This window comes from Patagioenas fasciata, chromosome W (genome assembly GCF_037038585.1).
Source record: "Patagioenas fasciata isolate bPatFas1 chromosome W, bPatFas1.hap1, whole genome shotgun sequence".
In the NCBI taxonomy this organism is placed as follows: domain Eukaryota; kingdom Metazoa; phylum Chordata; class Aves; order Columbiformes; family Columbidae; genus Patagioenas; species Patagioenas fasciata.
The window spans coordinates 53,997,875-54,103,974 of record NC_092559.1 but is presented as its reverse complement, the minus strand read 5'-3'; the positions used below and the strand labels follow the sequence as shown (position 1 = coordinate 54,103,974).

General features: G+C 43.8%; 1 protein-coding gene across 1 annotated transcript; it reads left to right on the top strand.

Annotated features, from left to right (window-relative positions):
• Positions 1–17,684: 17,684 nt before the first annotated feature.
• Positions 17,685–84,423, top strand: LOC136114574 (alpha-2,8-sialyltransferase 8E-like). Its single transcript, XM_065859943.2, has 5 exons — positions 17,685–18,132; positions 66,553–66,639; positions 77,333–77,445; positions 80,534–80,626; positions 83,236–84,423. Exons 3-5 carry the CDS (start codon positions 77,336–77,338, stop codon positions 83,702–83,704), a joined length of 672 nt encoding a protein of 223 aa, XP_065716015.1. The 5' UTR covers positions 17,685–18,132; positions 66,553–66,639; positions 77,333–77,335; the 3' UTR covers positions 83,705–84,423.
• Positions 84,424–106,100: the final 21,677 nt, after the last annotated feature.

Below are 106,100 nucleotides of genomic sequence, written 5' to 3'. Positions count from 1 at the left end.
TCCTCGGGTGTATTAGAAGGGGGGGTGGTCAGTAGGTCAGAGAGGTTCTCCTTCCCCTCTACTCCGCCCTGGTGAGACCCCATCTGGAATATTGTGTCCAGTTCTGGGCCCCTCAGTTCAAGAAGGACAGGGAACTGCTGGAGAGGGTCCAGCGTAGGGCAACAAAGATGATTAAGGGAGTGGAGCATCTCCCTTATGAAGAAAGGCTGAGGGAGCTGGGTCTCTTTAGTTTGGAGAAGAGGAGACTGAGGGGTGACCTTATTAATGTTTATAAATATATAAAGGGTGAGTGCCATGAGGATGGAGCCAGGCTCTTCTCAGTGGCAAACAATGATAGGACAAGGGGTAATGGGATCAAGCTGGAACACAAGAGGTTCCACTTAAATTTGAGAAAAAACTTCTCAGTGAGGGTGACAGAGCACTGGAACAGGCTGCCCAGGGAGGTTGTGGAGTCTCCTACTCTGGAGACATTCAAGGCCCGTCTGGACACCTTCCTGTGCAACCTCACCTAGGCGTTCCTGCTCCAGCAGGGGGATTGGACTAGATGATCTTTCGAGGTCCCTTCCAATCCCAAACATACTGTGATACTGTGATACTTATACCACAAAGAAACGATTCTAACAACAACCAGTGAAACAACCAACTCATATTCCTGACAAGCTGCTTGATTTTCAGAGAGGCAATACACAGAAGCATGTAATATGTATTGTAAAACCCACAGATAACACGTTGATAGCAAACATTAGCATTCTCTACTGCTAATTGCAACACCAGTGCTTCCTTAACTTCTAAGTTTTCAACCTGCTTATTGATGGCCTCTTGAAGATGGTCAATAAATTGCATGTAATTCTCATTGGGACCCTGATAGTAGTTATAAACGATTTGGCTGCTTTGTTGGTTTCAGACACCTCTATCATAGCTTGATATGCGAGGTCTGCTGACTGCCTCAGGATTTCAGAAACTAATAGCGCCTGTAACTGTGGTGTGCCAATTAGTGTCTGTTCCAAGAGCTGGGGGATACCTGCCCCTTTCAATGAGTCCCCATCGTTCCGTCCTAAATGATCTAGAGCTGTTACATTGCACAGGTCTAAATTTGCTTGAGTCTCTCATGGTTTTTATCTGATCTCGGGGCAACACATACACATACTCTTTTTCCTGGTAACTTTTGAAGAAAATGCTGCAAACCCCATTCTCATCCGAGTCATCAGATAACACGGACTTGAATGTTGCTGGAGAATCGTTGGTAACAGGGGGGTTCGAAACAGTGCACATTCTGGCCAAGACTTTCTAGCATCATAATTATTTGTATAACCTGAGTCCCCAGGAGCACCCCCTTTCCCATCACGATCATCATGACTGCATTGCCGACTGCTGGATTCACTCGCTATTAACCGATCTAATCTGTCACACAGTTCTGTTGCCCAGTTCTTATCCAGTGACTCCTTCTGCTCTCTCGTGGAAGTTGGAGGGTTAAAAGGCGGTAAAGGCAGATAGAAATTGGTAAAAGGACTGAGAGTACACTTGTTTACGACTTTAGCATTCTCGGCTTTCACAGGTTCTTTGGGCAAGTTGTCTGACTCCAATCCTCTGGACTTGCTGTTCTCACCAGTGTTGGGCAATGGTACAGGAGGCCACCCGCTTGGCATTTTTCCTCCCCCCGCCCCGGACTGCTGAACCATCGGGGGTGCCGAAAGCACAGCAGGGGATGGAATAGGGAGGGTATCAAAGACACAAACCGGGTAAACTCCACAGCGACTTTCAGGATTCTTATCAGGCTGCAACACTGCAAAAATTCCGGCAGCAGCAGACCGTTCAGCCTTAAGATCTTTTAAGGTGGTAATTATAAGCTTCCATGTAATTACTAACGATTTAGCTTCTTTATCTCCATTGCTGACTTTATCCCATAATTTCTGCCCTATATCGTCCCAAAGTTCAAGTTTAAGTTTTGAGTCACTAATGCTCATAACAGTCTTTTCAGGTTTTAATTGCTTTACTGTAGTAATTATCAGTTTCCAGGCGGTTACAAGGCCGAGAATATCTTTTTCACTGTGACTGATTGCCTTCCACAACACAGTTCCCACTTTTTCCCAAGTCTCTATTTGAAAAGCTCCTAACAGGTCAGCAGGAAACCCATTGCCTCTGCACCAAATTAATAGTCTTCTGAGGTTACTCTCCTCATACTTCACCCCTCTCTTAGAGAGAATATGCGAGAGGAGCTGCAGTATTTCTTCTTCTTCTTCTTCTTTAAAAATATTCTGCCCCATCTCCTCTTGCCCCCAGCTGCTCACCTCTTTGGGTGTCCGTTGCAACGATATCGGATCCTTTATCCCTCCTCTGTCGCTTCTGTAGTGATCAATCAGGAGTCACGCAGCCCGCAGACTGCGTCCCGGTCACGGTCCAGCCGAGCCGTTCCAGCTGGGGCTCGCTCCCCACAGCAGTCGTCACCCTTCCGTAAATTCTCCTTATGGATCATGTCGGGGTCACCACTTGCGAGGGCGAATTATCATGGACTCCACACAATTCAATATGAATTCGTATTTGCTAATTATAGACTTTCTTAACAGAACAAGTGAAATTTACTTCTGATAAATATTTAACTAGATATCACATCTTGAACTGAAACCTGTATTTTTTAATTGTTTCCAAGATCTTTATATACATAGGGTACACTGTAGTTTTCTTTTGGGGCAAGGAACAGAGATAACAACAACAGTTTATTTCTTCCTTATATTTTAAGCATATAGTCCTCCTATGCACGGTCATTTACGTTAGTTCTAAATGTAAACTTTATGGATGTGTCCCTCTGGCAGGATGGATGTTCTCCTACAGAAGCTACTCTTATAATCTGAGATAGGATAGTATCAGAGGTGTAAAATCTTGATTTGTGCCTAAAAATAACGGAGCCTTATTCTCCAGCTGGGATAATTATGTCCCACTGTTGCAAAAGTAGAATGAAAACAGATACACAGAGTGACCATTAAACAAGACATGGAAGTAGAATGTCGTGGTTGAGACGGACAAACGACATAGACCAAGTTCTTCCAGGATGAAAGCAGTAGATGCCATTTATTGCCACAAGTGCATTTTTATACAGTTTTACCAATTCATGTGTCTCTTCACTCTTGGTTACATAGTTGCAGTAGTAACATCTCATTGGCTATGTTTGCTATGATCAGTGTTACTCTTTTACTCCCTTCTCTCTCACAGGTACATCCTTAACACCTCCAGATACTCCTTTACTCCCATCTTTCTCATGGGTAGGCCTTCATATCTTCAAGGCTAATTTCTGTTCCCATGCCCTCCGTCAGGGAATCCAAGGACCCACCGTAGTCCCACAATAGAATGTTAGTTTTATGGATTGCTTGTTGTTTCAAGAAGTCATTAATATATTATTATCACTTTGTGGTGGAGCTGGAATAGCTTGGGTTGGAGATGGAAAAGAACCTTTAAGTCATGGTGTGACTGGAGGAAGTTAATAGTGAGAGCCAAGTTAAGGTAAATGGCACTCCTTTATTATTGCTTGGGTCATCCCTTGGCCAAAATGAGTATTTTTAACACCTTAAGACTGCTGGATCACTTTTAATTCACTTTGTTATATCATAGCAGCTGTTCTTGTTAATAAAACTGGGTAAACCATTCTTTTTGCTAAATGGCTTGTTAAAAAAAAATATTTGAAAAGATAAAGAGCTCAGTTCAAGCATTACTATTAAGGTCTTACCAGGCCTTCTGGCAGGGACTTCAAGATTATGTATTAATAAATGCTGCCCACTTCCGCACATTTCATTTACACAAATATCAAAACAGAGTTTGCCATATGTGCTGCTCTACGAGAGAGAGAGGCACTGGCATTACAATTTTTTTTTGGTCATAAATGCAACTGAAATCACAAAGCCTGATTAAAAATTAATAGTAATTTTAATTTTAGATGTTTTTCATTAAAGAGCTGTTACAGAGTTTCTGTTCTGCTGTGATAGCCAGCAACTGGATCAAAGTTATCTTGCTATGAACTGCTGCTTCAGAGGGGTTAAGGTCTTCTGTGTGCAACAAAATACAAAGGAGATGAAAGCTGTATTTGTCGAAGAGAGAAACATCACCACTTTATTACAAACAGAACATCACTTTTGCCAAACCCCTCAAGTTTCATGGCCACTACAGCCAGAAAGTGACCTTTTAACTGTCATTACACCATTTAGGAAGTCCATACTGCAGTGTTGCTCATCCCTAGCTATCTGCAACACCTCCAGAGTAGACTGTCTTCCTCTTCTGCAGGTGTGCTGGATTGACTGAAAATGAGTTAATTTTCTTCCTGCAGTTAGGAACCTTTCTTTTTCATAGCTAGCACTCTCATTATTTGGACTTAGTTTGAGAACAAAAGATAGCACCCCAGCACAGAGCTAATGTATTTAATTGCTCTGTTCTGAGAGCCAAGGATGTTCTGAGTGCTCTGCCCACAGGTGTGAGGCATTGAGGAAGGGGGGATGGATGGGACAGAGCTTGACTGCCATCCAGACTGATCAATAAGAGTATTCCATCCCCTTAGCATTATGCTTCATATTTAAGGAGAGTTGGGATATTCCACTCTCTCTCTCACACGTTTTTCTTTCCTCTTTTTATCAGAGTTGAGAGAGTTCAGTTTAGTTTGGCCTTTTGCCATTTTGTAGAGGCCTCTGGGCCTTTCTGCCTTTTTCCTCTTTTTGGGATCAGCTCTTTGGGACCAGGTACTGCTTCCTGGGACTGGCTGCTTGGTGTGGATGAAGTTCGTGAGGAATTGCAGTGAGTATCTTTTATTTTGTATTCTATTTTATAGAAATATTTACTAGTAGTACATTAGTATTTTGTTATTTTATTAAACTGTGTTTATCTCAATCCAAGTTTCTCCCTTCCCTTTTGATTCTCTCTCCTCTATTGGGGGTGGGGGGGGGAAGAGGCAGGCAAGCATATGAGTGAATGGCTATTGTGGTTGTTTTGCTAGCTTGGGTTAAACCACAACAGCAGGGTACCTCTTTCTCTTACAGATGTTCAAATTCTTACTGTAACAAACCATTACATGGCTTCAATTCAGAAATATATTTTCTAAAAACAAAAATGAACACACTTACTGAAGCTGACATAGGTAACTGGAATGTCCATTTCAGTAAAGAATAATATTTATACAGTGAAAGATCATAACAATTAAAAAGAAGAGGAAAAAGAAAAAAGGAGGAAAAAATGAAATTAGAGAAAAAAGAAAAAAGGGAAAAAGAAAAAAAGGGAAAAAGAAAAAAAGTGTTCCAATAACACTGCTCATCAAGAAATGCAAAGACATACAAGCTTCTGTTTATCACAGAAACAGGCTGGTAAATTCTGATTCACTAGAATAGAGAGATTCAAAACAGGTGAAACGCATTATCAGAGCTGCAGTGATTTAAAATAATGGGGTATGCTTGCTAAGGGGAAAAATAAATTAAAAATGAAACAAAACAACCCATTCTGTAATGTTTCTAACAGACTGATTTCCCTGAGAAAACGCTGATGTGATTCAGGGAAGAACATTCTTCCTCAAGATCAGTGCAACGCAACACTGTATAATACATATATTTGCACATCTGCACAGCCTTTTCCCAGCCTCATTGGAAGCAATGCTTTTATCTCCTATCCTTTATAAACACTGATGATCAGGATTGTACCCCTAATCTTACACTTGAATTTGCTACACATGCTGAGCAAAATGTATGGGAATGTTCAAATCTGTGACCTACACGGAGGTGCACTCACAAAATCATTTTGGTTGGAAGAGACCCTCAAAATCATTGAGTTCAACCATAACCCACCCCTGTCATTACCCCATGCCCCTGAGAACCTCCTCTCTGCGTCTGTTCAACCCCTCCAGGGATGGTGACTCCACCACTGCCCTGGGCAGCCTGTTCCACTGCTTCACAACTCTTTCCCGGAAGAAATGTTTCCTAATATCCAATCTGAACCTTCCTTGGCACAACTTGAGGCCATTTCCTCTTGTCCTAACTCCCCACACCTACAAAAGGAGGAAAAAGAGAGAAACAGCAGCCACCTCCCTACCCGTGCACCTGGTACCCTTATAATAAAAGAGCATGGGGGGGGGGGGGAGGAGAAGATAAAAATAAATTAATAAGCTCAGCGGTGCCCCAGTACTTCAGCCGGGCAGAAAGGGACACGCCCAGGGCCGCCCCCGCCCCCGGACTCCTGTCAGCAGCGGGAGGGCGAGAACTGCCGCCTCCTCGGCCAACCCCCAGAGCTAAGAGTGAATAAGCAGAACACTCCTGAAAAAGCACCGTGTTCCAGTGAGGGCCAGCTGGGTTGCTCCGACCCGCCGCCCCTGCCCAGCCCGCTGCGCCTGACAGATAGCGCTGTGACGGGAGCAGCGACACAGATGGCAGCCGCCCCCTCATGAGGCGCGGTCAAGGGCCCGGCTGCCTCAGAGCGCTCCTGTGACCGGTGTCCTGGCACCACGCCTGGCCTTCTCTCCGCGGCAGCACTCACCGTCGTGCCGAATCACTACGGATCCCACCTGCCGCGGCCTCAGCCGGGAGGCGGGGACGAGCCGAGATCACCTGTTGCTGGAGCTCCTGCGCCGAATGCTCTTCAGCTCGGCCGGTGCCAGCAGTCTCCCCTGTCCACCTTGGCTGCTGCCTGTTCCCGCTGCGACCCTTCCCTGGAGGTGAGCTGCCCTGCCGCTCTTCCCTGGGCTCCTAACGCCGCCATGATCCCCCAGCCACCGCCCGGACCCCAAGGGTCTCCCGCGTCCCTCACAGGGGCGGTAGCCATTGTCCGGGGAGGGGACAGGAGAGCGCGGGGAGGCGGCGGTGGCGGGCGGGCACCCCCCTCCTCACAGGGGCTGTCGGTGCCGTTAATTTCCCCGTGGCAGCGAACTCCAGGGTCCTGCGTGTTGTGTGGAGGTGGTAAAGAGTCCCGGCTCCGGCCATTGCGGTAATTATCTGTCATCATCCGGGCGAACGGTAGATGGAACCCCAGCCCTTCCCCTCGGAGAGACCGGCTGAGGCGGCCGTGGTGCTTCGGTTTTCCCTCTTAGGATGTTCGGTGGCAGGTTTGATCGCTTGCTTTGCATAGGTATTCAGTCTCGGTGCCACAGCCCCTTATTAGTTACCTTTAAAAATGAGTTAAATGACTGATCGGTTCCTTGATGAGATGCGAAGGTGACGTCTCATCCCTTTAAAAGCAACTTTCAGTCAGGAAAGACACTAAAGTAATAACAGCTGTGGGAGATTTGAGGGATTGTCTTGAGGTTGTTGTGTGGATGGGTTTCTATTAGATGGAGATTTATTTCTGAACTAGCCAAAGGAATTTCAAGGCCAGCTCAAAAGCTGAAAACAGGACCTGCTGTGGGAGTGAGGCAGTTCTACAATAACAGGGCCTCAGCATGACTACAATCAACAGACCTATTAGCAGTGAGACTCGGGCGCGTGGACAGCTCGTGAACATGGACAATATCCAATCAGCTAATGCATGCTTGGAGTGTGGACGTGTGAGCAGGAAATAACTGCATATATAAGGAGGCTTGTTTCTGTACTAAATGGCTTCGCTTGAATTCGTATTGGATTGTGTGGAGTCCATGAATTTTCATCTTCACAAACAGCGTTTCACGTTTTAAATACAGGCTTTCACCTATGATTGTTTTTTAGAAATATTAGGTAATTATATTGTCAAGCACTGAGTGAGCACCTCTCCCACCTTCGGAGAGCAAACTAAGGGAAAATTTACACAGTAGTACTCCTAAGAGTTGAAGATCAGAAAAGATGAATATCAAATCAAGCTGCTATGTAAGCATATTATTAAATATGAAGTGCTACAGATGGAACAAAGGGCTGTATCAGCCATACAGAAGGAATGGTCCTTTTCAGAAACCACTTGCAGTGTCAGGCATGGAAAAATACTGTCCTGTTATTATACTTTCAACAGAGCTGCTGCTTGAAAGAGAGAGAGAACTTGCAGGATTTTATTCAAATAGATAAAGCTTGATACAATTAAATACATTTAAGATATCAAAATAGCAGTAGCAAGCACTCGGGAACTGAAAAGTGGGAATGTGGGAAAAAATGCTGAGGGGTCTGGAGCATCTTTCTTATGAGGAGAGACTGAGAGAAGCTGAGAGGGGATCTCACCAATGCTGATAAATATCTCAGGGTGGGTGTCAGAGGATGGAGCAGACTCTGTTCAGTGGTGCCCAATGCCAGGGTGAGGGGCAATGGGCACAGATTGAAACACAGGAGGCTCCATCTGAACATGAGGAGAAACTTGTTTGCTGGGAGGTGCCAGAGCCTGGCCCAGGCTGCCCAGAGCAGGTGTGGAGTCTCCTCTGAGACATTCAAACCTGCCTGGACCCACCTGTGTGATCTGCTCTGGTGACCCTGCGTGGGCAGGGTGTCATGGAGGCACCCCAAAGTTAGTTTAGATGGAGAACAGGGTCCAAAATAAACTCTTATTCAGTAAAGAAGATGCAGCAGATTAACTGGTGGAAGATGGGGTTTTTAGCTCTCCAATAGTGACATAAATGCAGGTTCAAGTATCAGTTGAGGTAATTATTGAGGTGCAGCAAATAATAACAATGGAAATCCATAGTGTGCATATGTGTGGCTCACCAAAACAATGCCAGAGCCGTCCCTGACTCCGGGAAAAGTATACGCTTGCCTGAATCTGGCAAGGAATTATTAAAGAAAATACACGTGCTTATATTTAAGCACGGAATAAGCACCCGCGATCCTGCGAGGAATTATTAAAGAAGTTTTATCCCTCACCCACATGGCTCAGTGGGGGGGAATCCGGGTCCCAGGAGATTACCTTAGGCAGCCATCCTGCCTAAGGGGGAGGGCTCTCAGCCGCAGACTTTGGCCCACGCTCCAAGAGGTCCACACAACCCGCGGCAAAACCTCGGCGGGGGTCTTGTTTATGTAGCCTTGTCAGATCTGACTGTGGGCATTCCAGAAGCTTCTCTGCACCCCCACTCTGGCTGTGGGTGCCCAGTGGCTCCTTAGCACCTCTGCATCCCCTCCTCTTCTCTCTTAATGACCCTGGCCAATGGGCTCTGGGGTCAAACAAAGGAAGCTGTTAACCCCATTGCAGGAGAGGAGGGGGGAGATGTGTCTGCACCTTCCATATCAAAGGGAGGGGGGAAACAGGGGTGTGCATCTGCCACACAGGGGGGTTGGGCTGGGGGATCTCTAGAGGTCTCTTCCAACCCCAACCATTCTGTGATCTGTAATGTGATTAGGAAATTTTGACCTGCGTATTTTTTTTTTTTTTAATCCAACAGCAATTTCAGTGGTCATAACTGGCTAGTGGGAGTTCAGAATTACATGTTGCCTCAAAGGCGTTGCTCATTTTATCAAAAAGCAAGTATTAGTTGCACCATACTCCTCAAAGCAGTACTATAAGAGAGGAAAAGCTCAATCTGAGAGCTCCAGAGCTACTTCAACCAGATACTTAGCAAATTCACATTGAACAGGCTGTAAGCTCAATGCATTTGCTGCCTTAGCTGTACCTGTATTCAAAACAAAATAATATATGTGACTGAAGTCTTGGCCAAGAAAGAAAAAGGCTGAGACCTTCTTGCCATTCAGCCCCTGTGACTTTCCACATGCTGTTTTATTCATCTGTTTTCCCCAAGCATGAAGAAATGTTTACCAGATACTTTCCTGGCAAGCTTTTTCTAACCAAAGGCTTATTTTTCTTTTTGTGTACCTTCCAGGGGTCATGAATCAGACCCCAGACAGCTTCCTTTAATCAACCTGGTTGTATCATAAAAGAGGAAAAACACTGTTATTTTGTTCTGAAGAACTGGGCAGCACTTGTATGGTCTTCTTTACGCAAAGTGGATTTCAGCTCTGCACACAGTTCTCCATCAATACAAGAGAGTTCTTTCTGGAGACCTGATGGCTGATTGCAAAACCTTTTCCTTGTGCCTCCGTGCATGCATGTACACAATTTTAGGACTATTTGTCAGAGCTAGTGCTCAGCCATGATCCTATAAATAACATTGAAATTAACTTTTTCCTCTGTGTTTTTTTTTTTTTTTTTTTTTTTTCCAAGTTATGCCAATCTGTGGAGGAAAACAAACCTTACAGAACTGTTGAATAGTTTCCAAATTAACAGGTTCTCTGAAAAATCCCTTCAGTGTTTACTGACTTGCCATCTTCACGGGCTTTTTATTCTTTACACAACCTCTTTTCTATTTAAAAATGACAGCTCTTACACAAAGTATCTTTCAACCTGTACGTTACCTACAAAAAACTTATTACAGGCGCTAACCATTCCTCTTCCCATATTTTTATTTTCCTAAGAGCACAGCCTTCTTTTGGATTTCTGGAGAAATTACTATACTCATTCTCTCTTCCACAGCATCACCTTCAGCCATAGATATGGAGAGTGCTGTACTAAACACCCTCTAGTTGTAATTTCACTAAAACAAATCAATATAAATGTATGCACAAATGCAGGCACATCACAAGAAGAGCCAGAAGCCACGAATGCATTGCAAAGAGCAAGTTTTATTTTAGTTCCCTTTCTACTGAGGGAATCTCTGAAGTCACACCTGAGCTCCCAGGCAGAGGTGACACAGGCGAGGACACAGGCGCTGGTCAGTTCAGCCCTGCTGGAAGATCGCTGGGCCTGCTGAGCTCGCCTGCATTTCAAGGCTTCGGGCAGGTGCAGCCTCCTGCTCTTTCTCACAACAAAGCAGGAATCTCAGCCATAGTGATGAGGTGCCTGGAGTTTCTCACAGGCCTATGTTACCTAACACAGAGGTTCTACTCATCAAGCACACAAGGTCAGTAAAACAATTAGTGTGATGTATGTGCTTTTTCTACAGACAGGTGCAAGTCACTTGAGCATACTTGCATTTAACCAACCTCCTTGCCATTCTTCTGCTATATTCCCATACAATAATCAACTAAACTGTGCTTGAAGAATTAAAGCTGTGCCTACAGAAATAACTTAGCCCAAGGACTGTGTGCCACTCAGCATGCAGTTTAAGGGCATAAGTGAAACTGAAGTAATATATTATTTTTGTACCTTCCTTGTGCACTGACTTGAATTTTTTTCATATGCTGTGATATGGCCTTGGAGAATCTAAAATGATTTTGTATAAGTGATTAATGGTTCTGTGTTTACAGCAGTGTAAGAGGAGATGGTAGAAAATTTTGGAGGTTTGAAAAACTTTGAAAAAGAAGGTTTGTAGAAGTGTAGCTGAGGCTTCATAAAAACAAGTTGGTCCAAGCTGTACCAAATATTGTGTCACCCTTGTACTGAGGGTACAAAGAGCTGGAGTCCTGATTCAGTAAGTCTTATTGGAACAGGAAAATATTACTTTGCTGGTTAAAACCTGCATGTTAAGAGAAGCCATGATGGAACAGGAGGAGCTTTTTCTTGCTTCCAGTGTTTCTCAGAGTTTTTAATCCATTTGCACTCGCCCTGTTTTGCCCTGGATCCGCTCCTTTTAGTACACATGCACAGGTTTTTCCTGTATATTGCCTGATGTACTTTGTCCTAGATTCAATAGGTTTATCACCTATACAAATGAATTTTCACAACATCCAGTGGTTTGGAGAATGGGTGTTATCAAAAGTGATTTGTACATGGACTTGTGTAGACAGACTGGACCTTCTCTGGCTATCATCCAGGTTAACCGTGTAGAAGGCAGCTCTGACCTGAAAAAATATCCCTTTTGATCTGGTTTTGAGCTAATAATGTCTGTCTTTTCTCAGGGAATGTGTTATCTCAGGGGTGACACTCTTATCACTATATAGCTTTTACGTGGATGTTTCCTGAAGATTTCAAGTCTGCCTTTGCCTGTTTATATATAGGATTTTCCCTGGAACAGTTCAAATTTGAAACCTGCCCAGATAAGAATGGCAGCATCTTAGTGAACAACTTAGCTTGTTCTGTACATCTAGAGTCTTATTTGTGTCTTGTTCAAATATATTGTCTAAAATATTTTCTCCTGTGCAGTATTATCACAGAATCCCAGAACGTTAGGGAGTGGAAGGGACCTCGAGAGCTCATCCAGTCCAATCCCCCTGCCGGAGCAGGAACACCCAGATGAGGTTACACAGGAAGGTGTCCAGGTGGGTTTGAATGTCTGCAGAGAAGGAGACTCCACAAGCTCCCTGGGCAGCCTGGGCCAGGCTCTGGCACCCTCACTGAGAAGAAGCTTCTTCTCAAATTTAAGTGGAACATCTTGTGTTCAAATTGGACCCATTGCCCCTTGTCCTACCATTGGTTGTCACCGAGAAGAGCCTGGCTCAATCCTCCTGACACTCACCCTTTACATATCTGTAAACAATGAGGTCACCCCTCAGTCTCCTCTTCTCCAGCTCCAGAGCCTCAGCTACCTCAGCCTTTCCTCACATGGGAGATGCTCCACTCCTTTCAGCATCTTGGTGGCTGCGCTGGACTCTCTCCAGCAGTTCCCTGCCCTTTTGGAACTGAGGGGCCCAGAACTGGACACAGTATTCCAGGTGTGGTCTCACCAGGGCAGAGTAGAGGGGCAGGAGAACCTCTCTGACCTACTGACCACCCCCCTTCTAATACAGCCCAGGCACCATTGGCCTTCCTGGCCACAAGGGCCCAGTGTTGGCCCATGGTCATCCTGTTATCCACCAGGACCCCCAGGTCCCTTTCCCCTACACTGCTCTCTAATAGGTCATTCCCCAACTTACACTGGAACCTGGGGTTGTTCCTACCCAGATTCCAGACTCTACACTTGCCCTTGTTCTATTTCATTAAATTTTTCCCCGCCCAACTCTCCAGCCTGTCCAGGTCTCTGGATGGCAGCACAGCTTCCAGTGTCAGCCACTCCTCCCAGCTTGGTGTCATCAGCAAACTTGCTGACAGTCACTCTATTCCCTCATCCAAATCATTGATGAATATATTGAATAATACCGGCCCCAATACTGACCCCTGAGGCACTCCACTAGATACAGGCCTCCAACTGGACTCCACCCCATTGACCACGACTCTCTGGCTTCTTTCCTTCAGCCAGTTTGCAGTCCACCTCACTACCCAATCATCCAGACCACACTCCCTCAGTTTAGCTGTAAGGATGCTGTGGGAGACTGTGTCAAATGCCTTACTCAAGTCAAGGTAGACCACATCCACCACTTGGCCATCATCCATCCATCTTGTTATGTCCTCATAAAAGGCGATGAGGTTGGTCAAACACTACTTCCCTTTGGTGAAGCCGTGTTGACTGCCCCTAATGACTCTCTTATCCTTGATATCCTTGGTGCCATCTCAAGGCATAAGTCGTTCCATCAGTTTCCCAGGGATGGAGGTGAGGCTGACTGGTCTATAGTTACCTGGGTCCTCCTTCTTGCCCTTTTGGAAGACTGGAGTGACATTTGCTTTCCTCCAGTCCTCAGGCACCTCTCCCATTTCCCAAGATTTGGCAAAAATGATGGAGAACGGTCCAGCAATGACCTCAGCCAGCTCCCTCAACACCTGCAGGTGCATCCCATCTGGACCCATGGATTTATGGATGTCCAGATTGCCGAACTGCTCCCTAACCCAGCCCTCATCAACCGAGGCAAACTCCTCCATTGTCCTGCCTTCCTCTGGGGCCTCAGTAGTACGGGGCTCCTCAGGACAGCCTCCAGCAGAGTAGACAGAGACAAAGGCGGCATTCAGTAACTCTGCCTTCTCTGTATCTTCTGTCACCTGGGCACCCACCCCACTCATCAGTGGGCCTACATTGCCTCTGGTGTTAGTTTTATCTGCCATGTGTTTGAAAAAGCTCTTCCTGTTGTCCTTGACCCCTCTCCCCAGGTTTAATTCTAAGGAGGCCTTAGCTTTCCTAGTTGCCTCCCTACACCCTCTGACAACAGCCTCATATTCTTTCCAAGTGGCCAGCCCCTCCTTCCATGATCTATAAACTCTCCTCTTCCACTTGTGCTTACCCAGCAGTTCTCTGTTTAACCACACAGGTCTCCTGGCTCCCTTCCTTGACTTCCTATGTGTCGGATGCTCCTTCCCCTCTACTCTGCCCTGGTGAGACCACACCTGGAATATTGTGTCCAGTTCTGGGCCCCTCAGTTCAAGAAGGACAGGGAACTGCTGGAGAGGGTCCAGTGTAGGGCAACAAAGATGATTAAGGGAGTGGAGCACCTCCCTTATGAAGAAAGGCTGAGGGAGCTGGGGCTCTTTAGTTTGGAGAAGAGGAGACTGAGGGGTGACCTTATTAATGTTTATAAATATATAAAGGGTGAGTGCCATGAGGATGGAGCCAGGCTCTTCTCAGTGGCAAACAATGATAGGACAAGGAGTAATGGGATCAAGCTGGAACACAAGAGGTTCCACTTAAATTTGAGAAGAAACTTCTTCTCAGTGAGGGTGACAGAGCACTGGAACAGGCTGCCCAGGGGGGTTGTGGAGTCTCCTTCCCTGGAGACATTCAAAGCCTGCCTGGACATGTTCCTGTGCGACCTCACCTAGGCGTTCCTGCTCCAGCAGGGGGATTGGACTAGATGATCTTTCGAGGTCCCTTCCAATCCCGAACATACTGTGATCTTGTGCCTGGCAGAAACAGTCCCTGAACACTCACCAACTATCTTGGGCCCCTTGACCTTCAAGCAGCCTTGCCCATGGGATTTCCTCTAGCAATTGTTTGAAAAGGCCAAAGTTTGCCCTGCTGAAATTCAGGGTTGCAATTCTGCTTGCTATCCTGCTCCTGTCACAGGAGATCCTGAACTCCACCATCTCATGGTCACTGCAACCAAGGCAGCCCTCAACCTTTCCCACTTCAACCAGACCCTCCTTGTCAGTGAGGATGAGGTCCAGCAGTGCACCTCTCTTAGTCGGCTCCTCCACCCTTTGCATCAGAAAGTTATCGTCAAGGCACTGGAGGAACCTCCTGGACTGTGGCTGGCCAGCCAAGTAGTCCTTCCAGCAAACATCAGGGAAGTTAAAATCCCCCACCACAACCAGGGCCTGTGACTGTGAGGCTGCTCTCAGCTGCCTGTAGAGGCCTCATCAACTTCCTCACCCTGATCTGGTGGCCTTTAATAGACACCCACAACAGTATCACCCTTGCCAGCCTGCCCTTTAACTTTCACCCACTCTCTCTTCATCCCTGCCTGGACAATACTCAGTACATTGTAGTTGCTCTCTTACGTAAAGAGCAACTCCACCACCACGCCTGGCTGGCCTGTCTTTCCTGAAAAGGACACAGCCATCCATGACCACATTCCAGTCATGTGAGCTGTCCCACCATGTCTCTGTAATTGCCACCAGGTCATAATATCCTGCCCTAACACAGGTTTCTAACTCTTCCTGCTTATTCTCCATGCTGCACGCATTGATGTGCAGGCATTTCAGAGAGCGAGCTGAGCACACCAATTTCACCCTATGGGAGTTGGAGGCCTCCCAGTCTTCATCAACTCTAGAGTGCTGTCCCACTAATGCAAGCCCAGCTACAGCCCCATCCCTCTTCGAGTCTAGTTTAAAGCTCTCCAAATGAGCCCTGCTAATTCCTGTCCCAGCATCCTTTTGCCCCTGCAAGATAAACCTTTCCCACGTATCACCGTCTGGACTGGTGTCTTGTAAAACCAGCCATTATCAAAGAACCCAAAGCCCTGCCTGTAGCACCAGTCCTGTAGCCAATTGTGTACAGACTGAATTTTCCTATTCTATCCCATATCATCACCCAAAACTGGAAGAAGGGAAGAGATAATCACTTGAGCCCCAGACTCTTTTACCATCCGTCCCAAGGCCTTGAAATCTTTCTTCATTCCACTCACACTGCCGGATGCAGCTTCCTCCTCACCTGTCTGGGAGATCAGCAGTGGGTAGTAATCCATTGGGTGCACCAGGTTGGAGAGCATCCTGGTGATGTCCCTGATCTGAGCTCCAGGTAGACCGCACACTTCCCTACGATGAGGGTCAACTCTGCAGATTGGGCCCTCTTTCCCTCTCAGAAGGGAATTGCCTACTACAATTACCCTTCTTTCTTTCTTATCTGAGGTGGTCTTGAGGCGTGGGGTCAACTGCCTCTTTCTATGTGACCTCATAGATAGGCCTTGCACCACATCCTCACCTACCTCTTCTTCAAGATCCAGGGCCTCAAACCTATTACAGAGGGGCACCTGGGGAAACAAAGCAGGTAGGGAGGGGGGTTGCCCATGGCCCCAAACTGGAACTACTTTCCAACCCTCATCATCTTTTTGGTCCCCTACCTCTGTGCAACAGGGCAGGGACTGTCTCAGGTCTTCTCCCTCTGCCTGACAGGGCAAGGGGTTTATCACCTTTTGGGGGGGTATCCCCCTGGGACCTCTCTGAGTGGCACACCAGGGAATTACTCCACCAATTGATCTCCTTTTCACACTTCCTGATGGACCTCAGCGTCTCAACCTCCTCCTTAAGCTTTGCAACCATGCTGAGCAGATCTCACACCTGCTCACTGCTTCACACCTCACACAGGTGGGATGCTGGCCATTGTCATCCTGCAGCAGCAGGCTCTGGCACTCCCTGCAGTCAGAGACCTGAACAGCCACAGTGCAAGGCAGACAGTCTGTCTGAGTTGCTACAGTCTTCTTCAGACAAGCTCTCTATCTGTTTGAGAGCATGGTTGGCAACAGTATGAGACAGTGGCAATAGGTGAGAATCTAACTAGCAGAAGGTGACAACCTCTACACCCTAGTGCAGGAGTTACCACACCCGCTGCTGCAGCACAGCGTGGGTGCTACTCACCCGTGTCACAAGCCGATTGCCCCTTCCAGCACCTGGTAGCAGCAATATGTCGCTGTCCTCCCGGAGGCTTTTTCAAGACGAGGGGCGGGGGTGTGATCGCCCTCGCCGCGGTAACGTCCACTCCACGTCAGCTGCTCTCGCAAGGGCTGCCGGGAGCTGCCGGGTCTCTCGAGAACGAAAGTGCCCGATTGAGAGGAGAAAAAAAAAAACAAAAAAAACAAAAAAAGGCTTCTCTGTACCTCAAAGATTTTGCTTAATCGTGACCCGCCGAGCTGCCTCCGATCAGCTGATCTCAGGAACTGAGTTTCTGGTGAAGGAACAATCGAAATATTTGTCTCTTTAAATGAATGTTTCTTGGATCCTGCACGGAGAGGCAGTCTCCCTCTCTACAGCTTTGAGGCTACTCAGAGCCTCCAATAAATCAGTATGCAGGAGCTGCGAGCTCTGTCCTTGAAGAGATGCACAGTGACCTTGCTTACGCTCACTCTGGAGGAATAACCAGAGGAAACAAAGGAGCCCAAATAGTGAGAGCTCTATGACTAAGGGCACTGTATTCTGCATGCAAATGCTACTGTACCAAACACACTGCTACACAGAATGCAGCTTTCCTGCTAGCCTGACCAGATTGCTGCTGTTGTGGTTTTTTGTTTTGTTTGTTTGTGTTGTGGTTTTTTTTTTTTTTGCTTTTTTTTTTTTTGTTTGTTTTGTTTGTTTTCTTTTGTTTTTTGCAGGGAACTGAATGAAATCCTCATGATCGTTACATGCTTATTCAATAATAGCACACCCCAGTCAATTCTCTTCGCAGGCATATTTCGTTGGAATCACTGAGCAGAAGCAGAGATGAGCTGACAACTATGCGTTTCCAATGCGGGTTGCCGGAGCTTGCCATTGGCTGCAGTTTTCTAGTTTATTTGCAGCTTCCCCCATCTGGAATATGAAAATGGGATTGAAGTAGATAATTGCTAGAGGGTTTTTGAGAAAGGCTTAGAGGGAACAGAATGCCCCTTGCACAGCACAGGCTGGCTGTGCTGAAAGAGCTCACAGAGATGATTTTAGATGTTACCCACGTCTGAATCTCCTGGAAACTTTACCGTGGAAGCAAGCCATTGGGCACAGCCCTGGAGCTAACATCTAAAAGGGGCAAGGAAGCGGCAGCAGAGCCAAAAAATGGGGTACTTTGTCTTTGGATTGCTCAGAGAAAAACCAGCAAGCGTTTCCCTCCACTTCCCAGCGAAAAGGGCATGAGAGCAACAATGAAGTGAATTTTTCTCCCAGCAGAGCTTCAGGATGGGATACACCGACCCTTCATCAAGCAGGGATTTGCTGGGAAATAGAACTTTGTTCTTCATCTTCATCCGTCCGTGCCTTTGCTGTGGTCACCTTGCTGCAGCAGATCCTCTATGGGAGAAACTATCTCAAAAGGTAAGGGGGGATTTGAGGGAACGGGAAAAGTTGATTGAACTGAATGGAGACACAGATCCAGCCATACCATTATAACAGTTCAAACCACTTCTCGGTGTTGTGCTGGCAATATTAAATATCTTGTCAATCTGAGAAGGTGAATCCAGCATCTGTAATGTCTGTTAGATTATTCATAAAGGAGACTGTTAGGCAGAATATAATTATTTGTGTGTTTCTTAGATTGTGTTTTAGTGCCTAGCTGTTGTAAAAATCTAGGTTTTACTTAATTTAAGCTAGATTGATTTGTACCAGAGTATTTGCTTCTGATCAGACCCTGCCATATAGGCTTTTCACCCTATGTAAATTCAAGCTGAAATGGCTTGAGAGGTTAAATTAAGGCAGCATGCTCATTGCCTAAACTTTAATGTCTTCTGGATGAAATTCCTAAAATCAATGTGGCAATATTAGTGTTCCAAAGAACAGAGAGAGCACTTTATTTTTTCACTGCTGAATTCTCAGGGATTTATTGCCGAGACTGCTTTGCTGTAGAGTGCATCAGTCTTTGATCTGAAAATGGTACAGCTCTTTTTACAGCAAACACCAGTGACGATCTTCCAGTCTTTAGCCTTGACCCATGCAGAGTTTATTTTACTTAAAATCAGTTTGAGGTGTTGTGGCTTGTATGATTCTGTAAACAGAACATTTCTCTTACGTGCTTTGAGGTAAGTGGGTTTCAGTAGTGCAGGCAGCTGCTGTGGAATTTTTTATTGGAATTTAGCTGCATTTTGCAATGCTTTAGTTTCTTGCCTGGTTTGCAAATCATGTAGTTGTTTACCTTGTGCTAAGAGCAAGCAAAATGCTGACAGATCAGCAAAGGTTTCTTGCTAGAAGGGGGGGGAAGATCAAGCATAATATTAATATGTATAGACAGGAGTGTTGTAGTTTGTCCACAGAGCAATTTACATACCTTGCTTAGCAGTGAGGCCTTGGCTGAGGGACTTTGTCTGCTTTTGGGCACCCTGCTTTCCAAAAGATGTGACTCAGTTGGAAGGAGGCGAAGGAAAGCAGCAAGAATGGGCAGAGTTGTAGAAAATGTGTTTGTTCGTCTTGGAGAAAATTGAGGGGAGATATGATAACTGTCTTAAAAAAACCCAAACTATTTCTGCCAAGAGGAAGATAATAAGCACATCCGTGTGAAGACTCCTGAGATGACAAGAAGTCATGGGCTTAAGTTGCAGAAGGAAAAATTTGGCTTTACCCATGAAGGAAACTTTTAAACAATAAGGCTGCCTGAGGAGGTATAAAATCTCCATCTTTGGGGGCTTCAGGAACGTGTTAGGTAGAGAAGGGTCATATTGATCTGCCTTGGTGTTGAGAGGATGACTTTATGACCAGTTCAAGTCTCATCTTGCCTTATTTTCTCAGTTTTTCTCATTTGTCCTAGAGGCCTTGCAGCCCTACTGGTACTTGCTTTTCTTAGTTGATAGGACTTCAACAAAACTGCAGCAATGAAAAAGAAATCAAAAGTATAGATAGAAATGAAAAAAACAGCAAAGATAAAATAGTGAGAAGTTGCAACTAAAACTCTTCCACTGAGTTATCTCTGTGGCCAATCTCTGTCCTGTCTCATGCCCTGGGGGCCTCTCCTTTCATCAGCAGACTGCCCGGAATGCAAAAAAGAGTGATGTTCGATTCCCAGGCTTGTAAGGAGAAAGTTTGGTTCTGAGCACTCTGTCAAAAAAGGGTAAAGCAGGGAGATGTGCATACATTTTGTGACTTTGATTGGAAAGCACTGTTTATTTTTTTTTAAATTCCAGCTTGTAATTATTTATTTATTTATTTTAAATCACATGAAAGTCTCTAAAAGGGTCCCTCCCACTCAGTGCAGGGAAAAAGCACTTTGACTCCTTTCTGCTGGGAAGTGGTAGTTCCCACCTTTCATGGAATTAAAAATGCAGGATGTAGAAGTCTCAGGCTGTCAGTTATTAATGATTGAAAGGTGATTTACATAGCAACCTACATCATTACCATAATATCATCATGAAGGTACTTTTTCACCTTTTCTTTCCCTCTCTCTCTCTCATGCCCTGCAGTACATTATGGTTAACATTCCCAGAGCGATTTGCTCACCATTTCTCTTTGTGCAGCAGTAGTTGTAATTACTCTTCAATTACTCTTTTCCTTCTCAAACCTCCTGTGTTCATTTCCCTGTTAGAAGCTGATACCAGCTGTGAGGTTCCTTGAACATATTATATCTCATACCACCAGGGCCCACAGTGGAGCTGGTGGTTTTGGAGAGCATTTGTGCAGAGAGAAAGTGAGATATTTATAGCTTTGGTGCCACTTGCCAAGCTGGAGCTTGGAGTCTCTGCCTAAACCTAAAGCCATTTACTCGCTAGGATTCAACACGCTGCTTGTTTTATGATCACCTTTGCTCACATCCCAACATCTGCAACAGTAACCAGCCTCTAGGCCTCTTCCCAAGGTGGTGGGAAGAAATTCCCTAGTATATTTACATTTAGAGAAACCTAAAGATTGCCCTGAAGTACTATTCCAGTAAATATACAATGCTTTTAAGCCTAAACGTAGCACAGGGCTAGCGTGTTTCTTCACAAGAGGATGGTGGAAATGGGTCAAGTCCAGCAATCAGGGGGAATCTGATTGAAAGCAGGCAGCTTGGGCACAACACAGGGGACATCATAGACTAGGTACTGGTCCCAATAAGTGGTGTGGACAGAGGCACCCTTTTCTTGGAGAAAGATGGAAAAAATTAGCTGTATGGCTGTAAGCTGTGCCGTGCCCCTTGCCCCTACAAGCAGGGCATAAAAAGCCACCTCAAGCTCTCCATGGAGGCTCATGGTCCCGTGTTTACCCATGGCCACGCTCCCAAAGCTTAGTTGTGGGATGCTCCAGGAAAGAAACTCTTCTCAGTGAAATTTGATAAGTGACCCAGCCTCTGGTCAAGTCCTCTCTTTCCCCTTAATGAGATATTGATGAGCTCGTGGCGTTGCTGGAAGAAGAGGAGAACATAGAGATTGATTCACACATTTTTCAGCCACCCCATAATATTCTCTGCTCCTTCCTCTGCTGTTTTGTACCATGTTGTCAGAAAGCAGAATCCTGCCCACCATTTTTTTCCATTTTTTGGTTTTCCTACAAGTGGGATGGATGTGGGTGCTCTCAGCAAGGCAAACACCTCGATCCCCACAGTAGCAGCTAAAGTCCTAAGGAGAGAGTTAGGCCAAGAAGGCCAATGGTACCTGGGGCACATTAGGAAGAATGTGACCAGCAGGTCAAGGAAGGTTATCCTCCCCCTCTGCTCTGCCCTGGTGAGGCCACATCTGGAGTTCTGTGTCCAGTTCTGGGCTCCCCAGTTCAAGAAGGACAAGGAATTACTGGAGAGAGTCCAGTGGAGGGACCCAAAGATAAGGGGTCTGGAGCATCTTTCTTATGAGCAGAGACTGAGAGAACTGGGGCTGTTCAACCTGGAGTAGAGCAGCTGAGAGGGGATCTTATCAATGCTGATAAATATCTCCAGGGTGGGTGTCAAGAGGATGGACCAGACTGTTCAGTCGTGCCCAACGACAGGATGAGGGGCAATGGGGACAGACTAAAGCATAGGAGGTTCCATCAAAACATGAGTGTTGAGGAATGGCTTAAAAATAAGGGACATGGGTCTGCAGAGCAGTTGTACGAGCAGAGCCTGTTCTGAAGACTTTAGCATAAGTAGTAAGGTTAGGCCGCAGTGGGAACCGCTGACTGTTTCAGTAAAATCAGCAAGGTCACTGAGACCTTGGCAGAGTTTCACAAACAGCTTTCAACAGCACTACAATGTAGAATAAGCATAGCTAGCAGCTGCAAGTAGGAGGACCATGCAAATGTACTGTTAGAGCTTAAGCCAATTAGTAGGTGACAGGTATGCATAATTATTGTGAACTGTATAAGTATATGCTATTCGGGCTAATAAATCGAACTATGCTTTATCATTCATATTGAGTCGACCTGCGTGTTCCTCTGCCGCTCAAAAGTGGCACCCGAATGGGGAGCTGAAGTTTCCACTCGGAGCGGTGGATGGAGAAAAGCACCGGTTAGCAGCGAACCGGGGGGCAAAGATTGACTGAACGCTGTTCGACGTGGCGTGTCGTTCCGAAGCCCGGACCATCCAAAAGGGGTCTGCCATCTGCAGGGGCTACTGGAAAGGCTGCCACAAGGTTAACAAGGATAATAAGGATCATTAGGGTAATGAGGATAACCAGGATAAGGAGAATAACAAAGATAATAAGGATTACAAGGATTGCAAAGATAAGGAGGATCACAAGGATAACAAAGATAACAAGGATAACGGGAAAGGTTGAAGCGCCGGCTGGCGGCATGGATTTTGAGGTAGTCCTAAATTTATTACAGCGCTTTTTAGAAAAGCGGGGTGTAGATTGTATCAAACAATTGCCGGGGTTGGTTTCGTTAGGAAGAGTGAAAGGATGTTTTGAAAATCCTGATTCCCTTTTTGAGGTCAGCGAGTGGCAAAAATTCGGTGATGTTTTATGGGGTATGGTAACAGACGATGATAAAACCGTGAAAAAACTTATGAAACCGTGGCGCGAAGTAGTTAATATTATAAAAAGATATAAGTTAGAGAAAAATTTGGCAGCAGTAGCCACTGAACGCTTAGGGGAGGATGTGCCCACAGCAGGCCGTTTGTCTATTGGAGAGGATCATATTCCTGTGCCTGCTACTGGGTGTCCCATCCCAGTGAGTCATGGCCTAAAGGGGTTGAATACAGAACCTCCCCCATCAGTGCCCCTGCGATCTAGTGACTGCCCTGCAGAACCCTCTGCCCCCCCACCTCCTGAAGCGGAGGAGGAGGGAATTGAGCATTCCTCAAATAAAGTGAAAGAAAACATTAATAAAGATGTAGCTTCAGTTCACACGGGTCATCCTATAATGACTCCTGTGAATTGGAAAAATATTATGAGGCAAGCAGCGGAAGAAAGACAATTTGACGTTGCTAGCAGCATTTCTGAAAGTCTTGCATTCCCGGTAAGGTATGAGATAGGGAATGATGAACAGATGTATGGCATGCATAACACATTAGACTGGAAGTTGTTATCACAATTAAGGAGTACTGTGAATGAGTCCGGATTACATGGTGAGCCTACAAAGCAATTGCTGAATTATATATGGGGAGGAACTGTTTTGTGTCAGGAAGATATTAAAGGAATTGTTAGAATGATTATGACTCAGTCGCAGCTTTTTTGTGGCAGGCAAGTTGGCAGCGTTATTGTGAAGTATCTTGTCAACAGCCTCGACAGCAAGGTGATCCCCTTTCGGGGGTTACAGTTGAGCAATTAATGGGGATGGGCAGATATGCTACTGTAGATGCACAAATTCAGTTGGGACCAGATATTTGTTTGGAGGCAATGCGAACAGCGCGGCTAGCAATCGCAGCAGTCAAAACAAGCCCTTCCTCGCCATCATATATGGCAATAAAGCAAGGCAGAGATGAGACTTTTGCGCAGTTCATAGACAGAGTAACTGCAGCCATAGATCAGTCTGATGTACAAGACTGGATGAAGCCAGCCTCGTTGAGGCAGTGTGTTTTAGAAAATACTAATCCTTCCACAAAATCCATTATATTAACGCTACCAGGAGACGCTACCATAGAACAGATGTCAGAACGCATGAGCAGAGTGCCGGTAGGACCGCAGGCTATGTTAGTAGAAGCAGTGCAAGAGTTAGGAAAAGATCTTATACAAGTACAACAGCAAGCCTTCGCAGCCTTGGCACCCTTGCGTCAGCCCGGTAGGCAGCCCCGACCCCCGATGCAGAGAGGAATTAAGTGCTACCGCTGCGGACACGAGGGACACTACAGAAGACACTGCCACGCCCGAGTTTGGTGTGAAAATTGCAATGTGAGCAATCATAGTACTGCAGCCTGCCAGCGAACGGGAAACAGCTATCCGAGCGTGCAGGGCCGACGTGCGGGGAAAACAGTAGCGACTCAAGTACAACTGACTGGAATGCCAGCGCCAGCGCAACAACAGGACCATCTAGCGTCGAGCCCCAGCTCCAACCCGTTCCTGCCCACTCCTTGCGTCCAGCCACAAGAGGGAGCCTCAGCCTCGACTTGGCAACAGCAGTAGACTGCACATTGATAGATCAACGACCACAAAAAATCAACACGGCCACATTTGGACCTATAATGATCAATGGTAAACCGCAAGGTGCATTACTACTTGGACGTTCGTCAAGTGGAATAGAAGGACTCTTTGTTTTGCCTGGAGTTATTGATGCGGACTTTAAAGGGACAATATCTATAGTAGTACAGACATCGTTTCCCCCTATTCATATTCCATCCGGAAGTAAAATTGCACAGTTGGTCCCGATTCCACAACTGACAGAAAGCATGGAAGTGTTGTCTCCAAAGGAAAGAGGAACAGCTGGATTTGGATCAACAGGAGGCCTAGCCATGTTAACAATGACTATGAGTCGCCGACCAGTAACCTCGATTACACTGTGCAATGGAGGAGAGCAGATCATCTTGGAGGCACTCCTGGGTACAGGAGCTGACCTTACCATCGTAGCAGAAGAGCAGTGGCCTTGTCATTGGTCATTGTTACCTATGGCCAGAGGAGTAGAAGGAGTAGGGGGCTCCTCCTCCGTTTTACGCAGCAGGGATCGTATTTCTGTTGTCATAGACGGAAGGACAGTATCAACTCATATTACTGTCATGACCTTGCCTCATGGAGTTAATGGACTAATTTGTCGTGATGTCCTGGACCAATTAGGAGTTATTCTCACCACTAAAAGGCCTTTTTAGTAACGGTCACTGCAACATGGACTTTCCCGATCCCACTGCACTGGTTAGCTGATTCCCCAGTCTGAATCGAGCAGTGACCGTTAAAAAAGGAAAGTCTTGAAGCAGCACATCAACTAGTAGAAGAACAACTATTACAGGGCCATCTTAAGTTGTCTACAAGCCCATGGAATACTCCCATATTTGTAATTAAGAAGAAATCAGGAAAATCTCGACTTCTACATGATCTGCGAGCCGTGAATGCGCAAATGCAAGCAATGGGAGCTCTGTAACCAGATTTGCCCAATCCTGCGATGATACCTGAACACTGGCACTTATTAATAGTTGATTTAAAGGACTGTTTCTTTACTATACGCCTACACCCAGATGATACTCAGCGATTTGCATTCACTCTGCCGTCAATTAACAAGGAGTCGCCCGCTCAATGATTTGAATGGACAGTGCTCCCACAAGGAATGAAAAATAGTCTTACGTTATGTCAACTTTTTGTAGATAATGCATTGCGTCCAGTCCGGGCTGCATGGCCCAAAGCAGTGATGTACCATTATATGGACGATATACTAGTAGCTCAAGAAGGCCCCTTTACTGAACAACAACGGTACTTTTTATCGCAGGCTTTAGAACAGGAGGGACTGGTAATTGCTCCGGAAAAGATTCAAACAACAGCCCCATGGAAGTATCTAGGCTGGCAAATATCAGATTCACAAATTCAGCCTCAGAAACTGGAAATAAAGACTGACATCCGTACGCTACATGATGTCCAAAAACTGATGGGCGACCTGCAATGGCTAAGGCCAGTAGTAGGAATTTCTACTGACGACCTTGATGTTTTACGGCCTCTGTTGCAGGGGGTTGATCCAGCTAAACCTGTATGTCTGTCCTCGCAACAAAGAGAGACCCTTCAACACATTACAGAACAAATCACTCAACGCTGGGTTAGTTGATGTGACCCAGATATTCCTGTGGATCTGACCATTCTCAGTGGACCCTCTCAACTCATAGGTGCGCTGACACAGTGCAAAAAGAAAAAGGGGGAAAAGGTTCGAGTTTTAGAATGGTTGTATACAAAGCTGCAACCACAGAAAACGCTACAACAAAAGATTGAAAATTTAACTGAATTGGTCAGGAAAGGCAGAACACGCATTTTACAAATTACAGGATCTGAACCGGGAATTATTAGGTTGCCCATAAAAAGAGAAATGTTAGAATGGTGTATTTGACAATCAGAGGAACTTCAGATCAGCTTGCTATCAACAGCAAATGACATTGTAGTAGATTCTGTTAAGTCATCAACACTTCAGTGGATTAGCCAAAATAGTTGGATCATGCCATCCAAAAGAAGTGAAACGCCCCTACCTAATGCAATCACGGCATTCACGGATGCGGGAAGAAAGTCGTGATGTGCAGCTGTCACCTGGCTAAGCGGGGGGGTGTGGCACCACCACATCCTTTCAGCTGTGCCAGGAGACTCGCTGCAAACGTTGGAACTAGCTGCGGTGGTATGGGCTGTCCTTCGGTGGCATGATCAGGACCTCAACGTTGTAACTGATTCACTTTACGTCGCTGGAATTCTCCAAAGAATAGAAGATGCCAGACTCAAGGAAGTTAGGAATCCTCACCTTTACGAACTCTTTCGTCAACTACAATCTGCACTCCGACAGAGACGGCATCCATATGCAGTCATTCACATAAGGAGCCATATGTGGTCAGAGGGCTTAGGTGAAGGAAATCACAGAGCTGATCAACTAGTAGCGTTCACGGTGCCGCTAAATGACTTTGTTAAAGCGCGAGAGGCACATAGTATTTTTCATCAGAATGCTAAGGGACTAAGGAAGCAGTTCAATATTTCAACAGAAGAAGCCAGAGGAATAGTAAGAGCTTGTCCCAAATGCAGTCATCATGGACCGGGCCTAGGCGTAGGAGTTAACCCCAGAGGTTTAGGTCCATGTGAAATCTGGCAAATGGACGTTACTCACGTACCAGAGTTTGGTAGACTTAAATATTTACATGTCACAGTAGATACATACAGTCATTTTGTATGGGCAACACCCCAAGCAGGAGAGAAAACTGGGTATGTGATCTGCCATTTAACAAGTTGCTTTGCAATAATGGGAGTCCCTCAAAAGCTAAAAACAGACAATGGACCAGCTTATATTAGTGAAAAAATGAGAAAATTTTGCCAAATGTGGGGGGTCACACACACTACCAGTATCCCTCACTCTCCAACAGGACAAGCTATTGTAGAAAGGACTAACCAAACTTTAAAAGGATACTTGAAAAAATTCCAAGATCTTAGAGATGTTCAAGAAAGAGTGTCAAAAACCTTATTTGTGATGAACTATCTGTGTATATTTGGAGAATCTGAGATATCACCAGTGAAACGCCATTCTGGAGTTCCTGATGTTACGAAAAAGCCGGCCATGAAAGTGTATTACAGAGACTTATCCACAGGAAAATGGGAAGGGCCTGTAGAAGTACAATTCATTGGTAAGGGTTACATGTGTGTTCTTACCCCCTCAGGACCACAGTGGATTCCCGCTCGATGGACCAAAGCAGCTGTAGACAACTCTTCTTCAACCGCGTCTGGACATAAAAGGGCTTAAATGAGACATTTTTAGCAGCTGCTGAGAGATAAGTGGACAATGGGTTGCCGAGTTGTTATTATATTTGTGTAGCTAGAGGTTTTATATGAAGATCGCTTTTTGACCCTCAGGAAAATGTATGGGTAACTCTTGGGAGAGCTGCAAATACCACTACCTTCTGTGCAAGCTTGACGACGCCCAGCGCACCTTTTGTTACCTGCTTAGTCGGTGTACCACTAAATGACAGTTCATACGGTCAGTTTAAACAATCACTCTCTGAGCATCAGCAAAAATGGAACCATCCCAGCCTGGGAAAGTCTGAGTTCAGAGGGAACTGCTGGGAAAAGCTCCCTGAGGGTCCTGAACTGCAGGAAATGGAATTAGTAGATTCTTTAAACGCCTCTTACTGTATTTTCCTTAACAGCTCAAAAACCAAATGTACAGTAGGTAGAAATTGGCACTGCAATCTCATGTCAACTCCAGTCTTCCTGATAGGTAATGAGATACAATGGGAAAGCCAGTGGTGTCGGGAGATTCTGCACAATAGAACTCATCCAGCCGGTGTCTCCCATTTCCCTAAACGCTTACCTGCGAGGTGGTTTCTTATTTGTGGCAATCGTGCCTGGAATGGTATCCCGGCCAAAGCTATAGGGGGGCCCTGTATGATTGGCCAACTTAGCCTTGCTTTGCCACATCATCATCCAAACAAATCAAATCCAGTGAGATGGAAGAGAGGTTTAACTCAAACCCTTGCCAACACCTGTGATGACAATGTTCAACTTTGGAATAAATTGGAAGTAATTTTTTCATCCCTTTTTGTCCCAGGTGTTGCTGCAGCTCGAGCCCATCGAAATCTAGAAACACTTTCTTGTTGGGTTGTAAAATAGGCCTATCTCACCAGCAGGGTGTTATCAGATTTAGCAGACAGCACGACCACAGTGCAGCATGCTGTGCTGCAAAATCGAATGGCCATTGATTTTTTGCTCTTAGTCCATGGGCATGGGTGTGAGGAGTTTGATGGTCTCTGTTGTATGGACCTAGAAGATAAATCGAAATCAATCCATAAGGAAATTCAACAACTTATGGACCACACCCAGAAGATTAAAGAAGATATAGGGCTTTTTAGCTTGGAGGGGTTAACAAATTGGCTAGGGTTAAAAGGGTGGTTTAAGAGCTTTTTGCAAAGTGTGTTTGCTTATCTTAGTTATAGTAGCTATAGGGTTATTGTGTTTAAGCTGTGCTCTCTCTTGCTTTAAAAGAATGTTTGAACGAATAGCAAATCAGGCTCTACTTGTACAAAAAGAAAAAGGGGGAATTGTTGGAGAATGGCTTAGCAGTTGTACGAGCAGAAGCCTGTTCTGAAGGCCTTAGCATAAGTAGCAAGACTAGGCCGCGGTGGGAACCACTGACTGTTTCAGTAAAATCAGCAAGGTCACTGAGACCTTGGCAGAGTTTCACAAACAGCTTTCAACAGCACTACAATGTAGAATAAGCATAGCTAGCAGCTGCAAGTAGGAGGACCATGCAAATGTACTGTTAGAGCTTAAGCCAATTAGTAGGTGAGAGGTATGCATAATTATCGTGAACTGTATAAGTATATGCTATTCGGGCTAATAAATCGAACTATGCTTTATCACTCATATTGAGTCGACCTGCGTGTTCCTCCGCTGCTCAAACATGAGGAGAAACTTCTTTACTCTGAGGATACTAGAGCCCTGGAACAGACTTCCCAGAGAGGTTGTGGAGTCTCCAGAGGAGGAGACATTCAAGACCCACCCGGGTTGGACTAGATGATCTCCAGAGGTCCCTTCCAACCCCAACCAGTCTGGGATTCTGTGAGTTAAACTGTGAGCTAGAGAATGACATTGGGAAGCTCTGGTCTCTGCAGCTCCTAATCCTGAGTAAAAAGGATGATGAAATGAGATATAATTAAGGGACTTTAATACAGATCTCTGGGGTAATTATTTTTATTGTAGGATTAATGCGATGATTAAAAATCCACTGCATTGATCTGCTAAAGTAGGTTAAATGCTGTGGACTTCTGCTTAAATCCAGAGCTGCTGCTTGATTTTGTATTGACTCATCTTTCCAATGCTCAGCTTTCAGATGAATTTTTTTTTTGAATCAGATGCTCAGCTGAGGACTGGCCTTTCTTTGTGAGCTCTTGTGTGGCCGGCAGGGAATAATCCTGGATTACATCAAGAAACTGCCACTATAGTAAAAAAAATGTTGAAATGGATCCTGTCTTCATCTCCCAACCTGTAGCATGGGAGAGATCAATAGGACAGTCCTTGTCTGCTTAGGTAAGGGAAAAATATCAGAGCAATACTTTGCTATATTACTATATTCTATTGGCAGGGAATTCACTAAATACTATATTTTTTTAACAGCCTGTCTTCTGCACAGGGTGAGAGTCAGCTGAAGAAGTGAAAACTTTTTTTTTTTTCAGAACACATTTTCAAAGCTACTGAAGCCTTGAAACAAGGATTACCTAGGGGTCTGTCAAAACAGGCACGTACAATAACTCAAAGAATCACACAGCAAGAAACAGCAAAACTTCCCATGCAGGCAGCCTGCATTATTTGAAAGCTTAACATCTTTTAAATGAGAAAAAACCCCTATCACTCCTATGTGTTTGTACCCAATAATTAATATTAGATTTCCATAGCTTGAGGTTATACCACTATTTTGGGGATTCTGAAGTAGTTTTTATTCAACAGTTGCAAATCAGTCCCCAGACATCTTTACGCCTTTCTTTACCCTCATAAGAAAGACAGCTTATGATATTTTTTGTTTGCACAGCATGGGCAAATAAGGAATAAACCCACATATATTAAACCTGGACTATACCTCGAGGGATCATTTAGTCTATACTGTGCTACAAGACCAGATCAGGTCTTACTTATACCAGTGACAGCACTGGTTGTAATGTGGACATGGAAGCTGCATGTGGCCTGAGTTATATTTTGTCCTAAGCTGGGCTTATGAGGAGCTACAGAAAACTTGTGTCAGTTGAGAGCTCCTGCTCCATAACTGGCATCTGCTCCTCTGCCCTGTTCATAACACCCTGTGTGAGGATGTTAACAGTAACCTCAGACTACCTACTCCAGCATTTAAAGTCTCTTTCCATCACTCATCACTCTCTATAACTACGTGAAGGGAAGTTCTAGCCAGGTGGGGATTGGTCTCTTCTCCCAGGCAGTTAGCAATAGGACAAGGGGGCATGAGCTTAAACTCTGCCAGGGGAAATTTAGACTGGATATTAGAAAGCAATTCTTTGCAGAGAGAGTGGTCAGGCATTGGAATGGCTGCCCAGGGAGGTGGTGGACTCGCCATCCCTGGAGGTTTTTAAACTGAGATTGGACATGGCACTTAGTGCCATGATCTAGTAAATGGACTGGAGTTGGACCAAGGGTTGGACTCGATGATCTCTGAGGTCTTTTCCAACCCAGTCGATTCTGTGATTCTGTGTGATTTTTCCCAAGAGACGTAAGCTGAAGGTCGCTTAATGAGTCATCTCTAACACACAGCTCTGTGCCCCTTCCGTTTCTAACCCAGGTGAAATATTCATAGACTCATAGAATGTCTTGAGTTGGAAGGGACCCACAAAGATCATGGAGTCCAACTCCTGTCCCTACATGTGACAACTCCCCAGTTCACACCATGTTTCTGAGGATGTTGTCCAGTCTCTTCTTGAACACTGTCAGGCTTGGGGCCATGACACCTCCCTGGGGAGCCTGTTCCAGTGCTCCAGCACCCTCTGGGTGAAGAACCTTTTCCTAATGTCCAACCTGACCCTCCCCTGGCACGTCTTCCTGCCATTCCCTGGGGTTCTGTCGTTAGTCACCAGAGGGAAGAGTTCGGTGCCTGCCCCTCTTCCTCCCCTTATAAAGAAGCTGTAGCCCACAATGAGGTCTCCTCTCAGTCTCCTCCATGCTGAACAAACTTTAGCCACTCCTCATATGGCTTCCCCTACAAACTCTTCACCAACTTCATAGCCCTCTTCTGGACACTCTCCAGTAGCTTAGTATCCAGTAGCTTAATATTATCCCAGGAAAGTGACATGTGACCTGTAAAGTCACCTCACTGAATCCCTGGTGGGGTTGCAAAGTAGGATTTGGTTTTGGTCCATTTTCTTCAGAGGAGAAGAGCACTGGAAACTTCAGGAGCCAGCAAAATCTTCACCAATGTGGAGTTGTCATATGCAGGGACAGGAGTTGGACTCGATGATTTTTGTGGGTCCCTTCCAACTCAGGACATTCTATGATTCTAATATGTGTATGTATGGGATATGGCTATCATCTTAAAGTGACAGGATTTAGTCTAGCGTAGCAGGAGAAGCTGAGGCTCCAGCCATGCATGCTCTTTGTGCTGCAGGGTATTTCCAAAAGCATTTCAAGGGGATGTGGACCAGGGTGGTGACATCTTCAGTGTACTTAATAACCTTGCAAAGACAAAGAGCAGAACCAGAGGTCAGAGGAGCACTGGAGCTTGTGCGAGGGGAGAGATGGCAATGGGAAGGAGGGGCAGAACAAACAAGGAGCTGGTATAACTCAACTGCCTGTTAACTCATCCCCCACTGGTCACCCCATTCCCTTTCTCATTGTTGCTTTACATAATGCTCCTGTTTTCCCATATCAAATAAAAGGGGATAGCTCACAAGCATGTGGCACATGAATTAAAGCTCTGCAAACCTTCACAAACAATCACAGCTCTATCACAGACTGCAACAGAGGCTTTTATTGTGAAGTGTCCCAAAGCCAAAATCTTGCTACTTGGAGTTTTTCTTCTGGCTCATAACTTTCATTTGCTTTTAAAGGAAAGCATCAAGTGGCTGAAGATTTAATACCAGAGCATGAGGGTATGTTATTTCCTCTCTTGTGCTCCCTGGCAGTGCTCTCTATGTCTCTGATACAGAAAACAAGCAGGGTTTGAATCCCTGCTCCGTCTAGACTTGCTTTATTTCTAGCATCATTGTGTTGCATCTCTGTTGGTCTCTTTTCCCAAGTAGCAAGTGATAGGACAAGAGGAAATGGCCTCAAGTTACGCCAGGGAAGGTTTAGATTGGATAGTAGGAAAAAATTCTTCCCGGAAAGGGTTGTCAGGCATTGGAACAGGCTGCCCAGGGCAGTGGTGGAGTCACCATCCCTGGAGGGGTTTAAAAGGTGTTTAGACAAGGTTCTTAGGAACATGGGTTAGTGCTAGAGTTAGGTTAGGTTATGATTGAACTTGAATATCCTGACAGTCTTTTCCAGCCAAAATGATTCTATGATTCTATGCTGTTGAGATGGCAAAGACACTTGCAGATCTAGTCTGTGAATTACCAGGCCTTCTCCTTTCCCCAGGTGACAGCAAATTAAGATAATGAAAGTCAGTTATATCAGTATTTTACATGTGCAAATTGCATTATCCTCAGTGTGTCATTCCCTAGTGTGCTAAACCATGATCCTTCCTGAGCTCAAACCATGGGGGATATGAGTCACTACGAAGTGACCTACGGACACTTGCCTCTTTCCTGTGGCTGTGGCCACCTGGCAGTTCCTAAATCAGTTGCCCCGAGCCCACCCTGCACAGGAGTGGTTGGTTTGGAGGGTTTGATTCATGTTGGGCTGTAGGAGCTCTGCAGAAACTTCGTGCCCTAGAGTGGTGAATTGTAGGTGTCCCATTAACTGGCCAAAAAGTCGCTGTTATCCTCACTGATTAGTACAGAGACAATTAAATCTTAATTCACCTAATCCCCAGTAGCAGCTTACTTCAGTCTAACTTTGTTGTGTAGGGATTTAGGCCTACTTGTCTCCATACAAAGAGCTATTTTTGAACATTTGGCTGAATATCTAGGCTAACTCCGCTTTCTGCACTTTACCCAGATCTGTTGCCTCTATGTGCCAAAGTAATAGTTAAGTTTTGCCAACACTCAGCATTCACCATCTGTGGATCAAAGCCCTTCCATCCAAAAGTGCTTTAAAACTCATGACATTTCTTTCAAAAACATCACTGTTATAACCTGCCATCAACTTGGTTTATGTCATTTTGAAAAAAAATAGCTGCTGGCCCTCTATGCTTATGGGCAGGTACAAAGTTCAATCTTACCCAATTTGTAGAAAGTCAAACCAAGAACCAAATCTTGTTCTGAGTTGTGCCACACCAGTGTCCTACCACAGCCCCAGCTGTCAGTGATCACACCCATGACTGCTGACCTCTGTGGCCAGCGTTGCCGATCTCCTGGTAATTCAGTCTTTTATTTTTGACCCGATTGGAGTTTTTTGATCGTTCTCATACTTGCCAAATTTGGTTCAGACATAATTGCTGTGCAATGCTTTGGATTTTCTTACTTTTGCTGTGCTTCATTCTTCCCTTTCATTGCTTTTCCATTTCATTTCTCATTTTTAAATTCAAGTGTATTCATTGCTCAGCAGTCCATACCTCCCTCAGGTAAATTATGGACTTAAACTTTTATTTCTTTGAGGCATCCTTGCCCTCCATTGCTGCATCCCCTTTGCTTTTTCATCAGCCCTGCAGATAGTCACTGTCCTTCCACATCCTCTTTAGTTAGTTAGTTTTATGCTTTAGTTCTCATGATCAAAACCTTTAAAACAATCTCTGTCACTGGTAGTTTCATGGCAGTTTCCATAAGAATAAATACAGAGAGAGGGAATATTGCCTCCTCCTGTGACCGAAACTGGGTACAGATACATTGACCCTAAATGGCATTTTGCTTATTATCTTCAGCACGAGCCCTCAGTGCAGCTGGGGTTCTATGAGTAAGTTTAAAATGAAGAGTATAGTGTGGTGTAGGGACACTTGTCTTGGTGCTAAATATATTAACTTTGGAAACATGAGATGCAAAACAATTAGCTCAGTCGGATCTCTAATGTTATGGTGAGATTGCTCATGGTACCCATGCTGTGTCAGGTATCTTTGCACTGAACTACCATCTCAAATATCGGAATTTCCTGGTATCTTAAAATAATTGGGATTTCCTGTGAGTCTCTGTGATTGGGGCTTGATTGGCCTTTTGATCTTGAAAAGTTCACTGCCTGCCTTACTGTCAACTCATTCTGTTGTGGGTTTTGTGTTGCCCCTAAGTATTACAAATAATAATAATAATTTAATTATGAATAATTATTACAAATATAATTGATACAGATAATCTGTTACTCCTTGGATGTTCATCTTCCAGCCACAGATCAGAAAAGGAAAGATTGTATTGTTTTGAAAGGTATCCTTTGATGTCCTTTATGTCCTAGTCAACATTTTGTCCTGTTTAAGCAGACTAGTTGAATATTGATGTTGAGTCTATTTTATCTTTCTTAGGAAATGAGTTTAGATCAGGTTTTTCAGATGTTGCATGTGAATATCTCATGCAAGGTTCATCCCAATTGTGAAATGTGCTACGTGAAACAAAACCTTTTTTTTTTCTGTTAAATACTAGTTATAATCCAGATGCGTCCCACCTATGTTTCCAATGTTACTCTTTGTGCTAGTCAAAATATAGTCCTCTGCCACTTTATTGCTATCGTTTCCCTTTAACATGTAGAACCGAACTTGTCCCTGCTATAATACTGCATGGCCAAAAGTGTGGTGGAACCAGACTTGTCCATGTCCCACATCCTCCATATTTTACTTTTCATGGGACACATATTATTTAGAATCATAGAATTATTTCATTTGGAAGAGACCCTCAGGATCATCGAGTCCAACCATAACCTAACCTATCTCTAGCACTAACCCATGTCCCTAAGAACCTTGTCTAAACGCCTTTTAAACCCCTCCAGGGATGGTGACTCCACCACTGCCCTGGGCAACCTGTTCCAATGCCTGACAGCCCATTTAGTGAAGATTTTTTTTCCTAATATCCAATCTAAACCTCCCCTGAAGCAACTTGAGGCCATTTCCTGTTGTCCTATCACTTGCTACTTGAGACCAACACCCTCCATGCTGCAACCTCCTTTCAGGCAGTTGTAGACAGTGATAAGGTCTCCCCTCAGTCTCCTGTTCTCCAGGCTAAATAGCCCCAGTTCCCTCAACTGCTTCTCATCAGACTTGTGCTCCAGCCCCTCACCAGCTTTGTCACCCTCCTCTGCACTCTCTCTAGTACTTCGATGTCCTTCTTATGATGAGGGGCCCAAAACTGAACACAGGATTCAAGCTGTGGCCTCATCAGCACCAAGTACAGTGGCACAATCACTTCTCTAATCCTGCTGGCCACACTATTCCTGATACAAGCCAGGATGCTGTTGGTCTTTTTGGCCACCTGGGCACATGCTGGCTCATATGCAACCGACTGTCAGTCAACACCCCTTTTCCACCGGGCACTTTCCAGCCACTCTTCCCTGAGCCTATTACGCTCATGGGGTTGTCGTGACCCCAGTGCAAGGACCCAGCACTTGGCCTTGTTAAACCTCATACAATTGGCCTCAGCCCAATGATCCAGCCGGTCCAGATCCCTCTGTAGAACCTTCCTACCCTCCAGCAGGTCAACACTCCAACCCAACTTGGCGTCGACTGCAAACTTACTGAGGGTGAACTCAATGCCCTCATCCAGATAATTGATAAAGAGATTAAACAGAACTGGCCCCAATACTGAGCCTTGGGGAGCACCACTCGTGACTGACCGCCAACTGGATTTGGCTCTGTTCACCACAACTCTTTGGGCTCAGCCCTCCAGCCAGTTCTTTATCCATCACAGATACACCCATCCAGACCATGAGCTGCAGCTTCTCCAGGAGAATGCTGTGGGATACGGTGTCAAAGGCTTTACTGAAGTCTAAGTACACGACATCCACAGCCTTTCCCTCATCTACTAGATGGGTCACCTTTTGCTGTGAATATACCATTCCTGCTCTCCCACTTATTTTCATATATTTTCAAAACCTTTTCTAATGGTCTTCTCCCAGTGTGATAGCAAGAAATAATCTCAGTGGTTACCCCCTGTCAGTCAACTCGTGTCACTGTTTACTGCAGGGTGACAATAAACCGTGGCAGATGCTCTCTGTTAACCCCCCACCCTTCCTACTAAGGAAAGGTAATAGGAGGAAAAGGGAGAGAAACTTGCAAGTTGGGAAAGTTAAAAATGCTTTACTAATGCTACTAATAAATAGAGAAAATAAAACAAAACATACAAAACCAATCTTGAATTTCTCAGGGTAGCGCAGTGTTGCCCCTGGCGGAGCTGACGTTGCTCCAGCGGCTGCAGGGCAGGCACCCAGAAGTCCTGGGCTGGACTCCGCAGTAAACCAGAACTCTAAATAATCGATTACATTTGGTCTGCATCTACTTAAGCTAAATGATTAATATTGGACTTGAATTGGGCTCTGTCACGGAGGCACCCCGAGGCTAATTTAAGGGACAACAGGGTCCAAAACAACTTTTATTAAACCGGTGAGAAACAGGGTTTTAGCACTCCAAAAGTGACTTAAATATAGGTTCGGGTATCAGTTGAGGAAAATTATTAAGGGGCAGCAAATAGTACAACAGGCGGTCCACAGAGTGCATGCACGTGGCTTCACCCAAAACAATGCCGGAACCACCCCCGAGTCCCAGAGTACACACTTGCCTGAACACGGTGCAGGATTATTCTTAAAGAGATACAGGGAAAGCGTACGCTCGCGATTCCACGAGGGTAAATTTATAATACACTCGCAATTCTGCGAGGGTTAATTTACTTACACGTGCGAATGTGCACGGAATACTACACGTGCTTATGTGGAAGCACGGGAGGAAAATACACTCGCGATTGTGCGAGGATAAATTTATAATACACTCGCAATTCTGCGAGGAAATAATTTAAAGTACGCGTGCAAATGTGCACGGAATATAAATACACTTGCGATTGTGCGAGGAAATAATTTTATACGTGCTTGTATTAAGCACGGGAAGTTACACGTGCATATGTGCATGGAAAGGATAAATATACTCGCAGTCCTGCGAGGGGTTTTACTCACACCCGTGGCGGCAAGGCAAGCGGGGTCTCCGTCCCGGGGAGGGGGGCTCTCGGTGGCAGCATCTTCAGCTCACAGCTCTGAGAGACCGGCGACAATGGGCCCAGTCTCGACGAGAGAGTCTCGTTTTTATACTGGCTGATCAGACCTGACTGTAGGCATTCTAAAAGCTTCTCTGCACCCCCACACCGTGTGTGGGGTGCCCCTGAAGCCTCCAAACATCCCCCACACTGGTTACAGGTGCCCAGCGGCTTACTGGTGCCTTGGCAATCCCTTCTCCTAATGGCCCTGGCCAGGATGCTCTGGGCCAAACAAAAGAAACTGTTAGCCTCAAGTAGCAGAGAGAGGGAGATGTGCCTACTCCCTCCATACTGAAGGAGGTGGGGGGAGAGAGGGGGGTTTGCATTCTGCCACAGGCTCATCCACTGACCTGTGAGTAGTAAAACCATTGCCATACAGGTCACTTATTTAGCAGGGAGAGCTCACAGTGGGCTCATCCAAGCTGTCATATTTGTAGAATGAAGTGGTTGACTCGCAGTCACATTGCATACAGTAGGAAAAGTCTGCATGAGACTCCCTGTTCCCACAAGCCACTGGCGTTCAGTGGTCGTTCTGCTTCCCTGTAGGTCTCCTGGAAGGAGTTCTTGGCCTGGCTGCGGCTCAGGCCTTTACCTCCTCTGGAGCCTGTTCCAAACTGCTGCTGGTTTGGCTGAGGGGGGGTCGAGTGCAAAATTTATCAGTAACCTTGGCTGCCTTAGCAATAAGTCTAAACCTGGGCCTCTTTTGCATACCATTGCTAATGTTATCAGCTCCGGAGTGAAGTGTCTGAAAAATATGCAGCCAAATTCAGGAAAGTGCAGTTACTTAGAAGAACTTAGCTGAAAGGTTTTAAACAAAACCAGGACAACTTGCAAAGCCATAGGTCACCAAGACAAAGATTGGTCTCCATTAATACAGCAAGAAGTACGTATGTGTAGGTATCCATACTAAAACTCATTTTGTTAATTTTACTGTAGAAATAACTATTTTTTTTAAACTGGACTGGTCAGATTCAACTCTGATTCAACTGAATGCAAACATGAATTTTGTAATATTATGGACTTACATAAGAAGGGGAACATCCTGCTCAAGTACATGATTTGACCCCAGAAATGTTTTCTTTCTTTGTGCTGTACCTGGTAGGGTTGTCATCATGGATTCTTTACTAAAAGAGGCCAACATATGCATACTATTTTTCTGGCATTATAGCACAGGTGAATTGTACCTGGATGTCTACAGGCAGATCTTTCTTTCTTTCTTTCTTTCTTTCTTTCTTTCTTTCTTTCTTTCTTTCTTTCTTTCTTTCTTTCTTTCTTTCTTTCTTTCTTTCTTTCTTTCTTTCTTTCTTTCTTTCTTTCTTTCTTTCTTTCTTTCTTTCTTTCTTTCTTTCTTTCTTTCTTTCTTTCTTTCATCTGTGCTGTGTCTTTCTAGATTGCTGTGCCTTGAATATTCATTTCCAGATGGATTAGAGTGTTTGAAGTGATATTAAACTATTCAAGTAAGCATTTGCCTTCCTTTTGTCATCTAACTTCATTGTCTGACTCTTTTCTCAGTAAAGAGGAGTTTTTGGACACAGAGGCTGGTCTGCCTTGACTCTGCTGTGTTGGGCTTGATCTCGGCATCTCGTTGTTACCTAGTGGATGCTTTACCCCTTTTGAACCCCTCTGATGTCTTTTCAAGTGCAATGCAAATAAACTTGCTGTTTCTGGCCTGCACAAAACTCCCAAACTCCTATTATTGTTATTTGTTTTGGCTCCTATGCTTGTCTTCACTTATGCAGTCTCACATTGGAGACTCATGATATTCCCCTTTCCTACCCAACCTCCTCTTACTGTCTGATCTGTTTTACTGAGTGTTTTCAAACACTTTCATCTGTAGATCATTCATGCATACCACTGCTTTAGTTTTATTTTCCATACACCCTGTGGACACAGTGAGTCATAGTTTCCTTATTTTGCAGAAAAAAAAAAAAGAACTGGATCTTGAGCAAGATCAGCCTTCTGAATTTTCTATACCTCTGTGACATCCCTGTTAGTAGGCTCGGGGCATCACTTTCCATTTTCAAAGAGAGTAGCATGATCATTTAACACTGAAGTCTTCAGTTCTTCCTCTCAAGGGCAGAAGAGTTATGAAATGGAGAAACTGAGGCACAGTGAAAGTGAGTGATTTTCCACTGACTTTAGGAAGCCTTGACTGTCTATCAGGGCAGAGACTGTATATGGCTTCTGTGTTTGGGCAGTATATAACAGTGTTGTGCAACACCATGACCAGGCCTGTAGAAATATGATTATAAAGTTATTAATCATGTATACAGAATTAGTGTATATACTATAAGGTTATAATTTAAACAGGAGCTAGAGTGACAGAAGCTGGGATTGCTGTTACCTCCTAATGGGCACTTTGCTAGGGAGAATGTGTATAAGGAAGGTAGAAAGTGCTAGAAAGAAAGAGCAGGAAATATGAAGACAAATAAAAGAGGGAGCTCAGAAAGAAAATGAAGTAATTTACCTTGCTCTTGGACACATTTATATCTTCCTTTCACCCCTTTGAAGGAGTGTATAGACTCCTCTGCTTCCCCTTTCTTGACCATCTGTGGTTGACCAGAAAGCTGAGTCAGATTTTGGCTTAGCTTCGCTGATATAAAATGACATTGGTTTCTGTCTGGTTTTGCTCGCTTTTGGGTTTAGTCTGCCTATGGTAGATGCAGGATAGGGATAGCAGTAGTTGCCATCTTGAAAAATGAGTGGAAATAGCCTGCTGGCTGGAATTAAATGAAATGAGCTGGTGGGTTTTGAGCAATGGGTTGGCACTAGAGTGGCAGGTCCTCTTCCATGCCAGGGGAGGTTTAGGTTGGACATGAGGAAAAGGTTCTTCACCCAGAGGGTGCTGGACACTGAACAGGCTCCCCAGGGAGGTGTCACGGCACCAAGCCTGACAGTGTTCAAGAAGAGACTGGACAACATCCTCAGACACACGGTGTGAACTGTGAGGTTGTCCTGTGCAGGGCAGGAGTTGGACTCAATGATCCTCGTGGGTCCTTCCAACTCAGGACATTCTATGATTCTATGATTCTCTCCCCACACCACCTGTGTGATGTCCCCATTGCCACTCAGCCCTTGTCACCCATTGGTGCTGATCACTGTCTCAACCACTTGCACTGAACTGTTCTTATGCCTTGAAAGCACGTGGGTCTCTCCTGAATAAATCCTGCTGCACACATGGCCATGGCCTGCTCTCCAGTTAGAACCCAGACAGGACCAACAGCTGTGCTTAAAGTCTTTTGGGTCCTCTCCATTTATTTGTTGTGGAATAACTCCCTTTTAAAAGCCTCACCTTTTTCTCTGAGCTGAATTTTCACCTTGCCTTTGTGCTTTAGAAAAGCAATGAGACACCCCTGAAGTGGGAACTCAGTGTGATGGCAGCATGGATACAAAACCTCTTGCTGCAATCGATCCACTTATTCATTCTCGCCTTCTAGTTCAAAAACCTCATAACTGTTTGACATCCTCTGCTATTAAAACCTCTGCTTGTGCAGGAGTTGTTTTAAATTTGGATTGCGGCAACAGGCTTTTTTGCTTTGCTTCCTGCTGCTTCTTGACAGCTGGTCTTGACAAGCCCTTCAGAATTACTGCTCCTTTGTTAATTTTCTTTTTGCTTTTGTTGTGGTGTTGTTTTTTTTGTTTTTTTTTTCCACCCCCTCCCACTATTCTTACATTATGCCGGTGTTTATTTGACCACATACTGATTCAACATTTACAGATACCAATTAGGATCAAAATATTACTTTGACATTTACCTGAAACTCAAGGTCTTTATTGCTAAGACATCCAACGTAACTCGGTTTCTCTAACGCAAGGCACGACATTGCTTGTACTCTTATTTGATAGGGGTAACTCCTGTGATTAATGATGTCCATAAACCTGGATGAGAAATTTGCTTACAGTGAATGGGCAAAACAGAGCATCTCTGCACTTCTGGTTATTGTATCTTTTATAAAGTCTTCAGTTATCATCAGCATCACGCATTGGAGAAACATACTAATTTTAGAAGGAAATAACATTAGGGCAAATTAAGCAAATAGCAAAGTTCCACTACTGGTAATCATTGGTAATGATCCCAGGCTTAAAATTAGCTTTTTTTTTTTCACCTCTGTGACATGAACTGTCTAAATTACTTAAGAGACCTCTATGCTTAAGTCATTTCCTCTACTTTCCCTCCCTTCTTTTAATCTTTCCTTACTCTCTTTTTAGTTCTGCTTCTTTTCCTCTTCCTTTTTTTTTTGTGTTTCTATCCTGCACGTGCTTTTCTCTTGCAATTCTGATTCACAGAAGCTTAATATACCTCACCTTTGTTTACCTGTTTAAATGCAGTTAGTGGTGAGAGTGAACATGTTAGAATTTAACTACCATAATATGCCAGAGAAATATACTGAAGGAGCAGTTCATGTGTCTTCTGTTTTCTCAGACTGTTTGCAAATATGGCCAGGCAGCTTTTATGAACACTTAGGACTCATAACTGAGAGGATTAGAAAATTCTATGTTTTTTAAAAATTGAAATCTCCCAACAAAGGGCTGATTGAAACCGACGGTAAAACTCTCAGTAATCTTGTTAGAAACACAATTAGTTTGGGTCAGTGTTTTTAAATGTCTCATCCTTGATTTCTACCCAGTCCTAATACTACAAACCATTATTCATGGGAGTTGTTCTTACGTGGAAGAGGTTAATCGGACCATCACTCCAGAAAATATATAAAATTTATAAATGTCTTCAGGGTGGGTGTCAGAGGATGGAGCAGACTCTGTTCAGTGGTGCCCAATGCCAGGGTGAGGGGCAACGGGCACAGACTGAAACACAGGAGGCTCCATCTGAACATGAGGAGAAACTTGTTTGCTGGGAGGTGCCAGAGCCTGGCCCAGGCTGCCCAGAGCAGGTGTGGAGTCTCCTCTGAGACATTCAAACCCACCTGGACTGACCTGTGTGATCTGCTCTGGTGACCCTGCGTTAGCAGGGGTTTGGCTAGGTGATCTCCAGAGGTCCGTTCCAACCCCAACCATCCTGTGATTCTGTGAAAATGCAATGCAGTAGCTTGGTCTCAGTCTTGCAGACTCACAGTGAGATACACAGTCCTATGAGCTGTGTAATGTTTCTTCAGTGATATGTTTTGTGTATGTATGTGTATATATATGTGTTGTTAACCCCTTGAGTACCTGCTTTGTGGAAGAAGAACACTCTGTGGTCCCCCTTTCCAGCCTGGTTCAGGATTGGACACTTAGCTTACTCCTGATACTAAGCTCAGCTCACAACTTTGTACTTTTTCCTTACCATGTAGAAGTGTCATACCCAGACCCTCACTTGCCCTTGTTAGGTATTTTTGTACCTTGATTAGATCCCCCATCCTATCATTTCAAAGCTGAGTATTTTAAGCTGTTCATCAGGAGACATTTCTACCATTCCTCAGTGTTAGCCTTCCTGATCTCCTCTTGGATCTTACCCAAAATGTGCATGTCCTCCTTTAAACTTGGTGCCTCATCTACAGTACACGCTGTTCCCAAAAAAGGCTTGATGAGAGAAGGGCATTAAAGAGTGGTTTTATCATTTATTTTGCTTTATGTACAGATTCACCCCCCTCTGCCTTTGACCATTTACTCAGCTTTCCTTCCATCTGTTACATGTGAAGATGCACTAAGGGAAAGGACTTTACTGCATGTTTTAATTCTTCATTTCATCTGCTTGAATATTGGCTGTGCTTTAGAAGGGTTCACATCTGAAGGATACACCAACAACAGCTATTTATCTTGATTAGTGCTTTCTATTTCAGTCTGCAAGTAAATATCTAAGCCCAAAAGAAATATCTAATTTAAAACCAATTAAAAAGTACAATTTCAGCTTGGTTTTCCCACATGTCTACTGTCTCTCCCCATGTATCATTCAGTGCTGCTCTTACCAATTAAAACATATTTTTAAGGTCATGTATGTAGATGCCTTTTACAAAAACACATTCAAAAGAAACATGTTTCCATACCAGTTATACTGTGGCAAAAAATGTGTTAGACTGCTACATGTGAGAGAATCACAAGTATTTATTTCAACAAACCTAAAAGTGAAGGTGTCTTAGTAAAAGTGAGAATTTTCTCATATTTTCTTCACACCGATATTCTGCTTGGAAGTCATACTTTGGGCAACCTCAGTTGATTAAAAACTGAACGTAGAAGGTACGTGACTCCCCAACAAGCCATACTATTGCATTACTCTATAGCCATTATAGCATAACCTATACACCCTTTGATGTGATTTTCCAAATTGATCGCTGAAGCAGCTCTCTCTGAGCCAAAGGTAAGATGTAAGTGCATGATGTCATCTTATTTTGCTATGACAATCAGGATCAGTCTCTTCAGCTTGTTCTGATATTTTGGAAAACAGGAGAATTACATTGGTGTATTTAAATAAAAAGTAATCAGAATGGGTCTTCTATGAGCCAAAATTTTTTTTTATATATATATATAAATTTTATATATATATATATAATTATTCCTATTTTTATACTTAAAAAGCTTTTCTTTGGAAAAGCAAAATTTGACCACTGGAGAACATGCAAGAAATGAAAATGAATTTGAAAGATTCAGAGGAAGCTTTTTGAATATTTTCATAGTGCTTTTCTCCTACCTTTTGTGGTGGGAGGCAGCTTGGGAGGGGAGGGGGCAGTTTAGGAGGCGAGCTCTTTCCTCGGTTCAGAGTGTTGAAATGGCTCCCAACCTTCTTCAGAATTCCTTCTCCCTCAAAATGTCTTTACCAAAAAGTTTGTTTTCAATTTTAAAAATGAACAAAACAAACAAAAAGATTAAAAGGCACAAAACATACAAGAATAAACTTTTTAAATTCTTTCAAAATATCTTGGGTTTAGGTCAGAAAATAATTTTGTGATGACATGCACTGCACTTCACTTGGGTGGTGGGATCCTTCTGTCATGTGTGTCCACGCTACAGGCAACCCTGGGCTCCCTTAATGGTGATGGAAGAAGAGTTTGGGGGATGGATCCGTTCACCCAAGGGTGAAGGCCAGCCTTTAATTGGGTGAATCTTTCCCTAAACTTTTGCACCAACATAATATATGCTTTGGAGCTGTTTAGAGGTACTCCCCTTCTCTGCTGTTGTTCGTTCTTAATTTCCTGTGCTTATAACTGCTACCAATGAGACTGGAGGATAGATGTGGTCTGAGAGATACTCCAGTCCTTGTATAACAATAAGCCTGTTGACCCACAAAGGAGTTCCAAGGCTGGAACAGCTCTGCTGGGAGGACAGGCTGAGAGAGTTGGGGTGTTCAGCTGGAGAAGAGAAGCTCCAGGGAGACCTTATTGCAGCCTTTCCAGACTTAAAAGGGACTGATAAGAAAGATGGGGACAGACTTTTGAGCAGGGCCTTTTGCGATAGGACAAGGGGTGATGGTTTTAAACTGAAGGAGGGGAGATACAGGCTGGGCATGAGGAAGAAATGTTTTACACTGAGAGTGGTGAGAGCCTGGCCCAGGTTGCCCAGAGAGGTGGTGGATGCTCCATTGCAGCAATGCGGAACAATGCACACTGGGATGCAGACAAAGATGCACACGGAGGCAGAGATTGTGTTCAGGAAGGAGCACAGAGCCAGGCAGAGCAGAGAGCTGAGCCAGGCTGAGGCCTTCTTTATTAGCCATTGACAGTTTATAGGTTTTACAGATATGGGCCTGGACTAAGAGGTTAAACAGGATGTTTTTTCAATAATTGTTATCCCAAACACACCACACTCATGTTGTGACTGTTTTCAGTCACGTTCCCATGCATATCTTGTGGGCAGCATTCCGCCCTACTCATTCACACGCCCAGGCCCAACAGTCACACATCACATGTACTTGGGGGCAGTTATCTGGCCCAAGATACCATTCTCAGAAGTCTGGGCTATCACTCTTTACAATTATGAAAAACATACTTCAGTACAACCTATCCAAGGATCTTTATATTTTGACTAGTTGCTGTGATCTAATTATGTTAGTATTATTTCTTCTTTGACTGTCCGCATGGTCATGATAGTATTGATCTTCCTTTAGCATCCAGGTGGCTGGAACCGCACATCTTGCTTTCCCACACCCCATCCTTGGAGACATCCCAGGCCAGGCTGGACAGGGCTCTGAGCAACCTGATCTAGTTGAAGATGTCCCTGCTCATGGCAGGGGTTGGACTGGATGAGCTTTGAAGGTCCCTTCCAACCCAAACTATTATATGATTCTAAAACTAGTGGGGTCCTGGATGCCCTTTTTTTTTTGGGCAAAGTGGACTGGCAGATTTCTTTCTGGCTGTCCCCGCACTGCCCAGCTGGAAAGTTAACTTTCAATATTGGCAGCACCAAATGTTCACAACTCATCTCCCAGGCTTCTGAAATCATGAAATTGGGGTAAAATGGAGAAGGTTAAAAAGAACAATGTGAGAGATTCTTTTTCATTGACTTCTGAGTTATAGGAAGGATTTGACTTGTTTTGTCAAATGTTTCTTCAGACCCAACTTTTTTAAATACACGTGAGATTTCTACCCAGCTATAGGTGGAGTTTCCAGAAGAATGCAGGCATCATGGGTCTTGGAATGAATTTGTGAAAGGTTGGAAAACAGGGAGTTGTGATGATTGTGATATGTATTGGCTTAAAAAATGTCATCTTCCCAAACAGGGAAAAGAAGCAATGTAGTGTGACTTAGAGAAGTCATCAAATGATAAATCCTTTACTAGCACAGCCAACAAATCAGAGGATGGACCCAGTGCCAGCACACTTAATGACTATTGTAGAAGTAAAATTGAAGTTTGGAGAGTTTTCTTCTTTGGCCCTACAGTTTTCCACATAAGTCTCCAGGTTTTTGCACTTGTGTCTCTGGGAATGGAATTTCCACCTTTCTCCACTCCACACATATGTATGTTGTTTATGATCACAGAAAATTACTGGCCTTCTAATTTGTTTGGAGAGTTTGATGTTGTTTTCAGTCAAGGACTTGTAGAGTCTATGGGAACTAAAAATTAATTGTTTCCACTAGTAAGATGATGTCTTGCGGTTCTTGGTATCTTCTTATTGTTTTTGATGAATGTGTTGTAGTCACATTTCTGTGTTAAGAAAAAGGACATGAGAACTCATGCTGATAGACTTAACCTAATGAATTATATCAAATATCAACTGCCTCATTTTCTTGCTAGAGGCCTGCAGTTTAGCTGGCAGAATGGAGAGGAATTGGCAAATTGGACCGGCACCTTTAATTTCACAGATGACGGAGCAGTGAGGAGTGGCAGTGACACAGACATCAGGTACTGACACCAGAGGGAATGACTGCAGAGCTGTCGAGGGTTAAGATTGTGGGGTGACAATCAAACCCTGGCAGATGTATTGTTAACCTCCTCTCCCCCCCCCCTTCCTTTTTTTGCCCCTCCCTCTCCCCCCTTCCCACTCAGGACAGGCGATCGGGAGGGAAAGAAGGACAGAGAGAAGAGAGTTGGAAAAGTTAAAGATGTTTTACTAATGCTACTAATAAGAATAGAGAAAATAATACAAAATATACAAAACCAATCTTGTAAGTCTCAGCAACTGCAGAGCCAGCACCCAAAGTCCTGGATTAGACTCTGCAGCCAACCGGAGCTGGATTCAGTCTCTCACTAGGCCTCCGTTCACAGGGACGACTAGCAAGGTCCTCTCCTAATGTCAGCCATGAGGAAAAAGGGAAAAAAAGGGAAAAAGGCACGAGATCCTCGTGATCTCCCACTTTTATATGAAGTATTCACGTGAATGGAATGTTATACACCATTGGTCAGTCTCTCGGTCATCAGTTTTCTCGTTGCCCCTCTCGCGAGATGTCCATCCGTGCTTATCAAGAAGTTTGCATTCCATTGCTAGGTTTAACCAAAACATGTGTTGGGTTCTCCAGGAAAATGCAGCTAACATGAAGGCTTTAGCTGACAGGCAAATTCACTAAAAGAGAAACTTGTTTTTAACAAAACCAGGACAAGAGCTCACTCTCTCTTTGTACGAACCACAAATATGAGCACAGGCTGTGTGAAAAATGAGATTTACGGTTTGCTTTGGCCGCTCGGTACTGCTCCCTGTGGCACAGAAGATGCCATGGACACCCAAGGGTTGTGCTGTTTTCCCTCTTCAAGGCCTTGGGAGCATTTTGGAATATTCCATAAACATCCATGCAGCACGCAGGAGGTTGACTGCTTATCCTGGCCTCTCCTATTCCCCCACCAGTGCTATGTGTCAATATGTGGGAATGTGGGAGAGTGGGACTTGGGTGGGAAATGCCTCAACATGACAGTGTTGATGCACGCAGAGCATACTGGAGAACTTGGTCCAAATATTTCTTTAGAATAGAATATGTATTCTAAGAAAACACAGTTTAACTTGAAATCTTTCCATGGCCTAGTAGGGTAAAAGTGTATTATCAAGACAGGTGTATTTTTTATTTACACTATTTTGAAAATATTATAAGCTCTGATGTGCCATTGCAGTTTTTCTACTTTTTAATTTTTAGTAGGACCCTTTTGACTGACACATATCTGAAAGGTCATGAAGAGCATAGTCAGGAAACTGACTGTAGTTGTACCTGAAGAGCTCCATAGCTATCTGCATAAATCCAGGTATAGGCATAGTGTGAATATTCAGGATATCTTACTGGAAACTCAGCTGTACAGGTTAAAAATCCTGAGTTAATTAATAGAAGCTTACATTTAATTCCTATGTATAAATAAAACTGTATCTGGATAAATTAAGTATTTTATTTAAAATATCATCATTTTGGTAACTATACACCACTACAGCTGTGGAGCTGATAGCATTTCAGTGGCGAGCAGACACACAGAGTCTAACCTGCCAAAAAACATCCAGTCTCAGTGAACTGCAGCAATACTGCAGTTTCTGTTGAGGCTCTTTGCTATAACGTGATCCCGTACGAGTGCTACCCACCTCTCAGCTGGTTTAACCAGTTACAGTTCTTTATAAAAAGAACCAGCTTAAGCTGCAGTTTTTCACTCAGAGCAAGGGAAAAATGGTTCAGTCTATATATATATGTATGTGTGTATCTATCTGTCTATCTACGTACATCTACTTCTGTTGCCTTTTTTGTGTATGCATCTATAGTCTGTAATATGCAAAGACTTCAATTTAGACACTTGACATGTGAAAGAACTGAATGTGGCACAAAGACAGATTTCTTCCTGAAGACATAGAAGCATTAATAAATATGGATTTCCCTCTCTAGGCACCCTTGACAAGTGAACCATCATTGACTGCAGGACAGGGAACCAAAACCCTTGACTGCAAAATACATACTAGGTATAAATTTCAAAGGTTATAATATCAATTGAAGATGCAAATTTCAAATCTGTGTCATGTTAATGACTGTGGAGCTGAGTGATGAGGATTTTGAGTTAAAGTCTATCTGCAACATATAGTGCACATAAATATGTTATAGCTATTATTTATCCATTTGTCTATTTTCTGAAAGCTGAGAACACAGCAAAATAAAAAAGAGCTGTATAAACGTGGAGGTAAGACTAGAGGTGAGACTGTGGGTTGAATAACAGCAGAACTATGTCATCACAGTATCACAGTATCACAGTATGACAGTATGTTTGGGATTGGAAGGGACCTCAAAAGATCATCTAGTCCAATCCCCCTGCTGGAGCAGGAATGCCTAGGTGAGGTTACACAGGAATGTGTCCAGGCGGGCTTTGAATGTCTCCAGAGACTCCACAACCTCCCTGGGCAGCCTGTTCCAGTGCTCTGTCACCCTCACTGAGAAGAAGTTCTTTCTCAAATTTAAGTGGAACCTCTTGTGTTCCAGCTTGATCCCATTACTCCTTGTCCTATCATTGTTTGCCACTGAGAAGAGCCTGGTTCCATCCTCGTGGCACTCACCCTTTATATATTTATAAACATTAATAAGGTCACCCCTCAGTCTCCTCTTCTCCAAACTAAAGAGCCCCAGCTCCCTCAGCCTTTCTTCATAAGGGAGGTGCTCCACTCCCTTAATCATCTTTGTTGCCCTACGCTGGACCCTCTCCAGCAGTTCCCTGTCCTTCTTGAACTGAGGGGCCCAGAACTGGACACAATATTCCAGATGGGGTCTCACCAGGGCAGAGTAGAGGGGAAGGAGGACCTCTCTCGATCTACTGACCACCCCCCTTGTAATACACCCGAGGATGCCATTGGCCTTCCTGGCCACAAGGGCACAGTGCTGGCTCATGGTCATCCTGTTGTCCACCAGGACGCCCAGGTCCCTTTCCCCTACACTGCTCTCTCATATGTAATTTCCCAACCTATACTGGAACCTGGGGTTGTTCCTGCCCAGATTCAGGACTCTACACTTGCCCTTGTTAAATTTCATCAGGTTATTTCCCGCCCAACTCTCCAGCCTGTCCAGGTCCCGCTGGATGGCAGCACAGCCTTCTGGCGTGTCAGCCACTCCTCCCAGCTTAGTGTCATCAGCAAACTTGCTGATAGTACACTCAATTCCCTTGTCTAAATCGTTAATGAATATATTGAATAATATTGGCCCCAGTACTGACCCCTGAGGCACTCCACTAGCTACAGGCCTCCAACTGGACTCCGCACCATTGACTACCACTCTCTGGCTTCTCTCTTTAAGCCAGTTTGCAACCCACCTCACTACTCTATTGTCTAGACCACACCTCCTCAATTTAGCTGTGAGGATGCTGTGAGAGACTGTGTCAAAGGCTTTACTGAAGTCAAGGTAGACCACATCCACTGCTCTGCCATCATCCATCCACCTTGTTACATTCTCATAAAAGGCTATGAGGTTGGTCAAGCATGACTTACCCTTGGTAAAGCCATGCTGACTGCCCCTAATGACCCTCTTATCCCTGATGTGCCTTGAGATGACATCAGGGATAAGCTGTTCCATTACTTTCCCAGGGACAGAGGTGAGGCTGACCGGTCTATAATTACCCGGGTCCTCCTTCTTGCCCTTTTTGAAGACTGGAGTGACATTTGCTTTCCTCCAATCCTCGGGCACCTCTCCCATTTCCCAAGACTTGGCAAAAATGATGTAGAGCGGTCCAGCAATGACTTCAGCCAGCTCCCTCAGCACCCGTGGATGCATCCCATCTGGACCCATGGATTTATGGATGTCCAGACTATTTAATTGCTCCCTAACCCAGTCCTCATCGCCTAAAGCAAACTCCTCCATTGACCTGGCTTCATCCGGGGTCTCAGGGGTACAGGACTCCCCAGGACAACCTCCAGCAGAATAGACAGAGACAAAGAAGGCATTCAGCAGTTCTGCCTTCTCTGTGTCTTCTGCCACCAGGGCACCCACCTCATTCATCAGTGGGCCTACATTGCCTCTGGTATTAGTTTTATCTGCTATGTATTTGAAAAAGTTCTTTTTGCTGTCCTTGACCCCTCTCGCCAGCTGTAATTCTAAGGAGGCCTTGGCTATCCTAGCTGCCTTCCTACATCCTCTAACAGCAGCCTTATATGTCATAAATATTTCACTGTTTAACTTTGATCACCTTTCTTACTGTGTTATCACTAGACATCTCCTGAGAGTCTTAATTGACACCCAATTTCAGGCAGTTGATATGAGTTGAAAACAAACCTTCCTCTAATGAATAATTCTTTCCACAAAATGGAAAACTTGCAAGCTACATTTTGCTGACCTGATTTTATTTGTCTGTATTTACAGGGCTCCAGAGAGATGTCTCAAGTGCACAAAATTAATTATATGTCAACATAAGCACAGTAAATACCTGTCACTGCATTGCTTTGCAGTTTATTGTGTGTTATCACCTCCTTCTGAAAGGTTTGGTGTTTAAAGATATTACTTGAAATAGATATTAAGATGCTTTTCATTAGCTTATAGCAGTCATTTATATGTGTGTAGATACATGTTTATTCATACATATGTGATATCAACCCATGTATATTCTGTAACTACTCTTTATCTTTTAGTCATGTAACTTCATACATTGTGTAGAGACATTGACAGCTGCAAGGTCAGTAGTGTCTGTAGTTCATGATTAGGTGCTTTGCAAGTCACTCTTTATTATATGAGCAGACTGACCTAAAACTGAAAGGATTTATATATCTTTAGATTAACAATTGTAGACAGGATTTATTCTTTTAAGTGATGACAACATTCTGATTGCAGACAGCTCCACTGTGCTGGAATCACCAAACTAACTGAGGCTTTTCATCCCAGTGCATAAGACACTTCTTCAGATTGTGTAGAGCCAGTCCATGAAGATAAAAGCTAATATAATGATCTTGGCTCAGTATGTGGTGCAGCTGAGAGTGTGGATCATATTTGTGGCACCTGATATTGCTGTGGGTAGATACCTAACACAGATCTCCATTTGCTGTGGCTTTTTGGGCAACAAAAGCTTCGTTTCGATGCATATTGCATTGCTGCAGGTCTTCTAGGTAGCAAAGAAGTTGTGAGTACTTGCAAGGGGTAAAAGTGAAACAACACCTCAAAGCCATAGGTATGTCTACTTTTAACTAAAGGAGGACTAGATGGGCTGCAGGCTCTTTGAAACCCCCACTCAGATGCGATGTGAACCATTTGTCAAATACTGGCTTATTTTTGGTTCTTATTTATCAACCCTTGCTCTGATTGCTACCTTTTGTTTTTTTGTCTCGTGCTTACAACATCCTTGTGGGGAATCAGGTAAAGGATTCTATCTGATGCTGGTTATGGGAAACTACTTACTAGAGCCCTGAATCCTCTGTTCTCCTGTTTTGAAAATCACTGGGATTGTGCATCTTCATGCTTAAAGCATTTTTCATTGCCAAGAAGCTGTCTTAATGATGTGATGATCTATCTACCATCTTGGTTGGGTTATGGCGTTCTCTGCCACCTTCAGTCTATCTGAGCTGAAGACAGAGTTCAATGTAGGACTTAGGTGGTGAGACCACAGAAGCTTTTGACAGATGAGTAGAGACATGAGCTTTATACTTTTGGGCCTGTCAATTTGTACACTGAATTCTCTGGTATGACTTTGTCCCCAGTGCCTACAAAAGAGAAAGTGTAATCAATCGGATTAATCAAATACACATTTCACAAGAATGAATGTAAGGACTTGAGACATCGGACCTCATTGGCCAGGAGAGTAGCTGAGGATGTTCCTTAAGTCATAGTGCTGAACTCCTCATACAACGATACTAAAATCTTGAGAACCACAAGAAATAAAAAAGGCCATTGCTTGCAAAAATAAACTAAAATGTGTTTTTTGGTTTTTTTTGAGATGTTATTGATATGTAAGTGTTGTCATGTGTTTTGTTATGCCTCCTAGGTGGCCATATGGATAACAACATCAGCAGCTCATTTCAGTCAGAGTGATGGGAATGGGCCTGATTAAAATAGCCAAACAGCAGTTTATTAAAAATTGCAAGTCTTTTGAAATGACACTGATTAAACAGGACTCCCTGCAGCATAACCCACTGCTGCTTCTCAGGAGCTGATGTTGTTTTATTACACTGACTGTGAAAGAAAAGAAACACCAGAATCTCCTGTAAAGTACAGGGTGTTTCAAAAAGATGGACTCAATTTGAAATCACTGTATCTTGCAAACACAAACAGCCCGTGAATGAAACTCTTACAGTCCGTACGGCAGGTAAAAGGAACATAGAGCATTTATAAAAAGGTTACTAAAACTTGTTACCTCGTTAAACTGTTTGTATTAATAAATTTTTGTGTAGTTGTAACATGTTGGGTCCATCTTTATGAAACACCCTATGCAATTGAATATACTCTCCAATAAATCATTCTGGGGGTGACACATTGTAGGGCTATTTCTGCTTTAGCTCCTGCTGTTGCACCCACAGCTGTTGCAGTAGAGCTGTGTTGGGTACTATATTAGATCGAAGTTTTGGAGAGACTTAGGTCCCAAAGAAGTGAAGACATGAGAAGGGAACAACGTGGCATTGGCTGGAGTGGATGTTTGGTCAATTCACGCTGCTGACATGGGCAGCAGAGCCAAGCAATCCCAAATGATCTGTGTGCCAAGGCATGAAGATGAGATCAAAATCAGAATGGCAGTGAGCAGCCAGCGCCAGTTTGCCAGTAGCTTTCATAGTCATGATGAAAAACATATCCTGAGAGTATCACAGTTGTCATCTTAACTGTACAGATGTGTAAACTGTCTGGGAAGTCATGGCACCAGATCAAATAAGGAATCTGGAAAAGGGGCATCTCTGAGATATGACAGATGGATGTATGCACTTTTCTGAGGTTACTTGGGAAGTACGTAGAGCTACCAATGAAATGCTTTTAAAGGACAGAAATATAAACACCAGTCCTCTTCTGTGGAAGATCAAACTTATGGATCTAGGGATGGTTCATGGAAGTACTTCTGTGGGGTTTTTTTAGGGAAAAGTCTTTAATTTGGAAGACAGGCAGGGAATCTTGGGAAACTGCCCTTGTCTTAGTGGATGGACATTTTTGATGCCATCTGTTATCAAAACCCAGAAAAACTTGCAATGCTGTAAGGAGACAAATCTAGCCAAACATTTCAAGATATCCTAGGTGGACGATCAGCAGGTTCATGTTGGTCTCTTCTTCTACAGTGGATGGTTCTTCATTCTCCCAGTCCCTACCTTTGCCTTCTGCAACTTGGGCAGTGAGACCAGAGCACTTACTGGTGAAGACTGAGGCAAAAAAGTCACAAAGTACCTCAGCCTTCTCCATACCCTGGGCAACCAGGTCTTTTGTTTACTTCCAGAGAGGGTCTGAATTTTCCCTAGTCTTCCTTTTATCACCAACCTACTTATAGAAGCTTTTCTTGTTGCCCTTGATGTCCCTGTCCAGATTTAACTCTATCAGGGCTTTAGCTTTCCTAACCTGATCCCTGGATGCTCAGTTTCTCTGTATTCCTCCCAGGCTTCCTGTCCTTGCTTCTACCCTCTGTAGGCTTCCTTTTTGTGTTTGAGTTTGTCCAGGAGCTCCTTGTTCATCCATGCAGCTTTCTGGTGTTTCCACCTGACATCCTCTTTGTTGGGATGCATCGCTCCTGAGCTTGGAGGAGGTGATCCTTGAATAATAACCAGTTCTCTTGGGCTCCTCTTCCCTCCAGGGCTTTGTCCCACAGTACTCTACCAAGCAGATCCCTGAAGAGGCCCAAGTCTGCTCTCCTGAAGTTCAGGGTAGCAAGCTTGCTGTGCGTCCTCCTCACTGCCCTAAGGGTCTTGAACTTCACCATTTCACAGTCACTGCAGCCAAGGCTGCCCTTGAGCTTCCCATTCCCCTTCCTTGTTGGTGAGAACAAGGTCTAACATTGGCTCCTCTATTACTTGGAGAAGGAAATTATTGTCAATGCATTCCAGCAACCTCCTGGATTGCTTCTGCCCTGCTGTGTTGTCCCTCCAACAGATATTGGGGTGGTTGCAGTACCCTATGAGGTCCCAGGCTTGTGAACATGAGGCTGCTTCTATCTGTTTATGGAAGACTTCATCGATTTGGTCTTCCTGGTCGGGTGGCCTGTAGCAAACCTCCTCTATAATGTCACCTGTCCCCACTCTCCCTTTAGTCCTGACCCATAAACTCTCAGTTGGCGGCTCCTCCATCCCCAGGTGCAGCTCCATGCACTCCAGCTGGTCATTGACATAGAGGGTCACACCCATCCTCTTCTCCCCGTCTGTCCTTCCTAAAAGTTCTGTATCCTTCTGTTCCAACACTCCAATCACAGGAGACATCCCACCATGTCTCCGTGATACCTATAAGACCACAGCCCTGCTGGTATGCACGTGTCTATCTATCTCCTCTGCTTTATTAGAATCATTCTGGTTAGAAGAGACCCTCAAGATCATTGAGTCCAACCCATACTACGTGTGTTTGCACAGAGGTGTTTAAGTTGGAACTCTGACGAAGCTGACATACAGGCTGGAGTGACTGGAATTCCTTTGTGTTGCTCTTCAGGTGTTCTCCTGCTGACCTGGTATCCTTCTCCAGGCCCTGGACATCTACTGCTGGTACTGGCATCAAACTGGTAGGAGTGGGATGGATTGAGTTTCCTCTCCCCCAACAACTTTAATTTCTAAAAAGAAAACCAGCATCAAATATTTCTGCTTCACTTGCCAAGTCTCAGAGTAGGGTGATCTCATTTAAATGAAATGGCCTCAAGTTGCACCAGAGGAGGTTTAGATTGAATAGGTTGAAAAAATTCTTCCCAGAAAGGGTTGTTGGGCATTGGAACAGGCTGCCCAGGGAAGTGGTGGAGTTACTATCCCTGGAGGGGTTTAAAAGATGCATAGATGAGGTTCTTAGGGACATGGTTTAGTGGTGACAGTGTTGGGTTAATGGTTGGACTCAATGATCTTGAAAGTATCTTCCAACCAAAATGGTTCTATGATTCTAACATCAGTATGTCCACAGGTGTTTTGTTAGGTGTAGTATGGAAGGTCATTATTATTTCCATCAACTTCAGAGGTTGTTCTTGTTCTTGGTGACAATTGTGTAGTCTAGGCAGTGTCTATGAGAGCAGAGCCAAAGGTCCCCGTTCTTGCCTGCCATGGACTTACTTGTCGATCAGCCTCTACATCAGCTCCTTTATCTGACAAACAGGGATCATGTCTTCCAAATGGGGTCAAAGTAAACTTAGGAGAATATGCCATGCGAAGTGGTAGAACGCACTCTTTGAGGGAAAAAGTCACTGTATTGATGTCAGGCCCTTAAACCTTTTGACTGAATCTTCGTGGAAGCATAGAATCATATTATAGAATCATTTTGGTTGGAGAAGACCTTTAAGATCATTCAGTACAACCCTTAACCTAACTCTGGCACTAACCCATGTCCCTAAGAACCTCATCTCCGTGTCTTTTAAGCATCTCCAGGGATGGTGACTCCACCACTGCCCTGGGCAGCCTGTTCCAATGCCCAACAACCCTTTCCAGGAATAAATTTTTCCTCATATCCGATCTAAACCTCTCCTGGTGCAACTTGAGACTATTTCCTCTCATCCAATCACTTGTTACTTGACAGAACAGACCAATGGTGTTTCATAGAAATATTAATAGCAGCAAAGGCCAGTGGGATTTGGTTGCTCACTCACAATGGACTCTCTGATGAAGTCAACACCTAGTTTGCTCTGCTCTGGATGAGTTTTCCAGAGCCCCTATAGCCATGATATCCTCCACCTCAGCAGTATTTTTGTTACAAGGATCTGAAGATCCCATGCTGGCCCTGCTAGATGATCTCGAGTCCCCATGTGCTTTAGGGAGTGTGCTCTCGAACCCTTGCAAGGTTCCTGAATAGGGAAGGTCATTTAGACCCAAGACTGGCTGTGGATCTGCCCATCCTGATGAGTGCAGGCACTGCTAATTGAACAGTTCTTTTAATAAGTGCTTAGTAGAAGCCTGCAGGGCTTGGTTCGTTTATTCTCATTTCTTAGTCACTGGATGATGTATATTTTTTGAAAGATCTTTGTTTTTCCTGCAGGGTAGGTGGAATTCTTCCCACAATACCCTGCTCTGTTGCAGCATAAGCACTGTAGCCTCACTGCAAACAGTGCAGAACCAGCACTGCAGGAGTGAGCAAACAAGAAGGAGTTTTTTGCAGGAGAAAATGGCCTAGTTTAAAAGATGCCTGACAGTTACACTCAATTATATTTTAAAACCTGTGTTCAGTATATCAGACAAATCAGTGCCTCAATCCAAGTGTCACATGAAGGCAGGATTGAAGTCTCAGGCTTTTTAATTCATGTAGCATGATCAAGAAAAACTGACTTTTGATCAAAGCAGGAGCAGCCCAACTGCAGATGACCTAAGATTTAGCTGGGGTACTGGGAAATCAAATCTGTCTCTCACTAGTGAGCTCAGCAAGCTGCTTGGCTGGAAGTGAAGCTGCGATGGGAGACATGAAGGCTACAAAATAAGAAAGTCTCAGTTAATCAAAAAAGGAAAATTACAGAGTGAATAGCATCTCGTTTCTGGGCATTCAGTACTGAGAGGCATTAAAAAAAGAGTTCTCTCTGAGCACTTGCAGCTTGTGTGGAGTTCAGGTACAGGATTTGATCTGGGAAAAATGTAGATTTGAAAGCTACAATTGACCTGAAGGGACACAGAACAGTGGGTCAAGTGTAGTGCCTGGTACCCTGGAAAAATGTGATCCCGTGTGCAACTATGCATTTTGTTGTGATTCAGTTGTTGTTGTGTTCCCTGTGGTAAAGAATAATGACTTCCTCTGTTGGTTTTCCTGCAGACTTGTGACCTTTGAGGGATAAAAGTTTTTTCGATTTCAGAAGGGGAAGTGAAGGCAAAGCATGGAGAGAACATTCTAGCGGTGATGTATATCAACTCTCTTTTATGGATATAAAACATAGAATCATCAAAACATGGAATCATTTTGGTTGTAAGAGACACTCAAGATCATCGGGTCCAGGCATAACCTAACACAGTCACTAAACTATGTCCCTATGAACCTCATCTCTGCATTTGTTAAACACTTCCAGGAATGGTGAAAAATGACCGTAATTCTTCTAAAGCTGAAACACAGCACTTTTTCTGTAGCAAAATGAGTATCGTAGTCAGGTGTGTCACTCGTCATTAATCAAGAGCATAAATCAAAATAAACTGCCCTACTGTCAAGGTTTAAGGCAAGGCGACAATAAACCATGGCAGACGCTCCCTGTTAACCCCTCACTTCCCATCACCCCTTTTCTTTAGACTGGAAAGATGATAGGAAAGATAAGGGAAAAGGAAGAGAGACTTAGACTTCAAGTTGGAGAGTTTTAAAGGGTTTTACTAATGCTACTAATAAATAGAGAATATATCTACAAAATATACAAAATATACAAAATATACAAAACCAATCTTGAATGCTCGATGTTGAGTTGGCGTCACTCCAGCAGCAGAGCTGGGTGTGCGGAGCTGGCAGCTCCAGCAGGTGCAGCTCAGGCCCCCGGAAGTCATGGGCAGGTGTCACAGAGGCACCCCGAGGTTAGTTTAAGGGACAACAGGGTCCAAAACAACTTGTATTAAACTAGTGAGAAACAGGGTTTTAGCACTCCAAAGTGACTTAAATACAGGTTCGGATATCAGCTGAGGAAAACTATTAAGGGGCAGCAACTAATACAACAGGCGGTCCACAGAGTGCATGCACGTGGCTTCACCAAAACAATGCCGGAACCGTCCCTGTGTCCCGGAGGCGTACACACTTGCCTGAACACAGTGCGGGATTATTTTTAAAGAGATACACGTACTCGTAATTGTGGGGGACTACGGTGGGTCCGTGGATTCCCTGACGGAGGGCATGGGAACAGAAATTAGCCTTGAAGATATGAAGGCCTACCCGTGAGAAAGATGGGAGTAAAGGAGTATCTGGAGATATTAAGGATGTACCCGTGAGAGAGAAGGGAGTAGAAGAGTAACACTGATGGTAGCAAAATTAGCCAATGAGATGTTACTGCTGTAACTTGTAACCAATAGTGAAGAGACACATGAATTGGTAAAACTGTATAAAAATGCACTTGTGGCAATAAATGGCATCTACTACTTTCATCCTGGAAGAACTTGGTCCATGTCATTTGTCCGTCTCAACCACGACACGTAATGAGTACGGAAAGTGTACACTCGCGATTCCGCGAGGGTAAATTTATAGTACACTCGCAATCCTGCGAGGGTTAATTTACTTACACGTGCAAATGTGCATGGAAAGTACACGTGCTTGTATTAAACACGGAAAGTTACATGTGCATATGTGCACGGAAATTATAAATATACTCGCAATCCTGCGAGAAGTTTTACTCACACAGTGGCGGCAAGGCAAGCGGAGTCTCCATCCCGGGGAGGGGGACTTTCGGCGGCAGCATCTTGCTTGTGCTCCGAGAGACCCGCGACAATGGGTGGAGTCTCGACGAGAGTCCCGTTTTTATACTGACTGATCAGACCTGACTGTAGGCATTCGAGAAGCTTCTCTGCACCCCCACACTGGTCACAGGTGCACAGCGGCTCACTAGCGCCTCGGTGCTCCCTTCTCCTAATGGCCCTGGCCAGAGTGCTCTGGGGCCAAACAAAAGAATCTGTTAGCCTCAAGTAGCAGAGAGAGAGGGAGATGTGCCTACTCCTTCCATACTGAAGGAGGGAGGGGGAGAGAGGGGGGTTTGCATCCTGCCACAGCGGGACTTCACAGCAAACCAGAACCTGGTTGCAGGATGCAGGGCCTGAGACCTGTAGATCACAGGCAGACAGACAGGGTCCTCTCTGGATGCCGGCCATGGTCAAAGAGGGAGTGACCCTCGTGATCACCCTCTTATATAGGGGGTATGACGATTATGGGATGGGATACTCAGCTGATCCTCAGTTGGTCAGTTCTAGTCACCTGTTCCATCCACCCCTCCTCAAACACACCCCTCTCACAACAGAACATGGGAAAACTTATCAGTCTTTCTTGGCTACCATAGTAATAAATCTAAACACAAACTTCTTCAGCATTCTGTTGGTCTCTTATCAGCACCGAGTACAGCATCCAAGGAAAAATATGCAGGCTAAAACTCAGAAAAGTACAACCACCTAGAAGAACTTAGCTGAAAGAAAAATCACTAAAAGAGAACTGGTTTTGTTTTTAACAAAACCAGGACACCTATACCCTTGCTTCTTAGCTGGATATTAGACTGAGGAAGATGATGGGGAAGACGGTCTCCATTTGTGCTAAATAAGCTTTCCAACAGGCAAATATATCTTCATTCACAGGGAACTACATGGCATAGAGTGGGAACTAATAGGCAGAAGCAGCACTTAGACCCCAGGGAGTGGGTGAGACATGCTTCCTCTGGGAGAACATGGGGGGCACGCCAAGCACTCCCAGCAAGACCGTTACTGGAGAGAGTCCAGCAGAGGGACACAAAGCTGATGAGGGGTCTGGAGCATCTTTCTTATGAGGAGAGACTGAGAGAGCTGGGGCTGCTCAGCCTGGAGAAGAGAAGCTGAGAGGGGATTTTATCAATGTTGATAAACATCTGCAGGGTGGGTGTCAAGAGGATGGACCAGACTCTGTTCAGTGGTGCCCAGCAACAGGATGAGGGACAATGGGCACAGACTGAAACACAGGAGGTTCCATCTGAATATGATGAGAACCTGTTCTGACGTGCCAGAGCCCTGGAACAGGCTGCCCAGAGAGGTTGTGGAGTCTCCTTCTCTGGAGACATTTAAAACCTGCCTGGATGTGACCCTGTGTGATCTGCTCTGGCTGAACCTGCTTTAGCAGGTGGGTTGGGCTGGGGGATCTCCAGAGGTCCCTTCCAACCCCAGCCAGTCTGTGATTCTGTGGCCAGGCCCTTCTGAGTGGAGGAACTGGGTTTAAAACACATCCGGCAGGGGGGGGGGGGTAGAGAGAACCAGTGTTCCTTGTCCTAGAGCCCAGTGTTGTATAAAGGCTCTATTCTGGAAAAGTACAATGTGAAGCATTTCTGTGGGAAGAGGATGGACAATGCTCCATGCAGTTATCTTTGCTAATTTGCCTCAGTGTCTGAAGCAGGAGGGGGATCACTGTGAAGCAAATAAATAAATACATAGCATGAACACTCAGGCTATACATGAAAAAGAAATTTTTTTACACTGAGGGTGGTGAGAGCCTGGACACATCCCAGACCAGGCTGGACAGGGCTCCGAGCAACCTGAGCTGGTGAAGATATCCCTGCTCATGGCAGGGGGGAACTGGGGGAGCTGGGAAGGTCCCTTCAACCCAAACTGTTCTGTGATTCTGTGATTCTCCCAGCAGAGAGAAAACATTTTTTTTTTTTTTAGTCTATTGACCAGATACTGTCTTGCAAAGTCCTTAATGCTGTTTGTTGTAGCATCATTAATACTTGCAACCTAAGTGCATCAGTGACATTTACACTTACGAGGCTTTAGTGTCTGACTACCTGCTTCAGATGTGGTTCAGGGCTTATGAATGACAGCAGCTCAGGCTGGATGAGTTTGTTTCAGTTGAGCTCACCCCATGGCCAATAGCATCTTTTCCTCACTTGGTGCAGAAGTGACACCGCTGTCAGTGTCCCCTGCCTTTGCTGCGGGAGGTACATAGCTGTCCCACCAGCAGCATGTCACCCGGCATGTGTCACAGGTCCTCCAAGGTGCCAAATGGTGAATTCACCACTCCCAGTGACTTTGCTGGAAACACTGGAGCTATCGTGGGAGTCAGTGACTTGCAGGACAGTCCCGTGCTTTTCCAAGCTATAGGCTATAAACACAATGCTGCCTCATGGATTTCCTTTTTCCTTATTTTTTACCTAAACCTTTCCTCCTTGCCCTTCTGCCTCTTTAGTAATGCATCCTTTTTCATTTCTATTTTTCATTTGTGGATTGGGTAAATGGGCAATGATTAAAGGGATGGCTGGGTCTTGGGAATTTTCACCTCTGTTTCATCTTTGTCTCCAGTGCTAGGGGCTGAAGCCAGCTCTCCCCTGCTGTGACGTTCCCACGTTAGAACATGTGCTGTTTGACATCCGAACTGCAGTTCTTTGACTTGGCAGCAGAGCCAAAAGTGCACAGGAAAGATAAAAATACCTGTTAATTTAGATTTTTGCCATTCTTGAGGCACATGCAAGGTACTGAAATCCAGTGTTAGGTGACAGGTAAGGATGAGGCTGATGGCCATTGCTCTCCCCCTTCTTCCAGAGAGGTAGGAGTGGTATGTAACATGCTGAGTGTTGCATGGGGATGTATTCCTGCCTCTGGCTATTGTGTGGAACATACACATTCATAGTCCCAGTCTCAAAGAAGCAAAGTAAAGAACGGATACTGCGAAATACAGTAAGAAAAAGGACTGTTGCAGAAGGATGAAAAAATTGGACTGATAGCTAGAGGGGACTCCTTCACCCCTGTAAAATTCTGTGACCAGTAATAAGTCCTGTGGTGTTGCCTCCACAGAGAGAGATTTCAGTTAAATTTGGGAAATTTACATCCACCCAGGGCTTTGGCCTGGTGCAACCAGGTGAGTTCGTAATCCAGTTGTATTTGGAGCAGCTTTCAAAATGCACAAGTTGCTCATCTCCAGCTCAACAAGCCGAGGATGCAGGAGATGTGCCAGTGCAATGGATTTCAGCTGTTCTTTAAAAAGGTTGAATGTCCAGGTGAATGGCTGAGTTGGAAGGAGAGCCCAAGCCTTTGGTGAGAGACCAGATGAAGGTTCATGTTACATTAACTTTATCTCCCTTCTGGAGGCTGAGGAAATGTTTTCACAGGTTTGTCACTGATTATGAAGTGCTTTAAATACATAGTTTCTTCTACAAAACCCATGAAAATATATTTGTTGCCTTGAAGACTATGCAAACACATTTCCAAATAGTCATATTTTTTCAAGATTGCTGAGCTATTTTTTTTTTCTGACAGTAATCAGTTTACTTCTTTATTAGGAATTTATGATGTTCTTCTAGGCATGGCCTTCTTTTCAGTCTCAAGGTTTGTGCCTCTCACTGGATCACAGAATTGGGATTTGGCAAAGCTGAGGTGGTGAAAACCTCAGGGAGAGCTGAAGGAAATATTTCTTAGAGCAGTGTTTGACAGCATAGAACCATTCCCAGTTGATAGCAGGTTGTTTTGGGAAGCTCTTGGTCTTTTTTTCAGTCACATACTATAGTCCTTTTCTCCCTTCTATGGGTTTCTCTCTTCCCCGCTTTGATTCACCTCTGCATGTGCTTAAATGGCAAAATTCAGAAGCTTCTGGCTTTTAGATGCTTCTGGCCTTTGGAGGCACTTTTGAAGAAACCTGAGGATGTTTTCTGGACACTCTCACTTCCTACAGTTTCCCTGGGAGGTGTGAGCTCTTAGTACTTCTCCAGAACAGATCAAACTTTGGATCCCCCCAAATTTTGATATTAACTATAAACATGAACTACTAAGAAAACTAACAAGGCTTTTCCTACTTAAGGATTATTTATTCAGAACTGAAGAGACATCGGGTCAAACATGAATGTTGATATTATTTTAAAATGACACAAAACCAAAACATTATATTTCCAATGATGGTTTAAATAAAGTTCTCCCAGGAATCTTGTATTTTTCTTTCATATTGAAAATTCAAAAGATAACTTGGAGTTACAGCCTTATGAATTCTGCAATTTTAAAGGATCCGTCAAAATAACTTGCTCTAGTCTTTGTCATAATACCTATTCCTCCAGGTTGTCTACTAGTATTTCTTCATCATGCTCACAACTGCTGTGTGTGAGTATGAGCAGTTATTAGGTGTTAGGTTTTAATACAGACTTCTAATGATAAATACAAAGCTTGGTTTAAACCCCAAAATCTTTTTTGTCATTTCAATACAGTCTCGTTCAACTCCCTGGACAATCTGGGCTTTCTCTGGCCCCTAAACATAAGCAACTACCATTGTGTTTTGTTTCCCTTTCACTGCAGTCTGATGGTTAAGGCGAGGGAATTTAATGAAAAAAACCCAAACATTTATGTCCATATTTTAATTAAGAATAGCACTGACACTTGCGATGTGTCTGAGCATTCAAATCCCTTCGTTGTCAAAACCATCTCATTTTTTTTGAGAATAAAATTTGACTATACCAAAAGAGTAAATCCCAACAAAAAGCTCAGTTGTGTAGAGCTATCCAAGTCTCCACAGACAAGATGCAACCTCCAGAACTTTGTTTTCTACCTCAGAGCAAAATTTAAGGAACTGGTTTTTAAACTCTCAGCACATCCAGGCACCCAGTGGATGGGAACAGTGTTCCTCAAGTGATCAGAGCTTTTCCCCTGACTTTCAGCTACGTGCTGACTGCTAGTAAAGGGAGCTAGTCCTTGTTGGTACCTACAAGATAGATGATCTCTAGTAGGGATAGAAAAACTGGACATGGGTGACAGTTCTACAATCAACAACCACATCTATGTTTTCCTGTGAAATTATAACCTGCCTATGGGCCAGACTAAGTGTAGACTTAAGTTAGGCAGAAATCATAAATGACAGTTTTAAGCAAATTTCTGTTGATGTGTAAGACAAGTATTCTAGTCTAAAGCTTTTTTTATAATCTTTTTTCCTGTTCTTCGGGTATTTTGAGTTTTATGAAGGGCCTTTGGAATACAACTCTACCAAATGCCTGGAATTACGGCAGGACATCATTGTGGTGAAGGTTTTATCTATGTAAGTATGAATGAATGTTTGATAAAAAGCTACTTTTCAGGCAGGATGAAAATTATAACCTACAATAAGATTGCCAAAGATGCAAGGCTCAAAGATCCCATCAGTAGGGATGTCATCAGAGGTTCCTGAGGTTCTTTTTTATGCTCAAGTAGTGATATTTGAATTTCATCTAAGGTCCATTTGAAAAAAATGGAGGCTTTTCATATAGATGGAGGCATTTTGGTCAGTGTTTGGAATTAAATACAGTGTATGTAATATTATTTGCAATATTATATTCCAAGTCCTCTCCTCACGGTAACTGAAGAGTAATAACAACCAAACTGACTCATAGCAAGTGTCCATCTAGCTTAAGGCTCTATCATTGACAGTGGTCAGTAGTGAAAGGCAAGAAATGAAGGAAAAAGGTTATTCCTTCCTGATAACAAATACTGGTGTGGGCACTTGGTGAGTGGTGGATGGTCACTAAGACTACAGTAATCAGAGTGGACAATAGACCTCTCTGTTAATTTGTTTAGATCTTTTCTGAGCCCATTGGTATTTTTGACCTCCTCAATTAGATGTGAGTTTCACAAGTTAATAACACTCAGTGAAAAGTAGGAAAACGTGATTCTGAGAAACAATAGACTTTCTTTTGTGATCCTGTATGCACATCAGTGAGCTAATGGGTTGAATGAGATGTATCCATGAAGTCATAGAGATGGAATCAGGCAAAAAGGTGGGGCAAACTCAAAAGACAGAGCAAAGCAGGATTTTTTGTGTTGCCCTTTTACATTTTCAGCGTTGCACTGAATTTAGGTGCTTAGATTGTGCCTAATCCCTTACAGTATCTAAAACCAGTGGTTTAGTGATCTTACTGACAATCCGCAAGGCTTATTAAGGTCTGTAAAGTGCACTGAGAATCTCAAATGAAAGTGCAGCTGTACAAGTGCATACCATTAAGCAACCAAGCCTAGAGCAAATACAATTTTTTACTGTAGACCTGCATTAATTCTGAGCATGTCTCCACTGCTCACTTTGTGCACAAAACAGTGTGGGTTATGTCCTCGTGTCCTGCATTTGGTACTGCGTGAAGGATACACGAGTAACAACTTTGCACTGCTTGCTGACTTGCAGTGCTTAAAAATAAATAGAAGGGGTGAGAATGTGACACTTCTGACAATGTTCTGCTGAAGATGGGGAGTTTTAAATTGCTTTTCTGCATACTTTGTCAGATGGTACAGAGAATTACTAATTTCTTTACATCTTATCCAATGGTATAAAGTGCATGACCTAATTCCTCCCTGTAACTTCCACAGCCTGGGAAATCCTAAGTTCTATTCACTTTAAATATATAATTATCTTAGAAATCTTTGCTTTATTCAAACATTCGAAGCCCTCAAGACTGAAAAGAACTCATTAAGACCTACCAATCTTGAAAAAAATCTCAGACTTCAACATTTCCTAAGCAAATTATGACATTGGTCCCTAGCTCTAGGTTGTCGCAAGGCCTTCATGATCTCCATTGTCCAAATACAGAAGAATATGTATGAACTCTAAGGTAGAAGTGGTTGGAATTGATTATGTCACCAAAAATGTGTCATCCTGTATCAGCCTAGTGGAAGTAAGAGTGTCATTTTTTGATATAACTAAAAGTAGATTAACAGAGAGGGAGGGAGAGATCCTTATGTAAAGAGCATTTCATGTCCTTTTACCATCACAGATGCTAATCCATACACATATGCTCTTGCAGTTTATTAAATGGATTTACCAACAGTGCTGTTCTGTATGATCTCATAGATCAAGATAACCTCCCCAAAATATAATGGTATCTGAAGAGAAAAAGAAGTAAAAATAATAAATTTTACACCAGATAGACTGGTTTGCCCTGTGAAAAGCCTACTGCATGGTACCCTGCCTGCAGCTGCTTTAAGAAACAAAGCCCTTGTAAGAAAATGAATTTTTATTTTCTTTCTTTTTATCTTTTAGGGTGAAACAAACAGAATTGTTTGAGAGATGGAAGAGCCTACAGATGTGCAAATGGGAGATGAATGTCACAGAAGCTAATTTATTCAAGTAAGAATGGTCCACATTAATAAGACTGAGTAAGATTTACCTTAGCTTGAGTTTCGCTTCCTGTAGAGAACTCAAACTTTCATATGGATAGCAGAAGTAAGCATCATAAAACTGTTACTGTTAGGATACCATCCTTTTGAAAACATGTGGACTTTTTTTCTACTTTACAAAAGTCAACAGCAAGAGGGAAAGAGAGCTCTTCTGGCATGTGGGACAGTCTTCCAGGAAGGGCAGAGAACTGGGTATGGGAAAGACTTTTCCAGGTATGATTCTGCTGAGGGTTTAGATTGTGGGGTGACAATCAAACCCTGGCAGATGTATTGTTAACCTCCTCTCCTCCCCCACTTCCCCCTTTTGCCCTTCCCTCTCCCCCCTTCCCACTAAGGACAGGCAATCGGGAGGAAAAGAAGGACAGAGAGAAGAGAGTTGGAAAAATTAAAAATGTTTTACTAATGCTACTAATAAGAATAGAGAAAACAATACAAAATATACAAAACCAATCTTGAAAGTCTCAGCAACTGCAGAGCCGGCACCCAAAGTCCTGGACTGGACTCTGCAGCCAACCGGAGCTGGATTCAGTCTCTCACTAGGCCTCAGTTTGCAGGGATAACCAGCAAGATCCTCTCCTAATGTCAGCCATAAGCAAAAGGGAAAAGAAGGGACGAGATCCTCATGATCTCCCACTTTTATAGGAAGTATTCACATGAATGGAATGTGATACACAGTTGGTCAGTTTCTTGGTCACCTGTTTCTTGTTGCCCCTCTCACGAGATGTCCGTCCATGCTTATCAATAACTTCGCATTCCATTGCTAGGTTTACCAAAACATGTATCTGGTTCTCCAGGAAAATGCAGCTAATATGAAGCTTTAGCTAACAGGCAAAATTCACTAAAAGAGAAACTTGGTTTTTAACAAAACCAGGACAGATTCCACCCCTTATAATATACCATTCACAGAATACTTAAACCTTATCAATACAATCTATCAATACAATCTAATTAATCACTACTACTATATATATATACACACACATATGTACATATATACACAGGAGTAATTTATCTTAATCAGTGGACCATCCTTTGAAAAGTTCATTAAGTTCATTTTGTCACAACAGTCTCCCAGGGCAGGAAAAAATGGTACAAGTGCATCTCATGACCAATGTTTGTGGGTTAAAGACATCAACTTCAAAGAAGTTGTCAGGCGCCACTCAAAGAAGCTAGCTCTGGTTTCATCATCACTGTCTTGATCTGAAAGACACTTATTAAACACTGTTAGTATGGCAATTCACATCAAGCATATTTTCACCTAAAATCAAATCCCCTTGAGGTACACACCGAACTTCTCCATCCTTAAGCATCATCCACCAGGTGCTGCCAGGTCCCTGGGCAAAAACAATCCCACGAATGGGCTTGCCTTTGCCTGAGGCAGGAGGAACCCAGACTGCCTTTCCTAACATATTTTTCATGTGTACTACAGGGACTTTATTTCCTTCCACAGTATGAAGAATTTCTGATTGGGCAGGCCCAGCTCGATTGGTTGATCCCCTAGTATTGACCAAACAAGTGGCTTTTGCTAAATGTGAATCACAGTTTTTAAAGGTTCCACCACCCAGTGCCTTTAGTGTAGTTTTTAACAAACCATTTTACCTTTCAATTTTCCCAGAGGCTGGTGCGTGATATGAAACATGATATACCCACTCAATACCATGTTCTTTGGCCCAATTGTCTATAATACCGTTTTTGAAATGAGTACCATTGTCTGATTCAATTCTTTCTGGCGTACTGTGTTGCCAAAACACTTGCTTTTCAAGGCCCAAGATAGTATTTCAGGCTGTAGCATGAGGTACGGCATATGTTTCCAACATTCCAGTGGTTGCTTCCGCCATTGTAAGTACATAACGCTTACCTTGACGTGTTTGTGGAAGTGTAATATAATCAATCTGCCAAGCTTCTCCATACTTATACTTTAACCATCGCCCCCCATACCATACAGGTTTTAACCGTTTCGCTTGTTTGATTTCGGCGCAAGTTTCACATTCATGAATAACCTGTGAAATAGTGTCCATAGTTAAATCCACCCCTCGATTGCGAGCCCATTTATATGTTGCATCTCTACCTTGATGCCCTAAAGCATCATGGGCCCACCGAGCTAGGAAAAGTTCACCTTTATGTTGCCAGTCCAAGTCCACCTCAGCTACTTTAATCTTAGCAGCTTGATCTGCTTGTTGGTTGTTTAGATGTTCCTCGGTGGCTTGACTTTTAGGCACATGAGCATCTACATGACGAACTTTCACAGGCAGGCTCTCTAGCTGAGCAGCAATGTCTTGCCACAGTGTGGCAGTCCAAATGGGTTTACCTCTGCGCTGCCAGTTGCTTTTCTTCCATTGCTGTAGCCACCCCCACAAGGCATTTGCTACCATCCATGGGTCAGTATAGAGATAAAGTACTGGCCACTTTTCTCGTTCAGCAATGTCCAAAGCCAGCTGGATGGCTTTCACTTCTGCAAATTGACTTGATTCACCTTGTCCTTCAGTGGCTTCTGTAACTTGTCGTGTGGGACTCCACACAGCAGCTTTCCACCTTCGATGTTTTCCTACAAGACGGCAGGATCCATCTGTGAACAGTGCATACTGCTTATCAGTCTCTGAAAGAGTATTATACGGTGGTGCTTCTTCAGCACGTGTTACTTCCTCCTCATCTGGAGACATCCCAAAGTCTTTGCTTTCTGGCCAGTCTGTAATCACTTCTAAGATCCCTGGGTGATTGGGACTTCCAATTCGAGCTCGTTGCATGATCAATTCAATTCATTGACTCCACGTAACATCGGTGGCATGATGTGTAGAGGGAACCATCCCTTTGAACATCCAGCTCAGCACCGGCAGTCGAGGTGCCAGGAGGAGCTGTGCTTCAGCACCAATCACCACTTCTGAAGCAGCTCGGACTCCTTCATATGCTGCTAGTATCTCTTTTTCAGTTGGAGTATAGTTGGCTTCAGATCCTTTGTATCCTCCACTCCAAACACCTAATGGTTGACCTCAGGTTTCTCCTGGTGCTTTCTGCCAGAGGCTCCAGCTAAGTCCATTATCTTCGGCTGCGGTGTAGAGCACATTTTTAACATCTAGTCCAGTTCGAACTGGTCCAAGGGCCACCGCATGAGTTATCTCACGCTTAATTTGTTCAAAGGCTTGTTGTTGTTCAGGGCCCCACTCAAATTGGTTCTTTTTACAAGTCACTCGATAGAGAGGGCTCACAATGTGGCTGTAGTCAGGAATATGCATTCTCCAAAAACCTACAACGCCCAAGAAAGTCTGTGTCTCCTTTTTATTAGTAGGTGGAGACATTGCTGCAATTTTGTTGACCACATCCATTGGGATCTGACAACAGCCATCTTGCCATTTTATTCCTAAGAACTGGATCTCTCGTGCAGGTCCCTTGACCTTGCTTCGTTTTATGGCAAAACCAGCATCCAAAAGAATCTGAATTATTCTCTCACCTTTCTCAAAGACTTCTTTCTCTGTGTTGCCCCATATGATGATGTCATCAATATATTGCAAGTGTTCTGGAGCTTTACCTTGCTCCAGTGTGATCTGGATCAGTCCATGGCAGATGGTAGGACTGTGTTTCCACCCCTGGGGCAAACAATTCCACGTGTACTGGACGCCCCTCCAGGTGAAAGCAAACTGCGGCCTGCACTCTGCTGCTACAGGAATAGAGAAAAATGCATTAGCAATGTCAATTGTAGCATACCACTTGGCTGCCTTTGACTCCAGTTCAAATTGCAGTTCTAGCATGTCAGGCACAGCAGCACTCAGTGGTGGTGTAACTTCATTCAGGCCACGATAGTCTAGATTTAGTCTCCACTTGTCACTAGACTTATGCACTGGCCAGATTGGGCTGTTAAAAGGTGAGCGAGTCTTACTGATCACACCCTGGCTTTCCAATTGACGGATCAGCTTCTGGATAGGAATCAAAGAGTCTCGATTGGTGCGATATTGCTGGCGATGCACCGTCGTGGTAGCAATTGGCACCTGCTGATCGTCAACCATCAGCAGTCCTACAACAGAAGGGTCATCTGAAAGACCAGGCAAATCAGACAGCTGTTCAATTTCCTCAGTGTCCACAGCTGCTATACCAAATGCCCACCTATACCCTTTTGGGTCCTTAAAATACCCTCTCCTGAGGTAGTCTATGCCAAGGATGCAGGGAGCATCTGGACCAGTCACAATGGGATGCTTTTGCCAGTTTTTTCCAGTTAGGCTCATTTCAGCCTCTACAACAGTCAGCTCCTGGGATCCCCCAGTCACTCCAACAATATTGATGGATTGCGTTCCTTTATAATTAGAAGGAATTATTGTGCACTGAGCACCAGTGTCCACTACAGCTTTGTACTCCTGGGGTTGTGTTGTACCAGGCCATTGTATTTGTACAGTCCAATAAACTCTGTTATCCCTTTCCTCCACCTGGTTGGAGGCAGGGCACCTCTAATTCCTGTTTTGCACAGTCTCTGGGTGTGAATTAGAGGTTCCTTCAAGAGCATCAGAATCTCTTCTGCCCCTTTTGTAAACTGGAGCAGCCACCTTCCTAGGAGTTTTTCCTTTTATCTCACGTACTCGTTCTTGAAGTTCTGAGGTAGGCCTTCCATGCCACTTATTCATGTTTTCTCCCTGCTCACGTAGGAAGAACCACAGTGAACCTCTTTTTGTGGGCTGCCTCTGTCCTCTCTCTTGAGATTGGAAATGCCTTCTCCTAATAGCTGAAACATAGATTTGTGCAGGTCGTGAATGGTACGAGTCTTCTCTGAGTTCTTTGATTTCTTGCAACAGCTTTTGAAACCGGTCATCAGATTTTTCACACAGTTTCTCCACAGCAGAGACACAAGCCCGTAGAGAACCAGCAAGGCTGTCCTCAAAGTTCCGGAGCTGCTCAATCACTTCAGTAATATTTTGTACACCTCCAGCTGACCAGACCATTCCTGCCAATGACTTAGCATATGCAGGTGGTGCACTTTGTACAAATCTGCGCCACAGAGGTTGTGTACAATTGATTCTGTCTGGGTCTGTCCCCTCTTGGCTGTTTGGTCCAAAATAGATGATCTCTCGCACAGCTAATTCTCTCAGGAACTGGATACCTCTCTCCATAGTATTCCATTTCCCTAGTGTGCATATACAATCTTCCTTGTAGGGAGATCTTACTTTCATAGCTGCCAGAAGTTGGGTCCAGAGGGTAGTTGCGCGTGGCGGGGAATAACATGCAGCCGACTCAGTGTGAGTGATAAAGCATGATTCAATTTATTAGCCCGAATAGCGCTCATTTATACAGTTCACACTAATTATGCCTACTAGTCAGTCTATGATTGGTTTAAGTCACTAATTAATCATTTACATAGTCCTCCTGCTTGAGATTTGCTAGTTGTGCACCCCCCTCATTCTTACGGCTCTCACCTCCTTAAAGTTGTTTATGATACTCCAGGGTCTCGGTGTCCCTGCTGTTCTGCTGCTGTCAGCATGACTAGCAGTTTCAGCCAAGGCCTGAGGCCTAGTCTTGCTAAGATACTATTTAGAATTGGCTCTGCCCGTACAAATGTTCCCATGATCCATGGCCTTTCTCATTTAGCCATTCTCCAACATGTAGTGGCGTTAGACTCTCTTGAAATTGCCCTATCAATGGTGGAATCTTTTGACAGAGATCCCAGCTGCCTGGCTTCACCACCTTCCAATTCAATTGTTTCTGCCCCATTGTCCCAGCATCGGAGCAGCCAGGTTAAAATATTTTCGCCTTCACGACGACTGAGGTCTTTTCGCAGATCTCTCAGCTCACCTGGAGAAAAGGACCGAGTGGTGGTCACTTCATCTCCTTCCTGTCCTGATGATGCCCCTTGGGTTGATGTTGGCCCTGTGCCATCACCTGCTGCACGGGTAGTCTTTCTAGTGACTTTCTTACAACCGGCAAGTGATGCTGATACGGGTTCACCATCATTGGATTCATTTCCAGAGTCTGAATGACTGTCACAGTGATTGCTGTGGTTACAGCAGCAACAGTGAGCAGTGTGTGAGGAAGGAGGGGCTGCCTTGTTAGCCTTTGAGGCTGGAGAAGTAATGTTATCTGCAGCGACCTTGGCAGAGGAGCTCTGCGGAGGAGATGTAGCTTCAGCCTGTGAAGCCGTGGTTGGGGGGGCAGTGGCTGCAGCGGCAGCTTTTGCTGTTTTGCTTTTTCTCCAGTGGCTAGGAGTGCTTTTTGCTAAAGCTTCCGAAGACGCACCGCAAATCTCAGGACTAAAAAGAGACGCAAACCTCCTATTGAACCTCATTTCTCTTAACAGTAACACAAACTGACACACATTCAGCAAACCAGATAACACCATCACAGTTCTATCAAAGCTCCAAGGATATTCAAAGCTCTCTAAAACATTTGCAAACTGTCCTAGAGAAAAAGCTAAAATATTGTTAGTCAGCCTTTCTAAAGATTCGCTTGACCAATTAGCAAACACAGAGTCATGCTGCTCTTTAATCTCTCCTGGAGGCTTTTCAAGGTAAAGCAGAAACGAGTAGAAATTCATTAGCGGCTGCAGTATAATGAAATAAACCAGTGCCAAACCACACAGTATCATCATAACCATAGTCCAGTTTCTTGTTGTTATTTAATGAATACTTCGAATCAGAAAGAAGGCCCAGCACAGATATGGGATCACTGAGCACAATGTAGAAAATAACTGATGTAACTTATGCCATAACATCTTTAAATCAATGTAATTCACTTTGCCTTAATACCACTAAATAATGTCCAAAGCAAACAGACGCGCAAGTATCAGAACTCTATGAGTTGGCACCGTGCCAAGAAAATCGAAAGGTACGTCAGAGCAGTAGAAAAGCCAAAAATCTCCATATTTACCCCTTTCTCTTGCCTCACGTTGGGCGCCAATTATCCGTCAAGGGTTTAGATTGGGGGGTGATAATAAAACCCTGGCAGATGTATTGTTAACCTCCTCCCCCCACTTCCCCATTTTGGCCCTCCCTCTCCCCCCTTCCCACTAAGAACAGACCATCGGGAGGGAAAGAAGGACAGAGAGAAGAGAGTTGGAAAAATTAAAAATGTTTTACTAATGCTATTAATAAGAATAGAGAAAACAATACAAAATATACAAAACCAATCTTGAAAGTCTCAGCAACTGCAGAGCCGGCACCCAAAGTCCTGGATTAGACTCTGCAGCCAACTGGAGCTGAATTCGGTCTGTCACTAGGCCTCAGTTCGCAGGGACGACTCACAAGGTCCTCTCCTAATGTTGACCATAAGCAAAAGGGAAAAGAAGGGACGAGATCCTCGTGATCTCCCACTTTTATATGAAGTATTCACGTGAATGGAATGTTATACACAGTTGGTCAGTTTCTTGGTCACCAGTTTCTCGGTCACCAGTTTCTCTTGCGAGATGTGAATCTGTCCTTATCAATAAGTTTGCATTCCAAAACATGTATCTGGTTCTCCAGGAAAATGCAACTAATATGAAGGCTTTAGCTGACAGGCAAATTCACTAAAAGAGAAACTTGTTTTTTAACAAAACCAGGACAGATTCCATCAGACTTATAAATAAAGCCAAGACTTAATGGTTACACCTAATACATCAACCTAAGTCTCTGGTGGTATAAAATGTTAATACCATGGGTGACACCACAAATTTAGCCTACAAAATACTGAAACTGCATTTTTCCTGTGGTATTATTATTTACTGTCTTACCTTGTTTATTAATTCCTCTTTTTTTAATGGCTTCTCAGCCATCACTCCCTGCCTATCTAGATATTTTTTCTGGTCTTTGCAGACATCTGCAGTCTGTTTCTGTTGTACTCTGTCTTTCTTCATGTGACTTCCTCTTCTTTGAAGGTCCTCCATGGCCCTTTCAAGATACAACTTTTGAAATTCATCTTGTGAAGGCAATAGTAGAATGAAGCCAAAACAATATTTGAATGTTGTATATTGGTATATTCGAGGGCCATATTTGTGTAGGTCTAGGGAAAACACCATATTTCAGAGTAACTGGAATCTAGACTGGTTAAGTCTGTAAGTCACTGGCATGGTTTGGAGCTCTGGTTTAGAATAAGGTCCCAAAATTTTCTCCCAAATTCTCTTACATGATTCCAGCAAATGGCCACCACGAGTTAATGAGAAAATGTGGGAATGCATGTGTTAAGTTAGTCATTAACATCTTTAAAAACAACTAATTGTTAGTCCCAGACTCATAGCAGTTTTTCCAACATGAACTCCACACATAAGTTTTTTTAGGGCTTTTTTGTTCTTTTTTTTTTTTTTTTTTCCTGGAAATTACTCGATGACAATTATCAGAGCCTGTTTTGAAGACGAGTCATTTGGGATTAGAACCTACTATCTTAAAGACTACTTGGAGTAAGAGAACTAATCATACAATCATTTTGGTTGGAGGAGACCCTTAAGATCATCGAGTCCAACCATAACCTAAATCTAGCACTAAACCATGTCTCTGGTTGTACCCGCCTGACTGAAATATCACTGCTTAAAAACCTCCCACTGGCACTTAGATGTAATCTAACCTTTGTTAACTGCTTCTAGGAACAATAATCATGCTAGTAATGAAAAAAAGAAAAAAAAAAGTCTGTTTCATTTTTGCCTTATGGGACAGAGACTTCAGTGTGTGAGTGTGTGGGAAAACTGTGGTCTCATAAAAGCAGAGCAAAGTCTCTGAGTTTGGACATAGACTAGCGGGAGGTTAAAATGAGGTGGCCTGACAACACTGAGTTGTGGGATTTTAAGCTTTGCCAGTTCTGGGCCATCAGGTGAGACAGGGAAAATCTAGCAAAAGTTAAACGGCAGCTGCTTAGGCAGCAGGGAGGGAGGAAGTACAAAAATCACGCTAGCTTTTGTATCTGGAGACTGAGGAAAACAATTTCCTTGTCCATCTTCCTCCATCCGATACCAGATGTTTTTATTAAGGAACCTACCTCTGCAAAAACAGTTGGACATTAGATGAAAAAACAATGCTTTCCATTCCTTAATACAGAACTAATGAAGAGCTTTTTTCATATCTCAATTGAATCCCTCTACCTGCTTGTAGTTATTTAATGATTTTGCTATTAGAAATCATTCATTGACTTATTCAGTCTCAATTGCTGCCTTGGTCTGATCATTATCCTGTGTCATTCTGCATGGGTCAAGTATATAACAGTAATTGGATATCACTGAAATATTTGCATAATTCTGTACCATTGGCCTTCTTGGCCACAAGGGGACATTGCTGGCTCATGGTCAACCTGTTGTCCACCAGGACTCCCAGGTCCTTCTTTGCAAAGCTGCTTTCCAGCAGGTCAATCCCTCACCTGTGCTGGTGCCTGGGATTATTCCTCCCCAGGTACAGGACCCTACACTTGCCTTTGTTGAATTTCATCAACAAACTTAATTTTGCTAGGAGTGTCCATTACTGCTGTTGCATTTAACCAGGTGTGCTCTGAGGATGTTTTTCAGGCTCTGTCCCCTGCCTAAGTACCTTTGGGGTTCACTGGGCAGCACCTACACAGCCAATGCCACCCTCTGTCCAGGAGCAAGGCTGTAGCATGGCAAATGTAGGAGATAAAGGGATGAGAGCATTGGAGCAGACTGTAAAGGCAAGAATCTTGTGCTGAGCACAGAGTCCTGGTTTCTGATCTCCCTGAAAGGGACTGCCAAGGCATTTTCTGTTAAGAAATTGCTGGATAAAGCACAGACAACTCTGTATTGCTTCTCTCTTAGCTGCTGCTTTTCTCAAACAGGTGTAATTGCCTCTCCTTTTGCCTCATGGCTTATGAATGCCATGGAAAGATCCTGGGAATAATCAGCTAGAAATGTCATGCCACTAATTGCATCTCTCTGTAGTTTGCAGTATGAAATTCTTGATAAAATATGTATGTACTGAAACAAGCTTATATAAGCTCATCTCTACATAGTCATAAGGTGTAGTGTGGCTCAGTTCTGCATCACAACCCTCTCACACTCATGGCCCAATTCTCTTCTTGGAGACGTGATTTTTGCTCTCTGGCTTTGGCAACAGCTGCTTGTCTGCATATGAAGACAGAATATTGCCCAAAGATTACAGAAAGATACACCCTACACACATCCAGAAAGGTGCCTGACAAAACACTTTAGTAGTATGAGTGCTAATTAATAATCACAAATACTATGAGTACAATTAGTAGCAGCAAGCACCAACATTTGGGCTAGGTTCTGATAAATAGGTGTAATGTGCTTTCTGAGAGAGTTCCTGGACTTCAGTAGCTGCTCTGGAACTGTGCTCAGATGTCTCAAAAGCAGGACATTGGGACTGAGGAGCAAATAGTTTGCAGACAGCTCAGAAGACAACACCTGGAATATGCGGTTCATGCCCTCATGTGGCAATCAGAAAGGAAAGCAAGTTTCTAAAATGATTCTTCCATTATTAAGTCTGGACAAAAAGAGATTAATGCTTTTCTCTCTCAGAGTTAGCTGTCTATAACATCTCTAATTGCACAGAAAACAATCCTATACATTTATGTACGCCATGGGAATATCGCAGGCAAGAACGAGTGTCAAGTTCCTATGATTAGTGCATCTGCAGCAAGATGCAACTGCACAAAAAAAAAAAAGGAAAAAGTAAAAAAGAGACTTGTTGCCTCCATATTTCGGGATATTTAACTGTTTTGTTGCCGTGATGTTGCAGGATATGCTGTACCACCGCTCCCAGTTTAAGAAATGTGCAGTGGTTGGGAACGGAGGAATTCTGAAGAACAGCAGATGTGGTCGGGAGATTGGCAGTGCAGACTTTGTGTTTCGGTAATCACAACGCCATTTTTCTTTTTGCCTATTTTAATGACAAATTAAGGAATGTAAAACTATTCTCTTTCCCATGGAAACATGGGACTTGCCACACTAGTCATATCAAGCCTGCTTTTTGCACAGGAAGTGATATTTCAAAAAAAACCCCACCTCATTGTATAATATTTATTTTAAAATTATGCTTTTAGGAGTTATTTCTCCCTGACTCCATGTGGGTAATCACTGACTTACTGACAAAGTTCGATGTCCTCAGGTTGTGGATTTATCCTTCCATGGATGTTACCTCAGGAGCAGTGTCCTGTGAAGGTAGCCATGATTTTCTGGGGCAGTTCTGAACCAGAGGTAGAACCTCTATTACAAGACAAGCAGCTTGACAAGATATTAATAACTGTCCGCTGTGCAGCTCACACCCCTTGGAGGGATGTTTCTGAATTGGTGCAAATCTCCAAATCTCTGTTTCTGGATAATGGGAGTTGCAGTCATCAGCACTGTAGACTCCAGGGTGTGCAGAGACACCCATATGACTTTGAAGATTGGGTGTCTTCATATTTTGCTCCCCGCCATATGTGGAGTTATCCAGGTTTTGTATAGACTGGGATGTTCCACAACTTGCGTCTGTGAATAATGGAATTTATCATCACTTTTACCATCCTTAATATATATGAGAAAGATTTTTTTTTATTATTCATATGCATGACTAATCCCTCTCTAAATCCTGTTAAGCACTTTTCCTGGGTCATGGAATATGACAGCTAGCTCAGAGATTCATGACCTGTTCTGCAGAAAAGAAAAAGCTTTTTACTTCTGTTGTCCTATTTTCTGATCTTGGTTATGTTGCTGTCAATTTAGAACAAGTCTGCATAAATCAATTAGTTTTTCTGATGTCATACCAGCAAAAATAAGATCAGATTTTGGCTCATTGAATTTGGTATCAAATGAGAAATAAAATTTTACTTGTCCTACCTTCACTATCCATTATTTTCAGACCCCTTATGTTTTCCTCTTGTGACCACTTTATAGAAAAATATTACCTTGTTTTAACCTGTGAAACAGTCCAGGCTTCACATAATTTGCTTCTTAAAAGCCAAGTGTACCCCATATAGATTAAATAGTTATAGTAGATTCCCTTCTATTATGCTGGATCACATCTATCAGTATGGTTGAAATGAAAGGTACATGTTATGCATGGAGGTGGCAAACTGGCCAGTGGAAGTAGAAATATGGGCAGCAAATGTCATAATTTATGTATGAGAACTTTCAGTGGAGGTCTCTTTTTACCACTTACTCTTCCTTGCCACAACCAATTCAAAAGGGCAGATCAGTATGTGACTTAGAAACTGGGTTGCTTTTGGTACCAGTAATTAATTAAAAAGAGGCTTAAATATAACTGAAATATGAATAAGTACATCAACATTTGTGCAAAAAACCCCACCCTGGTTCACTGTCTCCAAAATGTATGGGACCAGTGTTATACAAAAAGACCTGCTGGTGTTGAAGAGCTTAAGGTCCGCTGACATCAAATTGAAAGTAAAGTTTGTGTTTAAGGTCAGGTCTGAACACATCCACTTTCCACTCTGACACCAGTTCACCAAACTGTCAGGAATCACCATCTCGGTCATGAAGACAAAAATGATTCAAAATACTTCAAAAACTGCCAGTAGAGCACTGCTAACATTCAGTGATGCCTTCAGGACACCCGAGAAAATCTCTTATTGTCAGGGAACTTCTGGCCAGCTGCATGAAACCAAGCTTCTTCTATTTAATAAATTCTGATAACAATTAATTATAGTATGACAGAACATAGAAAATACCCACACATGAATTGCATTTACTAGTTGTTATTGTCTATCTCCATCTACTGGCCAGAGTGCAGATTTGTGATGAAACATGGGGTGCATTTAGAAATGGGACTACTCTCTTTGCAGGCATGAAGTTTAAAACTATGTCCTATGACAAAGCACAGTTTATGCAAATGTAATTTTTATAAGGAATTATCACTTTCAACAAATTCAGCCTTTTGTAATCTTGGTGGGAGTTTACTGTTTAAAAATATTGAAACTGGATATTTGAAAACCCTTTTGATGAGTACAGTGCCCAGTGCTAGGTGGAACTGAGAATGCTAGAGGACTTCCAAAGGATGTTGCATGACCTGGAAAAGTGCTGGAAATAACATTGCCCATGAGAAGAACAAGGTGGTTAAAAAAAGTTCTCTGACCTGATAAAAAGGGACTCTATGGAAGGTTGATATGAACCTCCTGAGTCTGAGAAAAGACTTTGAAAGATTTTTGTCTGTTCCTCTGCTCCCTCACTCACGCTCTCCCTGTCACTGAGAAGTTATGACAGCAGCTGAACAGTATGTAGTATTGTGAAAACACTGAGCATCACCCTAAATAAATTTATGGGTTTCTCCTGTTTAGTCCTGATCTTCAAATGTTTGGGAATTAGGCACAGCAGTATTTTTTGAGATGTGGGGATCTCAACAGTGATGGCTTTTATTGCAGCTTATAGATCACTTCAAAAAGATACCTAACGCTAGCTTAAACTGAGTGTAAGACTAATTGCAAGGCCACTTATCTTGCCTCAACACATGCTGAAGCTTTTTTTAAGCTGGGTTTTCTATTGGAAGTAAAGCTTATGTGATCGCTTGTGTGTATGTGTGTGTTTTTCAGTAACTTCAGCATCTCTTGAGGAATGCTCTCAATTTTTTTGAGATGGTGAATCTAGGTCACAGAATCCCAGAATGTCAGGGATTGGAAGGGCCCTGGAAAGCTCATCCAGTGCAATCCCCCCATGGAGCAGGAACACCCAGATGAGGTTCCACAGGAAGGTGTCCAGGCGGGTTTGAATGTCTGCAGAGAAGGAGACTCCACAATCTCCCTGGGCAGCCTGGGCCAGTGTTCTGTCACCCTCACTGAGAAGAAGTTTCTTCTCAAATTTAAGTGGAACCTCCTGTGTTCCGGTTTTAAATTCTCAGTCTGTTTCTAGATTTGTTGCTTGGAAGAAATGCTTAAATCAATTCTACCTTTTAGTCCTGAAAAGGTGCAAGGAATTGTTTAACTTTCTTGCGAATTTCTTTCCTTTATAGATGCAATTTGCCTCCTATATCTGAGAAATACTTCACAGACGTTGGGGTAAAGACGGATGTCGTGACTGTCAATCCCAGTATAATTACTGAGAGGTCATTTCTTTTTTTTTTGTATTTTCATCTCCTATTGCTTTTCCAAATCTACCTTTCACTAAATTCTGTTACAGAGATTTTTTTTTTTTCCAATATTACTTTACACTGACACTATAAATCATACATTTCATTCTGAATTGAAGTTATTCAGTGTATGGAATCTGTAACAACTTATATAAATGTGTTAAACACTTACACCTGCACATTGATAACAGAAAGTAGGAAGCTGATGAGCTAAAATCATAACACCAGAGCCATCCTTTCCCTGGAAGTCCTGTACTGTGCTGGCAATCCCCAGGCAAATGTATTAGACACATTAGGGTGGAAGCCACTGGTCCCCACCCTAAATGCTTAAATAAAGTAACCCATATATTCAGACTTTTTTTTTTTTTAAGAAGCCAGGTAAATTTTGCAGTCAGATTTGACTGAGTGATTTTAATTTTAATTTTGTTGATACTTTAATGTCACCTTGCTGTCAGGTTGTCCCGTCCCAACAGATGGGATGAGGGATGAGTTAACTCTAGACGTGACACGCACCCTGACTCAACAGATGAGACCAGGTGTGAGTTATCTCTGGGTTAATTCTGCACGGTTATGTGAAGTGAATGACAGACAATCACCCTCGGGGTCCAATTCAGTTGTGAGTTTTACTAAAAGTACTTGTTGGATTATTGGTTACAGCAAATGGTGACTTGGCAAAAGCATAACAGAACTTATCAACACATTAACAGCGAAAGTCCTACTACAAGCAATGTATTGGCAACCATCAGTAGCTATAATATGAAATTTAACCAGAATCCAACAGCAGAGCTTAAAGATGGTGTTATCCTTATATGTTCAAAAGGGAAAGAAAGAAAGAGAGTGGTAGAGAGGGAAGAAAAACTAAGATATAAAGGAGAGAGAAAGAGAGTGTAGGAAACAATTCTTTTGCAAATATAATATGCTCAGGCAGGATCTCTTGGCAAAGCATATTTTAATAACGATTTTGCAAGACCGGGTGTTCTACCTAAAGGTAGGCACACCGAATAGGGTAAAAAGCCCCTGCTTATATCTCCCCAAAATCCTGGCCGCAATTTCCCTCCCCTGTTCCCCATTGGTTGGGTACTTCAGGGTTTACAGACTATCCCGACGCACACAATACCCTTCTCCTTATCAGTCTATTTAAGATATGGATTCCTGGTACTTTGGCTACGCTTCCCCCTAAATTAACTTATCAATACAGGTATCAGTATGTATACAGGTATCAGTATATATTCCAGGAAGAGACTGTGTATTACATTAAGGATTCATAGTCCGATGTCTCTCGGTCCTTCCCCCCTGCTAGGGTCAGGTGCCAGGTTCTCAGTTATGTAAAAACAACAGTTCTTCATTAAATGTTCCTTACAAGAGTAATATATATACACGGAAGGAGAGACAAAGAAATGGGGTATAGAAAAAAAAAGGAGAGAGAAGGAAAGAGCAAAGAGAAAGGAAGAAAGAAAAGAGTGAGGGATCCAATCTCTTACGGCCCCACAGTGTGGATGACAGGACTTGTATGATGATGTATGGCCTCGGTGTTCCACGGCGAGGATGCTGGGGTTCGCAGTTCAGGAGTGCAGCGTCCTCCGATGTCTGGTTCAGAGTCCTGAGGGTGGATTCCCTTCGGTGAGGCCAGTAGGCTGAGGGTCCTCAGGATGTTGGATTCCCTTGATGAGGCTGAGCTGGTATTCCCTTCGGTGAGGCTGGTAGGCTGGTATTCCCTAACCTGTGCTGTTTTTGGTGAGCTTTTTTATAGCTCCCAAAGTAAAGTCTGGGGTTGAAAGGGGTGATTGCGAAAGATGGACAAGTCTGGACAAGTCCTGCGCCACGTTGAAGGGTCTCAGCTTTTCCCCTTTGCCCAACTGGGTATATCAGAAGATGGGGCTATATACCCTCCAGCACATCCTCCACCTCTGGTATTGGTCAGTCGGCCTGATCTGTGGCTCATTAGCTTGTTGATATGTAGATCGCAGTTCCCCCTGCACTGAATGTGTCTTCTCCTGGCTGAACTAGTTTCGCCACAATGTTTTCAGCCCTGATCCTTATCAATACACAACACAGGTTTGGAACCATGGAGCTAATTACTGTTTTCTAGGAGGGGGAATGTGTTTATTTTCTCAAGCAACATAAAATAATTTGCTTGCATCATGAATTTCTTTTAAATGTTACAGTTAGACATTTTAGAAATTTTTTGCTCTGCTTTGGTATTTGCCACTTTTTTTTATACAGTTCTGCAGTGCACAGTGCACTATACAGCTGACCAAACCTTGGAAAAATGACATACTTCTCATAATGAAATGCAAAGTGAGACATGCTCAGAAATGTCTATGAAGTTTGTCGTCTGTTAAATGAATGTATTTCCAAAAGAGGGGAGAGTATCTATTTTTTTTATCCCCTGCGTTTTTGCCCTACATTTTATACTGATGCTTTAGCTAAAAATTAAGATATATGCCCTTTCTTAACTGAAATGTCATTTCAATTATCTCTGTATCAGAAATGTTTTAGTAAAAGCTCGTTGGAGGTATCCTGTCTACTGGGTCCAGACTAAGTCCATGCTGATCTGACCATTACCTTAATCCTTTTCCCTTTAGATTCCAGAAGCTGGAAAAATGGAGAAAACCCTTCTATGACATGCTCCAGGTCTACGAGAACGCTTCCGTGCTGCTGCCAGCTTTCTACAACACTCGCAACACAGACATCTCGATTCGAGTCAAATATGTCCTGGACGATTTTGAATCCCAGCAAGCTGTTTATTACTTTCATCCCCAATATCTCACCAATGTCTCGTGCTACTGGCTCGGCCAAGGGGTACGGGCCAAGCGGGTTAGCACCGGACTGATCCTGGTGACTGCTGCCCTGGAGCTCTGTGAAGAGGTTAATCTTTTTGGCTTTTGGGCCTTCCCCATGAACCCCTCAGGGATTTTTATAACTCACCACTACTATGACAATGTGAAACCTTGCCCTGGTTTTCATGCCATGCCCTCAGAAAACTTCAACTTCCTCCACATGCACAGCAAGGGGATTCTGCAGGTTCACACAGGGACCTGTAGCTGCTCTTGACGGGGACAGCTCTTCCTCTGACGCAAAAGTGTAACAGGAACTCGATGCCTGTGTATGATGTAAGAGGTTTTATTACACCCTGAGATTATGCAATAATTGTTTGATATAAATTTCCTCAAGGCATTGAATACCATAGGATCCAGGACACCAGCATCTTTCCTGCTATCAGAGTTGGGTCCATAATAGTGTAGGAGAAACAAGACTCCTGTGTCCCAGGGTATACTCTGCCCTGGAAAGCAAGTCAGATAAGTACATTTCAAATAGATTTAGGGATAAACAGAGCACATTAATATAATTATCATTTCACTACAAAGAAAAGCACCAAATGTTTAAGGAGAATCAGTGATAGAGAATTTTAGCATAGACTGACTTTACGTAGGTTTCTGAATCGAGTATGTTGGGGCATTGTTAGATTTTATTGAAAGTACTGTTCTTTGACATTTGGGTTTTTGAAAATACTCTTTAGCATTATAGTTTTAAGAGGAAGTATATAACTTGAGGTCTTTGTTCTGTAATGTCACAAAGTTTTCGTGAAAAATAGCAGATAGATGTGACAGGAATAAACAAGATTGCTTTATGAATTTTTTCAGCCGGGATAGAAGAGAATGTTAAAGTCCCGTTCACAGTAACAGGTAACTGTGTTGATCATGGTATGCAATTGTTTTAGAGCTTCTTTCTTCTTCCTTCTTGTGTCTTATATTTCTAGTCTCCTCTGCTGATCATGAGGTTTTTTTTTTTTTCCCATTGTCTGTAAAGCAATCCTAGCTAATGCATGAGCAATCTATGTAGTTCCTCCTACAGTGACCATCTCAGCTTCAGACAGGAGTCCTTGTTGAAGAAATATACTCCTTCACACTTCCGCAAACTTTTTTTGGGTTGAATAGCAAGGAGATTACATAATTCTATTTTCTGAGTTGATTTTTTTTGTTCGAGTATCACAACATTAAGACAGAAAAAAGCATTTCCTCATCAATTTTTATGAAAGACTTTGTAAGAGTGTTTGAATGTTGATTCGCTGTTGTGCAGGTCATGGTTAGTACTGGCAGGAAATGAATTTAAAATACAGTGGGTTGGATTATGATGTTTACTTTAAAACTAAGCATCTCAAGATGTCACATGTCTTAACGTGGCTTTTTTGTATGTTGAGAATGTTACTAGGATAATAGAAGGGCTGGTGTGTTCTTTAAAAAGTTACCAATGTAACTCTGCCAGTTATGCCAAGCTTAATTTTTCACCTGATAAAGTGAAAATGACAAAATCCTGATGCAGAAAAGATGACACATCTTGCTGGAATTTATTTTGACTGCTGAACCATAGTATAGCAGGCTACTGGTATATGAACTTGCATTCTGGTATCACTGTGTACACAGGAGGGTGAGATTTGCTGTTTCAGCTGGACTGGCGTAGTCAAATTAACAGTTTCCTCATGTAAGTTTTTAGTCTGAAGCACTGGGGATGTTGTCCAGTGCCTTGTCTTGTCTTAGATTACAAGATCTTTGGTCAATGATTTGGAGTTTAAAGTACTAGTTCTATATGAAGGATACTTTTTTATTTTTTTGAGATGGGGAGACAATTTAAATCCAAATCTAGACTTGGACTTTCATTTTGTGATGCATGAATGCACAAAGCTTCTTTTAAAAGCCTCTGTGCTATGTTGAGAGCTGTGAAAGTTGCTCATGCTACAGATAAAATGCTCCAAAAAGAAGTGAAGCACAATGGTTGCCGTTTCCAAAGTCCCCACTGACCAGCAGTGACCTGGATAGTACATGAGTGTATTTCCTTAACTTTACACTAGACTCCAGAGGTTGGATTACTTTAAAAGCAACCCATATCCTTCATAAAGGTGTCAGAGCTCACTTGGGAAATACCAGCCAGGGGTAAGTAGGACCTGTGCTTAAGCTTTATATATTTGCATTGTTGTGTTTTTGATCTTAGAGTTATAGCATGTATTAGTGAGCACCACCTTGCATTGACCAGCTGCGAAATATGCAACACACTAAGAATGAACTTGTAGATGAAATGGTTTCCTTGATTTAATATGCAAAAGAGATCTTTGCCGTGTTTTGTAAATTTACGTGCAAAGGGCTTTGATAATGAAGTGCTGTCATGAAAGTGCTATTTAGAGAGTGATGTAACAGGAATGACGCTGAAGCCGGTACCTATAACCCTTACTCCTTATTCTACATGAGTACAGGACTAGTAGTGACTTCAGTACTGCTTTGCTGCTGCTTTGCTAAGGATATCACCTTTAGTAAGGGATTTTTCTTTACTATGGTGATTGAAGTGAACAAAAGCAACTGAAAGGAGTCTGATATGTTGCAAAAGACACTTCAAAAAAGATGGAAAAGCACTTGAGAAGCATCTGTATGTTGGAAAGAAATGACAGAAATCCCTCTTTTTAGTTACAAAAATCCTTTTGGACTTTTTCGACAGACAAAAGGATAAGCAGAACTGTAATTACAACTAAACTGTAATTACAGGGTCACAGACATTTCCTTTGTTTGCTTCATATAAATGAACAATGTAAATTCACCTAGGCTATACTGTAATAAGTGCAGTTTTACTGTGTTTAGATTTTGATCAGCTGTAAATCTATAGTTACTATATTTTTTAATGATTTTTAAATGTATGCAGGATACTCTCACGTATGCACCAAAGATCCAGTTTTGTCATATTTATCTGAAAAGAGCTCCCATTCAAGTGGATGGGTATTTTATTTGTGTAGGGACTATGGAAGCAGGCCCTGACATGTCTGTGAAGGTGTACATAGGTGTATAGTTAGATATAAGCAGTGATCTGCAAACCAGAAAGATACTTAAATACATATAAAACAGTTGACATGAAATGCATGTTGCAACATGTTTACTTTGTGATTAATTTTTCAGGTGTTGCTCAAAAAATGATTGAAAAACTATGGCATTTGTTAGAAATACCATATGCAGAAGCTTTTAAGATATTTTTTTTTGGCCTCATCTTGCACTGGGTGCTGAAAAATCAGATTTCTACTACCATACCATGATGTCCATGGGACCAATTGGAAATGGCGTGGTAGCAGCTTGCTGGATCAGGGGCTGAGGATGGATCTAACCTGCTGCTCTGTTCTCCATGGATAGCAAATAAATCTCCTGCCCAGGAGATTTTAACTATGTGGAGGTCACTACCCATGCAATATCATGGTGGGCTGGGTGAGCCAGCATTGACCAACCTGAGCTTCTACCAGTCCTACTTTAATGGATGAAAAGAAGGGCTGTTGCAGAAAGAAGGACCCTCCTTGTTTTCTGCTATCATTCTATTGTCTATTGAGCATAAAAAAATACTCTTCTGACATAATTTTTTCTGAGTTTGAAGGTATTTTGTTTTCCCTTCTCCCACATGGTCAAATCTCCAAATGTCCAACTTTAACCTTCTTTGAACAATGGGATAACTGAGTGATAAGAAGTGATGGTCAGGAAGCCGGGTGTGTTTGTTGCACATTGTTATGGCAAGTAAAAGATGCACAGAGCATGTCGTGTTTTCCCACAGAAAAGACTGCAGGCCCCAGAGAAATCTCTCGATAAAAAAATCTGATCTGTCTGAGAAGAAACGCTGTCATCTCTCTGGTAGCACATCCTGAGCTCAGGCTGTAATCCCAGCTTGATGCTGAGGATGTGAAATCTGAGACAAGGAGAGAGAAAATTATAATATGACGGTATAATCACCAACTCCCCGTATTATTCAGGAGAATCTCTAAAGAAGTTCCTGACATCTGCATACACTGGCAAAGCAAATTCACTTGGAAAAACGTAGCTAGGACTGCTTCTCCTTTATTGTCAGGTCAACAGAGGAGGCTTATGAATCTGCCAGAGCTTTCATCAAAGGGAAAGCAGTATTTAGTCGAAACAGTTTAGCTGCTTGCTTTTGATTTATGAAATCCAACTTTGCTGTTGGACAGGATAGATTAAATGGTGATAGGGCCATTATAATATTTTAGCATATTTTCTGTGATGTTGTCAAGGTTTAAGGCAAGGTGGCAATAAACTGTGGCAGACGCTCCCTGTTATCCCCTCACTTCCCACCACCCCTTTCCTTTAGATCGGAAAGATGATAGGAAAGATAAGGGAAAGGAAGAGAGACTTAGACTTCAAGTTGGAGAGTTTTAAAGGGTTTACTAATACTACTAATAAATAGAGTATATATATACAAAATATACAAAACCAATCTGCAGTGCTCGATGTGGAGTTGGCGTCACTCCAGCAGCAGCGGAGCTGGGTGTGCGGAGCTGGTGGCTCCAGCAGGTGCAGCTCAGGCCCCCGGCTGTCATGGACGGGACTTGACAGCAAACCGGAACCTGGTTGCAGGGATGTAAGGCCTGAGGCCTGTGGATCACAGGCAGACAGACAGGGTCCTCTCTAGATGCCGGCCATGGTCAAAGAGAGAGTGACCCTCGTGATCACCCTCTTATACAGGGGGTATGATGATTATGGGATGGAATACTTCCTTTGGTCAGTTCTAGTCACCTGTTCCATCCACCCCTCCTCAAACATGCCCCTCTCACAACGCAACGTGGGAAAACTTATCAGTTGGCTACCATAGTAATAAATCTAAACACGAACTTCTTCAGCATTCCGTTGGTCTCTTTTCAGCACCGAGTACAGCATCCTAGGAAAAATATGCAGGCTAAAACTCAGAAAAGTACAGTCACCTAAAAGAACTTAGCTGAAAGGAAAATCACTAAAAGAGAACTGTATGGGGGACTACGGTGTGTCCGTGGATTCCCTGACGGAGGACATGGGAACAGAAATTAGCCTTGAAGATATGAAGGCCTATCCATGAGAAAGATGGGAGTAAAGGAGTATCCGGAGATATTAAGGATGTACCCGTGAGAGAGAAGGGAGTAGAAGATGAACACTGATGATAGCAAAATTAGCCAATGAGATGTTACTGCTGTAACTTGTAACCAAGAGTGAAGAGACACATGAATTGGTAAAACTGTATAAAAATGCACTTGTGGCAATAAATGGCATCTACTACTTTCATCCTGGAAGAACTTGGTCCATGTCGTTTGTCCGTCTCAACCACGACATATGGTGACCCCGACGTGATCCTGCCGGAAGAGGATCTCGCATGAAGAGGAGACAGCGTGAAGCTGTGACAGCCGAAGAAGAACTGTGGAGACGGAGCCCGGTACAGCTGATAGAGCAGCCGAGAAGAGATGCCGAAGATCCGGATCGTTGAAAAGACACCTTGCTAAGGAATAGGTGAGCTACTGGGAACAGGAGGGGGTGGAACTTATCTAAAGAAGAGGGTATTATATTATCTACATGAAAGTTGCTTCTGAAGAAGCAGGGTATTAGCCCTCTGGAACTGGCTTTACGAAGGAAGGACTGTGTTACTATGGGGCAAAGCACTAGTGAAAGATGCAAAGAAACAACTGAACTGTTAACAACATGTCACTTTTTGCTAGAGACTTTGAGAGGATTAAAAGAGCAACGGGAACATGCAGAGACAGCGGGGAGGGATGGTCTTCCTGGCTCTCCTGGGCCAGATTCGGAGGAAAAGGCGAGATTAAGTACTACTCCGAGCCCCCCTGTTACTAAAGGTTCGTCAAAACCGCCTAAGTCCATATTATCTGATACGGATAAGGATCCGCGACACTTTCTTGGAAAGTTAAAAGGAATAGAGGAGGAGTGTACGTATGTGTGGCCCCGAGATCAGACAAAAATGATGAAAAAGTCGTATACATATGTGTGGCCTCGAGATCAGATAAAAGCTATGAAAGACTCACATGAAAAAACAGTGTTGGGTCATATACGATCTCGGGAGGGGCCCCCGGAGCACCGGTCAGAGCAGTGTGTTCAACCGACTGCTCCGCTGTCATCAATCACGGCTCAAACGTCTGCTCCACCAACATCAATCGTGGTTCCGCCGTCTGCATCACCGCCATTAATCACAGTTCAACCTTCTGCCCTGCCGCTATCAGTCGCGGAAGGAAAAAATGGACAGTTTTTTTCCTATCCCCCCTTGCCTGGAGATTTAGGTGGGGAGGATCCTCCCGTGGTGAGCCAGGCAGAGCCAAATAACGTAATTCCTATAGATTTGGGTCCCCCCAGCCTGCCCCCGCCCCCCTCCCACGCTGCTGCGGAACAAATTCCTGAGGGTGGGGGTAGAGTTCCAGAGCGTAGACCGAACTTACCAAAAAGCTGGGATTTACCCCCAGCTTCAATTACAGTTAGACCACGGGACCCTGTGCGTTTCTGGAAGAGGGTGAAGGCTAAAGCTATGGAAATAGGGGACTGGGATCTATCAGAAACTATATCGGTTCCTTCCCCTGTTACTGAGCTGCCACCCGTTGAACCTGTTCGATCTATGGCATTTCCTGTCATATACCATAATCCTGCAGGGGGGGAGCCCCATGAGCACGTTTCTTATTCCTGGAAAGTAATTAAAGATTTGCAAAAAGCCACTACTCAGTACAGGCCTAACTCCCCTGCGGTTATGCAGCTGTTACGTTTGTTATCTATGGAAGCTATGACTCCCTATGATATTTCTCAGTTAGCTCAGGTTATTTTTCAACCTGTACAGCTCTCAATGTTTCGAAGTATTTGGCAGCACAGGGCTGAGGCACAAGCAGTAATAAACATACAATACCCAGATACTGATCCCCGTTCTGTTACTGGTGTAAATGTATTGATGGGCTCGGGGCAGTATATTAATCCGCAACTTCAAGCGCAATGGCCTCCTCTCGTGCTTGAGCAAGTGAAGGCCACAGGGATCGAGGCTATAATTAGAACAGCGGAGCTGGCAGAACCCAAACAGAGATACACTGCTATCAGGCAGGGTCCTAAAGAGCCGTTTCTTTCCTTCGTTGAAAAATTACAAGCGGCTGTCGAACGTCAGGTGTTCGATGTGAATGTCCGGGGACTGCTGGTAAAACAGCTAGCTCGTGATAATGCTAATACAGATTGCCAGAAACTGATTGAAACTTTGCCAGGGGATCCAACTTTAGAAGCAATGATTACTGCTTGTGCCAAGGTCGGTTCAGTGGAACATAAAATGACTGCACTTGCTGCTGCTATGGCAGCAGCAAAAATACAAGATCAAAAGTACTATGAACGCGGTCGGAATGGTCATGTAAGACTTGTCTGTTCACGTAAAAACAAACAGGCTTCAAAAGCTGTAAACACACCTGTCTATGATACAGCCTCAGTAACTTGCTTCAAATGTGGAAAAAAGGGACATTTTTCTAAGCAGTGTCATTGTAAGTATCATTCTAACGGACACCTACTGCAACAGGGAAACGACAAGAAGGGGCGAAGGGGCGCGCGCAGACACAAATGCCTCCTTCAACAACGCTTTGCAACCCTGGCAATCCATTTCTGGGGTCAGTGCACATGCAGCCCTCTGTGACACACTATCAGGAAAAACCAGCGGAGCAGCCGGGATGGATGTATCCACCGCCCACACAGTAACTATAACAACTCAAGAGGTGCATAAAGTGTCCCTGGATGCTTGGGGGCCAATTGGCAGGGGACTGAGTGCTTTGTTAATAGGACGATCAAGTAGTACCCTGCAAGGATTAATGGTACATGTGGGGGTTATTCATGCGGACTATACAGGACAAATTTGTGCCTTGGTTTCCACAGCGACACCACCTGTAACAATACAAAAAGGAACACGCTTAGCTCAACTTGTGCCCTTTTTGAGTTCTGTTCCTAGGACTGAGCAAGTTCTTCGTGGGGACAGTGGACCTGGTTCAACGGGAAAGCCACTTATTTTTTGGTCTCAAACAGTGTCAGAGAAAAGGCCACAAATGGTTTGTACACTCATAATGAATGCTTTTGTTCCCAGCCAGGTGAAACTGACTGGACTGCTTGATACAGGAGCAGATGTCACTATAATTTCACAACAGGACTGGCCTCCTTCTTGGCCCTTGGTTTCAAATACTGTGGGGGTGATGGGACTGGGTGGAGTCGCAAACAGTTTGATGTCAGCTAAACCGATAGTGATTGCTAATCCTGAAAACCAAAGGGCTACAGTGAGACCTTATGTGGCCCCAGCCCCGCTGAACTTATGGGGGAGGGATTGCTTAGGGCAGTGGGGAGTACGGATAACTACGAATTTTTAGCAGGGGTCACTGTGATGCAGGGTGTTTCTCGACCCACTTTAGCACTAAAATGGTTAACTGAAAGACCGGTATGGGTCAATCAGTGGCCCCTTGCTCAGGAAAAACTTACAGCCCTGCAATCTCTTGTGATGGAACAACTAGCTGCGGGACACATAGAGATCTCACATAGCCCTTGGAATACTCCTGTGTTTGTTATCAAAAAGAAATCTGGAAAATGGAGATTATTACATGACCTACGAAAAGTTAATGAGGTTATGGCAACTATGGGAGCTTTGCAACCAGGTTTACCTTCTCCTACAATGATTCCAGTGCAATGGGAAATTGTTGTAATAGATTTGAAGGATTGTTTCTTTACTATTCCTTTAGCAGAACAAGACATGGAAAAGTTTGCCTTCACTGTTCCATCTGTAAATAATGGAGAGCCAGCAAAAAGGTATAATTGGAAAGTGCTGCCACAAGGGATGAAAAATTCACCTACCATATGTCAATGGTATGTGGCAAAAGCTCTGAGTCCGGTACGTGCTTTGTTTCCATCACGGTATTGCTATCATTATATGGATGACATTTTGTTGGCCGCAGCAACGCCACAAGAATTGAATGAAATGGAAAATAAAGCACGTGAGTCATTAAATCAGTATGGGCTGATTGTTGCACCTGAGAAGGTGCAACGACAACAGCCATGGCTTTATTTGGGCATGAAAATTTTGGATCAGACAGTGATACCACAACCTATAAAACTGCAAGTAAAAATCAAAACACTGAATGATGTGCAAAAATTGGCAGGAATGATCAATTGGGTAAGGCCTTATGTAGGAATCCCCTCTTCTCAATTGCAGCCATTGTTCGATCTTTTGCGAGGAGACACTGATATTTCTGCCCCTTGCACTTTGACAACAGAAGCACAACAGGTAATTACAAAAATTGAACAAACAATCAGTAGTAAGCACGTATGGAGAATTGATTTGACAGTGCCTGTACAAGCAATTGTTTTGATTGATCAATGCATTCCTTTTGCTATGATTGCACAATGGCATGAGAAGTGGGGAGATCCTTTACATATCTTAGAGTGGGTCTTTTTGCCAGCCAAGTCAAAAAAGACAGTCCCAGGTCTTTTTGAACTGGTGGCTCAGGTAATTATTAAAATCAGATCACGCTGCATGGAATGAATGGCAAGAGACCCAGAAACAATCATGCTTCCTGTGCAAAGTCATTATTTTGAATGGTGTATGGCTAATAGTTCTGCACTACAAGCAGCTATGATGAATTATATGGGTCAAATCAGTTATCATTTGCCCTCACATCCAGTGATTAAATTAGGCAGTCAGGTAAGATTTGGTCAGAAGCAATTGAATCAATCAAGCCCAGTAAATGGACCTACAGTATTTACAGATGGATCAGGAAGGACGGGCAAGGCAGCCATTGTTTGGAAGGATGGGCCACAGTGGCAGCATCAAGTAGAATATCAGGACGGATCACCACAAGTGGTCGAACTTAGAGCAATGACCATGGCGTTTCAGGCCTTTCCTGGCCCTGTGAATATTGTGACAGATTCTGCTTATGTGGCTGGGCTTGTACAACAGTTGGATAAAGCTGTATTGGGACATGTGTCTAATGAAAAGTTATTTGGTATTTTAAAACTATTATGGCTTGAAATTCAAAAGCGTCATCATGAATATTATGTCATGCATGTTAAAAGTCATACTACGTTACCAGGTTTCATAATAGAAGGAAATGCAAAAGCAGATTCTCTAGTTTCAGCAGTGACTTTAGGACCTGTTCCTGATGTTAAACAACAGGCAATAGCCTCACATCATTTCTATCATCAAGGCTATTGTGCCCTGAGATGACAATTTGGCATTTCGAATTCTGAGGCACGTGCTATTGTTGCTGCATGCCCTGACTGTCAAGGTCAGCATATTCTTACTTATTATGGTACCAATCCCCGTGGCCTTCGAGCCTTGCAAATTTGGCAAACTGATGTTACACATGTACCTGAATTTGGGCGCTTGAAGTATGTTCATGTCTCTATAGATACCTTCTCTTCTGCTATCGTTGCCACTGCTCATACTACAGAGTCTGCACGAGATGTAATACGTCATTGGCAGCGTGCATTTTCGTTCTTGGGCATTCCGCAACAAGTAAAGACAGACAATGGCTCAGCATATGTATCCCGGAAAGTTGCTTCATTTCTACAGCTCTGGGGAATATCTCATGTTACAGGTATTCCTCACTCTCCCACAGGGCAAGGTATTGTGGAACGCGCCCATGGAACACTCAAGCGTTTTCTTCAAAAACAAAAAGGGGGAATGTTGGGTGAACCACCTGATGCACGCTTGGCTAAAGCCACATATGTTTTAAACTTTTTGCAGGTTTCTGATGATGCCCAGATGCCGCCCATTCTACATCACTTTTCCTCTTTAGTGGCTCAAGAAAGGGTGGGTCCAGGGGCAAAAGTGTTGGTGCGGGATTTGCGCACAGGACAATGGATGGGTCCACATGAATTATTAACCTGGGGGAGAGGCTATCCTTGTGTCTCTACAGATCAAGGACCACAATGGTTACCTGCGCGAAATGTGAAACCTGTGTTGCCTTCCTAATGATGATTGCTGCAGCTGCTGCATCTTGGATGCCTGCACAGACGAAAACTAACATGTGGATTACTTTAGCCAACATGACTGGCCAGGACTCCATATGCCTAGCTATGGCATCTCCGGAAAACCCGTTCCACACATGCTTGGTTGGCATCCCCCTTGATGACTACAGCAGCATCACACAACTGTTTCAAAATAGTGGTTGATCCAGAGGCATTGCAACAAACTGTAATAATACCAGCATGGCACTTTGGATTAATTGCCTCCTGGAAGCAGATATTGAACCACAGGAACTGGAATTGCTGGCATCTATGTCCATGGACGCTTGTATCAACCTGGTTTGTGAAAAGTGTCAGAACAACACACGAGAACATGAATGGATAAGACTGCAAAATGTTAATGCTACCCTTGGTGACTATAGAAATGAAACTCGATGGTGTAACGCCTCGCAGAAGAATCCAAGGGGTGTCATTGATAATGTGGGACAGCGACCCCGAAAACTTCCGTATGGTGTATTCTTGATCTGCGGAGATAGAGCCTGGCCAGGAATTCCTTCTAATGCTGTTGGAGGACCATGTAGTTTCGGACGATTAACTCTCTTAATGCCCAGTGTATCTATGATAGTAGATCACAGAAAAGCGACACGGGAAAAACGTTTTTTGCATGCATATAAGTCAAAATGTGATGACAGAATAGATTCTTGGGGATTAGGATTAAGGGTTTTAGGATCTCATGTATCTGGTGTTGGCACAGCTAAAGCTTTAAATACTTTAGAAAAATTAGGATGCTGGTTAGTTAAGCAAACTAACAGAACTTCTAAGGCTTTAAGTGGACTTTTGTTAGATGTAGATTCTGTAAGACATGCCACATGGCAGAGTAGAGCCGCGATAGACTTTTTGTTATTAGCATTGCTTAGTGGTTGGGGGTTTTTAGGATGGTTGCTATCAGTAGTGAAAACGGGACTGATTGTTTTGATGATTGTTGTGGTTGTGTTACTAATGTTGCCATGCATGATTTCTCTGCTGCAAAGGGCCCTGCAGTGGACAATGAAGGCAATTTTTTTAGCACAAAAACAAGAAGGGGGAATTGTGGGGGACTACGGTGGGTCCGTGGATTCCCTGACGGAGGGCATGGGAACAGAAATTAGCCTTGAAGATATGAAGGCCTACCCATGAGAAAGATGGGAGTAAAGGAGTATCCGGAGATATTAAGGATGTACCCGTGAGAGAGAAGGGAGTAGAAGAGTAACACTGATGATAGCAAAATTAGCCAATGAGATGTTACTGCTGTAACTTGTAACCAAGAGTGAAGAGACACATGAATTGGTAAAACTGTATAAAAATGCACTTGTGGCAATAAATGGCATCTACTGCTTTCATCCTGGAAGAACTTGATCCATGTCGTTTGTCCGTCTCAACCACGACAGAACTGGTCTTGTTTTTAACAAAACCAGGACAGATGTCAACGGAGTTATCAAAGCTGGTTCATTAATTGCAAAGGGAGAGCAATTCTGTGGCATCTCCTCAGGGAGGAGAGACACCACAGTTCATGGTTGCCTGGAAAAGCAATGTAAAGTGAATGTAGGAAATTGCAACCATATCTCTGATCCAGAGCCTTTCTGCTGTGGAGTAACATGATGATGGTGATAGGTGTTTGGATTCAGAGAAGGGAAGGGAGCTGGTGAAGGGGCTGGAGCACAAGTGTGATGGAAGTGGCTGAGGGACCTGGGGGGTTCATCTGGAGAACAGGAGCTGAGGGGAGACCTTCTCACTCTCTGCAACTGCCTGAAAGGAGCTCGGAGCCAGGGAGGTTGGGCTCTGCTCCCAAGGAACAAGCCACAGGCTGAGAAGAAATGGCCTCAAGTTGTGCCAGAGGAGGTTGAGGTTGGATCTGGGAAACAATTTTTTCCCCAAAGGGCTGTCGGGCATTGAAACAGGCTGCCCAGGGCAGTGCTGGAGTCACCATCCCTGGAGTGTTGGACAGACATGAAGATGAGGTTCTCAGGGACATGGGGTAGTGCCAGGGTTGGGTTATGGTTGGACTCTATGATCTTGAGGGTCTCTTCCAACCAAAATGATTCTATGATTCTATGAAGCTTCACAGCTTGCAGTGGCCAGGAGCAGCTCCCCTAGTCCCTGACAAAAGCTACCTCCATGCAGGCTTGACTGATGACACAGGTGATGTTCACTTGAGGTGGTTAGGTGCAGTAGATGGAAAGAAATCAACCCTAAGTATAGTCCACTCTGTGGGGATTTGGTGAATCAGGAGAAATGTTGCTCTGACCTTGAAAGCAAAAACGCTGGTGGTGATGCAGCTCTGTGGGCAGACTGCCCGTGCTCAGCTTTACATGGAGTGAAGGATCAGTCTCTGTTTTGCATGTGAGGGAAAACAGGGTGGATAAACACTGAGATGTCAAGTGAGAGGGAATCTGTCCTTTTTAATCTTCTGTGGCTTGTCCGCAAAGCTCTGATTGTAGATAGCACAAACTTGGTGGTGAAAATGGCCCTTTCCCCCATCTTGCTTGCATCTCGGCAAACTTTGGAGCTTTTACATGTATATGAAGAAGGAAACATAGCAAAATTCAGCAATCCCTAAGGGCCAAATTCCCTGGGAAGTTCAAGAGTGAGATGAGGTTTTAGGAATAAAAGAGTTAGTATTTATGCTTAGGGCCTTTTCCAAAATCCAGTGAAGTCTGTGGAGCGTTGGGTGTACTTCAGAGCAAGTCTCCAGAAATGGGCCCTGATCATGGGCAGAAAGAGCAGCCACTTGATTTCAGATACATTTTTTAATATATTGTAGGTACGGTGCAGTAGCAATACTGTGTTTTTAGCGGTGTGCATAAAGAACAAACTTATCTGGAAGCAGAAGTGTTGTGACTTGCGAGGGCGAATTTTCATGGACTCCACACAATCCAATATGAATTCAAGCGAAGCCATTTATTACAGAAACAAGCCTCCTTATATATGCAATTATTTCCTGATCACACGTCCACGCTCCAAGCATGCATTAGCTGATTGAATATTGTCCATGGTCATGAGCTGTCCATGCGCCCGAGTCTCGCTGCTAATAGGTCTGTTGATTTACGTTGTGTTGCTGCAGCTGCCGAACTACCCCACTCCCCCAGCAGATCCTATTTTCAGCTTGACGAGGTGGCCTTGAAATTCCTTTGGGCCTGACTAGTTCAATAACAAATCTCCATCTAATAGAAACCCATCCACACAACAACCTCAAGAAAATCCCTCAACTCTCCCACAGTGACTGTCACTCCCCCTTCCAGATTTCAGCACTTTTCATCTCTTCAAACTCATCTATGCAAAACATTTCATCGTGGTAGTGTAAATTGCCATATCAAGTGACAAACAAACCTTTTTGTACATAACTGTGTGTACTTGAATCACATGCCTCAAGAAAATAGGTGTTTTTCTGCTTGCTTTAAAATACCAGGGTGGAATTCATTGCTGATATGAATGTTCGAGTCAGGATTCATCCCATTCCCTTTGAAGCCAGCATGACATTCACATCTGGCTTCAATAGAAAAAAAAAAATCAGATCCAATGCTTGTAATCAAGCCAATAACCTGCATCTCCCAAAAAACCCTCCCAGACTATTATCATTTTATGTCTTATTACCATTTTATGTCTTATTATCATCCTGTCTAATGTGAATGAGGCTGCTGGGCATCCCTGTGTTGTCTGTATTGTATTCAAAATCAACAAACAATTGTACTTAAGTGCTTTTAAAAATAAATTTCAGGGAAATCCAAATGTGTGCTAGGCATTAGAGAGCTTGAGTCCCAGGCCATCGGCACCTCCAATGCTCCTCAAAGCCCTGAGCATCTAAGAAACATCAGAAATATGAGATTGGGCCATACTGGGAAAATAAAGACAAATCTGCTCAGTGCTTCAGGGATTGAAAGCTGTAAATATATTACTGACATGTCTGACTTTCCCATAAGTGCTCTTGGTGTTTGATCTTTGGGTAAGTTGATGTACATTTTTAACTGTATTAATCACTATACAATGTGTTATCATGTAAAATGATGACAAATTAAGCCAGCAAAATCAGATACTGCATTGGCTAGTTCTCAAAATGTCTGTTCTACCAGAAACTAACTGGTAGACCAAGACACTACTGAAGTGTCGCTAGTGCTCCATACGGCTTATGAAGACTCTGGTTATTACTCATATTAGCAGAATTGAATTAATTCCTATTTATTAACCTTCTGTTGGCCAAGTGTTACCCACTTATGTGTGACACTAGAGCCTGTCCCCTTAAAGATGAGGAAAACTGTTTGTACCCACTCTATCTGGGACAGGACATGGTGATTTTTGCTTCATTTCTGGGTCCTCCTTATTCTCTATGTTCAGCCCATGTAAATTGTATTGAACATCTGCTGCCTGTTGACTATGTTCCCCATTTTCACTTGGAAAACAAATGCTTAATTTGGAAATACTGAAGGAAAATTGTGTGTCTTCATGCTAGGGGAGCTTGGGCTATTACAAAAATAAAATTAGTTTCATGCTTGTTATTTCTGTCTGATGGTGATGGTGGAGGTGGAGAAGTCCAAGTGGAGTCATGGTAGTTTCATGCTGATGTTAATTCCTTGGGTCCATTGACACACCTTTCTTTTTTGCAACCTTCCACCATGTAATTTTTGCTTATTGTTTCTGTAGCTGTGTTATGGTTGTAATAGAAAGCCTATCAATTGATGTAAGCCATAACTAAACCAGTAATCAGGGTATATTATTTTTTTTTTTTTGTCTGTGGCACTGTATTTGAAAGATGATTTAATTCTATTGAATCAACCACTTTAACAGTTTTATGGGAAAGATTGTCTTTGGGCCGCTTTTTGTGCCTTCAAACTAATTTTGTATATTCTGCTGTTCTGTGTCTCTGAACAGAGTTGGAATCTCGACTAATAGAAATTAGTTCGTATAACTAAAGAATACCACTCTAGAATTATATGATGATATAATATATATGTATACAGGTATATACAAGTATAGGTAGGGCTATATGATGATATAAATGAGAATTTGGTTCCAGTATAGGTTGGGGAATGACCTATTAGAGAGCAGTGTAGGGGAAAGGGACCTGGGGGTCCTGGTGGACAACAGGATGACCATGAGCCAGCACTGTGCCCTTGTGGCCAGGAAGGCTAATGGCATCCTTGGGTGTATTACAAGGGGGGTGGTCAGTAGATCGAGAGAGGTCCTCCTTCCCCTCTACTCCGCCCTGGTGAGACCCCATCTGGAATATTGTGTCCAGTTCTGGGCCCCTCAGTTCAAGAAGGACAGGGAACTGCTGGAGAGGGTCCAGCGTAGGGCAACAAAGATGATTAAGGGAGTGGAGCACCTCCCTTATGAAGAAAGGCTGAGGGAGCTGGGGCTCTTTAGTTTGGAGAAGAGGAGACTGAGGGGTGACCTTATTAATGTTTATAAATATATAAAGGGTGAGTGCCACGAGGATGGAGTCAGGCTCTTCTCAGTGGCAAACAATGATAGGACAAGGGGCAATGGGATCAAGCTGGAACACAAGAGGTTCCACTTAAAATTGAGAAAGAACTTCTTCTCAGTGAGGGTAACAGAGCACTGGAACAGGCTACCCAGGGAGGTTGTGGAGTCTCCTTCCCTGGAGACATTCAAAGCCCGCCTGGACACATTCCTGTGCGACCTCACCTAGGCGTTCCTGCTCCAGCAGGGGGATTGGACTAGATAATCTTTTGAGGTCCCTTCCAATCCCAAACATACTGTGATACTGTGATTTTGATCACTGGATGTTCAGTGTTACATTCTGTTTTGTAGCCTACATTATATATGGACACAGTAAAGTAATTTATTACTAGAAGTAGCAATCTGCACACAGACAAGTTTGAAAAGCCTCTGCAGTCCCTGGGTTTTTGCCTACTTAGGCCTTCCTAACAGCTCTTTCCTTTACTTTCCTCACCCTTTACATAAACTCATCTTCCTTGGGTCTGGTCTATCTAGTCACAGCAGTCTTAAAGCTTAACACTTTTAAGCCTTGCTTTAAACCTTGACACACTTCTATCAATCTTCTCAGTATAAGGAGAATTAAAACATAAATGTCAAAATATTTGTGGGAATACAGAAGAGCAAATGAAACAACCATATATTTTTTTTAAATTGGGTATTTCCTGTGGCATTCTGTTGTTCTCAGATTATAAAGTGAAATAGGAGTAGGCAATGGAAATAATATGATCTTGATATTAGCACTGGTATAAGGAAAATGTAAATAACTTTGAAGATACAGAGCTGTGGCAAGTGCTGGAGGAATCAGTTCTCATTCTTGCTGACATTAAAAGTGATGGATGCACTTCCTTCCCCCAGCCTTCTGTGATTATTGTTAGTGATTATTCAATCAGGAAGAGGAAGCATGTGGAGAGGGCAAAATGAATAGACAAATTGACATGGGATGATATAATTGCTGTCTATCAGCCTGCAAATTGCTCAACTAAGTAAGCAATCAAAGAAGGGTTCTTTTCCTAAGGACTGCAGCATCCATCCTTTTCTGTAGTGGCGTTTGCAGCCTTTCCTCTGCAAAAGTCTCAACAAAAAGCCATAGTGAGTTACAGAGATGTTTCACCACAGCCTGTCTCTGCCAGTGCCCAGGAGAGGATACTTAGGCAAAGAGCAGAAGAAATTGAATCATAGAATCACAGAATGTCCTGAGTTGGAAGTGACCAACAAGGGTCCAACTCCTGTCCCTGCACAGGACAACCCCAAAATTCACACCATGTATCTGAGGGCATTCTCCAATCGCTTCTTGAACACTGTCAGGCTTGGAGCCATGACCATCTCCCTGGGGGGAAAGTAATAAATGGTCCTTGTGCTGGTATTCCTCAAACTGGTATCGCCACTTTATATTGTTGGCCTCAGAAATACTATGTGGTACTGAGTGTCAGATTTTAGGTCTGCACTTGTGGGACAACCCTTTTACTGCTTTCTCCCAAGGGTGCACAGCAAGATGTCTTGGGGTTGTGGGATCTGCTAGGTGGAGCCAGGGCAGGTGCCGAGCTCCCTTCTTCCACCACAGGCATCACCTCTTGGAATAAAAGCTTTATGAATTCTTGTTTATCTTCCCTGCACACCCCTATTTGTTTTGACACTCAGCTCTAGAGCTGTGATGAGCACTGCTAAACAGGATCTACTCCTGGGTGGTGAAGTATTAGCAGCCAGGTAATTTTTGTCACTTAGTTGTTTTCTTGTTCTAAAGTTTCAGTCATCTCAGCCCTCCCAGTGGGTCTGGATAGCAGAACAGAATCATAGAATAGTATAACAGAATAGTTTGGGCTGGAAGGGACCTTCCAAGCTCACCCAGTGCCACACCTGCCATGAGCAGGGACATCTTCACCCAGCTCAGGTTGCTCAGAGCCCCGTCCATCCTGACCTGGGATGTCTCCAGGGATGGGGCATCCACCACCTCTCTGGGCAGCCTGTTCCAGTATAAACCATGTAAATCCATTGTTGTGGTTTAACCCGAGCTAGCAATACAACCACGATAGCCACTCACCCACCTCCCCACCCATGGGAGGACCCATGTTGTGGAAGTTGGTACAAAGTGCACCACTGGCATATGCCATTGTTGGCAGGAATGAGCTGGATGATGACAGAATGGTTAGGTTTGGAAGGGAACTCTGGAGATCATCTCATCCAACCCACCTGCTAAAACAAGTTCACCTAGAGTAGATTGCACAGAAATGTGTCCAGGTGGGTTTTGAATGTCTCCAGAGAAGGAGACTCCACACCTGCTCTGGGTAGCCTGTTCCAGGGCTCTGGCACCCTCAAAGTAAAGAAGTTTCTCCTCATATTCAGATGGAACCTCCTGTGTTTCAGTCTGTGCCCGTTGCCCCTCATCCTGTTGTTGAGCATCACTGAAAAGAGTCTGGTCCCATTCTCTTGACATCCACTCTCGAGCATTGATAAGCATTGATAAGGTCCCCTCTCAGCTTCTCTTCAACAGGTTGAAAAGCCCCAGGTCTCTCAGTCTCTCTTCATAAGAAAGATGCTCCAGACTCCTCATCATCTTTGTGTCCTGTCGCTGGACTCCCTCCAGTAATTTCTGGTCATTCTTAAACTGGGGAGCCCAAAACTTGACACAGTACTCAAGACGCATCCTCACCAGGACAGAGTAGAGGGGGAAGAACAACCTCCCTCGACCTGCTGGTGTCCCGTCCCAACAGATGGGATGAGGGATGAGTTAACTCTAGACGCGACATGCGCCCTGGCTCAACAGATGAGACCAGGTGTGAGTTAATTCTGGGTTAATTCTGCGCGATTATGTGAAGTGAATGACAATCACCTCCGGGATCCAATTCAGTTGTGAGTTTTACTAAAAGTACTTGTTGGAATATTGGTTACAGCGAATGGTGACTTGGCAAAAGCGTAACAGAACTTATCAACACATTAACAGCGAAAGTCCTACTATGAGCGATATATTGGCAACCATCAGTAGCTATAATATGAAATTTAATCAGAAATCAACAGCAGAGCTTAAAGATGTTATCCTTATATGTTCAAAAGGGAAAGAGAGGAAGAGAGTGGTAGGGAAGGAAGGAAACTAAGGTATAAGGGAGAAAGAGAGTAATATATATATATATTGAAGGAGAGAGAGAGAAGTGGGGGTATAGAAAAAAGGAGAGAAGGAAAGAGTGGAGAGAAAGGAAGATTAGAAGAAAGAAAAGAGTGAGGGATCCAATCTCTTATGGCCCCACAGTGTGGATGACAGGACTTGCACGATGATGTGTGGCCTTGGTGTTCCACGGCGAGGATGTTGGGATCAGGAGCGCAGCATCCTCCGATGGCTGGTTCAGAGTGAGGGTTCTCAGGGTGCTGGTATTCTCTTGGTGAGGCCGAGCTGGTATTCCCTTGGTGAAGACTGGTAGGCCCTGGTGAAGCTGTTGTTCCCTTGGCGAGACTGGTATTCCCCCCACTACTGTACTGTCTCAGCCGGGCTTTTTATAACTCCCAGAGTAGAGGAAAGTCGGGGGGGGGGGGAGCAAAAGCAGTGATTGCGAAAGAGGGACAAGTCTGGACAAGTCCTGGGCCACGTTGAGGGTCTCCGCCTTGTGTCATGCAAAAATCCAGGGGGAAATGGTGACTGCAAAAGATCAACAAGTTTCGACAAGCCCTGGGCCATGGTAAAGGGATCTCAACTTTTCCCCTTTGTTTGCCAAGCTGGGCATATCAGGAGATGGGGCTATGTGCCCTCCAGCACATCCTCCATCTCCTGTCGGTCAGCCAGCCTGATCTGTGGCTCGTTAGCTCGCAGATCGCAGTGCCTCCTGCTCTGAATGTGTCATCTTCTGGCTGAACTAGTCACAATGTTTTCAGCCATGATCCTTATCAATGCTCAACAGCTGGTCACACTTTTCCTCACACACCCCACACACACTATTGGCCTTCTTGGCCACAAGGGCACACTGCTGGTTCATGGTCAACCTGTTGTCCACCAGGACTCCCAGGTCCTTCTCTGCAATGCTGCTTTCCAGTAGGTCCACCCCTAACCTGTACTGGTGCCTGGGGTTATTCCTCCCCAGGTGCAGGACCCTGCATTTGCCCTTGTTGCACTTCATCAGGTTCTTCTCTGCCCACTCCTCCAGCCTGTCCAGGTCTCACTGAATGGTAGCACAGCCTTCTGGTGTGTCAGCCCTTCCTCCCAGTTTGGTATCATCAGCAAACTTGCTGAGGGTGCACTCAGTCTCTTCATCCAGGTCATTGATGAACAGGTTGAAAAAGACTGGACCCATTGCTGACCTCTGGGGAACCCCACTAAATACAAACCTCCAACCAGACTCTGCACCGTTGATCACAACCCTCTGAGCTCTGCCATCCAGCCAATTCTCAATCCATCTCACAGTGCTCTCATCCAACCTGCATTTCTGGAGTTTACCTATGAGGATGTTATGGGAGACAGTCCCAAAAGCCTTGCTGATGTCAAGGTAGACAACGTCCACTGCTCTCTCCTGAACTACTGAGCCAGTCATACCATCATAGAAGGCTATCAGGTTGGTCAAACATGATTTCCCCTTGGTGAACCCATACTGATTACCTTCTTTTCCTCCACATGCTCAGAAATGACATCCAGAATGAATTGTTCCATCAGCTTTCAAGGGATGGAGGTGAGACTGACTGGCCTGTAGTTTCCTGGGTTCTTCTTCTTGCCCTTTTTGAAGACTGGAGTGACATTAGCTTTCTTCCAGTCCTCAGGCAGCTCTCCTATTCTCCAAGACCTTTCAAAGATGATGGAGAACAGTTTAGCAATAACATCTGCCAGCTCTCTCAGCACCTGTGTGTGCATCCCATCAGGGTTCATGTATTTGTGGGTGTCCAGTTTGCTTAAATTATCTCTAACCTGATCTTCCTCAACCAAGGTGTCCTTAAGATGTGTTGGCCACACCGGAGTACACTTGAAGTCTTATGGAGATGAGCTAGGGGGACCTGAGGTAATAGAAGCCAAAAGGAAACACTAGTGAAATACTTCAAAGGAATTAGAGGGCGTTCCCCTAAGGAGGTGACATGGCTGAGAGCTCAGCTGAAGTGCCTCCACATGAATGCATGCAGCATGGGCAACAAACAGGAGGTGTTGGAAGCCACTGTGCTGCTAGAAGGCTACAACCTAGTGGCCATTACTGAAACTCAATGGGACAGATCCCATGACTGGAGTGCAGATATTTATGGCTACAGACAGCTCATAAGGGACAGGCAAGGAAGGAAGGGTTTAGGATTTGCCCTCTACACCAAGAGATGGACAGAGTGTGAAGAGCTGTCTCTGAAGAATAGCCATGAACAGGTTGAAAGCTTATGGGTAAGAATCAGAGACAGAGGCAGCAAAGGAAACCTTGTGGTTGGTGTCTGCTACAGGCCACTCAATCAGGGGGAGACTATTGATGAAGCCTTCTTACTTCAGCTACAGGAGGCATCGCACTCGCAGGCTCTTCTCCTGCTGGGGGACTTCAACCACCATAAAAATTGCTGGAGAAGTAGCACAGTGAGCTGTAGGCAATCCAGGACACTCCTGGAGTGCACTGAGGATAACTTCTTAAGCCAGGTAATAGACAGCCCTACCAGGGGGGATGTGTTACTGGACCTGATGGTCACTAATGCAAGTGAGCTAATTGGTGATGTCAAGATTGGAGGCAACCTGGGCTGCAGTGATCATGGGCTTGTGGAGTTCGCAGTCCTGAGGGATGTGGGACAGGCAAAGAGTAAAGTCAGGACCCTGAATTTCAGGAAAGCCAACTTCCAGCTCTTTGAGTAGTTAGTCAACAGGACCCCCTGGGAAACTGCCCTCAGGGACAAGGGAGCAGAACAGAGCTGGCAGATCTTTAAGGATGCTTTCCATAGAGCACAAGAGCTCTTGATCCCCAGGTGTAAGAAATCAGGCAAAGAAGGCAAGAGGCCTGCATGGCTGAGTCAAGACCTGTTGGTCAAACTAATGGGCAAAAGGGAAATGCACAGGTGGTAGAAGAAGGGACAGATATCCTGGGAAGAGTATAGGGACACTGCCCGGTTGTGCAGAGATGGGTTCAGGAAGGCCAAGGGGCAGCTAGAGCTGAACTTGGCAAGGGACACAAAGAATAACAAGAAGAGCTTCTACAGGTACGTCAACCAGAAAAGTCAAAGAAAGTGTATCACCCCCGATGAGCAAGACTGTTAACAACAGACAAGGAGAAGGCCTTGTG

Coding starts and splice junctions, on each gene's coding strand:
- LOC136114574 (XM_065859943.2), top strand. CDS start 77,336: ATGCTGTACCACCGCTCCCAGTTTAAGAAATGTGCAGTGGTTGGGAAC. Junction 77,446..80,533: donor AGTGCAGACTTTGTGTTTCG/GTAATCACAACG, acceptor TTTCCTTTATAG/ATGCAATTTGCCTCCTATAT. Junction 80,627..83,235: donor CCCAGTATAATTACTGAGAG/GTCATTTCTTTT, acceptor TTTTCCCTTTAG/ATTCCAGAAGCTGGAAAAAT.